A 144,179-nucleotide genomic window follows, 5' to 3' on the forward strand; every position below is an offset into this window, starting at 1 on the left:
ACTGAAAGAGAGGCTCCTTTTGTAGGGCTAGCCCCTCCCCTCAGAACAATTAACCCTAATTAATTAATCAATTAACAATACAAACCTACATTTTCCATGAACTAAACATACTAAAGGATATACATTGCAACACGGTTTTAAACAATATCACAACATAACATTTACAACATTACATCACTACTGACAATATCTTTCAATACGCCCATATGCATTAATGAGCCATTTGGGACAGGCACTATAAAGGCAACCCAATTCCCTTAGCTCGGGTCCTTTTCCAGCATACCCGGAAGCTACAGAGATGGAGAGAGAGGAACAGAACAAACAAACAAACAATGCGCTCATCCACAACATTGATAAGTATAATAATGATTGTAGCTCTCAAATATGAACATTGACAAGTGTGAAATGCATGCACCAAGACAGAAGTTAAGTTGTGTGTCGACCCACATTGTTAACTTATCTTATAATGGCGCAGGGAGGAGTGATGAATATGTGTGTGAGTTAAAGAACCAAATGCTGCCCGCGGCCAGTGATGGACTTCTACGTCACAGTGGTCTTTACAGGTCTTGGTCTTCGCCACACTACACAGAGAGAAAGCACCCTGACTTCATGTCTGTCAGGGTTTTCCTGTGGTGAAGTAGAGGAGTACCAAAACGCAGCGTGGTTATATTGACTCATGTTTAATAAAAAACGGATAAACATGAACACTACAAAACAATAAACGTGGAAAACCAAAAACAGCCCTATCTAGTGCAAAACACAGAGACAGGAACAATCACCCACAAAACCCAACACAAAACAGGCTACCTAAATATGGTTCCCAATCAGAGACAATGACTAACACCTGCCTCTGATTGAGAACCATATCAGGCCAAACATAGAAATAGACAAACCAGACACACAACATAGAATGCCCACCCAGCTCACGTCCTGACCAACACTAAAACAAGGAAAACACATACGAAAGATGGACAGAACGTGACAGAACCCCCCCCCCAAGGTGCGGAATCCGAACGCACAACCTAAACCTATAGGGGAGGGTCTGGGTGGGCATCTCTCCGCGGTGGCGGCTCTGGTGCTGGACGTGGACCCCACTCCATAATTGTCTTAGTCCACCTCCTTAGTGTCCCTTGAGTGGCGACCCTCGCCGCTAACCTTGGCCTAGGAAACCTAACAATGGGCCCCACTGGACCGAGGGGAAGCTCGGGACCGAGGGGAAGCTCGGGACCGAGGGGAAGCTCGGGAGTGAGAGGAAGCTCAGGCAGGTTGATGGATCTACCAGATCCTGGCTGGCTGGTGGTTCCGGCAGATCCTGGCTGACTGGCACTTCTGGCGGATCCTGGTTGACTGGTGGATCCTGGCAGACTGGCGGATCCTGGCTGAATGGCGGATCTAACTGATCCTGGCCGACTGGCGGATCCTGGCCGACTGGCAGTTCTGGCGGATCCTGGCTGACTGGTAGTTCTGGCAGATCCTGGCAGACTGGCGGATCCTGGCAGACTGGCGGATCCTGGCAGACTGGCGGATCCTGGCAGACTGGCGGATCTAACTGATCCTGGTTGACTGGCAGATCCTGGCCGACTGGCAGATCCTTGCCGACTGGCAGATCTGGCGGATCCTGGCAGACTGGCGGATCCTGGCAGACTGGCGGATCCTGGCAGACTGGCACTTCTGGCGGATCCTGACTGAATGGCGGATCTAACTGATCCTGGCTGACTGGCAGATCCTGTCCGACTGGCGGATCCTGGCTGACTAGCAGATCCTGGCTGACTGGCAGTTCTGTCGGATCCTGGCAGACTGGCGGATCCTGGCTGACTGGCAGTTCTGGCGGATCCTGGCAGACTGGCGGATCTAACTGATCCTAGCCGACTGGCGGATCCTGGCTGACTGGCGGATCCTGGCTGACTGGCGGATCCTGGCTGACTGGCAGATCCTGGCCGACTGGCAGATCTGGCGGATCCTGGCTGACTGGCAGATCCTGGCTGACTGGCGGATCCTGGCTGACTGGCGGCACTGGCTGACTGGCGGCACTGGCGGCGCTGGGCAGACTGGTGGCACTGGCGGCGCTGGGCAGACTGGTGGCACTGGCGGTGCTGGGCAGACTGGTAGCTCAGACGGCGCTGGGCAGACTGGCGGCACTGAAGGCGCTGGACAGACTGGTGGCTCAGCCGGCGCAGGGCAGACGGGTAGCTCAGACGGCGCTGGGCAGACGGGTAGCTCAGACGGCGCTGGGCAGACTGGCGGCACTGGCGGCGCTGACAGACTGGTGGCTCAGCCGGCGCAGGGCAGACGGGTAGCTCAGACTGCGCTGGGCAGACTGGCGGCACTGGCGGCGCTGGACTGAGGAGCACTGGTGCCTCTGGAATGAGGGGCTCTGGCGCCTCTGGCATGAGGGGCGGTAGCTCTGACAGCGCCGGACAGGCGAGAGACTCTGGCTGCGCTGGAGAGGAGGAAGGCTCCGGCAGCGCTGGACAGGCAGAACGCACTGTAGGCCTGATGCGTGGTGCTGGCACTGGTATGCCGTGCATACTATGCCAAACCAACAGTTTTCTTTCTACTCTGTCCAATACATCCTCCACACTCTCAGACTCAGCACTCTGCTTCGCCGACAGCTCCAATTCCATCCATGGCTCTGCCCAGGGTCCTTTTCCGTCAAGGATCTCCTCCCAAGTCCATTTATCCAAATAGTACAGCATCTCCCACTGCTGCTGCTGCTGCTCCTGTTGCTGCTGCCTCTGTTCCTTCTCCTGCTGCTGCTTTTGCCGTTGCCCGTTACCACGCCGCTTGGTCCTTGGTTGGTGGGTGATTCTGTCAGGGTTTTCCTGTGGTGAAGTAGAGGATGACCAAAACGCAGCGTGGTTATATTGACTCATGTTTATTAAAAAACGGATAAACATGAACACTACAAAACAATAAACGTGGAAAACCAAAAACAGCCCTATCTAGTGCAAAACACAGAGACAGGAACAATCACCCACAAAACCCAACACAAAACAGGCTACCTAAATATGGTTCCCAATCAGAGACAATGACTAACACCTGCCTCTGATTGAGAACCATATCAGGCCAAACATAGAAATAGACAAACCAGACACACAACATAGAATGCCCACCCAGCTCACGTCCTGACCAACACTAAAACAAGGAAAACACATACGAATGATGGACAGAACGTGACAATGTCTGAGTGGCCACAGAACCTGGGTGTATCTCTGCAGGTCTTTGTGTGTCCTTACATGTCAACGAGCCTCTGCATAAAAGAACAGGAGGGTGGGGTGTCGGGAGTAGTGTGTGAGAGAACATGTGAAGTTAGGGCGGACTGAGACACATGAACACTACATGTAAACTGTTGTAATAGCAACCTACCTACAGTAAACCCCTTATTGCATCAAAATAACTTTGTTTTTCACTGATCCATTCAATACATTCCAAGCCAATTCCAGGCTTGTTAGCTGAAGAAGGGAGAGAAGGATGGGGAATGACTGCCCAGTCCACACCCTGCTATTGGTAGAGTTATCTAAGCGTATCCAGCCGTTCTCTGCTCCTGCCTTGCCTTCACTCAATACCACTGTGTCGCTGCCTGATGGCATGTATGGATTTCTGTCTCTTCATCCATCCACTTTGAATGCTAATGTATTCACAGCTAAGGAATCGCTTGTCTGTAATGCATATTTATCGGCACCCCTGGGTGATGTCTTTATTCTGCAGTGGTAACCCCTTTTCAGCTTTTAGGTACTGTTGTGGTGGACTATGGGAAAAGCCCATATGTCATAGGTCTTGGTAGGAGAGCACAGAGCTTATGCATAATAGATTAAGTTTAGCATTCATAGCATTGTGTAGCAGTGACTACAGATGAGTATAATAGTCTGCTGGTTCCAGCAGTTTAAATCACTGTGATTGGTTGGATGGTTTGATGGGTCCGCTCTGACTCTCTTTGGGTCTGACTCAGTCGTCAGCACAGTTGGTATTCATGCAACCCAGCGGGTTGTGTACTTATTCAGGAAATACATTTGTGTAAATCTCCAATAGATCACATCTCCCTCAAGGTCTTTGGCTGAGACACCGCAGTAATCTCCAGAGCCTTCACTTCCAACAGGGCCAGGAAATGATTTCTCCTCACATTTTGTTGAGAAAATATATAATAAGCTTCTTGAGATGGGAGATCTCACATTCCATAATGAATTCTCTCAAAAAGACAAACATGCATTTCAACTGGTTTTGTTGATTTTTTTAAACTGTCATTGTTGTTCAGTTATATTAGTGGTAAAGATGACTCAAGGTTGAACCTTTTGCCATACAGACAGAGAAGCCTCCGATCTACTCTCCCCTGCTACCTCCCTCTAGCCATTAGCCTTAAACATGATTCAAGGCTGTTTGGTTACAGTGAATCAATAATACAAATAATACTAGTAATAATCCTAAGTAAAATAATCGAATATAAAAAGATCACAAGATGGCATATATACACTGAGTATACAAAACATTAAGAACTTATTGATGTCACTTCAATCAGTGTATGAAGGGGAGGAGACAGGTTAAAGAAGGATTTTTAAGCCTTGAGACAATTGAGACAGAGATTGTGTATGTGTGCCATTCAGAGGGTGCACCGGTTTGTGTCAAGAACAGGAACAGATATAGCCCTTGGTTCTCTCCAGACCTGACTGCCCTTAACCAACACAAAAACATCCTATGGCGTTCTGCATTAGCATCGAACAGCCCCCGTGATATGCAGCTGGTTCAGGGAAGCTAGAAACCATTATACACAGGCAGTTAGAAAAGCCAAGGCTAGCTTTTTCAAGCAGAAATTTGCTTCCTGCAACACTAACTCAAAAAAGTTCTGGGACACTGTAAAGTCCATGGAGAATAAGAACACCTCCTCCCAGCTGCCCACTGCACTGAAGATAGGAAACACTGTCACCACTGATAAATCCACCATAATTGAGAATTTAAATAAGCATTTTTCTACGGCTGGCAATGCTTTCCACCTGGCTACTCCTACCCCGGTCAACAGTACTGCACCCCCAACAGCAACTCGCCCAAGCCTTCCCCATTTCTCCTTCTCCCAAATCCGTTCAGCTGATGTTCTGAAAGAGCTGCAAAATCTGGACCCCTACAAATCAGCCGGGCTAGACAATCTGGACCCTTTCTTTCTAAAATTATCTGCCGAAATTGTTGCCACCCCTATTACTAGCCTGTTCACCCTCTCTTTCGTGTCGTCTGAGATTCCCAAAGATTGGAAAGCAGCTGCGGTCATCCCCCTCTTCAAAGGGGGGGACACTCTTGACCCAAACTGCTACAGACCTATATCTATCCTAGCATGCCTTTCTAAGGTCTTCGAAAGCCAAGTCAACAAACAGATTACCGACCATTTGGAATCTCACCATACCTTCTCTGCTATTCAATCTGGTTTCAGTGCTTCTACACCTGCATTGCTTGCTGTTTGGGGTTTTAGGCTGGGTTTCTGTACAGCACTTTGAGATATCAGTTGATGTACGAAGGGCTATATAAATACATTTGATTTGATTTGGTCATGGGTGCACCTCAGCCAAGCTCAAGGTCCTAAACGATATCTTTAACCGCCATCGATAAGAAACATTACTGTGCAGCCGTATTCATTGATCTGGCCAAGGCTTTCGACTCTGTCAATCACCACATCCTCATCGGCAGACTCGACAGCCTTAGTTTCTCAAATGATTGCCTCGCCTGGTTCACCAACTACTTCTCTGATAGAGTTCAGTGTGTCAAATCGGAGGGTCTGCTGTCCGGACCTCTGGCAGTCTCTATGGGGGTGCCACCGGGTTCAATTCTTCGACCGACTCTCTTCTCTGTATACATCAATGAGGTCGCTCTTGCTGCTGGTGAGTCTCTGATCCACCTCTACGCAGACGACACCATTCTGTATACTTCCGGCCCTTCTTTGGACACTGTGTTAACAACCCTCCAGGCAAGCTTCAATGCCATACAACTCTCCTTCCGTGGCCTCCAATTGCTCTTAAATACAAGTAAAACTAAATGCATGCTCTTCAACCGATCGCTACCTGCACCTACCCGCCTGTCCAACATCACTACTCTGGACGGCTCTGACTTAGAATACGTGGACAACTACAAATACTGAGGTGTCTGGTTAGACTGTAAACTCTCCTTCCAGACCCATATCAAACATCTCCAATCCAAAGTTAAATCTAGAATTGGCTTCCTATTTCGCAACAAAGCATCCTTCACTCATGCTGCCAAACATACCCTTGTAAAACTGACCATCCTACCAATCCTCGACTTTGGCGATGTCATTTACAAAATAGCCTCCAATACCCTACTCAACAAATTGGATGCAGTCTATCACAGTCACCAAAGCCCCATAGTCTATTTTGTCACCAAAGACCCATATACTACCCACCATTGCGACCTGTACGCTCTCGTTGGCTGGCCCTCGCTTCATACTTGTCGCCAAACCCACTGGCTCCATGTCATCTACAAGACCCTGCTAGGTAAAGTCAGCCCAAACAACTACCTCTTTCCCAACTGTATTTGATTTATTTATTTATTTTGCTCCTTTGCACCCCATTATTTTTATTTCTACTTTGCACATTCTTCTATTGCAAAACTACCATTCCAGTGTTTTACTTGCTATATTGTATTTACTTTGCCACCATGGCCTTTTTTGCCTTTACTTCCCTTCTCACCTCATTTGCTCACATTGTATATAGACTTGTTTATACTGTATTATTGACTGTATGTTTGTTTTACTCCATGTGTAACTCTGTGTCGTTGTATCTGTCGAACTGCTTTGCTTTATCTTGGCCAGGTCGCAATTGTAAATGAGAACTTGTTCTCAACTTGCCTACCTGGTTAAATAAAGGTGAAAAAAAGAAGAAAAAAAAGAACTGCAACGCTGCTGGACAGTTTCCCGTGTGAATCAAGAATTGTCCATCACCAAAAACACCCAACTGTGGGAATGCTTTAGATGCCTTCGAGTCCATGCCCTGATGAATTGAGGCTGTTCTGAGGGAAAAGGGGGCGGGGGGGGGTTCAGTATTGGGGCGGCAGTGAAGCCTAGTGGTTAGAGCGTTGGTCTAGTAACCGGAAATTTGCCATTTCAAACCCCCGAGCTGACAAGGTACAAATCTGTCGTTCTGTCCCTGAACAGGCAGTTAACCCACTGTTCCTAGGCAATCATTGAAAATAAGAATTTGTTCTTAACTGACTTGCCTAGTTAAATAAAGGTAAAATAAAATATTTAAAAGATATCCTTAACATTTTGTTTACACATACAGTACCAGTCAAAAGTTTGGACACACCTACTCAGTCAAGGGTTTTTCTTTATTTCTACTATTTTCTACATTGTAGAATAATAGAGAAGGCATCAAAACTATGAAATAACAAACATGGAATCCAATAGTAACCAAAAAAACAAATTATTCAAAGTAGCCACCCTTTGCCAAGGTGACAGCTTTGCACACTCTTGGCATTCTCCCAACCAGCTTCAACTGGAATGCTTTTTCAACATTCTTGAAGGACTTCCCATCTATGTAGAGCACTTGTTGGCTGCTTTTCATTCACTCTGTGGTCCAACTCATCCCAAACCATCTCAATTGGGTTGAGGTTGGGGGATTGTGGAGGCCAGGTCATCTAATGCAGCACTCCATCCCTCTCCTTCTTGGCCAAATGGCCCTTACACAGCCTGGAGGTGTGTTGGGTCATTGTCCTGTTGAAAAACAAATGATAGTCCCACAAAGGGCGAATCAGATGGGATGGTGTATCGCTGCAGAATGCTGTGGTAGCAATGCTGGTTAAGTGTGCCTTGAATTCTTAACAAATCACAAATAGTGTCCCCACCAAAGCACCCCCACACCATCACACCTCCTCCTCCATGCTTCACGGTGGGAACCACACATACAAAGATAATCCGTTCACCTACTCTGCGTCTCACAAAGACACGGTGGTTGGAACCAAAAATCTCAAATTTGGACTCATCAGATAAAAGGACAGATTTCCACCCATCTAATGTCCATTGCTCATGTTTCTTGGCCCAAGCAGCAAGTATCTTATTCTTTTGGTGTCCTTTAGTAGTGGTTTCTTTTCAGCAATTCGATCATAAAGGCCTGATTCACACAGTCTCCTCTGAACAGTTAATGTTGACATCTGTCTGTTACTTGAACTCTGAGGTGCAATCTGAGGTGCAGTTAATTGCCCATTTCTGAGGTTGTTAATTATAATGAATTTATCCTCTGCAGTAAAGGTAACACAGGGTCTTCCTTTCCTGTGGTGATCCTCAGGAGAGCCAGTTCCATCAAATCAAATCAAATCAAATGTTATTTGTCACATACACATGGTTAGCAGATGATAGTGCGAGTGTAGCGAAATGCTTGTGCTTCTAGTTCCGACAATGCAGTAATAACCAACAAGTAATCTAGCTAACAATTCCAAAACTACTACCTTATAGACACAAGTGTAAGGGGATAAAGAATATGTACATAAAGATATATGAATGAGTGATGGTACAGAGCGGCATAGGCAAGATACAGTAGATGGTATTGAGTGCAGTATATATATATGAGATGAGTATGTAAACAAAGTGGCATAGTTAAAGTGGCTAGTGATACATGTATTACATAAGGATGCAGTCGATGATGTAGAGTACAGTATATACGTATACATATGAGATGAATAATGTAGGGTATGTAAACATTATATTAGGTAGCATTGTTTAAAGTGGCTAGTGATATATTTTGACATAATTTCCCATCAATTCCCATTATTAAAGTGGTTGGAGTTGAGTCAGTGTGTTGGCAGCAGCCACTCAATGTTAGTGGTGGCTGTTTAACAGTCTGATGGCCTTGAGATAGAAGCTGTTTTTCAGTCTCTCGGTCCCAGCTTTGATGCACCTGTACTGACCTCGCCTTCTGGATGATAGCGGGGTGAACAGGCAGTGACTCGGGTGGTTGTTGTCCTTGATGATCTTTATGGCCTTCCTGTGATATCGGGTGGTGTAGGTGTCCTGGAGGGCAGGTAGTTTGCCCCCCGGTGATGCGTTGTGCAGACCTCACTACCCTCTGGAGAGCCTTACGGTTGTGGGCGGAGCAGTTGCCGTACCAGGCGGTGATACAGCACGACAGGATGCTCTCGATTGTGCATCTGTAGAAGTTTGTGAGTGCTTTTGGTAACAAGCCAAATTTCTTCAGCCTCCTGAGGTTGAAGAGGCGCTGCTGGACCAATTCAGTTTGTCTGTGATGTGTACGCCGAGGAACTTAAAACTTACTACCCTCGCCACTACTGTTCCATCGATGTGGATAGGGGGGGTGTTCCCTCTGCTGTTTCCTGAAATCCACAATCATCTCCTTAGTTTTGTTGACTTTGAGTGTAAGGTTATTTTCCTGACACCACACTCCGAGGGCCCTCACCTCCTCCCTGTAGGCCGTCTCGTCGTTGTTGGTAATCAAGCCTACCACTGTTGTGTCGTCCGCAAACTTGATGATTGAGTTGGAGGCGTGCGTGGCCACGCAGTCGTGGGTGAACAGGGAGTACAGGAGAGGGCTCAGAATGCACCCTTGTGGGGCCCCAGTGTTGAGGATCAGCGGGGTGGAGATGTTGTTGCCTACCCTCACCACCTGGGGGCGGCCCGTCAGGAAGTCCAGTACCCAGTTGCACAGACCCAGGGTCTCGAGCTTGATGACGAGCTTGGAGGGCACTATGGTGTTAAATGCTGAGCTGTAGTCGATGAACAGCATTCTCACATAGGTATTCCTCTTGTCCAACAATCGTGGCCCTCTTGAAGCATGTGGGAACAACAGACTGGGATAGGGATTGATTGAATATGTCCGTAAACACACCAGCCAGCTGGTCTGCGCATGCTCTGAGGGCGCGGCTGGGATGCCGTCTGGGCCTGCAGCCTTGCGAGGGTTGACACGTTTAAATGTTTTCCTCACGTCGGCTGCAGTGAAGGAGAGTCCGCATGTTTTAGTTGTGGGCAGTGTCAGTGGCACTGTATTGTCCTCAAAGCGGGCAAAAAAGTTATTTAGTCTGCCTGGGAGCAAGACATCCTTGTCCGTGATGGTGCTGGTTTTCTTTTTGTAATCCGTGATTGACTGTAGACCCTGCCACATACCTCTTGTGTCTGAGCCGTTGAATTGAGATTCTACTTTGTCTCTATACTGACGCTTAGCTTGTTTGATTGCCTTGCGGAGGGAATAGTTACACTGTTTGTATTCGGTCATGTTTCCAGTCACCTTGTCCTGATTAAAAGCAGTGGTTCGCGCTTTCAGTTTCACACGAATGCTGCCATCAATCCACGGTTTCTGGTTTGGGAATGTTTTAATCGTTGCTATGGGAACGACATCTTCAACGCACGTTCTAATGAACTCGCACACCGAATCAGCGTATTCGTCAATGTTGTTGTCTGACGCAATACGGAACATATCCCAGTCCACGTGATGGAAGCAGTCTTGGAGTGTGGAATCAGATTGGTCGGACCAGCGTTGAACAGACCTCAGCGCGGGAGCTTCTTGTTTTAGTTTCTGTCTGTAGGCAGGGATCAACAAAATGGAGTCGTGGTCAGCTTTTCCGAAAAGAGGGCAGGGCACGGCCTTATATGCGTCGCGGAAGTTGGAATAGCAATGATCCAAGGTTTTTCCAGCCCTGGTTGCGCAATCGATATGCTGATAAAATTTAGGGAGTCTTGTTTTCAGATTAGCCTTGTTAAAATCCCCAGCTACAATGAATGCAGCCTCCGGATATATGGATTGCAGTTTGCAAAGAGTCAAATAAAGTTAGTTCAGAGCCATCGATGTGTCTGCTTGGTGGGGAATATATACGGCTGTGATTATAATCGAAGAGAATTCCCTTGGTAGATAATGCGGTCTACATTTGATTGTGAGGAATTCTAAATCAGGTGAACAGAAGGACTTGAGTTCCTGTATGTTGTTGTGGCCACACCACGTCACGTTAACCATAAAGCATACGCCCCCGCCCCTCTTCTTACCAGAATTTTTTTTGTTTCTGTCGGCGCGATGCGTGGAGAAACCAGCTGGCTGCACCGGAGCCGGAAGTACAGTATAATTGCTTGATGGTTGTTGCGACTGCACTTGAAGAAACTTTCAAAGTTCTTTGAAGAATCTCAAATATAAATATAATTTGGTTTGTTTAAAACTTCTTTGGTTACTTCATGATTCCATATGTGTTTTTTCTTAGTTTTAATGTCTTCACTATTATTAAACAATGTAGAAAATAGAAAAAATTAAGAAAAACCCTTGAATGAGCAGGTGTTTCCAAACTTTTGACTGGTACATGTACAATTAGTTTTAAATTCTACACTGTTACTGCAGGTAAAAGTGGTGAAGTGTGTAAACAAGTATTCTGGTCCATAGAGTGAGTTAAACGTAAAATGTCCATGGGCGGAGCAGGTAGCTGACTTGTGATGGCTATTCAGCAGCCTGCTGGTCTGGGGATCGAAGCTATTGGGCAGTCTGTCAGTTTTTGCCATGATGCTCCTGTATTGTCCGCATCTGAGTGATAAAAGTAGTTAGTAATGAGAGCGAGTTTTGTTATACCACCACAGCTCTGCTTATCTACCCCCCCCCTCCCCCTCCCCCGACCTCTGACCTGACCTCTCCAGAGGTTGTCAGATCCCCTGTGGAGGATGTGCCTTAAAAGGCTTTCCTCCAAGACACCCATTGATCAGACACCCATTAATCACTGTGTGTGTATGGAGGAACATGCCCCTCTTATGGTTAACCCATCATATGCTTTTTTTATGAGAGGGGGAGGTTGACCCCTAAGCTGAGCGATTTGTTTAAAGAGTTTGACACACCATTTCTGGATACAAGGGGGAACACAATAATGGATCTGCAGATAAAAGGAATGATGATGAGTTAGAGGCAGGGAGTGAATGGAGGTGGTGGTGTGTGTGTGTGTGTGCGCGCATGTGAGAAAGAAATAGAAAGAGGAGACAGAGAAAGAGAAAGAAAGAAATAGCTTGTGTAAAGAAGATGTGCATCTGGTTTGAGAGGGTGGGGGTGGTAGGGCCATAAAACAATATCAGGCCCATTAAAGCTAATTGAGTGTGTTTAAAAGTCTTTGCGAAGCATGGTTCCATGTTAACGCTCTGCTTAGTGATGATGTGGGGACGGTGAGAGGGAGATATCCAGATACACTCCTTCATCTCCGTCAGGGGTTTAATGACCGTGCTGGACCCTCTGCGGTTTAACACCCAACAACCCCCCATTTTACGCAACTTAGCCTCATGAATAACACACATATCCCTCTAAGTACATAAATTCATACAGCACACACCTGGATTTTACTGTAAGTGGCTCAATTTGTATTGAAGCATGCATTTCAAATGTTTTCTTACTTTTCTTTGATTAGCCTATGTAATTTGAAATGGTGTGGTAATGTTGTTGCAACAATATGAAATAGCTCATTTCTGAATGTGTTCTAATTATTTTACTAAGTCATCAGTAGTTTTGTCAGTGGTGTAAATTCTTCAGTAAAATACTTTAAAGTAGTACTAAAGTAATGTTTTGGAGTATCTGTACTTTACTATTTATATTTTTGACAACTTTTACTTTTACTCCACTACATTCCTAAAGAAAATTATGTACTTTTTTACTACTTACATTTTCCCTGACACCCGAAAGTACTCGTTACATTTTGAATGCTTAGCAGGACTGGAAAATTGTCTACTTCACGCACTTAGAGAGAACATCCCTGGTCATCCCTACTACCTCTGATATGGCAGACTCACTGAACACAAATGCTTTGTTTGTAAATCATGTCTGACTGTTGGTGTGCCCCTGGCTATTCGTAAATATAAAGATACAAGAAATTTGTGCCGTCTGGGTTTCTTAATATAAGGAATTTGAAATTATTTATACTTTTACTTTTACTTTGATACTTAAAACCTCTTAAGGATTAGCCCCAACTTAGATTTTGGCCAGTAGATGGTATCAGTGTATGTGCAAAGTTTTAGACTGATCCAATGAACCATTGCATTTCTGTTCAAAATGTTGTATCAAAACTGCTCAAATGTGCCTAATTTGTTTATTAATAACTTCTCATGTTCAAAATTGTGCACTCTCCTCAAACAATAACATGGTATTATTTGACTGTAATAGCTACTCTAAATTGGACAGTGCAGTTAGATGAACAAGAATGTAAGCTTTTTGCCAATATCAGATATGTCTATGTCCTGGGAAATGTTCTTGTTAAGTATATTTTAGCAATTACATTGACTTTTGATACTTATTCAGTATATTTAAGACCAGATACTTATACTTGAATCATTTTCTTTTAAGGTATATTTTTACTCAAGTATGACAATTGGGTACTTTTGTGTAAACTTTATTTAGCTAGGCAAGTCAGTTAAGAACAAATTCATATTTACAACGACGGCCTACGTGGTATCTCAAAAAATAATAATTATATGTCTAGTCCTCATTTCAAATCGAGGCAGTTACACAGAACATCATTGTTTATTTATAATTTACAACATTGCAAATTCTACATTTAATGTTTTGTTTTCTAGCCTAAAACAATGAGATGACGAGGTGGATGTCCTCAGTATTTGCAATGTACTCAAAGTGGTGTCTATCATATAAGGAAGGAGAAAGCAACAGAAAGCATGAAACTTGGAGAAGCCCAAGTAATGGTCCAGAGTCTTGCACCTAGTGTCCATATTTCTGAAACTCCCACTCTCTTTTGTCTAGGGTGCACACCTGCCTGGTCTTCAACCAACGAGAGATACAGTGGAAATGGAATGCATGATTGCAGCCTCCCCAGGCTATGGTGCAATTCTCTGATGTGGCAGAGGCCTGGTTAGCCTGGTGCACCATTACTATACTGCACATGCATATAAGAGGAGAAATGGCATCCTCATTGTTATTGGGGGAATAAGCTTGTTTCTCTGTGATGTCTTAAGATCATAATTTACTGAGAAAATACAGTACACACTCTTAGAATTAGTGGTGCTTTGAGGAACCCTGGAGATCCTCAAGGAACTACAAAACTGTGTTCGTATGTGATGACAATACAACAGAAAAGATCAACAGGAATGCCATTTACTCTAACAGGTGGCCAAAATGCCACACCCCTACTAAGCCATGCCTCCACTCCAGTGTTCCACCAGAAACCAGTTGCTACATTGCACCATTAAAGGTTCCTCCATGGACCCCTCAACTAACCAAAGGTGCAAATAGGAGCCATTGACTAGCAATGGCTTCAATGAGGTTAACAGAGGTGTATGAGTTCCTCAAGACCCTATGCAAATCCCAAAGTTGGAATAGTTACCACTTTATTACTATATGTAATCAGCAATGTTAATATTATTAATATTATATTATAATATGTAATATGCAAAAATATTCAAGGACACTTTTAATTTGTACAAACTTAAAATTATGAACGTGAATTGCAGTTACACTAACGGGTGGCCAAAAATAACTATCTGCCAGCCACGCCTCCAATAAGCCACAACTACAATCGGATTGGCTGCCACCTTTACAATGTTTTATTAGAAAGGTTCAACATTTAACCCCTACCATCACAAAAAGGTTCCAGTTTCAAACTTTAAACATGGGTTCCTCAAAGACCATTTTCAGAGGGGTTCCTCAAGGAACTATAAAGGTTCCGCCTGTGTGGTAACCCAAAAGGTTCTTCCAGTCACCTTTACTTCTAAGAGTGCACTCCATCACAGAAACAGGCAATTATCCTGTCAGACAGCGGTCTTCTCACATGGGCCACTGGTAGTGTATTTCTTACTGTACTGTATTACTGTCTTATTGGTCTAATGCTGCCTGTCCTGGTGGCTCAGTGAGATAACAGGACAGCTGCAGCCAAACAGTAAGTTAGTTGCTTTGACGTACAATATGACACTAGCGGTCTCAGTATTCAGTGCTCCAAAGATCTCCACAGAGCCCATGGCTTCCTCTGGTGCTGTTCCGCACTGTCGTTTCTGGAGATTAGCTCGGCCCCTCTTTCATGTGCCAATGATGGTTTGATCTGGGCCCTTGTCAGCAAACAGCGTCTCTCCTCTGCTCCTTTTGAAGTGGAAATGTGGGGGCCATGCCTGGCTGACGCTTTCACAGAGTAAATTGACTTCCTTCAGCAGAGACACTGACTGATCTCCCCCTCTCTCCCGTGCCTGCGTTCACCACTGATGGATAACAGCCCTTTGTATAAAATATGTAGAGAAATGGCCGATAAGATCAAAAGGCCGTATGGCCAGCGGGTCGCCAAGGAGATTTGCACATATCAAAGGTGACTGCAGTCTCAGAATATTGATTGAGAGAAGCAGGAAGTTCATTTGTCTAAAGAAGAGAGTGTCTTTGTGAGGAAAGAGAAACCAGAAAGGCAAATATCACAATGTCCAACGAAATGTGACATAAATGTGAATGACTGAATACGAAACAGTGTTCAGCCTCCGCTGTTGTTTTTATCCTGTTTGACTTGATGCTTCATCACTGGACTAATTCACAAGGCAGTTCATACCTGTGTCCTCTAACTCAAATGTCAATTACACAGAGTGTCTCTGATATGAGGTTCAATTTAAGAGGTTCAAACTAACGGCCATCTCCGCCTCCCTCTGTCTCTCCTTCTTCACCCCTGCTCTCTCACTTTCATTAGATAGTACCAGGCATAAGTAGGGCTGTCGTGGACACGGAATTTCATCATCCAGTGATTGTCAAGCAAATAACTGTCGGTCTCACAGTAATTGCCCGTTAACTAACAAACACATTTAGCATCTCCTTCCACTACAAGCCATTGATGTTGACCTTTGGAACATCTACATTTTAAAAAGTCTAATAAATCCATGTTATATAGCCTACACCTTCAAAATAAATTCATTATTTATTTCTAGACAGGTCTAAAGAAGCATTATATGAAGATAATTTAGTCTATTTCAGAAGAACAGAATAGCATACTCTGAGTTGTCCTTATTTTAAGGCTTAATGGCTGTGGGCTACATTGGTTCATTTAGCAGAGAAGATTTGCTTCGGATTCCGTGGCATTATTTTATAGTATGAAGAATACAATTGAATAAAGCTGAATGAAATAGAAAGGATATTTTCTCAAAATGATTGTAACGGCATTCAGAGGAAGAAGGTGAGGACCAAGGTGCAGCGTGATACGTGTTCAAATTATTTACTCGAAACTGAACACTAAATAACAAAAGGAATCACCGAAACAGTTCTGACAAGTGCTACAACCACTCAACAGAAAACAACTACCCACAAACACAGGTGGGAACAGGCTACAGGCTAGTACAAAGGTCAACCTATTCTATTCTGTACAATAAATAAATATTCCAAACATAGTCTGGGACAGTTGTGGGATACGATTGATCCCAAATTAAAACAACCACTAACATCAATTTTTTTTTTTTTTACACAATGTACACAGCAGATCAGAACGTTTAGCTTTATATGTTGCTGTACTGTTAGGCTGTTTCTTCACATTATAAGAACAGCAGTGCAGACATGTTAGTAAGCTGTTCCATTACAGGAAAACACCATTATCAGAAGTGACCGCAATCCATGTGATGCTTTTATTATAAAAGTGATTTTTTATGATGAAAATGATCTTCCCCAAACTTGAAACTCATTCACTGCTTATGTCTGCCAGTTAGGCTCTACACCCCTTGTGAAGCGGATTCATGTGCTTCATTTTAAGAAGTTATTTGGCCACTTTAGTTGAGATACAAAACCTATTGAAACATATAGGCCTATGGGCTAGGCTACATGAGGTGTGCAACGATGATTTGAAAAAGTAAAAGAAAAGGCATTGTTTCTGATGCTGGGCATCATTCACAAGTGATAATATATAATTCACAAGTAATTGCTTTGCCACAGTTTTTGCAGTATTTCTTTAGTGCCTTGTTGCAAACAAGGATAATATTGTCACCCATCAGGCTATTCTTAATTTAATCTTGTCTTTACATATACTAAATAATATATGTGTGAAATTGGTTTTAATTTAGAATGGACCATTATCATGCACCTGTATCCAAACAGGGGCAGTGGAGAAAATACATGTCATCTATGCACTTAAATAGCGAATGGAGGACGCTTTTTTCCCCCATGGTTTATTTTCTTGCCAGCCAGGTAGGCTATACTCCTGTTGTACATATAAGCAATATGCTTATCATTAGGAAAGTTGAAAAATAAACATAGTAGGCCTAGCATATAGAATGCTTATCATCTTCTTTTTAGTAGAGGCCATCACTCTGTTTTCTCATGCAATTGTGTAGCCTATTGAAATGTTGCGCAACATGAGCTCATGGGCTCTCATGAAGTGTTTGATTAGATTTTAAAAAAACATTTGCATTGATGTCAGAGTGATTAGAGGGACAATAGAGTGCTGAGTATCAGGCAATTAGCTAGTTTGGTAGGCTACTAATGACCATCAGCAGCATCAGAGCTTAGAGAAGCCTAATTACTATGACTAAACGTCAGGTGGAATTTGACTGCCTTTCATTACTCGTGACCGCAGGTGTGGCGTTAATACAGTCACCGCAACAGCCCTAGGCATAAGAGGGTTTTGAGGATAAAATCACCAATGGTACTTGCTCCAATCAATCTACAGTTTCTGGTGAGAGACTGAAAAGAGGTGTGCAGGCCGATCTCCATGATAACCAATCCAGAGGAAGACATACAGGCCAGAGTGGGGTTCCCTGGGTCTCCCTGGTCAGATTATGACAGTGTCCCCCAGGGAAAACAGCAGATATAATACCACACTGAGGACACAAGACAGGACTGGGGAACATGAGAACACGACAGAGGCCGGACAGGAAACACATTAACTCTCAACTCCTACAAACATATCAGGGGGGTTGGGTGGGATGGGACCACATTACGATTAGCTGCTGCTCTATTAGTGTGAATGAGGGAGTAATTACATTAGGATGTAATTATGCTATTCTGACTTTGTGTTTCCCACACATCCATCCCAATCACCATGTCCTCCATTCCATTATTCTCTCTCTCTCTCTCTCTCTCTCTCTCTCTCTCTCTCTCTCTCTCTCTCTCTCTCTCTCTCTCTCTCTCTCTCTCTCTCTCTCTCTCTCTCTCTCTCTCTCTCTCTCTCTCTCTGGCAGCATCCTGCACCTCTCTGTACAACTGAATGCATACCTAGACAGTATCCCCCTTTACCTTCTCTCTCTCTCATGTCTCTCAGTAGCAGCCCCTCCCCCCAGAAGGGATTATCTCTCCTCTCTCTCAGTTTCTCCGCTCCTCAACAGGCTGTGACCAATGTCTCTACTGCTCCGCAGAAAAACCATGATGCAATATTAATGAGCCTGGAGAGAGAGCGTTTTGTTCCAATCCACTCCTCAGCCTTTAGGATAGACATTAATAAAACTCCTCTCAGCATTAGCATTTTAATAATGATTTGCAGGTTTGATTATTTTCCATTTGTGGCTGTGACAGGTTTATTGAAAAATCTTTGCTGATGTGGCAACCAGGGAATGACATATGAACAGCTTGGTTTTTGTCATGTAACATATTTACTGAATGTAAAGTAGCACCTAGCAATATATATGTACCAAAATATTAGATTACCAAGTCCCCACTGTGTTTGTGTTTAGATTTAGAAATGAGCCAGAGTTTGATTAGTTTAAGGAATAAAATAATCGGAGACTGCCATGGACACCAATGGATGGATAGAGTATGATAATAGAGTTTGTCGCTGTGAATATTAAAAACGGGGAAAATTAATATGGATAATTTTTCAATAACACTATACATACCAATGAGCACATGAATAGTGAATAGTGTCTGAATAGTGAATCCCCTGTATTTTATTCAGAGGGACATATTACCCATGGTATAGAGTACACATAACTTGTGGAATTGAGATGAATCACAGACCAATTAGTTGCACATCGAATAACCAAATAATGTCTAAAGTCACACCTCACTAACATACCAGACACCACAAACACACTTGGGTTGACCGTTAATTTGTATTTTTTCAGTCAAATTAAAAACAGATTTAATTTCAGAGAATGCAGTAATGAATGAGAGGATGAGAGAAGAGTGGAGAAGAACAACATTTTCATTACTTCACCCGTATCGGAATAGATCTTGTCCATAACTCTCTTAAATTACAGAAGCGTACTTTTTCACCTATTTCCCCTGGGGATTGTGGGTATTGGTAAAGAAATCCTGATAAACAGAGCAGAGAAGGAAGAAAATAGTAGAATAAACAGCTATCAGCCTCTGTAGAATTCAACATTTCGCTCACAAATAAAGCAGCGTTTTAGGAACCACAAACCCTCTTTTCACTCACACCTAGGAATGTTAAATATTGTCTTTCAAACTGTTTTTTATGCTGCCTCTCTGCAGTGATTGGCGCCGGCGGGGATGACCTGCATCACTTCTCGGTATGGCAACTGCTGGGCAAAGTGGTATAGAGGGTAATGCATATGGCTCAGTACATCACTGGGGCCAAGCTCCCTGCCATCCAGGACCTCTATACCAGGCGGTGTCAGAGTAAGGCCCTAAAAATTCTCAAAAGACTCCAGCCACCCATGTCACAGTCTGTGCTTTCTGCTACTGCATGGCAAGTGGTACTGGAGCACCAAGTCTGGGACCAAAAGCCTCCTGAACAGCTTCTACCGCAAAGCCATTAGAACAGTAAATTAAATGGCGACCCAGACATTCTGCTTTTCACCCCCTACTTACATACATGTACACAGTAATTTAATCAATCGATCACCTAACCAAACCTACATATAGATATTACCTCAATCAATCACCCCAACTACCTCGTACCCCAGTACCCTGACTTGGTAACGATACTCCTTGTACATAGCCTGTATACAGCTTCTTTATTTTGATTTTATTTTGTTATTTTATTGTGTTACTATTTTCTTTTCATTTATTTGTTAGTTTTCTTACTTTATAACTGCATTGTTTGGAAAAGGTTAGTAAGTAAGCATTTCACGGTGAAGTATTCACTTGTATTCGGCGCATGTGACAAATGAAATTTGATTTGGAATAGTTTCCACAATATGTCAAAACAGTCAAGCACAGACTCTTAACTTTTTTCTGTTTCATCCCACTTTCTTTAAAAAAAGTTGCCAATGTGCATCCACTCATACTCCTGCTAGATTCCAGTAGCTTCTGCTTGTGCACCAGCGGGAGGACAAGTGCAGTGTACGCTCGCATGGGGGCAGAGGAGCAGGGAGGGGAAATTGAAATGTACTAATTTGATGGACAATTACTTACATAACAGGAGAGAAAAGAGACAAAAGCTAAAAAATAAATGTATTAATAAAACAATTAAAAAGGGCACTTGTCTCCTAAAAGGGGAAAGGGCAGGTGTTCAGGGACCCCTAGAGCCTTATCTGTGCAGGAATTATGACATTCCAATATCTCAGAAAGTCATTTGGCCCAGATGACCTCAGAATAAATTTTTCTCGATAGCAGGACTAGAAGAATTTAGCACCTCCCCCACAGTATTAGGAGCTCTTTCTCTGTTGAATTGCCAGCCCATCACAGTCGAGATAGAATGTATTGCAGGTTTGAGAGAGTGGTAAGACGATGGAAGTGTATATTCCCCTGGCCTTTACAGACGGAGAGAATGAACCAGGGAGGTGAAGATTCGCCTCTGTGGATGTGAGCTGAATAGCAATAGAGATAGCAATTTGAACAGGGAATTCTATCTTGTCCAGGAGATTATTGCCATTGTAAAGAGCCAAAGACCATGGACATTTTTAGGTTCAAACTACAGACCTTAATTTTATCACCCTGTTGCAGGTGAACCTACAATGCAGAAAATGTCAAAAAGGCTTCTGAAGTTTGAAATGTTGATTTTCCCTTACAAGAAATGTAATCAAAAATGTGCATTAATTATATTCCACATAGTAATTCACATTTCCTGTTGCTGCAGGATTGTTTTCCTGCTGTAGCAAACTGGCTCAAAAAAACATAGTTGAAACATAGTTGTAAATGATTCAGTGGAGACTTCTGCACTTTCAGTTCCATAGAATGCGCACTACAAAATGGATTAATTAATGTCATTAAAACCTGACATAAAAGCCTACCTGACATCTGTAACCTGATCTATTCTTTTGGTATTCGTACAAATACGCACCTGCTCATAGGGGAGACATACGGTAGATAGACGGTCTATAGAGTTATTGTATTATACCTTCTCTCCTGTTCTCCACTCTTCTGTTTCGGACTTAGCCTGTTCTCTCCCTCTACGTTCCCTCTCTCCTTCAATTGGGGGAAACCTGGAGAAGCACAATACAGTGCAGGCCCCCCTGACCCCTTAGCTTCACACATCTCCTTGGAGAGGCTCATGGGAAGTGAGATGAGCTTTCATCTCAGAGGAGAAAAACTGAAATAGCGATTGAGGAGAACTCTGGGCCCCCAGGATGTGTCCCCCCCCCCCAAGATTCAAACCCAGAATAAGTTTATTGCTTTCCTCTCTGACTTACTGACTGTGTTTGTTTGGTGAACAGACTTTTCTTGGGAATCAAATAGGGCTATCTGTTTCCTAGTAGTATCGATCAGAATGGGAGCAGCAGATGAAGAACCTCGCTGACGGGGAAAGCGTGCACTAGCAGAGAGAGTGAAGTGAGTATGAACACACTGAGCATCATCACTACATGGGCTGTTGTCATAACAGAAAGATAGTCTAGTTTCTGTGTATTTGTGGGTTTGTGTGTGTGTCTATGTTTGTGTATGCGATTCAAGAAAACAAATTATAAACCTTTATATCTCTTACTTATTCCCCTTATTTTCCAATGCACTTCACACACGTAGTGATTACAGTGTTTTACAATCCCTTTGGCACTAATTTCAGAACCTTGTGATAATTTTTCAATACTCTAGACACAAAACTCAAAATGGTCATCACTTGTAACACAGGCTGTTCAATGTTCAAAACATTGCATTGTGCATTCATATCTTTAAAGAAACCTTGCACTTGCAGAATGATTGGTTCAAATAACTAATTTATCATGAAATACCATAGGAACATTCTTTTAGATCACCCACACACAAGATACCAATAGTTCCACTGTGTAGTTGTTCGCTCAATCATTAAGTATTGTAGTACAAAATGTGTGATACATGTTTCATTATGGTACAACACGTAAATATATCACCGTAAAAGGACTAGAAAAGAGAATACTACAGAAACAAAATCAGAAATGTATTGATGAAATACAATAAAATCCCTGACAGGTTTCTTTGAATCAAAGCAAAAAAAAATTGCAACAAAAAAAAGAAAAAAACTAGAGGAAAAAAAATCAACTGCAAAGGGTGGCTTGTTCGTGAGGGCGCCTATCATATACCTTCCACCTCCACGTGTCACTGGAAACTTGGTGCGTGAGGGAAGAATCAGGCGCAGAGAGCATATAGTTCCACAGGAAGACATGCACTTTAATATCGCACTGAGAATAATGCCCAACAACACAAGGTGAGGAAAATGTGACAATACCCCCCCCCCCCCCTGATACGCGGCTCCCGCAGTGCACTGCCACCGGCCTCGAGCACGACCCGGAGGGCGAGGCGCCGGGCGATCCGGGTGGAGGCGGTGGCAGTCTCTCAGGAGGGAAGAATCCAAAATGTCCCCCACCGGTACCCAGCACCTCTCCTCCGACCGTACTCTTCTCAGTCCTCGAGGTACTGTAGGCCCCTCACCTGGTGTCTCGAGTCCAGAATGCCACGTACTGTGTACGCCAGGGACCCCTCGATGTCCAGAGGGGGCGGAAGGGCCTCAGGCACCTCACCTTCCTGAAGGAGACCAGCCACCACCGGCCTGAGGAGAGACACATGAAACGAGGGGTTAATACGATAATACCTAGGAAGTTGTAACCTGTAACACACCTCGTTTATTCTCCTCAGGACTTTAAATGGCCCCACACATTGCGGCCCCAGCTGTCGGCAGGGCAGGCGGATGGGCAGGTTTCGGGTCGAGAGCCAGACCCGGTCCCCCGGTGCGAACACGGGAGCCTCACTGCAGTGCTGGTCAGCTCTCCTCTCCTGCCGTCCCCTCGCCAGTCTTCGCGACTCCTGGATGGCTTTCCAGGTGTCCTTAGAGCGCTGTACCCATTCCTCTACCGCAGGAGCCTCAGTCTGGCTCTGATGCCATGGGGCCAGGACCGGCTGATAACCCAACACACACTGAAACGGGGACATGTTCGTTGAGGAGTAGGAGATCTGAGCGAGCTCAGCCCAAGGAACATACCTCGCCCACTCACCTGGCCAGTCCCGGCAATATGACCGCAGAAACCTGCCCACATCCTGGTTTACGCGCACCACCTGCCCATTACTCTCTGGGTGAAAACCGAGGTCAAGCTGACCGAGACCCCCAGTCTCTCCATAAACGCCCCCATAAATGCCCTCCAAACTCTGGACGTGAATTGGGAGCCCCGATCAGAAACGATGTCCTCAGGCACCTCATAGTGCCAAAAGACATGGGACATGGGCAGTCTGCAGGGCCATAGGGTGACCAGGCAATGGGATGAGACGGCAGGACTTAGAAAACCGATCCACAACGACCAGGATCGTAGTACTTCCCTGGGACGGGGGAAGGTCGGTAAGAAAGTCCACCGTGTGTCCACGGCCGTTGTGGAATGGGGAGGGGCTGTAACTTCCCTCTAGGCAAGTGTCGAGGAGCCTTGCTTTGAGCGCACACCGAGCAGGAGGAGACATAAAATCTCACGTCCTTAGCCAACGTGGGCCACCAGTGTCTCCCCCTAAGACTCTGCACTGTACTCTTGATGCCAGGATGACCCGAGGAGGGTAGAGTATGAACCCAACAGATTAGTTTATCACGGACCCTCTCGGCACGTACTGAGCCCCTGCTGGACACTGAGGGGGGGGCCGGCTCTAACCGTGATGCCCTCTCTATCTCCGCGTCCATCTCCCATACTACCGGTGCCACGAGACATGAAGGTGGAATGATGGGGGTCGGATCAACGGACCGCTCCTCGGTATTATAGAGGCGGGACAGCGCGTCGGCTTTGGTGTTTTGGGAGCATGGCCGGTACGAGATGGTGAAACAAAACCAGGTAAAAAACATGGCCCATCTAGCCTGACGCGGATTTAGTCTCCTCGCTGCCCGGATATACTTGAGATTACGATGGTCAGTCCAGATGAGAAAAGGGTGTTTAGCCCCCTCAAGCCAATGTCTCCACACCTTCAGAGCCTTGACTACAGCTAACATCTCCCGGTCCCCCACGTCATAGTTTCGCTCCTCCGGACCAAGCTTCCTCGAGAAGAAGGCACAAGGGCGGAGCTTTGGTGGCACGCCCGAGCGCTGGGATAGCACGGCCCTGACCCCAGCCTCGGACGCGTCCACCTTCACTATGAACGCTAAAGACGGGCGCATTGGTGAACAGCTCCTTCAGACGACTGAAAGCTCTGCCCGCCTCTGCTGACCAACGCAAGCGCACCGGTCCTCCCTTCAGCAGTGAGGTAATGGGAGCAGCCACCTGACCAAAACCCCGGATAAACCTCCGGTAGTAATTGGCAAACCCTAAAAACCGCTGCACCTCTTTCACCGTGGTTGGAGTCGGCCAATTACGCACGGCTGTAACGCGGTCACACTCCATCACCACCCCAGAGGTGGAAATACGATAACCCAGGAAGGAAACGGCCTGTTTGAAGAACACACATTTCTCGGCCTTGCAATCAAGGTCATGCTCCAGCAGTCGCCCAAGTACCTTACACACTAGAGACACGTGCGCCGCGCGTGTGGCAGAATAAATCAAGATGTCATTGATGTACACTACCACTCCCTGCCAGAGCAGGTCTCGGAGTGGAAGACGGCTGGAGCATTCTTCAACCCATATGGCATGATGCGGATGTATGTAGTACTAAATGCGGTTTTCCACTCATCTCCTCCCCGGATACTCACCAGATTATACGCACTCCTCAGGTCCAGTTTTGTGAAGAAGCGCGCCCCGTGAAATGATTCCACCGCCGTAGCGATGAGAGGTAGTGGGTAACTAAACCCCACTGTGATAAAATTTAGACCTCGATAATCAATGCACAGACGCAGACCTCCCTCCTTTTTCTTCACAAAAAGAAGCTTGAGGAGACGGGTGATGCGGAGGGCCGAATGTACCCCCGTCCCAGCATATCAGCAACATATGTCTCCATAGCTACTGTCTCCTCCTGGGACAATGGGTACATGTGACTCCTAGGAAGTGCAGCGTTCTCCAGGAGGTCTATCGCGCAGTCCCCTCGACGATGGGGTGGTAATTGGGTTGCCTTCTTTTTACTGAAGAGGAGGTGCGTCGAGCACCGCCCGAACAGGCAGGGGAGCCAACTTCGGCGGAAGTCATGACACCATGTGGAGAAAAATGTCTTAATCGGGTTTTAGGAAAGGAGAGTATGGGGGAAAGTACAGGGTGGTAAATTGTGGATGGGCCTGAGCATGGTGGAACCTGACATTATCCCACACAATGACATAGGTCCTGCCATCAGCTCTCCAGACCTGATTTAGGCCATCAAGGAAGGTTACATTCGAACAGCGAATCTTGTGGCTGCCTGCAACCCAATATAGAGTATATAGAGTAGAGGACTTTAGTTGTTGTTCGACCTAACATTAGAACAGGCAAGATGCATAATCTAAGCAACTTTGACCTTGGTATGATTGTTGATGCCACACGTGGTGTTTCCAGTATCTCAGAAACAGGTGCCTTCCTGGGATTTTTACGCACTACAGTCTCTAGAGTTTACAGAGAATGGTGAGGTAAACAAAACACATTCAGTGAGCGGCAGTTCTGTGGGTAAAAACACCTTGTTAATGAGAGAGGTCAGAGGAGAATGTCCAGACTAATTCAAGCTAACAGAAACGCTCAAATAACAGCTGTTTAAAACAGTGGTGTGCAGAAGGGCATCTCTTAATGTACAACATCGTAAATAATTCAGGCTGTTGTGGAGGCAAAAGGGGGTCCTACCCAGTACTAGATAGATATGCAACTGTTCAGGGAAGTCAGGAACCAATACACACAGTCAGTCAGGAAAACTAAGGCCAGATTCTTCAGGCAGAAGTTTGCATCCTGTAGCTCCAACTCCAAAAAGTTCTGGGACACTGTGAAGTCCATGGAGAACAAGAGCACCTCCTCCCAGCTGCCCACTGCACTGAGGCTAGGAAACACGGTCTCCACCGATAAATCCATGATTATCGAAAACTTCAATAAGCACTTCTCAACGGCTGGCCATGCCTTCCGCCTGGCTACTCCAACCTCGGCCAACAGCTCCGCCCCCCCGTAGCTCCTCACCCAAGCCTCTCCAGGTTCTCCTTTACCCAAATCCAGATAGCAGATGTTCTGAAAGAGCTGCAAAACCTGGACCCGTACAGATCAGCTGGGCTTGACAATCTGGACCCGCTATTTCTGAAACTATCTGCCGCCATTGTCGCAACCCCTATTACCAGCCTGTTCAACCTCTCTTTCATATATCGTCTGAGATCCCCAAGGATTGGAAAGCTGCCGCAGTCATCCCCCTCTTCAAAGGGGGAGACACCCTGGACCCAAACTGTTACAGACCTATATCCATCCTGCCCTGCCTATCTAAGGTCTTCGAAAGCCAAGTCAACAAACAGGTCACTGACCATCTCGAATCCCACCGTACCTTCTCTGCTGTGCAATCTGGTTTCCGAGCCGGTCACGGGTGCACCTCAGCCACACTCAAGGTACTAAACAATATCATAACCGCCATCGATAAAAGACAGTACTGTGCAGCCGTCTTCATCGACCTCGCCAAGGCTTTCGACTCTGTCAATCACCATATTCTTATCGGCAGACTCAACAGCCTCGGTTTTTCGGATGACTGCCTTGCCTGGTTCACCAATTACTTTGCAGACAGAGTTCAGTGTGTCAAATCGGAGGGCATGCTGTCCGGTCCTCTGGCAGTCTCTATGGGGGTGCCACAGGGTTCAATTCTCGGGCCGACTCTTTTCTCTGTATATATCAATGATGTTGCTCTTGCTGCGGGCGATTCCCTGATCCACCTCTACGCAGACGACACCATTCTATATCCTTTCGGCCCGTCATTGGACACTGTGCTATCTAACCTCCAAACGAGCTTCAATGCCATACAGCACTCCTTCCGTGGCCTCCAACTGCTCTTAAACGCGAGTAAAACCAAATGCATGCTTTTCAACCGATCGCTGCCTGCACCCGCATGCCCGACTAGCATCACCACCCTGGATGGTTCCGACCTTGAATATGTGGACATCTATAAGTACCTAGGTGTCTGGCTAGACTGCAAACTCTCCTTCCAGACTCACATCAAACATCTCCAATCGAAAATCAAATCAAGAGTCGGCTTTCTATTCCGCAACAAAGCCTCCTTCACTCACGCTGCCAAGCTTACCCTAGTAAAACTGACTATCCTACCGATCCTCGACTTCGGCGATGTCATCTACAAAATGGCTTCCAACACTCTACTCAGCAAACTGGATGCAGTCTATCACAGTGCCATCCGTTTTGTCACTAAAGCACCTTATACCACCCACCACTGCGACTTGTATGCTCTAGTCGGCTGGCCCTCACTACATATTAGTCGCCAGACCCACTGGCTCCAGGTCATCTACAAGTCCATGCTAGGTAAAGCTCCGCCTTATCTCAGTTCACTGGTCACGATGGCAACACCCATCCGTAGCACGCGCTCCAGCAGGTGTATCTCACTGATCATCCCTAAAGCCAACACCTCATTTGGCCGCCTTTCGTTCCAGTACTCTGCTGCCTGTGACTGGAACGAATTGCAAAAATCGCTGAAGTTGGAGACTTTTATCTCCCTCACCAACTTCAAACATCAGCTATCCGAGCAGCTAACCGATCGCTGCAGCTGTACATAGTCTATAGGAAAATAGCCCACCCATTTTCACCTACCTCATTTCCATACTGTTTTTATAGTTTTTATTTATTTACTTTTCTGCTCTTTTGCACACCAATATCTCTACCTGTACATGACCATCTGATCATTTATCACTCCAGTGTTAATCTGCAAAATTGTATTATTCGCCTACCTCTTGCCTTTTGCACACATTGTATATAGACTACCCATTTTTTCTACTGTGTTATCGACTTGTTAATTTTTTATTCCATGTGTAACTCTGTGTTGTCTGTTCACACTGCTATGCTTTATCTTGGCCAGGTCGCAGTTGCAAATGAGAAAATTGTTCTCAACTAGCCTACCTGGTTAAATAAAGGTGAAATAAAAATAATTTAAAAAAGTGTACAGTAATGTCAAATCTGAAAACATGGTCTGGAAAAGTGGTACATGAGACCGTAGAAACAGAATGATGAATGAAATATTACAGCCATAGATCCTAACCCACTGTTCCTAGACCGTCATTGAAAATAATAATTTGTTCTTAACTGACTTGCCTGGTTAAATAAAGGTAAAATAAAAAAAATAAAAAAAATGTAGTCCAATTGGTTCATGTTCCACGGTAATTAGTGTCAATGGATCTCGTTATCCTGAAACTTTCATGATCTAAACATGGAATATTGTTCATCCGTTTCTATAAAAATATGCATTAAGAGTAATGCAACAGTTACTTATCATGTTGAGCAGTTGTATCAATTGATAGTTAGATCACTGTAATGAAATGAATAGACAGTCATCTCAGATGTACTGTGTGAATTGCATTTTGAAATGGTAATAATTTGATGTTAAGTTGTGTCATTTTGAAAAGGTGATTTTAGTTGAATTAATAAATGATCTTAGCTTTATGTGTATTGTATCCAAGCAATTGGAAAAAGTGTTAGAGTTTTGAAAAATTTGCATCAAGGTTCCGAAATTAGTGCCAAAGTGATTGTAAAAAACGGTAATGTAAGAAGCAGCAACATGAGTGGGCTATACAATCACTACAGTATTGAACTGTCCCTGCCTGTCTCCCCTCTGTTTGTCTGACTCCTCTCCCAGGAGAGGCTGAATGGGGAAGAGGTGTATTGATGTGAAGGGGAGAGGGTGAGGCCTGTCTGTGTGCAGATACATTTGAGGTGACTATCGATGTCCTTTCCGAGGCAGCCATTGTAAATTGTCATCAATTACCTAACCATAAAGCTGCAGGCCATTCTCACATTATGGAATGTGCTCTACTAGTCTAACTCTACAGGGTGACTCTCTGTGTGTCTCTCTACCGGGTTGTCTGTTATTCTGGATGTTTGTTGTTCGGTCCGCCTAATAACCTGTTGAGTTCTATGTGAAAGTCAGAAGGACAGACAGACAGACACTGCTTCTCTGTGATGAAGGGGTAAGTACTACAGCTGCTCTGGGTCAAGAGCAGACCCAAACCCCAGACAGGCCTATTGTCGCACATCTATTGTCACAGACAGACTGCCACTGAAAAACACTCCCAAACAGCACACCTGTCTGTCATTACTGTCAAGTGCAACACCACTGAATGGTTGGGTAGGATAGAACTTAAATCTACCTCACCACACACTACACAGCCATTAAACCATTCAGACCCATTATACTAACACTAGAGCGCTATGAAAGCTAATTCTAGGATTACAGCACTAGGACATTAGTAGGGACCCACACAGATTTGGGAGGACTGTGACGAGGTTAGAATAACACATGTGTTAGGAGAGTATGACCTGAATGATCAAATGTGCACATCCAGGTACAGAAACCTTACCAAATGTTGTAATTAACATTGTAAAAGACATTGTTATAAATATTAAACATATTGTACGATACAGTATTACTGTATACAGTAACAGAAAACACAAACACATTTTGTGGAAATTCAATGTAGAAAACCAGTGAAATGGATATCAATAGATCTACCCAGAACTTTGTGGTTATAGGAAGAGGTGGGAGTCAGATCCATTAGATACTAAAGGCTGGAATAACCTGCAGCACTGATTATGGGAGTGAGGGGAAAATGCTGTTGCACTGCGGATACATTATCTCTGGGTTCTGGGTTTTATTCCATCTTTCTCTGTAGAAGATAATTGTACTCTTGTACTCTACATGTGTTTATCTACTCAGCGTGTGTGTGTATGTGTGTGCGTGTGTGCGTGCATGCGTGCGTGTGTGTGTGCGTGTGTGTGTGCGTGCGTGCGTGTGTGTGTGCATATTGAATGCACATACTCCCTGTGCAGCAACAGTGACTGTGCCTGTAGATGGGAGAAGGGTGCTTATCATTTCGATTGCTTCAGAAGAGTCCCATCCTACGTTTCTCTTGCAGAGGGTGGTACTCCTCTGCATCAACTGGCCTGCCCTGTGTCTCACACAGTCTCCTGACACCTCAACAGGGCAGGGCTGGAGCACACAATAAGCATCACGGCGCTGCGGCTGAGTAGGGAAAGTTGAGGCAGGAAGACAACAATAGGGCGAAAGGGAGTCCATGTTCTCTCTTTACTCCAATCCAGTTGATGTAAGATAGAAGACTGGAAAAAGGCTGTGGAGTGGTTGAAGGATAGGGATACTGTGAGGATATGGGAGGATGAAAGAGGAGGATGGGAAGGAGAGAACGGCGGTGTGGCATAGATCGTGAAATTAGAGGTGAGATTTGATTCGGTAAAGCTAGAGAATGATAAGAAAGAAAAAAAGAGGGGTAGAGAAGAGATGGCGATTGTGGTGTGATTCCATATGCTGGGGGTTCACTGTTAAATAAGAGGTGAGATGTGATTTGGTGAGATCAGAAAGAGATATAGAAATGGAGGATGAATGGAAGGAATAAAATATGACATTTGGAGAGTTGAACTCCTGTCCCACTGCTCTCCTACACACTACAGCACACTGGCTCATGCATTCATTCTCATCCTACTGCTCACACACTGACCCAGTGCATTACAAGGGCATTCTGCCTGGCACAGGTACCTACTGTATAGCATATAAGAGCAAATCAAATTCATTTGTCACATGTGCCGAATACAACAGGTGTATTACCGTGAAATGCTTACTTACAAGACCTTAACCAATGTAAATAGTTTGGGTGGCCATTTGATTCATTATTCAGCAGTCTTATGGCTTCGGGATAGAAGCTGTTAAGGAGCCTTTTGGTCCTAGACTTGGCGCTCCAGGTACTGCTTGCCATGTGGTAGCAGAGGGAACAGTCTATGACTTGGGTGACTGGAGTCTGACAAAAAAAATTGGGCCTCCCTGTGACACCACCTAATATATAGGTCCTAAATGTCAGGAAGCTTGGCCTCAGTGATGTACTGGGCCGTACGTACTACCCTCTGTGCCGGGCAGTTGCCATACTAGGCGGTGATGCAACCGTTCAGCATGCTCATGATGGTGCAGCTCAAATCAAATCAAATCAAATCAATTTTATTTGTCACATACACATGGTTAGCAGATGTTAATGCGAGTGTAGCGAAATGCTTGTGCTTCTAGTTCCGACAATGCAGTAATAACCAACAAGTAATCTAACTAACAATTCCAAAACTACTGTCTTATACACACAAGTGTAAGGGGATAAAGAATATGTACATAAGGATATATGAATGAGTGATGGTACAGAGCAGCATAGGCAAGATACAGTAGATAGTATCGAGTACAGTATATACATATGAGATGAGTATGTAAACAAAGTGGCATAGTTAAAGTGGCTAGTGATACATGTATTACATAAGGATGCAGTCGATGATATACAGTATATACTGTATAGGACCGTGCCCCAGGACTACCTGACATGATGGCTCCTTGCTGTCCCCAGTCCACCTGACTGTGCTGCTGCTCCAGTTTCAACTGTTCTGCCTTATTATTATTCGACCATGCTGGTCATTTATGAACATCTTGGTCATGTTCTGTTATAATCTCTACCCGGCACAGCCAGAAGAGGACTGGCCACCCCACATAGCCCGGTTTCTCTCTAGGTTTCTTCCTAGGTTTTGGCCTTTCTAGGGAGTTTTTCCTAGCCACCGTGCTTTTACACCTGCATTGTTTGCTGTTTGGGGTTTTAGGCTGGGTTTCTGTACAGCACTTTGAGATATCAGCTGATGTACGAAGGGCTATATAAATAAATTTGATTTGATTTGATATACGTATGCATATGAGATGAATAATGTAGGGTAAGTAACATTATATAAGGTAGCATTGTTTAAAGTGGCTAGTGATATATTTACATAATTTCCCATCAATTCCCATTATTAAAGTGGCTGGAGTTGAGTCAGTGTCAGTGTCAGTGTGTTGGCAGCAGCCACTCAATGTTAGTGGTGGCTGTTTAACAGTCTGATGGCCTTGAGACAGAAGCTGTTTTTCAGTCTCTCGGTCCCAGCTTTGATGCACCTGTACTGACCTCGCCTTCTGGATGATAGCGGGGTGAACAGGCAGTGGCTCGGGTGGTTGATGTCCTTGATGATCTTTATGGCCTTCCTGTAACATCGGGTGGTGTAGGTGTCCTGGAGGGCAGGTAGTTTGCCCCCGGTGATGCGTTGTGCAGACCTCACTACCCTCTGGAGAGCCTTACGGTTGTGGGCGGAGCAGTTGCCGTACCAGGCGGTGATACAGCCCGCCAGGATGCTCTCGATTGTGCATCTGTAGAAGTTTGTGAGTGCGTTTGGTGACAAGCCGAATTTCTTCAGCCTCCTGAGGTTGAAGAGGCGCTGTTGCACCTTCTTCACGATGCTGTCTGTGTGAGTGGACCAATTCAGTTTGTCTGTGATGTGTATGCCGAGGAACTTAAAACTTGCTACCTTCTCCACTACTATTCCATCGATGTGGATAGGGGGGTGTTCCCTCTGCTGTTTCCTGAAGTCCACAATCATCTCCTTCATTTTGTTGACGTTGAGTGTAAGGTTATTTTCCTGACACCACACTCCGAGGGCCCTCGCCTCCTCCCTGTAGGCCGTCTCGTCATTGTTGGTAATCAAGCCTACCACTGTTGTGTCGTCCGTAAACTTGATGATTGAGTTGGAGGCGTGCGTGGCTACGCAGTCGTGGGTGAACAGGGAGTACAGGAGAGGGCTCAGAACGCACCCTTGTGGGGCCCCAGTGTTGAGGATCAGAGGGTGGAGATGTTGTTGCCTACCCTCACCACCTGGGGGCGGTCCGTCAGGAAGTCCAGTACCCAGTTGCACAGGGTGGGGTCGAGACCCAGGGTCTCGAGCTTGATGACGAGCTTGGAGGGTACTATGGTGTTGAATGCCGAGCTGTAGTCGATGAACAGCATTCTCACATAGGTATTCCTCTTGTCCGGATGGGTTAGGGCAGTGTGCAGTGTGGTTGAGATTGCATCGTCTGTGGACGTATTTGGGCGGTAAGCAAATTGGAGTGGGTCTAGGGTGTCAGGTAGGGTGGAGGTGATATGGTCCTTGACTAGTCTCTCAAAGCACTTCATGATGACGGAAGTGAGTGCTACGGGGCGGTAGTCGTTTAGCTCAGTTACCTTAGCTTTCTTGGGAACAGGAACAATGGAGGCCCTCTTGAAGCATGTGGGAACAGCAGACTGGTATAGGGATTGATTGAATATGTCCGTAAACACACCGGCCAGCTGGTCTGCGCATGCTCTGAGGGCGCGGCTTGGGATGCCGTCTGGGCCTGCAGCCTTGGGAGGGTTAACACGTTTAAATGTCTTACTCACCTCGGCTGCAGTGAAGGAGAGTCTGCATGTTTTCGTTGCAGGCCGTGTCAGTGGCACTGTATTGTCCTCAAAGCGGGCAAAAAAGTTATTTAGTCTGCCTGGGAGCAAGACATCCTGGTCCGTGACTGGGCTGGATTTCTTCTTGTAGTCCGTGATTGACTGTAGACCCTGCCACATGCCTCTTGTGTCTGAGCCGTTGAATTGAGATTCTACTTTGTCTCTGTACTGACGCTTAGCTTGTTTGATAGCCTTGCGGAGGGAATAGCTGCACTGTTTGTATTCGGTCATGTTACCAGTCACCTTGCCCTGATTAAAAGCAGTGGTTCGCGCTTTCAGTTTCACGCGAATGCTGCCATCAATCCACGGTTTCTGGTTAGGGAATGTTTTAATCGTTGCTATGGGAATGACATCTTCAACGCACGTTCTAATGAACTCGCACACCGAATCAGCGTATTCGTCAATATTGTTATCTGACGCAATACGAAACATATCCCAGTCCACGTGATGGAAGCAGTCTTGGAGTGTGGAGTCAGCTTGGTCGGACCAGCGTTGGACAGACCTCAGCGTGGGAGCTTCTTGTTTTAGTTTCTGTCTGTAGGCAGGGATCAACAAAATGGAGTCGTGGTCAGCTTTTCCGAAAGGAGGGCGGGGCAGGGCCTTATATGCGTCGCGGAAGTTAGAGTAACAATGATCCAAGGTTTTTCCACCCCTGGTTGCGCAATCAATATGCTGATAAAATTTAGGGAGTCTTGTTTTCATATTAGCCTTGTTAAAATCCCCAGCTGATGTCCCTCTGGAATGCTACCCTTGCTCGGATTTCATCAACCTTGTTGTCAAGAGACTGGACATTGGCGAGAAGAATGCTAGGGAGTGGTGCACGATGTGCCCGTCTCCGGAGTCTGACCAGAAGACCGCCTCATTTCCCTCTTTTTTGGAGTCGTTTTTTTGGGTCGCTGCATGGGATCCATTCCGTTGTCCTGTTTGAAAGGCAGAACACAGGATCCGCGTCGCGAAAAACATATTCTTGGTCGTACTGATGGTGAGTTGACGCTGATCTTATATTCAGTAGTTCTTCTCGACTGTATGTAATGAAACCTTAGATGACCTGGGGTACTAATGTAAGAAATAACACGTAAAAAAAAACAAAAAACTGCATAGTTTCCTAGGAACGTGAAGCGAGGCGGCCATCTCTGTCGGCACCGGAAGTAAAATTGTAGAACTTTTTGAGGATCTGGGGACACATGGAAAATCTTTTCAGTCTCCTGAGGGGGAAAAGGTGTCGACGTGCTCTTTTCACAACTGTCTTGGTGTGTTTGCACCATGATAGTTTGTTGGTGATGTGGACACCAAGGAACTTGAAACTCTCGACCCGCTACTCTTTAGTCCAGTCAAGGTAAATTGGGGCCTGTTCGGCCCTCATTTTCCTATAGTCAGCTCCTTTGTCTTGCTCACATTGAGAGAGAGGTTATTGTCTTGGCACCACACTGCCAGGTCTCTGACCTTCTCCCTATAGGTTGTCTCATCGTTGCCAGTGATCAGGCCTACCACTGTAGTGTCGTCAGCAAACGTAATGATGGTGTTGGAATTGTGCTTGGCCACACAGTCGTGGGTGAACAGGGAGTACAGGAGGGGAGTAACCACACACCCATGAGGGGCCCCAGTATTGAGAATCAGTGTGGCAGATGTGTTGTTGCCTACCCTTACCACCTGGTGGTGGCCCGTCAGGAAGTTCAGGATCCAGTTGCAGAGGGAGAGGTTTAGTCCCAGGGTCCTTAGTGATGAGCTTTGTGGACACTATGGCTTTGAACGCTGAGCTGTAGTCAATTAACAGAATTCTCACATAGGTGTTCCTTTTGTCCAGGTGGGAAAGGGCAGTGTGGAATGCGATTGAGATGTCATCTGTGGATCTGTTGGAGAGTAAATGTGAATTTGAGTGGGTCTAGGGTTTCTGGCATAATGGTGTTGACGTGAGCCATGACCAGCCTTTCAAAGCACTTCATGGCTACCGACGTGACTGCTACGGGGCGGTAATCATTTAGGCAGGTTACCTTCGCTTTCTTGGGCACAGGGACTATGGTAATCTGTTTGAAACATGTGGGTATTATAGGGAGAGGTTGAAAATGTCAGTGAAGATACTTGCCAGTTGGCCCGTGCATGCCTTGAGTACACGTCCTGGTAATCCGTCTGGCCAGCCGGCTTTGTGAATGTGGACCTGTTTAAAGACCTCGTCACATCGGCTACGGAGAGCGTGACCACACAGTCACATAGTGTGTGTGTTTGTATTTTTACACCTGCATGCATTTGTGTGCACTCAAACACGCTTGAGTGTGTGCTTGCAGGCTCACATGTTCTTTTACTCCTGGTGTATTCATTTGAGAAGTGATTGTTCTTACTATATTGAAATAATGAAGCTGACCTGCTCCCGAATGCAATTCACAGAAGGCTGTAGGCCATTTGTAAGCTTTTGGTTTGCTTTGTGAGGAGCTCTACAGGGAAACGATCAATGTTTGTGACGCTGACTGATAAAGAAAATCTCCCCTCCAGGTGAAATACATATCACATGAGCAAGTAGACACAGATTCAATCTCCAGCCCAAGGGATCAGTGTGGGAATGGGAATAGAAGAGTAGAATTCCAGTACGTGCAGACAGATTCCATGGAATACATGAGCAGAATGTATGTTCCATTCAGGGTGTACAAGGCAGTGATGTGCTGTGGGATCTCCCATCTCACTCCTGGCTGAGAGGGAGAGGAGGCTTAAAGGGATAAGCCAGGAGAACACTGAGGGATACATGGTGTATTTCACATAAGCAGAAGGGAGATGGGGATTGGCCTGGGGGTAGGGCTATGGTGGAGAGACAAATGGTGTATTATTCAACCTCATGCCTTATGTTCTCTATCTCTTCCTCTCCCTCTCTATCATTTCTCTCTTTCTTTCTTTTTCTTTCTTTCTTTCTTTCTTTCTTTCTTTCTTTCTTTCTCTCCCTCGTCCCTTCTTTCTCTCCCTACTCAAGCCTCTGACCGTGGCCCTGGATAAGCCTTGTCTCAGAATCCTCCCTCTCCCCTTTTTACTGATACCATCACTCTCCTTACTCACTCTCCACTTCCCAGTTATTTCATACTCCCATCCCCTATCTTCAACTATACATTTGACCCTATCTTTCACAGTTTCTTTCAGAATTGACTTCCCTCACTACTAGCCTAATTACCTCCCTCAGTGGTTGTTTTCATGGTAATTATTTCCCCAAGTTGAGGTTACCTGTGGCCCCATCAGTACCATAGCAGGAATACTATAGCTTTCTTTCTTTCTTTTCTTTCTTTCTTTCATTTTTTCTTTCTTTCTTTCAGGTGTTTACATCAGCTATTAGTTTTCTCTTATGATAGATTCTCACGCAGAAGAGAGGCATGCCCACACATTTGAGTGTCTCAGTTAAAAAGTGATTTCCATGTAAATGGTTTTGAAGTATGAGCGGCTCTTGCTTTGAGGCGAGAGGAAATTACTTCCTGGAGACAGGGGAGAACAGAAAGAGAGGCTGAGATTACGAGGAGCGCTGACGTAGATAGGGTTGGATTGCGTTCTAACAGATAACCCCACGCAGCTCCTGTATAATGGTCAATCCATAGCCTTATCTGGATCCCCTGTATAGATGCTAGAGTGTTAGTCTACCTGGGCAGAGCACGGAAGCTGAATGTGAGAGTGAGGAGAGGGGTCGCCAGGCATTACCATATAAATGACCATATCTGATACAAGCAAATGTATGTTTGTTTGTGTGTTTTTGTCCATGTACAGTGGGGCAAAAAACGTATTTCGTCAGCCACCAATTGTGCAAGTTCTCCCACTTAAAAATATGAGAGAGGCCTGTAATTTTCATCATAGGTACACTTCAACTATGACAGACAAAATGAGAAAAAAATCCAGAAAATCACATTGTAGGATTTTTAATGAATTTATTTGCAAATTATGGTGGAAATAAGTATTTGGTCAATAACAAAAGTTTATCTGAATACTTTGTTATATACCCTTTGTTTGCAATGACAGAGGTCAAACGTTTTCTGTAAGTCTTCACAAGGTTTTCACACACTGTTGCTGGTATTTTGGCCCATTCCTCCATGCAGATCTCCTCTAGAGCAGTGATGTTTTGGGGCTGTTGCTGGGCAACATGGACTTTCAATTCCCTCCAAAGATTTTCTATGGGGTTGAGATCTGGAGACTGGCTAGGCCACTCCAGGACCTTGAAATGCTTCTTACGAAGCAACTCATTCGTTGCCCGGGCGGTGTGTTTGGGATCATTGTCATGCTGAAAGACCCAGCCACGTTTCATCTTCAATGCCCTTGCTGATGGAAGGAGGTTTTCAGTCAAAATCTCACGATACATGGCCCCATTCATTCTTTCCTTTACACAGATCAGTCGTCCTAGTCCCTTTGCAGAAAAACAGCCCCAAAGCATGATGTTTCCACCCCCATGCTTCACAGTAGGTATGGTGTCCTTTGGATGCAACTCAGCATTCTTTGTCCTCCACACAAGACGAGTTGAGTTTTTACCAAAAAGTTATATTTTGGTTTCATCTGACCATATGACATTCTCACATTGTTCTTCTGGATCATCCAAATGCTCTCTAGCAAACTTCAGACGGGCCTGGACATGTACTGGCTTAAGCAGGGGGACACGTCTGGCACTGCAGGATTTGAGTCCCTGGCGGCGTAGTGTGTTACTGATGGTAGGCTTTGTTACTTTGGTCCCAGCTCTCTGCACGTCATTCACTAGGTCCCCCCGTGTGGTTCTGGGATTTTTGCTCACCGTTCCTGTGATCATTTTGACCCCACGGGGTGAGATCTTGCGTGGAGCACCAGATCGAGGGAGATTATCAGTGGTCTTGTATGTCTTCCATTTCCTAATAATTGCTCCCACAGTTGATTTCTTCAAACCAAGCTGCTTAACTATTGCAGATTCACTCTTCCCAGCCTGGTGCAGGTCTACAATTTTGTTTCTGGTGTCCTTTGAGAGCTCTTTGGTCTTGGCCATAGTGGAGTTTGGAGTGTGACTGTTTGAGGTTGTGTACAGGTGTCTTTTATACTGATAACAAGTTCAAAAGTTCAAACAGGTGCCATTAATACAGGTAACGAGTGAAAGACAGAGGAGCCTCTTAAAGAAGAAGTTACAGGTCTGTGAGAGCCAGAAATCTTGCTTGTTTTTAGGTGACCAGATACTTATTTTCCACCATAATTAGCAAATAAATTCATTAAAAATCCTACAATGTGATTTTCTGGATTTTTTTTCTCATTTTGTCTGTCATATTTGAAGTGTACCTATGATGAAAATTACAGGCCTCTCTCATCTTTTTAAGTGGGAGAACTTGCACAATTGGTGGCTGACTGAATACTTTTTTTGCCCCACTGTATGTGTGTGTGTACGTGAGAGAAGAGGTTTTTGCATCTTTATGTATTAATCATGATAGAAATAATTATGGTGTAGAAATATTGGGAGCAGAAAAACAGCATTTGTTAGCCATCTGTCTGTTAGATGAGATGAGAAAAGATACATTTTATAGTGGGAAACACCAACCAAGCTGCCTTGTAACCAGAGACAGGATTGGGAGACGAAATACACCCATACTGTTCCATACTCTGGAAGGCTGCTTCAGACAGATGTTTCTATGGCACTTAATTAACTCACCAGCATTAGCCAAAGTATTTGTTTCTTCATCCAGATATTAGTCTATTGATTAATTGGTGAAGGGATGGATCGTAGACGCTAAATAAATCCAACTTGGTCCTAGTTTGGGCTCAGGGCTGGCCATTAGTCTGCCTGACAGTTCCACTATGGAGCACAGGGAAGAGAGATGGGGATAAAAATAGAGGGAGTGGAGGAATGGAGGTGAGTAAGGAGAGGGCAGTATTAGGGGTTAACAGAAGTCACAGACCCCAAACCCCAAGCTCCTTTCTTCAGCTATCTTATAGATAGAGCTCAGAAAAAAATCCTCTTTGCTTCCATCTCCAGTCAGGTCTCTATGAAAGCATTATCACAACAGTGGCTTCCATTACAGATGAAGAGCTGCTCATTAAAATGATTTGTGATGAATGATTGATGGATGTTGCTTGATTCTGTGTGAATCTCTGTCTACCCTGTGAGTCCACTCAGTGACATGTAGAATTGTGAGTAAGATATAAAACAGGGGTGTATTCCAACATCCATTAGAATACAGGGGGCAGTCCTGGCAGTAAGCCTGCTGAGTGTGCTTCACGTGACTGCTAACCAAGCCTAGCTCCAGGGACTTTTTATCAGTGGACAACCACACTCTGTCAAAAATAAATCAAAGTGCATGGATGAGTCGTGTGGCCTCTTGATTGTAGAGAGAGTATTTTTCTTAATGTCAAAGTGTCTTGTTTCATCTATTGGTGTGAGTCTGTGTGGTCTCAGACTCCATACCACAGTATCACATTATGTCCTTCTGTTCCCTGCTAATGAATGACTCCTCCATTTTATGGCTGTCAAATAAAGCACCAATAATGGATTTACATCTTTGTAAGCAGGAAAACACACAGCCGCTCTGCCTTCAATTGGTTATGCCTCTCACTAAAACTCCAATTAGTCCTGACAGGCCTTTTCTGTGGAGCGGAAAGTTTTCACTGTGCTATTTCTCCCGGTAATGAGATTGATTTGAGAACGCTCGCCTACGTCCAGGGCGACGTTGGGACATGGAGCAGAAAGTCATCAGGGAGTTTCTCTCTGAGAGGAGAGTTGAGCTGCTGCTGGTTATTCAACAGTTTGTTCGGTTCTCTTTAACAATGAGGAGGAACACAACAGAGATGGTCGACAGCTACTGTAGCACACAAACAATGAGACGAGCTGGACATCCTGCTTATCCAAATTAGGGCATTGTTGAATTGACCTTGTTGTTTCTCTCAAGTATCAGTAAAAGAGAACATACCTATGACTTAGCCTTTGGGCTATACAAAATTGTTGTCACAGATGTAAACTGTAGAGGTAAATACAAGTTATTTTCTGTGAATATCATGCAGTCATTGAATTGTTCCACTTGGGAGGCGGTACAGGTTACAGTCAACTCCTTTGTGTTTTGATGCATGTTATTAAATACCAGGCCAGGTCGTAATTAGATTGTGTCAGGCTCATACATCATTTTAATTGATACCCACATTGTGCCACATGTCCCTGCTGTTTGTGCAATCAGCAATTACTAAATAGGTTCACTCTTGCCTGAATTTGTTGACTAACTACACTATTATGTTGGGTCTATTGCCATATAGTCATTATAATACATTTGGGGGTCCATAATTCTAAAATGAGAAATATTACTAAATCTATAGTAAATCCCAACCATGCTATTTACGCTATATGTTTTGGAATAAAGGCAAACTATGAGTTGTAAATATGGGATCAATATCATGCCAAATGTATTCCCAAATATAAATCACCAATCCACAAAGTAAATCATTTTCCACAAATGTAAATGGCTATCCACAAATGCAATTCACTATCCACAAGCAAACACCTTCTATTTGTAAATTGATATATTGCATTGGATTTTTTTTTATAACTGCAGATATGCAGGTTATTTCCAAGGGCCTTAAGTAAAATGACTACCATAAAGACAAAAAGTTCTCACACATAGAAAGCGATTTGTAGTCGTAGAAAAAAAGTTGAGCCAATAAAAGTTGATCCCATTGATGCTGTTGACCCGGATCACTGGATGCTGCAGAAAAGGAGGCGGTGTGAAATGGCTAGCTAGTTAGCAGTGCACTCTAACAGCATTTAAATCGGTGATGACACCGACTTTGAGACCATAAAGTAGTTGTTTCCCTTGCTCTGCAAGGGCCGCAGCTTTTGTGGAGGGATTGGTAACAATGCCTTGAGGGTGACTGTTGTGAGCAGACTGTTGTGAGCAAAATGTGAAATGCTGTTTTTTTTTACATTGGATAAAAGTAGAGGCTCAGAGCTAAAAGTACACTTCAGCTTTACATTTGTGGATTGGTAATTTTCATTTCAAATCAAATCAAATGTATTTGTCACATACACATGGTTAGCAGATGTTAATGCGAGTGTAGCGAAATGCTTGTGCTTCTAGTTCCGACAATGCAGTAATAACCAACAAGTAATCTAACTAACAATTCCTAAACTACTGTCTTATACACAGTGTAAGGGGATAAAGAATATGAACATAAGGATATATGAATGAGTGATGGTACAGAGCAGCATAGGCAAGATACAGTAGATGGTATCGAGTACAGTATATACATATAAGATGAGTATGTAAACAAAGTGGCATAGTGGCTAGTGATACATGTATTACATAAGGATGCAGTCGATGATATAGAGTACAGTATATACGTGTGCATATGAGATTAATAATGTAGGGTAAGTAACATTATATAAGGTAGCATTGTTTAAAGTGGCTAGTGATATATTTACATCATTCCCATCAATTCCCATTATTAAAGTGGCTGGAGTTGAGTCAGTGTCAGTGTGTTGGCAGCGGCCACTCAATGTTAGTGGTGGCTGTTTAACAGTCTGATGGCCTTGAGATAGAAGCTGTTTTTAAGTCTCTCGGTCCCAGCTTTGATGCACCTGTACTGACCTCGCCAGGGTCTCGAGCTTGATGACGAGCTTGGAGGGTACTATGGTGTTGAATGCCGAGCTGTATTCGATGAACAGCATTCTCACATAGGTATTCCTCTTGTCCAGATGGGTTAGGGCAGTGTGCAGTGTGGTTGAGATTACATCGTCTGTGGACCTATTTGGGCGGTAAGCAAATTGGAGTGGGTCTAGGGTGTCAGGTAGGGTGGAGGTGATATGGTCCTTGACTAGTCTCTCAAAGCACTTCATGATGACGGAAGTGAGTGCTACGGGGCGGTAGCCGTTTAGCTCAGTACCTTAGCTTTCTTGGGAACAGGAACAATGGTGGCCCTCTTGAAGCATGTGGGAACAGCAGACTCGTATAGGGATTGATTGAATATGTCCGTAAACACACCGGCCAGCTGGTCTGCGCATGCTCTGAGGGCGCAGCTGGGGATGCCGTCTGGGCCTGCAGCCTTGCGAGGGTTAACACGTTTAAATGTCTTACTCACCTCGGCTGCAGTGAAGGAGAGACCGCATGTTTTCGTTGCAGGCCATGTCAGTGGCACTGTATTGTCCTCAAAGCGGGCAAAAAAGTTATTTAGTCTGCCTGGGAGCAAGACATCCTGGTCCGTGACTGGGCTGGATTTCTTCCTGTAGTCCGTGATTGACTGTAGACCCTGCCACATGCCTCTTGTGTCTGAGCCGTTGAATTGAGATTCTACTTTGTCTCTGTACTGACGCTTAGCTTGTTTGATAGCCTTGCGGAGGGAATAGCTGCACTGTTTGTATTCGGTCATGTTACCAGACACCTTGCCCTGATTAAAAGCAGTGGTTTGCGCTTTCAGTTTCACGCGAATGCTGCCATCAATCCACGGTTTCTGGTTAGGGAATGTTTTAATCGTTGCTATGGGAACGACATCTTCAACGCACGTTCTAATGAACTCGCACACCGAATCAGCGTATTCGTCAATGTTGTTATCTGACGCAATACGAAACATATCCCAGTCCACGTGATGGAAGCAGTCTTGGAGTGTGGAGTCAGCTTGGTCGGACCAGCGTTGGACAGACCTCAGCGTGGGAGCCTCTAGTTTTAGTTTCTGTCTGTAGGCAGTGATCAGCAAAATGGAGTCGTGGTCAGCTTTTCCGAAAGGGGGGCAGGGCAGGGCCTTATATGCGTCGCGGAAGTTAGAGTAACAATGATCCAAGATTTTTCCACCCCTGGTTGCGCAATCGATATGCTGATAAAATTTAGGGAGTCTTGTTTTCAGATTAGCCTTGTTAAAATCCCCAGCTACAATGAATGCAGCCTCCGGATAAATGGTTTCCAGTTTGCAAAGAGTTAAATAAAGTTCGTTCATAGCCATCGATGTGTCTGCTTGGGGGGGATTTGGCATGGTATTGATCCCATACATACAATTAATCTCATTGGAAGCTAATCAAATAGAGGTAGCTTTAGTTTTATAAACAACCTCCATTTTCAAGACAGATTCTTTGGGAAATGCAGGAGTTTTAGGCTTACCAGCTGGCAGAGTGGATTAGGTTGCCAATTACAGTGAGAAAGTCACATTTCTCCAGTCTTATTTAAACGAGAGATGGTGCAGAGTATAATGGGGGGGTTAGAGAATGGGAGAACAAGAAGGATGTGGAGAGACGTGACAGAATGGAAAGAGAACAGAGAAAAAGAGGAGGGATTGTAACGTTCGTTATTGGAAGAATGGTCGGACCAAGATGCAGCAGGTTAATAATTTTTATATATGATAACTGGCACAAAACAAGAAAGAGTAACAAACGAATCATCCAGCTTTGTAGGGCAACAATACAAAATCAAGATCCCACAAACAACAGGTGGAAAAAGGCTGCCTAAATATCCCCAATCAGAGAAAATGATAGACAGCTGCCTCTATCTGGGAACCATACCAGGCCAAAAGAAAAGAACAAACTAGACTACCCACCCTAGTCACACCCTGACCTAACCGAAATAGAGAAATAAAAAGTTCTCTAAGGTCAGGGCGTGACAGGGATAAACCTAAACAGAGAGAGAGAGAGCAAAGGTCTTAAAGTTGTTGTAATGTGCGTTCCTTTTAGTATTTTAAAGTTTGCCGCTAAATTGGCTCATTAGTCTGTTTAACCTCTCTGGGATCTGTGGGACGGTAGCGTCCCACCTGGCCAAAAGCCTATGAAAATCTATAAAAATCTAACTTTCATGAAATCACACATGCAAGATAGCAAATTAAAGCTACACTTATTGTGAATCCAGCCAACATGTCAATTTCAAAAAGGCTTTTCAGCAAAAGCAAACGATGCTATTATCTGAGGATAGTACCATAGTAAACAAAGAGAGAGAAGCATATTTCAACCCTGCAGACGCGACACAAAACGCAGAACTAAAAATATAATTAATACGTTACCTTTGATGAGCTTCTTTTGTTGGCACTCCAATATGTCCCATAAACATCACAAATGGTCCTTTTGTTCGATTAATTCCGTCGATATATATCCAAAATGTCCATTGATTTGGCAAGTTTGATCGAGAAAAACATTGGTTCCAACTTGAGCAATGTGACTACAAAATATCTCAAAAGTTACCAGTAAATTCTGCCAAAACATTTCAAACTACTTTTGTAATGCAACTTTAGGTATTTTTTAACGTAAATAATCGATAAAATTGAAGATAGGATGATCTGTGTGCAATACAGGAGTAAAACAAACTGTAGCTAGCTTTCTGGTCACGCGCCTCTATCTAACAGTACACTTCAAGTGACCCTCATTCAAGATGGCCGTACTTCTTCATTACACAAATGAAAAACCTCAACCAATTTCTAAAGACTGTTGACATCCAGTGGAAGCGATAGGATCTGCAAGAAGGTCCCTTAGAAATCTGGAAACAAAAATCTGAATGGTTTGTACTCTGGGTTTCACCTGCTAAATGAGCTCACAGACATGATTCAAACAGTTTTAGAAACTTCAGTGTTTTCTATCCAAATCTACTAATAATATGCATCTTATCTTCTGGCGATGAGTAGCAGGCAGTTGAATTTGGGGATGCATTTCACCCGGACGTGAAAATACTGCCCCCTGTCACCAAGAAGTTAAATGTTTGAACATCTAGGAAGAGGAAATGAAAATGGGAGAGAGACTACTTTTATTCTGCAGAGGAGAGGCAAGGCAAACTCTTACATGGTGCCTTGGTTCATTAGCCCTTATTTGCTTAACGAGCAGCTCTGCTTCCTTTGCTGTAATTAGACAGCTTCCCCTGACCTGGCAGAGCCCCCTCCTTACCTCTGTGAGCATGGCTCCTCTTGATATGCAGGAGGGGGCTCCCAACACTGTCTCTCACTGGCTGCTGCCAAAGCTATGGGGCTGACCAACCTCCAGGCTGCCCAGCTTATACTCACCTTGTGTTCTTTACCCTTTCATTTAGGATAGGTGGTTTCTATAGCTCGAGGCATGTCAACAACCCTCTTTGAAATATGCATTAAGGTTTGGACACACCTACTCATTCATGGGTTTTCCTTTATTTTTTACTATTTTCTACATTGTAGAACAATAGTGAATACATAAAAACTATGAAATAACACATGGAATCATATAGTAACCAAAAGTGTTAAACAAATCAAAATATATTTTAGATTTGAGATTCTTTGAAGTACTCTTGGCATTCTCTCAAATAATTTAATGAGGAAAGTTTTTCCAACAGTGTTGGAGGAGTTCCCACATATGCTGAGCACTTGCTGCTTTTCCTTCACTCAGGAGTCCAATTCTTCCCCAAGAAATCTCAATTGGGGTGAGATCGGGTGATTGTGGAGGCCAGGTCATCTGATGCAGAACTCCATCACTCTCTTTGATCAAATAGCCCTTACACAGCCTGGAGGTGTGTTTTGAGTAATTGTCCTGTTGAAAAACAAAGGACAATCCCACTAAGTGCAAACCAGATGGGATGGCGTATGGCTGCAGAATGCTGTGGTAGCCATGCTGCTTAAGTGTACCTTGAATTCTAAATAAATCACAGACAGTGTTACCAGCAAAGCACCCCCACACAGTCATGCTTCACAGTGGGAACCACACATGCAGAGATAATCCGTTCACCTACTCTGTGTCTCACAAAGAACCAAAAATCTCAAATTTGGACTCATCAGATCAAAGGACAGATTTCCACCGGTCTAATGTCCATTGCTCGTGTTTCTTGGCCCAAGCAAGTCTCTTCTTATTATTGGTGTCCTTTAGTAGTGGTTTCTTTGCAGCAATTCGACCATGAAGGTCTGATTCACTCAGTCTCCTCTGAACAGTTGATGTTGAGATGTGCCTGTTACTCTGTGAAGCATTTATTTGGGCTGCAATGTCTGAGGTGCAGTTAACTCTAATGAACTTATACTCTGTAGCAGAGGTGACTCTGGGTCTTCCTTTCCTGTGGAAGTCCTCATGAGAGCCAGTTTCATCAGAGCGCTTGATGGTTTTTGCAACTGCACTTACTGAAATGTTCCGTATTAACAGACCTTAATGTCTTAAAGAAATGAGGGACTATCATTTCTCTTTGCATATTTAAGCTGTTCTTGACATAATATGAACTTTGTCTTTGACCAAATAGAGCTATATTCTGTTTACCACCCCTACCTTGTCACGACACAACTGATTGTCTCAAATGCATTTAGAAGGAAAGAAATTCCACAAATGAACTTTTAAGAAGGAACACCTGTTATTAATTTAAATGCATTCCAGGTGACTACCTCATGAAACTGCTGGAAAGAAAGCCAAGAGTGTGCGAAGCTGACATCAAGGCAAAGGGTGGCTACTTTGAAGAATCTACAATATAAAATATATTTAGATTTGTATTTTTTAACACTTTTTTTCTTACTACTTGATTCCATGTGTGTTTTTTCATAGTTGTGATGTCTTCACTATTATTCTACAGTGTAGAAAATAGGATAAATAAATGAAAACTCTTGAATGAGTTGGTGTGTCCAAACTTTTGACTGATACTGTATATTTTTCAACTTACATCACACATTTTTCTCTGGTTTTCTAATCATGAGACATAATGAGACGTTATTTAATTCCCTGCTTCTGGCTACCTCTTATTCTATATTGACCTTAACAGCAATGCATTCACTATTCCCTTTGACTATATGCTGCTAGGCTGGCATACATCACAGGCGTAAGAGAGATTAACATACTCCGCACTTTGCTGACTGTTCTTTGCGTGACTCTGCGGTTTTCCAGTGTCTGAGTGACTTAGGGAATGTGGTAAGTAGAGTGAGACCCTCACCAGACTGATCTCACACCCAGCCCTCACCATGTGAGGTTGAGGATGTATCTCCATCCAACCCAGAACTATATCTGTGGCCCATAGCAACATGGCAGCATGGCTGCAATACTGTGTGTTCCTGGGTAATTCATCCGTCTCCCACAGACAGACTCCTTGGAGAGGAAAGGGCTCCCATGGTGTTCTGGCTAATTGAGTATCAGTGTTGCCCTTTCCTGCAGTCAATGACCAAAAGCGCCCTCTTTGGCTTGCTTCATAGGTGGAAGGTTATTCATATTTTTCATCATTTCGTACGGAAATCCGGTGTTTCCATGTCAAACAGTCTTCTGTGAAGTATATCAAGTATAATATTGGAATTCAAACTTAAATTGGAATAAACATCTACTCTATATCTGACATGGTACAGGTGTCTTCTTTTAAGCCCATAACGATGCGTGTGAAGAGTATACTTTTGTTTCAAAGTAGATTTGTTTAAGACTGTCAAGAATCACTCTGTGTGACCCTGATTTAGCTCCCTGCAGTAAAAGGTTAACACTAACTGGCTCCATTCTCTGAAGGACCAATGGCTACGTATACCTCTGGGACCAGGCTTGAACTAGCAACCTCAGGGTGCTCTCTCCCTCTATCTAGCTCTTTGCTCTCTCATCCTCTCTCTTAGTTTTCTCTCTCCCTCACCTTCTTCCCCCCTCTGTCTTCATCTGAGACTTTCTCTCCTCGTGTGTACAGACTACAGAGGCAGAGGTCTATGTCCTTGAAACACCACCTACTTCCCAGTTCCCACGTTGCATCATTATGAAGCTCCTACCTCTCCTTGACCTGATTTCTCTATGAGAACATTGAGAAACTGTGAAATGAGGAGTATGTGAGAGAAAGTGCCTTTCATTTATATAATTTCAAGAACAACCATTTTATGAAATTTACATTAGCCATCTCACTCAGAAAGTAACCAATTAACCTTTTATACTCTGGCTTGACTCCATTACATTATCTCTAAATGTATATTTGGAGTAGAGCCGTACTTGTTCCAGTACTTGTTTGTAATACCTCTCAGTATGTCTGAGGCTCAGGCATCTACAGTGAGGGTTGATTTTAATATGTCAGGACATGGCTTGGTTCTGCTGCAGAATGAACCTGCGGTAACAGAAGCTATTAAGAGGGGAGACAGGGATCGTTGTGTTTTTCACGCTTGGTCTGATGCCAGTAATGAACCCACAGCTCTGTCTGCTGACTGACCAATCTGACCAACTAAACACATACCAATACTGAGACCACTGCAGAATGCTGGTGGTCTGGCCTCTTCTGCTGTGACAAGAATAATGGGTTAATACCACTGTGTCCATTATGTGGTGGATGAAATGCACTTTCTTCTGTTATTTTAGATAGAAGAGATTACATTGGCTGATAAAATGCATTGGCTACTGTTACTGTGAACAAATCTATGAGGATATCTTCAATCAACTACCATTACCAGTTTGTGTTTGAGCTTGGGTTTTAGATAGCTACAGGTAGCTAATCAAGATAATTTTCAACCATTAAATGACCGAATGGAATACTTTCCAATCGGTTAAATGTGGTAGAACATCAGGGGATTGAATGTCACAATGTGGCAGTTGCTGGATATTTAGCCTTCTCCATATTGTCAAACAATCATCGTCCAATATGTATCTACAGGTGGCCATGTGTTCAGCAGGGCTGTCACAAATAGTGATCTAATTATAAGTCTCTGTGTTGGCAAAGCCGGGAGGGGGGTTGATGACTGGAGCTAGTGGGGCGGAGAGAACTTTGCTGATGCTGACTGCGATGGAAATTGACAAGACAAGCGCCCCTCTTTTCAACCCCGCCATGTTACACTAGGCTGATTTCACTGTTTGACTGCAGGTATGTATTGTGCTGTGCTGTGCTGTGGGTTGTAGGAGGCTCGCAGGGTGAGCTGTTGGCCCAGCGGAGTGTAAATGGAGCCTTAGGGGTGGTATCCCATGGTGGAACAACACTCTACACGATTCTCTCCCTGGGCCCAGTGTGGATGATGTTTGCTCCCTCCACTGGGACTCATTGGTTGTGTGACTGATGCAGAGCTAGATGCCCGAATCTCCCCAGGCTTCAGTGATTACAGATTGAATTGTCTCCTCTGTCAGGCAAGATGTCTGTGGTCTGTTCACTAGGTGGTGGCAGCAAACAGGGACTTGGATGGGGTTGTTGTGTAAGTATAGGGCCTGGATCTTCAGAATAATGGCTGTATTTGCAGCAGTATATATTGCCCACGCTGTGATTAGCATGTGGTGATCATGCTGAATCACCACAGGTGAGAAAAAGAAAGTTAGCTACTTAGAATTCTGTCATATTCTTCAACTTCAGAAGAAGTCCACTTTATCCTCCATGTCTCTCTCCAGTCTTTCCCTCCCACTGAGAGAATGAAATGAGTTTGAAATGAACCAGTGTAGATAAAATGAATTTGATGGATCGAGAATGAGGGAGGACTCAATGTCCCTCTTACCTTTTAAAAGTCTCTCTCTCATTCTTTCTCTTCCTCAATTTTTTCTCTCTGTCTATCTCTCTCAACTCTCTCTCTTTCTCTCCTTTCTACATATTTGGATTTGATGTTAATTCTGCATTTCCACTTTGAGGAGGGAAACAAGTGATGATAAACTATTTTGCATTTTTACTGTTCAGGACTAAACTGAAAAGAAAACGGTTTACCACTATAACCACTATTTCCTGTTGCTGTTATCTAATGTTAATGCATCAATTGTTTTTACTCCCCCCAACACATTCAGCACTTTATACTTCATTGTCTACCTTAGTACTATCAAATTTACCCTTCTAATAATCCTAATAGTCATCATAATAATAATCATTAGCCTACAATAATAATAATAATATATGAAATTAATTTGGTGTGGTTATGATTTAATGTGATAAGTTACATCACATCATATTCAATATTGACAGGCATAAATCATCTTATGATTACGCGTAATCTAGAAATAAATTATGGCATTCCTGTATACACCCACATCAGATAAAAAAACTCAACCTTCAAAGATACTAGTTTATACAGGAATGCCCAGGTTGACATGGAAATATATTTTAAGAAACAATTACTGGACCTTGTAAGAGAAAAATATTACAATTTTGCAAATAGGTGAGTAAGCATATTGTCCCAAATGGAGCAGGGAGTCAGGTATTAATATCAATGAACAATCTGACCCATGAAATCATAACTCTTGATTGAAAAGGAGGATAGATAATTATTAATATGATATATATATAGCAGGAGGATAGATAATTATTAATATGATATATATATAGCAGAAATATGCCCAGCCATGCAGTGTAATAATAAGTCATTCAATATTCGCAGTATATTATAGCTGTGTGTCAATCAAGTAAGAATGTGAAAGCAAATTGCCTTACCGTAGCCTTAGGACCCTGAGGAAATCGGCAGGTCGCTGCAGGAAAGGTGCGCGCAGTGATTTGTATGCGCTGCCTCTCATAGCACGCGTATAGTCCATTTGATAGCGGCTCTGTATTCACAGGTAGAGCGGGATTAGGCATTTACTCCAGGGGACCCTCTCGGGTTTGGTCGCATTCTCGTTGATTTATCTCACATCTGAACGCGATTTCTCTTCCTTTCACCATTGCCTCTCGTTTCGGTGCCAACGCAAGGGCATTTAACCGGTAAAGGGGACATTTGCAAACGTTTTACAAAAAGTATGGACCAGTTGTAGATCAAACAAACAGTGAACAACTAAACAGCCGAAGAACGACCGAAAAGAAGGTGAGTTATTGAGTTATTCAACCACTTGCACAAGCAGCAGAGGTTAATTGTGACAACGTGATATGGCGCGGTCTGAAAAGTTCAAATCTCCTTGGTCTAATGGTGTAGTAGTGAAGACACATTTATAAGCCTATGAATTGTGAAAGAAAATGACTCAACCTGTTGATGAACTAATCTGAGTAGAGAGAGAGAGTGTGTATGTGTGTGTGTGTGTGTGTGTGTGAGAGAGAGAGAGAGAGAGAGAGAGTGTTAAAGAGAGAGAGAGAGAGTGTGTTAAAGGGGGGTAACGGTAGCCTAATAGTGTGAATCTAGGCTACATTAGTCGTCTCGATTTAAATATATTGATGACACATTCATTTTGTGCCTATAGGTTACACTTCCAGTTCGTCTAATGAAGCAAGATGCTTGAAGAAAGCCGATCATATTTTCGTTGTCTATTTTTACTCGTTTAGGTTACATAAACATTTTTTATGGGAGTTTATTAATTAGTAATTTACGTGGCATGGATGTGTAATCTATACCCTGCATTTGTTAGGTAATTCTCACGGGAGGACAGTGTTGATAGACCTCTGGAGAACAGTCATTATCATTTAATTTTAATTTTAAGATATGCTATTAAACACTAATTATCCCAGTTCCCACCCATAGTTTCTCACCTATGATCATTGGTAAATGAAGCCACCTTAGGGCCTGTACCAATTTTGCAATATAGTAGAATTGGAACTATGCCAGTCTGTAGTTTCTCTTGTGCTCTATATTGCACAATGGAGGACTGCATACGTTAGCGATAGAAAGTTGTTCCGCAGATGCAAGCACATTACGACAAGAGCTGTCCATTCATTGTGGTGCTGAAAGTTAGAATGGCCATTTTTAGACTGGGTGGTGGTGGCATCACGGGTGATGCAGAGAATACATGTAATAGTAGTTAAAATTGTATTCTAAGGATTGTCATAATATCTTTGTCTTTTATTCCGGTGGGTCCATATATTGTCACGCTTTGCACATAATAGCATGGAAACTATTGCTACAATATCAGTGAAGAGTAGCCTACATGTGTCACACCAGTGGTGCTTGATAGAGGGATTAAAATGAAACCTAATGTCTCTTGAACTTCTCCTCCTCCTTCATTGACATTGCATGCTTGTCACTTTATCTTGGGGAGTTTAATTATATGTGATTACAGAGTTTCTTGTATTATCCGTTTGAGGGCCTGCCCTTACCCCTCACATGGAACACACACACACACACACACACACACACACACACACACACACACACACACACACACACACACACACACACACACACACACACACACACACACACACACACACACACACACACACACACACACACACACACACACACACACACACACACACACACACACAAATTGGTATTTGTCTGGTTATTCACTCTGTCAGTTTTATTCAATAAGAATGAAGCAAATGGAATTAACTTACTCAAAACATATCACCTCTTGGTTCTTCCTTTGGGTATATTTATTTGATTTCCTCTACCAATAAAGCATAGTATGCCCACTTCCTATTACACATTCCCCACTATGATACCAGCTTTCAGCCATTAATAAAGTCAGTCACACAGTTTATACTTTAATTTTCTATTTCTTTGAGAGACTATAGACTTTTCATTATTAAATGTGATGTATCATGGGAAACTACAGGGGAGGAAGAGGGAAGTACTTGTGTTGACTGTTACCCTTCTACCTCCTCCTGTTGCCTGTCATGACCGACATCACTCATCCAAATCACAGACTGACACAGGGCATGTGCAGTCATGTGAATGTGGAACTGCATTGAATTTCAATAAAATATCCTTATGCATTATTGATGGAGACATAACACAATGTGTTTATAGCTGTGTAATGATTACAGAAAGGGAGTTGACTAGGGCAGGGACTGGTCATTTCATTCCACTATCAACTGACTGACATGTCTGGGAGGGGTTTTCCCCTCATGCTCATTTCACTGCAACGGATAAATGTTGGTTGTTCCTGTCTGTCTCAGAGATGGACAGCCACTGGCCTATCAGTTGGACTGATGTGCAAAAGCCCAAAATCAGGAAAAGGAATGTTGAGAAATGACAGACAGACGGTCTGACGATTGACAGACTGACAGACAGAGAACCTAAAAAGGGTAAAACTATGAAAGAAAAAGTAATACTGAGAGTAATGTGCACTTATTTTCCAGATTCATATTTTTACACTATTTTGTGTTGGTGTAATGTCTTTGTAATTCGAGACTGGGAAAGGCAAAGTGTGTATATTTCAGAGTTTGTGTGTTTCTCTCCTGATCCCTACAGCGTATTCCAAGCAGAGCGTCTATATTTCCCTGGAGAGATGTGTCTTCTCTGTGTCTCCCATCTCTTTCTCTCTAAGGGACTGTTGCTATGCCACGTCACTCCACCATTATTGAATTTCTCACTTTTCAGAAGCAAAATGTCTTTCACATTATAAAGGTGTGGAGAGGTGGAGAGGCTGCTTGCTTATTCAGTCTGGTAATGCAGTATCTCAGCCTTGGAAAAGACGAGATAGATTAATATTCATGAGTAGTTATTTTGGAAGGCATTTTTATGCTTCACTGTGGGGGCAAAATGAGTTTGCCTTGGAAAACAAGCCTTTGTGAGGCTGAGAGCTCGTCAGACGTCAATATTCAGTATCAAGACAAATGTGGGCAAATGGTTCTCGGTGGGGGACTGTCTGCTGTAATTAAAGAAGAGCTGACAGACTCAGACTCAGACTGTTTCTATGATTGTCTCTCTGTATGTGCTGATGATTGTCTGCATTACTTTGTTTAAAGGGAAGAAGACAAAGAAGAGGAAAGAAAGGAAGTAAAATAGAGTGAGACAAAGATAAAGAAAATAGCTGAGAGAAAGAAAAAAGGAAAGATGTTTGAAGTAGGGCCAACAATAAGACAGGCACACAGGGTGAAAGAAAGAATGAAGGATGATGGACACAGAGAGAGAAATAACGCAAAGATAGTAAAGAAGAGACAAAAAGAGAGAAAGGGAATGAACGATGGTTTGTGACAATTGTCTGGCCGTTCAATCAAAATGCTCTATTTACTGGGTGCTCTTCTGTGCTTCTCACCACTCAGTTGGTACACATGTTCTAGGAGATGGATGTTTTGGGTAATGACCCATATCCAATGTATGGACTTTGTCCTCCTCAATTGCCATAAGAAGTGAGTTATAATTCATGGCTTCTGCTCCCGGGTCGCCCAGGGGGAATCGATATCAGCGCACCTCCATTGCCAAGATGCCACCTTATCATTGTCCAGGCCATTGTTGTAATGTGGGGCTACTTGGCAAGTGGTTCTCCCCTTAATGTGGAATAACGACAGCTGCACATTTTATTTTTCCGTTTGTTGATTGAGTGCCTTTTTATTGAATTTCCATTTAAGCGGTTGTTTCTCCAAACCTTCCCCTCCTTTCATTTCACAGCAGAGAGACACTCTTCACCCCTGGCATTGGCTGCGCTGACAAATAGAAAACAGAATCTCAGGCAATGTGTCCAATTATTATTATATTTAAAAAAAAATGTTTACATATAGTTTAAGTTGTAAGTTTACATTCACCTTAGCCAAATACATTTTTCACAATTCCTCACATTTAATTCTAGTAAATATTCCCTGTCTTAGGTCAGTTAGGATCACCACTTTATTTTAAGAATGTGAAATGTCAGAATAATAGTAGAGAGAATGATTTATTTAAGCTTTTATTTATTTCATCACGTTCCCAGTGGGTCAGAAGTTTACATACACTCAATTATTATTTGGTAGCATTGCCTTTAAATTGTTTAACTTGGGTCAAACGTTTCGGGTAGTCTTCCACAAGCTTCCCACAATACATTTGGTGAATTTTGGCCCATTCCTCCTGACAGAGCTGGTGTAACTGGGTCAGGTTTGTAGGCCTCCTTGCTCGCACACGCTTTTTCAGTTCTGCCCACACATTTTCTATAGGATTGAGGTAAGGGCTTTGTGATGGCCACTCCAATACATTGACTTTGTTGTCCTTATGCCATTTTGCCACAACTTTGGAAGTATGCTTGGGGTCATTGTCCATTTGGAAGACCCATTTGCAACGAATCTTTAACTTCTTGACTGATGTCTTGAGATGTTGCTTAAAAATATCTACATGATTGTCCTCCCTCATGATGCCATCTATATTAGTCTATATCTATATGCCATCTATATTAGTCACTCCTGCAGCAAAGCACCCCCACAACATGATGCTGCCACCCCCGTGCTTCACGGTTGGGATGGTGTTCTTCGGTTTGCAAGCCTCCCCCTTTTTCCTCCAAACATAACGATGGTCATTATGGTCAAACAGTTCTATTTTTGTTTCATCACACCAGAGGACATTTCTCCAAAAAGTACAATCTTTGTCCACATGTGCAGTTGCAAACCGTAGTCCTACTTTTTTAATGTTGGTTTTGGAGCAGTGGCCTCTTCCTTGCTGAGCGGCCTTTCAGGTTATGCCAATATAGGACTTGTTTAACTGTGAATATAGATACTTTTGTACCTGTTTCCTCCAGCATCTTCACAAGGTCCTTTGCTGTTGTTCTGGGATTGATTTGCACTTTTCGCACCAAAGTACATTCATCTCTAGGAGACAGAACTCCTCCATCCTGAGTGGTATGACGGCTGTGTCGTCCCATGGTGTTTATACTTGCGTACTATTATTTGTACAATGAACGTGGTACCTTCAGGCATTTGGAAATTGCTCCCAAGGATGAACCATACTTGTGGAGATCTATCATTTTTTTCTGAGGTCTTGGCTGATTTCTTTTGTTTTTCCCATGATGTCAAGCAAAGAGGCACTGAGTTTGAAGGTAGGCCTTGAAATACATCCACAGGTACACCTCCAATTGACTCAAATGATGTCAATTAGCCTATAAGAAGCTTCTAAAGCCATGACATCATTTTCTGGAATTTTACAAGCTGTTTAAAGGCACAGTCAACTGAGTGTATGTAAACTTCTGACCCACTGGAATTGTGAGACAGTGAATTAATCTGTAAACAATTGTTGGAAAACTTACTTGTGTCATGCACAAAGTAGATGTCCTAACCTACTTGCCAAAACTGTTAACCTCTCTGGGATATGTGGAACGCTAGCGTTCCACCTGGCCAAAAGCCAGGGAAAATGCAGAGCGCCAAATTCAAATAAATTACTTACCTTTGACAAGCTTCTTTTGTTGGCACACCTATATGTCCCATAAACATAACAAATGGTCCTTTTGTTCGATTAATTCCATCGATATATATCCAAAATGTCCATTTATTTGGCACGTTTGATCCAGAAAACACTGGTTCCAACTTGAGCAACGTGACTACAAAATATCTCAAAAGTTACCTGTAAACTTTGCCAAAACATTTCAAACTACTTTTATAATACAACTTTAGGTATTTTGTCTGTGTTCAATACAGGAGGAAAACAAACTGTAGCTAGCTTTCTGGTCACGCACCTCTATCTAACAGTACACTACAAGTGACCCTCATTCTGAACAGGGCTACTTCTTCATTACACAAAGGAAAAACCACAACCAATTTCCAAAGACTTGTGACATCCAGTGGAAGCGGTAGGAACTGCAAGCAAGTGCCTTAGAAATCTGGATTCCCAATGAAAAACCAGTGAAAAGAGTGACCTCAAAAAAACAAAAATCTGAATGGTTTGTCCCCGGGGTTTCGCCTGCTAAATAAGTTCTGTTATACGCACAGACATGATCCAAACAGTTGTAGAAACTTCAGAATGTTTTCTATCTAAATCTACTAATAATATGCATATCTTATCTTCTGGGGATGAGTTGCAGGCAGTTGAATTTGGACATGCATTTAATCTGGACTTGAAAATACTGCCCTCTGTCACCAATAAGTTTTGAATAAGACATTTGTGGAGTGGTTGAAAAACTAGTTTTAATGACTCCAACATAAGTGTATGTAAACTTCCGACTTCAACTGTACATATGTCTTTAGTCATACCAGGAATCATTAATAGATGGTTATTCATTAATTTTTGGTCAATTGAGATGGAGATGTGTATGGCTGATAAGTGAGAACTGTGTTAAAACCTGTGTGTGTTGTGTGTTACTAACATGCTGTGTTGGTGTGTTGATGTGTTATGTTGTGTTCCAGCATCTATCCACAGACATAACAGAATCAGCTAAGAGGTCATCAGCCTGCAGTCCAGTCAGACAGATCATCATCTGTAACCCCTGGCGACAGACCTTCTCACTAAGCCTACCCTACTCAGCCTTATGACTGTCTATCATTCTCGCTGACAGGCCCCCAGTATCACTCTACCTCTCTGATAGTTTTAATACTTCCTGTCTCGCTCTATTAGCCCCTGTAATGCAGTGTCATAAGAATGGCTGACTGGCTGTAGAGCGCGACTGCATCCATCTCCTGTCTGTCTCCCCACAGACAGGCCCATTCCTCTCTGACAATGGCCTTTTCTCCATTGGATTTGCTCAACTCCTGTGTCCTCTCTTTTTCTTCCTCTCTCGCCTCCTTTTGAAAAAGGTCAAAGGTGATCGATGAGAGGGAACGTGGACGAAAATGCACTTGCATGAAATTAGACTCTCCTTCTCCACTCGCCCATCATAAAGCAAATTACGTTTACAGTGGTGAATCCCAAAATAAATGTTTAGACTGGTAAAAACAAATTAAGTTAGTTGTGCAAGACATTTAATAGATACAACTTTAAGTAGCATATTGTTTTTAAATGTGTGCATGCTTTTCTCCTCCGACCATACAAAAGCTGTTTTCAAAAGGGTTGTGGCAGATTTTATAACTCTTCCAAAAAAGACTCAGGTAGGATATACATTACTTTCCTTGACGAAAGGTGGCTATCGAAGAGGGGTGAACACTGTTCCGTTCACCTAACGAATTGACATCTCCTCGACCACTCGACCACTTATCGGTTTCCAGGTCATGGAGGACAGAGGAGAAAGGGTGGAGGACAAACTTTTGTCCAAATGAGAAAAGGCCACAGTCTGCGATTAGGTCTTCTACAGTTTGGATATTCAGTGTGTCACAGGTATATCTAAAGTCTACTCTGCCGCAGGTAGAGATCGATTCATCCCACTTTGAGTTTCCAGGTTCAGCCAAATGTCCTAAGCTTCATCTATCTTTCCCTTAAGGACGGCAAAGTGCCACACAAGTTCTAGGGAGGTTTCACACTAGCTTTACACAGGCAGATTAGTGATAGAGGCCAAGCTCCTTACGTCCCATGTCAACTGTGTGACCTCCTGTGAAGGATATCCTCCCTCGGGGACCTTTCAGTGGAAAGTTAAAGAACAGACACGCACACATCACACCAGGCCAGGCCACTATCATTACATCTGGGTGGGTAGTTATTCATGGGAAGATTTTATTTGATGTCTGTTCTTGCTGTGTGTGCATTTTCCCTCACTACTACCGTGTGTGTGTGTTTTTGGTATTGCTCTCCTTGTGTGGGCCAGATGCCCTCACAAGGACAGTAAAACAAGGAAAATTCTGGGACATCTCGCCGGTCCCCACAAGGACATTTTTTACTTTAGGGTTAGGGTTAGGGTTACAATTAGGGCTAGGGTTAGTGGTTTGGGGTTAAGGTTATGGTTGGTTATGGAAAATAGGATTTTGAATGTGAATCAATTGTTTAGTCTCCACAAGGATAGTAAAACAAATATGTGTGTGTGTGTCCTCCTTCTCTGCTCTGAGGGTGGGATTCAATAGTACTGTTCAGTGTCCCAGGAGACTTCCTGCTGGGCCCACTGATTTGGTCTCCAAATCTTCAGGAGGAAATAGCCGGTGGCAGACATTTCCTGTACTTACACTCTCCTTCAGCTCCCTGGCACCTGCTGATCAGTCATCACACACCAAGGTATGTCTCTGAGATGCGTGAGGCGCATGTGGAGGAAATGTCATTGTCCTGAGGAAGTACAGTTCCCGCTCAGCTCAGTCAAAACTGTTCGCTGCTCTGGCTCCCCAATGGTGGAACAAACTCCCTCACGACGCCAGGACAGCGGAGTCAATCACCACCTTCCGGAGACACCTGAAACCCCACCTCTTTAAGGAATACCTAGGATAGGATAAAGTAATCCTTCTCACCCCCCTTAAAATATTTAGATGCACTATTGTAAAGTGGTTGTTCCACTGGATGTCATAAGGTGAATGCACCAATTTGTAAGTCGCTCTGGATAAGAGCGTCTGCTAAATGACTTAAATGTAAATGTAAATGTCCTAGCTGACCTGGTTGAGGAACAGAGTTACAGTGCCATCTTTAGTCAATGATAGTGTTGGTCAATTGCTTCAACAGTTGATCAGGTCTATATAATTATCAAACGTATATATTGGTAGTAGAAAGGAAACACAGACTTTGTTTAAGTATTAAAAAATGATCCTTTAGTAATACAATTGTAGGCAGAGGTTGGCACAGAGTACAGTATATGATAGTTCTCCCCAGGTTCTGCAAGGGGTCTAAGACATCCTGCAACTTATATAGCTCAAAAGCATGTTCGACCGAAACCCGACACTTCACCACAGATACAGGGTGACATTTCACAGCAGGCGAGTCTTTAAGCATCTTCTGACAGTTGTGAATTCCACCAGGCCTGCAGTGGCTTTGTATTCTCAGAAAACCAGTCGTCTTCTCAGAACCTCAGCCAGCCACGGTGGGACCCAGACTGGAAAAGTGTGAACTTAGGCGGTTCCCCCCTTCTAAAGGCATCTGCAGAGCACAACACTTAAAACAGGTTTAACACACAAGTCTCATAAGTCTCACAAGTCTCACAAGGCCTCAAAATGTGACCTTAAACTATGCGATTATAAGAAAGATTCGTCATCAAATGGTGCATTCGGCTGCAAACAATCCTCAAAAGATTGAGGATAGTAATATGGGTCTGGGTGTGCACCCTTATCTGTTATGATGGTTGGGACGTCTTCTGGCAGTGTGATAGGTGGTGACACCCATGGCGCTCCTGGACCTTCACTGCTCTGGGTGTTGCTGCGATGACCTGGTGTGGGCCCATCCATCTGGGGTGGTTTCATTTTCTCTTGTGGACCTTCAGCCTGATCCATTCTCCAACGTCAAAAAGGTAGGCTATCTGGGTTGTCCTGCTCTGGAACTTCCTGGGCTTTCCTGTACTGGGAATACAAAGACCTAACAGCATGGTCTTTGTATAGTTCCTTCATGTATTTACTCAAATCATCATCCAGTGCATTCAGGTCAGTCAGTTTTGGAGTCATTGGTCTGTGTAAAGGAACATTCATTGGAAAATGAAAATTCCAAATAGTATCCGTAAAGTTCGTCGAAACATGTCAAATGATGTTTATATTCAATCCTCCGGTTGTTTTTTAGCCTAAATGATCTATAATATTTCAACCAGACAATAACGTTGTCAATATAAAAGGTAAACAAGAAATGCACATGCTGGTCTTACTCCCTCATTTATAAGAATACAAGCCTGAAACGATTTTTAAAGACTGTTGACATCTAGTGGAAGGCATAGGAACTGCAAATTGAGTCCTAAGTCAATGGATACTGTAATGTCATTCAATAGAAAACTACAAAACCCCCAAAAACTACTTCCTGAATGGATTTATCTCAGGTTTTCGCCTGATAAATCAGTTCTGTTATACTCACAGACACTATTTTAACAGTTTTGGAAACTTGTGTTTTCTATCCAAATCTACCAGTTATATGCATATCATATCTTCTGTTCCCGAGTAGCAGGCCGTTTAATTTGGGCATGCTTTTCATCCAAAATTCAGAATGCTGCCCCCTACCCTAGAGAGGTTAAGAGCTCATGTGGGCTAAGCCCTGTTCCGCGGTTCATACTATTGCACATTTTCATCAAGACTAAGGGGAGAGACACTACCCATGACTTCCCTGTGGAGTGGCATGCTTTGGCAAGCCCCCCTTTTATGGTTTGGCTAGCCCTCTCAGTTAACCCATTACTTTGTGGGTGGTTGATACAAACAAACATCTGATCTATCCCCATTTGGGCAGCCACCTGTACAACCACATGTCCTGTGAAATGGGTGTCATTTTCTGCGAAAAGAACTTCCAGAATACCAAATCTAGGGATTATATTCCTTACCAGAAGTTTCGCTACTGTTTTGGCATCACAGTGCACGGTTGGAAATGCTTCAGCCCACCTGGTAAATCCGTCAATTATTACCAGGTAGTATCTCTTTCTTTCCTTTCTTCAGCCATGTCTATGAAATCCATAGCTAAATGTGTGAACAGGTCGGCCAATGCTGTAAATTTCCCTGGTTTCAAGGGGGTACCCTTACCAATGTTGTATTGAATGCATGTGGTACATTTATACACGTTTGTTTAGCAAATTTCAATCAGATTTGGACAAAACCAGGTGTCAGATATTAGTCTTACTTTTTCCAACGTTTAGCACGAGACCCATCCAGTGAGACTATACCAAACCCTGCATGTTTCCTACCTGTCTCCCTATCAATAAAGGCAGAGCCATCGACAAAGAGAGTAACATGAGGGAGCTCAAGAGGTTCATCATAAAGGTCAGGTCGTCCATTTGAATCACATTGGAATTGATCAGGAAAATGTCTCTACCCAGTAGGCTAACAGGAGTGGCCGGAGAGTTAAAAAAGGGAGCCTTAATAGTATTACCTTCCACCAGGTCAATTGTCGTATCTTCAGACCAGCTTGTTATTTATTTTTTATTTTATTTTTATTTCACCTTTATTTAACCAGGTAGGCTAGTTGAGAAGAAGTTCTCATTTACAACTGCGACCTGGCCAATATGAAGCAAAGCAGTTCGACGCATACAACAACACAGAGTTACACATGGAATAAACAAACATAGAATCAATAATACAGTAGAAAAATATATAAACAGCATGTGCAAATGAGGTAGGATAAGAGAGGTAAGGCAGACTGTGGTGGCGAAGTAATTACAATATAGCAATTGAATACTGGATTGGTGGGGTGTGCAGAAGATGAATGTGCAAGTAGAGATACTGGGGTGCAAAGTAGCAAAATAAATAAATACAGTATGGGGATGAGGTAGATTGGATGGGCGATTTACATATGAGATATGTACAGGTGCAGTGATCTGTGAGCTGCTTTGACAGCTGGTGCTTAAAGCTAGTGAGGGAGATAAGAGTCTCCAGCTTCAGATATTTTTGCAGTTCGTTTCAGTCATTGGCAACAGAGAACTGGAAGGAGAGGCAGCCAAAGGAAGAATTGGCTTTGGGGGTGACCAGTGAGATATACCTGCTGGAGCGCATGCTACGGGTGGGTGCTGCTATGGTGACCAGTGAGCTGAGATAAGGCGGGGCTTTACCTAGCAGAGATATCTCAGCGACTGCGATCGACTGCAGTGACTTAGATGTGAGTCCCAGGCCGAGGTGTTGGCCTGTAGATCCAATACAGGAGGTGTGTGCTTCAGTGTCTATTACAAATGGTACCTCTTGATCGTTGACTTTCAGAGTAATGATTGTTTTTTTGGTAACATCCGGAAATATGTACTGGTGACACTGGAGAAGGGGTTCAAGGCATCCCTATTGTTGATTATTCTGAGGTGGGAACCACACCTGATTTGTCGCAGGAGGCTGTTGGGGCCATCCATATTTTCAACCATTCATTGGTTGAGACTGGGAAAAAACAGGTTGAGGGTGTCCAGTGTAGGCTGGTCTTCCACCTCTACAAACTTGGAAGTTCCCTCTGCTAGCATTCCTTCTCAATTGACCTCTTCCCCTCTGCTACCAAGGTTGCTGCTGTGGTTGTTGTGGGCACATGTTTCTCATATGACCTGTCATTCCGCAATTCCAGCACACCAGTGGTTGTCTCTGTGTGGGTAGGTATGGTTGTGGGTTCCCATATGGTTGAGGAGAGAACTGAGTGCTTGGGTAAACTGTGAAGCAGGTGCTGGAGGAGGCTGCTGCTGCAGGGCAGCTGGGGTTACAGCCAACATTAGATTGTTGTTTTTTCTTTTGTCCAGTTGGGCTAGTTGGGCTTTCTTGAGTTGTGTGTCAAGGCCAGTCTTCCTTGCTTTTTCTTCAGTCTTCATCTTTTTCCAGTCTCTGCAGTGATGTGGGGCAATTGTTTCGCTGCTGTGTCTAAGTCCCCAAAACTCCATGGTTTGTAATCATAATACGGTTGTCCTGTACCAGACGTTTTGATCACCAAAGGGTCATTTCCTACAGCACGGTCATATTCACCTGGCTGTGTCTTCATCCATTCAGTCCTTTTCATCGACAGTCTCTGAGATGTCCGGGGCTGTATGTTTTTAACTTCTTACGGCTGAGATCCCGTTAACAGGATCGATATGACAACAGCCAGTGAAAGTGCAGGGTGCCAAATTCAAACAACAGAAATCTCATAATTAAAATTCCTCAAACAGACAAGTATTTTACACCATTTTAAAGATAAACTTGTTGTTAACCTGTCTAGGACTGTCCGCTAGCGGAACCCCTCCGCAACAGCCAGTGAAAGTGCAGGGCGCCAAATTCAAAAAAACAAAAATCTCATAATTAAAAGTATTTTACACCATTTTAAAGATATAATTCCCGTTAATCCAGCAACATTGCATGATTTCAAAAATAATTTACAGCGAAAGCACCACAAACGATTATGTTAAGTCACCACCAAGCCACAGAAAAACACAGCCATTTTTCCAGCCAAAGAGAGGAGTCACAAAAAGCAGAAATAGAGATAAAATGAATCACTAACCTTTGATGATCTTCATCAGATGACACTCATAGAACTTCATGTTACACAATACATGTATGTTTTGTTTGACAAAGTTCATATTTATATAAAAAAATATGAGTTTACATTGGCGCGTTACGTTCAGTAGTTCTAAAACATGCGGTGATTGTGCAGAGAGCCACATCAAATAACAGAAATACTCATAATAAACATTGATAAAGATACAACTATTATACTTGGAACTTTAGATAAACCTCTTTTTAATGCAATCGCTGTGTCAGATTTTTTGTTTTACTTTACGGAGAAAGCAAACTATGCAATAATCTGAGTACAGCCTTTAGACAACAAAGCAGCCATATTGGGTAGTCAACATTACTCAGAAATAGCATTTTAAATATTCACTTACCTTTGAGGATCTTCATCAGAATGCACTCCCAGGAATCCCAGTTCCACCATGAATGTTTGATTTGTTCCATAATGTCCATCAGTTATGTCCAAATATCTTCTTTTGTTAGGGCGTTTGGTAAACAAATCCAAAAGCGTGTTCATGTCGCGCCGAATGTCGGATGAAAAGTTCAAAAAGTTTCGTTACAGCCCGTAGAAACATGCCAGACCGAGGCTGTGGCACTCTGCCAGACCACTCACTCAAAGAGCTCTTATGAGCCCCTCCTTTAGAGTAGAATCCTCAAAACAGTTTGTAAATACTGTTGACATCTAGTGGAAGCCTTGGGAAGTGAAACATAACTAATATCCCACTGTATCTTCAATGGGGGCTGAGTTGAAAAACTACAAACCTCAGATTTCCCACTTCCGGGTTGGATTTTTTCTCAGGTTTTTGCCTGCCATATGAGTTCTGTTATACTCACAGACACCATTCAAACAGTTGAAGAAACCTCAGAGTGTTTTCTATACAAATCTACTAATACGTTGCATATCTTAGCTTCTGGGCCTGAGTAGCAGGCAGTTTACTCTGGGCACCTTATTCATCAAAGCTACTCAATACTGCCCCCCCAGCCATAATAAGTTAAATTCATCCTGTAATATTGCTACCTCACTTTGCACCATGTTTGATAAGTGCCTTAGTGTTGCCCTCGAGCGATCTAGCTGCTGTTGCATACTCCATGAACCAGCAGCACGTGCATGAGAGTCCTTCAGACTATCGGGAAACTCACATTCTTCTTCAATTTCAGCTCCACTTTCATGTTCTTTCAATTGTTCACGTTCTCTCTCCTCTCTCTTCTTTTCTTCCCACTGTCTTATCTATTGTTCACTTCTTGCTCTTTCTTCACTTTCCGCTCTCTCTAGTCTTATCTCCACTTCTCTTCCTTTGTTAAATTGCTACCACTTATCCTTTTATCTGTCTTCATCATCGCAATGTCGTGTAATTTTGTCAACAGCTTTATCCATTTCTCTCGGCACCTTCTTTTCTTGAGCTGCCATGGGGTCCTTTGCCATGGTAACTCTAGGATAGAGAGGTTTTCGATTATGTCTTGGCATCATTCCATATTTCTCCAAGTTCTTGATACATTCTACCCGGTGGTGGAGAAGAATTATCGCCTGGAGCTACTAGTTTGTTTGGGAGTAGTGGATAAATTCCTTTAAACCTATCTCTACAGTAGGGAGGGTGTGGTGGAGCATATGGTGGCGTATAGCATTCTAGAGGAAACTTCTCTGTCTTGACAGAGGCAGACTCTTTGATCTTTGTTAACTGTTTCTTTTAGCAGCTAGCCTTCTGTTGAGTCCAGAATAGGTTACCTTCAGTTTTAAATATACAAAATACATAGAAAAATTACAGAATACCTTATCAAACCCTTAACTTTATCACAACAATCGGCGTTTATACTTGGAATTTTGCCCTAAACCTATCACCAAGTCCCACAATAATCATAACAATCGGCGTTTAAACTTGGAATTTCACCCCCTCAACCTATCACCAAGTCTTACAATAATCATAACAATCGGTGTTTATACTTGGAATTTCGCCTTAAACCTATCACCACAACAGGCGAGTCTTTAAGCATCTTCTGACAGGTGTTAATTCCATCAGGCCTGCGGTGGCTTTGTATTCTCAGAAAACCAGTCGTCTTCTCAGAACCTCAGCCAGCCACGGTGGGACCCAAACATGAAGAGCGTGAACTTAGGCGGTTCTGCCCTTCTAAAGGCATCAAAACAGGTTTTAACACACACACACACACACACACACACACACACACACACACACACACACACACACACACACACACACACACACACACACACACACACACACACACACACACACACACACACACACACACACACACACACACACACACACACACACACACACACACACACAAGTCTCATAAGGAGACTTCACAGTTTGTTAATAAGTTATTAACCCATTAAAAGGTATGGGGTCTACATCCAACCCTTCAATAGCCTTCATGCAATAGCTATTCATGATATACAGCACACCTCCGTGTGTCACTACTTCCGCTGAAGTTGGTCCCTCTCCTTGTTCGGGCGGTGTTCGGCGGTCAACGTCACCGACCTTCTAGCCATCACTGATCCATTTTTCATTTTCCATTGGTTTTGTCTTCCTTCACACCTGGTTCTAATCCCATCAATTACATGTTGTGTATTTAACCCTTTGTTTCCCATCATGTCCTTGTCGAATAATTTTTGATTGTATGTTTGTGTATTATGTATTGGTGCGCGACGGGTTTTGTACACACTTTTTATTATTTTGTCATTTTGGTTTTGGAGTTTTGTGAAGCACTGATTAAACAACTCCGTTTATACCATGTTAGATTCTCCTGCCCCTAACGTCCCTGCCACCAACATGCACCCATTACAGAATCTCCGACCCCCTATGGAGTCAGCAGGAGAAGGTACCTCGGCCATTATTGAGTTGGAGGAGCGCTTCCAGGAGCATGCGGTTATGCTTCACCATCTATGTGCCGCCATGGGATCGCGTTGTCCAGACAATGGAACGCTGGGAGAGACAGGGAGTTCTTCCAGTGCCTCCACCAGCATAACCAGGGTCTTTCCTGAGCGCCCCTTTCCCGCCTGAGCCCAGTGGGATCCGTCTCTCCTTGCCACAGGAGTACGACGGGAGTGCTGCCAACTGCCAGGGGTTCCTCCTTCAACTAAACCTCTTTCTGGCCACGGTCCACCCAGCTCCATCGGACCATGAGAGTATGTCCGCCCTCATCTCGTGCCTCACCGGGAAAGCCCTTGAGTGGGCCAACGTCGTGTGGAGAGAGGAAGATGTGGCGTTGGACCATTTTGAGGAGTTCACCCTCCGTATCCAGGCAGACTTCAACCACCCGCCCGAGGGCAGAGCGGCTGGTGAGCGCCTCTACCATCTGAGGCAGGAGATGAGGAGCGCCCTGGTGTTTTCCATGGAGTTTAGAACCCTGGCTGCCGGCGCGGGATGGAACAACGGGGCCCTGATCGACCACTACCGCTGCAGTTTGTGCGAGGACGTCCGTCTGGAACTAGCCTGCAGAGACACCACCCTCACTTTCGACCAGCTGGTGGACCTGTCCATGCGGCTGGGCAACCTGCTGGCTACTCGCGGACGTCTAGATCGGGGTCTGGTGATTCCATCCTCCCGCAACCCCTCTCCGATACCCATGGAACTGGGAGGGGCTGTGCACAGGGAGACCGGAGGGGGTTTCCGCTCGTGCACCATCTGTGGCCGCAGAGGTCACACTGCTGGTCGGTGCCGGGTTGGTTCCTCTGGGAATAGAGGCAGCAGGCAGGGCGCTCTGGCATCAACCCAGGTGAGCTGGCACCATTCTCACCCATAGTCCTCTGTTGCACATATGTTTGTGTCTGGAACTTTTTCTGAGTTTTCCCCGCCTTTCCAGCGTAAGGCCCTCGTAGATTCAGGCTCGGCTGGGAATTTCATTGATAGAGCGTTAGCTCATAGTTTAGGGATCCCCATTGTTCCCGTGGATGTGCCCTTCCCCGTTCACGCCTTAGATAGTCGATCATTAGGGTCAGTGTTAATTAGGGAGGTCACCGCTCCTTTGGGCATTTCCTCCTCAGGGGTGGAGATGGAGAGTAACCGCATTGCAGCCGTGCGTAATTGGCCGACTCCCACCACGGTAGCAATTCTTAGGGTTTGCCAACAACTACCGGATGTTAATCCGGGGTTTTGGTAAGGTAGCGGCTCCCATTTCTTCACTGCTGAAGGGGGGCCCGTTGCGCTTGCAGTAGACGGAGGCGGACAGGGCTTTCAGTCACATGAGGGCTTTGTTGACCTCGGCTCCCATGCTGGCCCTTCCGGATCATTCTTTGGTGTTCATAGTGGAGTTGGACGCTTCCGAGGCTGGGATAGGAGCTGTGCTCTCTCAGCGCTCGGTTACGCCACCGAAGCTCCACCCTAGTGCCTTCTTCTCGAAGAAGCTCAGCCCGGCGGTGCGAAACTATGACGTGGGGGACCGGGAGTTGTTGGCTGTCATCAAGGACCTGAAGGCGTGGAGACATTGGCTTGAGGGGGCTAGACACCCTTTTCTCATCTGGACTGACCACTGCAATCTGGAGTACACCCGGGTGGCGAGGAGACTGAATCCTCGCCAGGCAAGGTAGGCCATGTTTTTCACCCGTTTTGTGTTTACCCATTCTAACAGACCAGGCTCCCAGAATATTAAGGCAGATGCATTGTCCTGGCTGTATGACACGGAGGACTGGCCCATGGATCCCACTCCCATACTCCCCTTGTTTGGTGGCGCCGGTAGTGTGGGAGCTGGACGCGGACATTGAGGGGGAGTCACGTGCAGAGCCTGCTCCCCCTCAGTGTCCAGCTGGGCGTCTGTGCGTTCCGTCTGCTGTCTGCGACCGGCTGATCTATTGGGCCCACACGTCACCCTCCTCTGGTCATCCTGGGATCGGTTGGACGGTGCGCTTTCTTAGTGGGAAGTACTGGTGGCCCACTTTAGCTAAGGACGTGAGGGTTTATGTTTCCTCCTGCTCGGTGTGTGGCCAGTGCAAGGCTCCTAGACACCTGCCCAGAGGTAAGTTACAACCCTTACCCGTTCCACAACGGCCGTGGTCGCACCTGTCGGTGGATTTCCTAACTGATCTTCCACCTTCACATGGTACCTGTCGGTGGATTTCCTAACCGATCTTCCATCTTCACATTGTAACACCACGATCCTGGTCGTTGTGGATAATTTTTCTAAGTTCTGTCATCTCCCTTTTCCCGGTCTCCCTATGGCCCTACAAACTGCGGAGGCCCTGTTTACACACGTCTTCCGGCACTACGGGGTTCCTGAGGATATAGTGTCTGATCGGGGTCCCCAGTTCACGTCAAGGTTCTGGAAGGCATTCATGAAATGTCTGGGGTTCTCGGTCAGCCTTACCTCAGGTTTTCACCCTGAGAGTAACGGGCAGGTGGAGAAAGTTAACCAGGATGTGGGGAGTTTCTGAGGTCTTATTGCCAGGACCGGCCGGGGGAGTGGGCGACATTCATGCCCTGGGCAGAGATGGCCCAGATCTCGCTCCGTCACTCCTGCACTAACCTTGCAGACCGACACCGCAGTGAGGCCCCGGTGTTCGCACCAGGGGACAGGTTATGTTACAGGTTACAGCTTCCCCCCGATTACCACATTAACCCCTCGTTCCATGTGTCTCTCCTCAGGCCTGTGCTGGCCCACTCCAGGAGTCTGAGGTGCGGGAGGTTCCTCCACCCCCTCTGGACATCGAGGGGCCCCCGGCTTACTCCATTCATTCCATACTGGATTCAAAATGTCGGGCGAGGGGCCTTCAGTACCTCGTGGACTGGAAGGGGCATGTTCCGGAGGAGAGATGCTGGGTTCCAGTGGAGGACGTGTTGGATTGTATTGATGCATTGCCTATCTGTTGGGTGAGGGTATGCACGGACGTTGCCTGTAATCCATGGCTTCTGGTTGGTATAAGTACGTTCGGTCACAGTGGGGATGACGTCGTCGATCCACTTATTGATGAAGCTGGTAACTGCGTTGGTATACTCTTCAATGTCATTGGATGAATCCAGGAACATTTTCCAGTCTGTGCAAGGAAAACAGTCCTGTAGTGTAGTGTTAGAAGTTCACCTAGGGGTCATGATTCGGGCTGTACCAAATGATTATTAGAATAATTGATTATGCCTATGGTGTATTAATAGTAGGGGAGGGGTTATAAGACCCATTTATAGGGTCCTAGACTACAGATTAACAAATACATTATGAGGTTTTAATATTGTTCCACAGTTGTTTTCTAGTTCTCTCTCTCTCTTATAATCAGACCCCTCTGAGAAATGTGTGACTGAGACAGAACTCTGCAGGGGAGTGTAGGAGATAAGACTACTCAGACATTCCACTATAAATCAACTTGGACATTTACTGCTAAGCTTTTAGATAACACACTAAAAGCCTTGTTTATATAGCTTTGTAGTTATGGTTTTGGTCTCATGAGTAAAAGATGATGACGTAGGTAGTGACATCACGAGGGCTGGATTTCGGGTTTGATAAAATAACATGGGACCCTTTCTTTGATGCAAAACTTACTCGGAAACAAGCTTGCTATGTTCCTGATTGTCAACTTCTGTCTGCAATTGCATTAATAAATGTTTTTGAATTATTTAATTAAAGATATTGTCATAATGCTAATTTCACCAATGAGCCAATGATTTACAAGGACCAAAGAACAAACCCTAACTGTAGCATCCACGTCATCTGACCACCTCCATATTGAATGAGTCATGGGTACTTCCTGCTTTCATTTTTGCTTGTAAGCAGGAACCAGAAGGAACCAGAAGGATAGAATTATGGTCAGATTTTCAAAATGGAGGGCGAGGGAGAGCTTTGTACGCATCTCTGTGTGTGGAGTAAAGTGACATGCTGCTAGAAATGAGGTAGAGCAGATTTAAGATTTCCTGCATTAAAGTCTTGTTTGCATATGGCATATGGCCTTATACAGCTCATTGAGTGCGGTCTTTAGTGCCAGTGTCAAACTATAGATGAAAACTCTCTTGGTAGATAGTGTGGTCTACAGGTTATCATGAGGTACTCTACCTCAGGCGAGCAGTACGCTGAGACTACCTTAATATTAGACATTGCGCACCAGCTGTTATTGAAAAATAGACACACCCCCATCCCTCATCTTAACAGACGTAGCTGTCCTTTTCCGCCGATACACAGAAAAACCCAGCCAACTATATATGCAGGTAGCCTAGTGGTTAGGGCATTGGGCCAGTAACCGAAAGGTTGCTGGATTGAATCCCTGAACTGACAAGGTAAAAATCTGTCATTCTGCCCCTGAAGACTGTTCCCCGGGTGCCGAAGACGTACATGTCAATTATGGTAGCCACCCGCACCTCTTTGATTCAGAGGAATTGGGTTAAATGCAGAAGACACATTTCAGTTGAATGCATTCAGTTGTACAACTGACTAAGTATCCCCTTCCCCTATTATCCGTGTCATCGTTCAGCCATTACTTGGTTAAAAATAAGATATTACAGTTTTTAATGTCCCATTGTTAGGGTAGTATCAAACGGACCTCAACCAGTTTATTCTCCAGTGATTGCACGTTGGCGAATAGAACGGATGGTAGAGGCGTGTTACCCACTTGCCGACTAATTCTCACAAGGCACCCTGATCTCAGCCCCCTGTATTTCCTTATTTTCTTCATGCTAATGAGAAGGATTTGGGCTTGTCTGAGAGCAACGTTATATCCTTCGCGTCCGACTCATTAAAAAATCTTCATCCAGTTCAAGGTGAGTATTCGCTGTTCTGATATCCAGAAGTTCTTTTCGGTCATAAGAGACGGTAGCATCAACATTATGTACAAAACAAGTTACAAACAATGCGAAAAAAACAGCACAATTGGTTCGGAGCCCGTAAAACTTCAGCCATCCTCTCCGGCGTCATTCTGTTCAATATCTGCTGATATAGGTGTTTTAATGTTCTGATATGTTTTCTGCTGGGTGTCACATCTATGTATCTCCTAAAGTTCATATGCTTTTATTGAAACTAAATCCTTGATATGTCCTGGCCCCTGACCTTATGATTGCTGATCATTCTACCATATTAAAGGGCTGGGATGTATCGGTCTCTGCTGTGGTTTAGGATCAAGCCAGGGTGAGAGAAGGGGAACAGTGAGGGCACTGGAGTGAAAAAGCTGATTCTCCTCCATGCTTCACGCCCCAGTGCCTACATGTGATCTGCCTGCTGTGGTGTAGTGAGGATTCCTGCTCTCTGATATTGGCAATCTGTTAGGGAGTAAGAGGGGATGCTTCCCCCTGTCACATAATCCACATCCCTGTTTTACTCAATCTGCAACTGGATGTAGAACACCTAAACCAGGATTGATGCAAGAGTATACAGTACATTAATAAAAGAGCAAGAAATCCCATTATATACAGTATTTGAAACCTGATGTGGGATTCTGCATGTTAACCTTGTGAGATATTGTGAGACATGTACATGTTAGATAGATATCAGCATGGACAAGGCCTTGCTGTGTGCAGACATCTGTTTTGTGTGTCTGTATGTGTGTAGGCATTTGCCTATGTGGTGTGCATGTGTAACAGTATAGCTTCCGTCCCTCTCCTCGCCTCTACCTGGGCTCGAACCAGGGACCCTCTGCACGCATCGACAACAGCCACCCTCGAAGCATCGTTACCCATCACTCCAAAAAAGCTGCGGCCCTGGGGAACAACTACTTCAAGGTCTCAGAGCGAGTGACGTCACCGATTAAAACGCTATTAGCGCGGACCCCGCTAACTAGCTAGCCATTGCACAACAGTTACACATGCTTGTCGTGTGTGTTTGTGTAGTGGAGTAACAGTGCTTGCATGATTCAGGCTCTCTGGTGGTAGTGGTGGCAGGTAAACTCATTATGGTAATGAGATGCTGGGGAAATGTGGAACCACTTAATCCTTACCTGTCTCCTAATAATAATAATACATTTTGTTGTAAGGGCTTTTCACAACACCCAAAGTAAATTTACATAAACTAAAATTAGGCAAACTATTAGAATTTTAAGAAATGGAGGAGTAATTTCTGCATATTGCACCTTTAAATAAGTAAGTAACTAAAAGTACACTAAATATATGGACAGACTAGCCATGGAGAACACTAAACACGATGACAGTGAACTAGACAGATGATAAAAGTTAAGACAACAGAGAATCTGGGTAAGCCTGTGTGAAGAGTCTTTAGTGTGCAATATGTGTATTTTTTAAATTTTATTTCACCTTATTTAACCAGGTAGGCCAGTTGAGAACAAGTTCTCATTTACAACTGCGACCTGGTATGGATTGTGATCAGTGCAGATTTTGCCATGTAAATCTTGGTGGGGCAAAAAAAAAAGTGGGTTGCATGCCAGCAAAGTCACCAAAACAACAACACTAAACAATACATTAATTGCACTAGAACGCTGACAAATGATGCCCACAAACTGTTAGGGCCTTCATAAAACTGTCCCAACAGCAGAGTTCCAACAGCAGTCCCAACACCCGCTACACTATCAGTGGAGTCTTGTCTGGCAGCGAAACATTTCATTCAGCCTCATATGTTATTAGCTTTTTCCCTGCCTGTACTGTTACCTGTGTATGACCTTCTGTCTGCCCCTGGACCCAGCTACCTGCCTCCTCCTGTGGTCCTTTACTAATAAACACCTGTTGCACCCTGCGCTTGAAACCAGCACTCATTGTATTCATTACAATTACATTTCTCTAAATCAGGTTTTATAGACTACGTGCACCACCAAGTCAGAACAGTATGCAAAATTAACAGGTGAAAAAAGACCAAATTATTAGTGTGAGGCACATTAACAGCTTACTACACACACAACATGCGCTTACTATTACTATCTTAGCTACAGTATATATAGCTCCCTGGCAAATGAAATAATTTATGCAGCAACATAAATGATGTCATTGAAGAAAGAGAAAGAGGCATGATTTACAAATCCAAGTTAGATGACCGTTTAAAAGGTACTTCCCAGTCTGAGCTCGTTTATTCCCGACTTCCCAGTTGCAATACTTGCAGTTAGCCACTGTCACCGATTCCTTCCAAATCTATAATTTATCTTCATTATTTCTCTTCATTTACATTTACATTACATTTAAGTCATTTAGCAGACGCTCTTATCCAGAGCGACTTACAAATTGGTGCATTCACCTTATGACATCCAGTGGGACAGTCACTTAACAATAGTGCATCTAAAACTTAGGGGGGGTGGGGTGAGAGGGATTACTTAACCTATCCTAGGTATTCCTTAAAGAGGTGGGGTTTCAGGTGTCTCCGGAAGGTGGTGATTGACTCCGCTGTCCTGGCGTCGTGAGGGAGTTTGTTCCACCATTGGGGGGCCAGGGCAGCGAACAGTTTTGACTGGGCTGAGCGGGAGCTGTACTTCCTCAGTGGTAGGGAGGCGAGCATTTGACAAGGATTAAACATATTTGCCAGTAGATTGTTGAATTGATGCAAGATGATGACTGCTAGCTAAGATTTTGAAAGTAAGATGTTGACATGATCAGTCCAATCATAGCTACTGTACATATAATGTGATTTGACGTCATTTCATCTGTGGCCAATGACCTTGAGCCTTCTTGGAAGGGCACTGCTAATGTAATTCTATGGCAGGAGCCAAAGGGCTTGAATTTTCGATGTCTACCCTTACTACTGGGCCGTGAAGTAGTGTCTCCCTGAGTGACAGAACACTGAGCCAATCCCGGCGCAATGCTCCTATTTTCTGTTGGCTTGCTCCACCACCACAGAAAGCACTGAGCTAGGCTGAAACACCTGCATTTTGGAGCTTCCTTTCTCAAAAGAAATGCGGCTTCATTAACTCAGTGATATATATTTTTTTTACATTGTTTGCAAACTGATATGTGAGTCGTATTAATGCCAAAATAACATGCAAAACAGGCAGGCTAAACATGTGTCTCAAAACAGGCAAGGTGGGGCTAAAAATGTGTGTCTCAAAACAGGCAATGTGGGGCTAAAAAATGTGTGTCTCAAAACAGGCAGGGTGGGGCTAAAAATGTGTGTCTCAAAACAGGCAAAGTGGGGCAAAAAATGTGTGTCTCAAAACAGGCAAGGTGGGGCTAAAAATGTGGGTCTCAAAACAGGCAAGGTAGGGCTAAAAATGTGTCTCAAAACAGGCAAGGTGGGGCTAAAAATGTGTGTCTCAAAACAGGCAATGTGGGGCTAAAAATGTGTGTCTCAAAACAGGCAAGGTAGGGCTAAAAATGTGTCTCAAAACAGGCAAGGTGGGGCTAAAAATGTGTGTCTCAAAACAGGCAATATGGGGCTAAAAATGTGTGTCTCAAAACAGGCAAGGTGGGGCTAAAAATGTGTGTCTCAAAACAGGCAAAGTGGGGCAGTGATGGTGTGTGGGTGATTTTCAGGTTACACTGTCAATGATGTATTTAGAATTCAAGGCACAATTAATCAGTATGGCTACAACAGCATTCTGCAGCGTTATGCCATCCCAACTGGTTTGTGCTTAGTGGGACTTTCATTTGCTTTTCAACAGGACAATGACCCAACACACCTCCAGGCTGTGTAAGGGCCATTTCACCAAGAAGGAGAGTGACAGAGTGCTGCATCAGATGACCTGGCCTCCACAATCATCCGACCTCAACCCAATTGAGATGGTTTGGGATGAGTTGGACCGCAGAGTGATGAAAAAGCAGCATATGTGGGAACTCCTTCAAAACTGTTGGAAAAGCGTTCCTCATGAAGCTGGTTTTGAGAATGAGTGTGTGAGTGTGTGAAGAGTGTGTGAAGCTGTCTCAAGGCCAAGGGTGGCTACTTTGAAGAATCTCAACTATAAAATATGATTTGTTTAACACTTTTTTGGCTACTAATGTGTTATTTCTCAGTTTTGATGTCTTCACTAATATTCTAAATAGTTAAAATAACAAAAAAAACTTGAATGAGTAGATGTGTCTAAACTTTTGACTGGTACTGTACATATATATATTTACAGAATTATTTATTGAACTATGTCAATATTTGTTGTCAATGTTTTGGTGTCAAACTGGTGGCAGTTGTGAAAAAAGTCAATTGTTGGAAGAGTTGCGGAGTTATTGTCATGGTTGGTTAGATGATTTTTTTCATTAATAAGGGTATTTTCTATTTTCCTATGGTCTACTGCAAGAAATGCATGGACAATATGGACACCACATGAGGTTGGTGGCACCTTAATTGTGGAGGACAGGCTTGTGGAAATTGTTGAAGCGGAATTAGTGGAATGGTATCAAATACTTTAAACACATGGTTTCCATGTGTTTGATGCCATTCCATTTGCTCCATTTCAGCCATTATTATGAGTCGTCCTCCCCTCAGCAGCCTCCACTGATGGACACAGATATAATACATTAAAATCTAATATGAATCTATTTATTTTAAGTTATTCAAGTATAAATCACCAATGTTACGATAGATTCCCATAGATTTTCAGTGTAGGGGTGTAGGTGGAGTGTAGGAGTGCATGAGGTCAGTAAGAAGGTATATGGGTGCCAGTCCATTGAGTGCTTTGAAGGTGAGCATGATAAATTTGAAGAGGATCCTATATTGAACTGGGAGCCAGTGGAGTTTGATGAGGGTCCCAAGGTCTGGTGTGTGTGAGGACTCGTGCAGCTGCATTTTGAATATGTTGAAGTCTGTCCAGTGTTTTGGCGGGGATGGTGTTGCAGTAGCTAAATTAGGGTTTCAGCAGTGCGGTCAGTGAGAGAAGGTTCGAGATGTTTTTGAGGTGAAGAAGTCTGAATTGGTGATATTTTGGATGTGGGGTTCAAATGGCAAAGTGGGGTCAAATATAACACCAAGATTCCTGACTGTGGAGTTGGGGTGGATGGTGCAGCCATCGATTGTCACATTCAGTTGACCCAGTTTCTTAATGAGGGAGTCCAGGGCCCATGAGCATGATCTCTGTTTTGTCGTTGTTTCATTTACAAAGTTATTGCTCATCCAAGTTTTCACAGAGACAGTCAACAACAGAGGGGGGTGGCAGAATGGAGTTGGGTTTTGTGTGGTTGTAAATTTGTGTGTCATCTGCATAATAGTGCCATCCAGTGAGTCCAAATTGACGGAGGATCTGACCAAGGGATAGCATGTAAAAATTAAACAGTAAAGGACCTAACACTGAGCTTTGTGGGACACCTTGTGATACAGGGGCTGGGGCAGACCTGCAGTTGCCAAGGGAGATAAACTGTTCTCTATAAGATAGATAGGAGTGACACTCACTGATAGATAGGAGTGACACTTCATTGGACTACTATATAACCACACACCTTCATGTCTCACTGTGCCATCTCACACAGCACTTCTCTAAATTGCCCCATCATGTCATCACACATATCACTGGGCTCTCTCCCAACACAAACCACAGTCCGCATAACCATACTGTACACACTCCACTATCTCAGCACCATGTCACCACATGCACTGTTATGTCACACCTTGCTATCACTCCTCACATTCCTCCCTCTTCAAGCATATCTATTGACAGTGTAACACCTGCTCTTTTGCCTGACTATGTGGAATTGTTCATGGTTTTTCTGTATTACAGAACTACAGCATCTCCATCCCAGGCTGTAGGCCTGCTGTCTGTCTGGAGCATCCAGGTGCTCCAGTATACAGCTCTAATTACTGCAGTTTACTGATGACCCAGAGTGCTGACTACAGACTACTGCACTCAGAAAACTTTTGTCTGATCATCTCCTCTCTCTACCTGTCTCTGTATCTCTTAATTTCTCTAGCTGTCTTTCTACTTCACTTTTCCCATTTAAAGTGCATACATATTGTAGAGGCACATTAATTAATCACATTCTCTTGTCTGCTTCGCTATGTTTGTCTCCCACTAGTATTGTTTCCAAATTACATATTTTAATTTTCTGTACAGTGTCTCTCTTCTGTCACTGTTGGTGTGACCGTTATAATCATTGAGAAACTGCAAGTTGTCTTTCAATCATCTCTCTACTGTCTTGAGCTCACACTCTTGCTAACGAACTTGAAACATTGTATAAAGGTCTGGCCTGCACTCTTGCTAGCATACTTGCAACATTGTATCAACTACTATAGTTTCCCTAGCTAGCGTAAAAATGCTAAAAACAGTACAAACCAAGTTAGATAGCTGACTAGCTACTCAACAGAGCAAAGGAGGCACAAGCAAGCAGAAAAATGAGGTGAGTAGGTACAGAAATGTAAGGTGTTGGGTGATCATGTGAGTCAGATAGAAATCAACTTTTCTCATCCCTTTTCTTTGAGTCTTCACTCAGAAACACTTGAAAAGTTTTGGTAAGTTGTTGGTGTTGGCAACGATTACTGTGTTAAGTGAGTAGAGGCGAACAGATTGATTGTGGTGCCGAGAATCTGCCAATGGGTGCCAAGGCATTCCAGGAATCTGGCCTTCCATGAGAGAATGTGAACCAGGAGAGAGCAGTTTTTTCCACAGATGGCTGATCAGTAAAACCAACTGGCTGCTCCTCTTCTACAGCCTGGCCATGTCACTGTGGCTCACGCTACCCAAGAAAAAGGTAGGAGGAGGGGCAAAGGGGAAAGGGGATGTTTGGCAGGAAAGTGACCATGCGTGATTTCCTACAAATCAGCCTGAGAAATTGATTTATCAAACAGGAGATTCTGTCATGGCAGCAGGAGGGTGCCAGAAAGAAAGGTGACATGCAGTGGGGTGTGTTTCTGAAAATGCATGCAAAATGACAAAAGTAAGCTGCTAGGTGACACACAAATACATTGAGGCACTCAAGCATGTTCACACTCAGACTTGGGTGCACGCACACATGTGTGCATACACTCAAACACGTATCAGCTGTAGCATTGCAAAGGGAGGGTATATTATTGGAAACTTTCTAAGTTTACCAGTAAACTACCAGAATTTTTATATTTTTTAAAGATTTTATGTAATCTATATTAAGACATCGAGTAGCCCTTTTGGGTACTTCAGATTTTCACAGGTGACTCTAATAATCTCTGGCACTCTGTGTGGCCTTATCACATGTAAAATCTATTAAACTATTTAATTACGATTTTTGCTATTAAAAATTATAACAAAACTGTGAAAAATTGTCCTAAATATAAACCATCAACTTTACTATTAGTGTTTAATATGAGGGTTTCAGCATGACATATCCTTTGTATAAACAACATGACCAAAAGTTTGTGGGCACCTGCTCGTCGAACATCTCATTCCAAAATCATGGGCATTAATAAGCATTAATATGGAGTTGGTCCACCCTTTGCCGCTATAAAAGCCTCCACTCTTCTGGGAAGGCTTTCCACTAGATGTTGGAGGGGACTTGCTTCCATTCAGCCACAAGAGCATTAGTGAGGTCAGGCACTGAAGTTTGGCGATTAGGCCTGGCTCGCAGTCGGCGTTCCAGTTCATCCCAAAGGTGCTTCATGGACTTGAGGTCAGGACTCTGTGCAGGCCAGTCAATTTCTTCCACACTGATCTTGACACACCCTTTCGGTATAGACCTCTACTTTGACAGAGGGGCATTGTCATTCTGAAACAGGAAAGGGCCGAAACTGTTGCCAAAAAATTGGAAGCACATAATCGTCTAGAATGTCATTATGCTGTAGGGTTAAGATTTCCCTTCAGTGGAACTAAGGAGCCTAGCCCGAACCATGAAAAACAGTCCCAGACCATTATTAATCCTCCACCAAACTTTACACTTGTCACTATGCATTGGGGCAGGTAGGGTTATACTGGCATCCGCCTAACCCAGATTCATCTGTCGGACAGCCAGATAGTGAAGCGTGATTCATTACCCCAGAGAACGCGTTTCCACTGCTCCAGAGTCCAATGGCGGCGAACTTTACACCACTCCAGCCGAGGCTTGGCATTGCACATGGTGATCTGATGCTTATGTGCGGCTGCTCAACCTAGGAGACCCATTCCATGAAGCTCCCGACGAACAGTTATTGTGCTGATGTTGCTACCAGAGGCAGTTTGGAATGCGGTAGCTTGTTGCAACCGAGGGCAGACAATTTTTACGCGCTTCAGCACTAGGTCGTCCCGTTCTGTGAGCTTGTGTGGCCTACCAGTTCACGGCTGACAAGTTACTGCTCCTAGACATTTACACTTCACAATAAAAGCACTTACAATTGACCGGGTACCTCTAGCAGGTCAGAAAGTTGACGAACTGACTTGTTGGACGATACCACGTTGAAATTCACTGAGCTCTTCAGTAAGGCCATTCTACTGCCAATGTGTGTCTATTGAGATTGCATGCATGTGTGCTCGGGTTTTATACACCTGCCATCAACTGGTGTGGCGGAAATAACCAAATCCTCTAATTTGAAGTGGTGTCCCCATACTTTTGCATATATAGTGTATATATATTATTTTATGTCAATATGTAAATGTTGTCAATGTTTTGGTGTCAAACTGGTGGCATTGTGAAATAAGTCAATAGTTGAACGAGTTGCAGAGTTATTTAAAATAATGCCATTATTGATTAGATGCTTTTTTCATAATCCACAGGGCTAGACCCTCTCTTTCTAAAACTTTCAGCCAAAATTGTTCCCCAAAGATTGGAAAGCTGCCGCGGTCATACCTCTCTTCAAAGGACGAAACACTCTAGACCCAAACTGCTACAGACCTATATCTATCCTACCCTGCCTTTCTAAAGTCTTCGAAAGCCAAGATAACAAGCAGATCACTGACCATTTCGAATCCCACCGTACCTTCTCCGCTATGCAATCTGGTTTCTGAGAGGGTCATTGGTGCACCTCAGCCCCGCTCAAAGTCCTAAACGATATCATAACCGCCGACAATAAAAGACAATACTGTGCAGCTGTATTAATCGACCTGGCCAAATCTTTTGACTCTGTCAATCACCACATTCTTATCGGCAGACTCAAGAGCCTTGGTTTCTCAAATGACTGCCTCGGCTGGTTCACCAACTACTTCTCAGACAGATGTCAGTGTGTCAAATCGGAGGGCCTGTTGTCCAGACATGTGGCCGTATCTATGGGGGTGCCAAAGGTTAAATTCTCAAGCCGACTCTTTTCTCTGTATACATCAATGATGTCGCTCTTGCTGCTGGTGATTCTCTGATCCACCTCTATGCAGGCAACACCATTCTGTATACCTCTGGCCCTTCTTTGGACACTCTGTTAACTAACCTCCAGACGAGCTTCAATGCCATACAACTCTCCTTCCGTGGCCTCCAACTCCTCTTAAATTCAAGTAAAACGAAATGCCTGGTCTTCAACCGATTGCTGCCTGCACCTGCCCACCCGCCCATCCAGCATCACTACTCTGGACGGTTCTGACTTAGAATATGTGGACAACTACAAATACCTAGGTGTCTGGTTGGACTGTAAACTCTCCTTCCAGACTCACATTAAGCATCTCCAATCCAAAATTAAATCTAGAATCGGCTTCCTATTTCACAACAAAGCATCCTTCACTATGCCAAACATACCCTTGTAAAACTGACTATCCTGCCGATCCTTGACTTCAGGGTTGTCATTTACAAAATAGCTTCCAACACTATACTCAGCAAATTGAATGCAGTCTATCACAGTGCCATCCGTTTTGTCACCAAAGCCCCATTTACTACTGTTGAATTTATTATAATCATAAAATAGATTAAGGGCTTTCAATTGATGAAATCACATTGTCATAATTAAATTATACTAACAACTACCCACCACAGCGACCTGTATGCTCTCGTTGGCTGGCCCTCGCTTCATATTCATCGCCAAACCCACTGGCTCCAGGTCATCTACAAGTCTTTGCTAGGCATAGTCCTGCCTTATCTCAGCTCACTGGTCACCATAGCAGCACCCACCCATACCACATGCTCCAGCAGGTATATTTCACTGGTCACCCCCAAATCCAATTCCCACTTTGGCCGCCTTTCCTTCCAGCTCTCTGCCGCGAATGACTGGAATGAATTGCGAAAATCTCTGAAGCTGGAGACTCATCTCCCTCACTAACTTTAAGCACCAGCTGTCAGAGTAGCTTACAGATCATTGCACCTGTACATAGCCCATCTGTGAACAGCCCATCCAACTATCTCATCCCCATACTGTTCTTTTTTTTGTGCCCAGTATCTCTACTTGCACATTCATCTTCTGCACATCTATCACTCCAGTGTTTAAATTGCTAAATTGTCATTATTTCGCCACTATTGGCCTATTTATTGCGTTACCTCCCTTATCTTACCTCATTTGCACACACTGTACATAGACTTTTTTTTCTATTGTGTTATTGACTGTGTGCTTGTTTAATCCATGTGTAACTCTGTGTCGTTGTCTGTGTCACACTGCTTTGCTTTATCTTGGCCAGGTCATAGTTGTAAACTAGCCTACCTGGTTAAATAAAGGTGAAATATATATATATTTTTTTAACATTAATTAGACTGTGTGGTTCAAGAGGAAATAGCCTATATACTAGAAACTCATGGACAATAAACAAATGCACTGGCTTATCAGTGTGTGGGGATACGGTAGAAGCTATGTTGAGCCCATATTAATCTGGTCTTCTGTCAGAGTGTGTGTAGTTTGGATCAAAGAGCAGTGCAGACCTAGTCAGAATGCAACTGTAGCGTTTATTGGTTAGGCTTCAGAGCAAAGCCCATCTGTCTGCCTTTCCCATCCTCTGTAGTGGCTCTTCGCTTGTTCTTTCCATGTGGTGGGGCCTTAGGAAAATGAAGTCATAGAAAACACACTCATATCAGCAGGTTTTCACCAGTGATGTGTTTTATCATTTTCAAAGTAGCTTCAAAGGCTCTAGAAAGTGAAAATGTCATTCAGTTCAACACTTTCCTTTTTAAAGACTTGATTGGGTGATATCTGATGAAAGAATACCCTTTTATCTGTTCTCCGATATCATCAAAGCAGATTATACTGTGTAGCTTACTCATTGTCTTTCCATAGTAACAGTTATTTTATTCAGTGGATGATTGTATTCCTGGCAATTACTGATTTGACTTTTGCTTAGAGTGATGGTCGATACCTGTGTCTCTCTCACACTCACTCTTTCTTTGTTTCTTTCTTTCATTCTCTCTTCTCTCTCTCGCTCACCTGTATCTATCTACAGTATATCAGTATTTGCTGTTTGATCCCTGCCTCTGTGTCTCGTGTAGGATCACGAAAGGGGATGCTGGACCAATGAGAACCATGTGCATCATGTGGTCAGTTGTCACGGCTCTCCTTGTCGCCATGCTCTTCGGTATCATCCAATCAGAACTGCAGGAAGGAGCCCTCATTCCAGGTAAGATTCCACAACACAACACTCCTCATCGATCTACTGTTTGCCATTGGTAATATAATTTACCTTACCTTGTGCAGATAGAGAATAGCACCTGTTTTTGTACAAGTGCTTGTGTATGATTGCTTATCTTGGCAGTCTTGTTATCAGTCAAGGGTCTTTCATAGCTGTAATCCCAGAGTACTGAGTCTATCTACTTGGTATTGGGTTGATGGTATTGGGTTGAGAGTGTGAGATCTCCTTGGTCATTGTTTGACCAATGAGATGCTTCATCACTGTAGGTTTCATCTGTCTCAGTGTGGTAGAGGAGTGGAGATGATCATCACTGATAGGGCTGTAATTACATATACTGTTAGGCCTCAGGTAATTACTCTATCCATCAGAGAACCAGGGAGAAGAGGTAGAAATGTTTTATCTGGTCCGCATGTGGTCCAGTGGTTTGGAATAAAGAGTAAGTATATATATATATAAGTATATATATATATATTCTATGTATTTTCCACTGTGATGTGTTTAATTAGCTCTTCCTCTGCCAGGGGATCAATCCATGCTGCTTGCTGGTAGATGGGCTAACAACAGGGATCTATGACTCAAATCTTGCAGGGGTGTGTGTGTGTGTGTGTGTGTGTGTGTGTGTGTGTGTGTGTGTGTGTGTGTGTGTGTGTGTGTGTGTGTGTGTGTGTGTGTGTGTGTGTGTGTGTGTGTGTGTGTGTGTGTGTGTGTGTGTGTGTGTGTGTGTGTGTGTGTTTGCCTCTACTTTGCACCCTTAATTAGTTAGCAAGCTCTGTCAATGACAATTAAATACTATGGTTAACAATCTTAGACAATGTTGAAGTGACTATATGCATCACTTCAACTACACTACCGTTCAAAAGTTTGGGGTCACTTAGAAATGTCTTGTTTTTGAAAGAAAAGCACATTTTCTGTCCATTATAATAACATCAAATTGATCAGAAATACAGTGTAGACATTGTTAATGTTGTAAATGACTACTGTAGCTGGAAACGGCAAATTTATTTAATGGAATATCTACATAGGAGTACAGAGGCCCATTATTAGCAACCGTCACTTCTGTGTTCCAATGGCACGTTGCGTTAGCTAATCCAAGTTTATAATTTTAAAAGGTTAGTTGATCATTAGAAAACCCTTTTGCAATTATGTTAGCACAGCTGAAAACTGTTGTGCTTATTAAACAAGCAATACAACTGGCCTTCTTTAGACCAGTTGAGTATTTGGAGCATCAGCATTTGTGGGTTCGATTACAGGCTCAAAATGGCCAGAAACGAAGACTTTCTTCTGAAACTCGTCAGTCTATTCTTGTTCTGAGAAATGAAGGCTATTCCATGCAAGAAATTGCCAAGAAACTGAAGATCTGGTACAACGCTGCGTACTACTTCCTTCACAGAACAGAGAAAACTGGCTCTTAGCAGAATAGAATGAGGAGTGGGAGGCCCCGGTGAATAACTGAGCAAAAGGACAAGTACATTTGAGTGTCTAGTTTGAGAAACAGGCGCCTCACAAGTCCTCAACTGGCAGCTTCATTAAATAGTACCCACAAAACACCCGTCTCAACTTCAACAGTGAAGAGGCGACTCCGGGATGCTGTTCTTCTAGGTGGACGGAAAATGGGCAGAAAATGTGCTTTTCATTCAAAAACAAGGACATTTCTAAGTGACCCCAAACTTTTGAACGGTAGTGTATATATATTGTTTGGATATCAAAGCAATTGAAGGGTCCACCAGGGAGTGTCTAAGAGCCTAGCAGGCTGTCTTGAAGATGTTTGAAAGTTGAGAGGCTAATGCAGAAGACAGTGTTCATTAATGATGGAGAGCTATTCAGCCTCTCTATGATGAGCTGAGCCTGTTGAGCTGGGGGAAAGGGAAAGGAAAGTGGATGTGGTTCCCCAGAGCAGGGATCAGAGGTCAGAGCAGAGAGACCACAGTTCACCCATAGTGGCCATGACAGTCTGCCTGTCACTGATGGAGAGAAACATCACTCAGCATCCACAGTGACCACTGACCATTGATATTGGGTGTGTTCACAATCAACCACCCTGGGGAATAGAGGGGTAAGTCACCTGACTGGCATTTTGGTAAGTTGTCCTGGATACACACAAATAAACACATGCACACTCTTTACATAAGGGGCCAAAAGATTGGATCCACATTTGCCATACGAGGCCAAGTACATTTTATATGAGCTGACCCTCTGCTGAATGATCCCCATGCTAGAGCATTATAAGCGAAAATGTCAAAAGCACTAATTGGTCTCTCAGGGACAGAAGAATGTTCCTTATTGCCATTGGCACTGGGTCATTGTCCATGCCGTTCTACCACTGGAAACGGCTAATGTCCACTGCATCGTGGGTATCCAGGAAAAATCAATTGAAAATCAAAAGGGGTTTGACATTTATATAAAGCATCTGCTTGTAGACTGTATTTTTCCTGCTTTCCAGAGGAGTCTGTGCTGATTTATATGTGCATCTCTTGGCTGGTGTCCTGGTAATTGTGTGGATGGAATATTTCCTTGTGTTCTCCTTCACAGAGACAGCAGTGTGAGGGGAGGGCTGGAGTTACAGGGGTGGCCTGCCATCCTAATGGAAATTGTAGAAAATAAAGGCTCCTAAGGTAGTCTCTAGATGCAGATGTCGAGGGTATTTAAATTGTTCTGGCCTACGTTTTAGAAAATAGTACAGTAGTTATTGAGTCTTGGTGTAGCCTACCTGAATACTAATTGACTGCACTGTTTGGTAAGAGAAACCTCCTAGGTTCGTTCTGATTATGTGAAGTTGGAACAGTGGGTATTTTTCCTGACTAATACATGGTGGGTAGTCTGACTTTCCTGACTGTGTGTTGTAATGATGTTACACCGCTGGGGGGATAGTAGCGAGAAGTCCAATTAGGAAGTGTAATCAAAGTCCAGCTTGTAAGCGTTGACATGTTAAATTAGTTGTGCCAGCAGCCTGCTGTTGATGGAAGTTTGTAACCAAGGGGTCACCCGTGGTCCTCTCAAACAATAGGGCTGCAGGATGGTAAGAGAATCTATAAGTCATAACCTGGGGGGGGGGGGTTGAGATTGATAATGGAGCAGACGATGAATTTCTGTTGTTCCCTATAGGGTCGTTCCATGTAATTTCAGCAAGCCATGACACCCACGATCTGAAATTGTTTCTGTAGTTAGAAACAGATAAGATTAGCATTCCTGTAACATTCTTTTGTTGAAGTACAATTTGATCTCTGAGAAATGGAGCTAATTAACCTCTTGCTCCTACCTGACATGCAGGCGTCCCATCTAGACATCTGGAAATGCAAATGCGCTATGCTAAATGCTAATAGTACTAGTTAAAACTCAAACGTTCATTAAAATACACATGCAGGGTATTGAATTAAAGCTACACTCGTTGTGAATCCAGGCATCAAGTCAGATTTTTAAAATGCTTTTCGGCGAAAGCATGAGAAGCTATTATCTGATAGCATGTAACACCCCAAAAGACCCGCAGGGGACGTAAAAAAAATAGCATAGTCGTCGCTACACAAACCGCACAATAAAATATAAAACATTCATTACCTTTGACCATCTTCTTTCTTGGCACTCCTAGATGTCCCATAATCACTATTGGTTCTTTTTTCGATTAAATCGGTCCATATATAGCCTAGATATCGATCTATGAAGACTGTGTGATAAACGGAAAAAAATAGCGTTTTATAACGTAACGTCATTTATTAAAATTAAAAAAGTCGACGATAAACTTTCACAAAACACTTCGAAATACTTTTGTAATGCAACTTTAGGTATTAGTACACGTTAATGGTGCCAGAGGAGATGGCTGCCGTTTTACGGGCTCCTAAACAATTGTGTTATTTTGTATGTTTCTTCACGTTATTTTTAACTTCTTTGTACATAATGTTTCTGCCACTGTATCTTATGACCAAAAATAACAGCGATTATTCACCTCGAACTGGACAATGATTTTTTATTTTAACGAGACGGACCGTAAGGATTTACTCCAGATACCCAAAAGGCCCAAATCCCTGTCATTCGTGTGAAGAGAAGACGCAGATACAGGAGACGCAGGTCCGGGTGCCTTGTGAGAATTTGTCGGCGAGTGGGTAATCTGCCTCTACCATCCGTCCTATTGGCCAATGTGCATTCATTGGCGAATGAACTGGATGAGCTCCGTTCAAGACTATCCTACCAACGGGACATTAACCTCTTGCGACAACCAATCCCGGATCCGGGAGCGTAATCATAGCCTCAAACAAATTAGCATAACGCGGCGGACATAAATACCCCTAGTAACTGTTCCTATTCATGAAAATCGCAAATGAAATTAAATAAATATATTCAAACACAAGCTTAGCCTTTTGTTAAAACAGTAGAGTCGTGGTTGAATGACGACATGGAAACTATACAGTGGCTGCTTTTTTCAAATCCCGCTATGCCCTCCAACAAACCATCAACCATCAATACAGGACTAAGATCAAATCGTACTACACAGGCTTCGACACTCGTCGGATGTGGCAGGGCTTGCAAACTATTACAGTCTACAAAGGGAAGCACAGCCGAGAGCTACCCAGTGACACGAGGTTATCAGACGAGCTAAATAACTTCTATGCCTCCATTTGAGGCAGGTAACACTGAAGCATGCATGAGAGCATCAGCTGTTCCGGACAACGGTGTGATGACCCTCTCTTCAGCCGATGTAAGTAAGGCCTTTAAACAGGTCAACATTCACTAGGCCGCGGGGCCAGACGGAATACCAGGACTTGAACAGTCATGGCCAAAAGTTTTGAGAATGACACAAATATTAATTTTCACAAAGTCTGCTGCCTCAGTTTGTATGATGGCAATTTGCATATACTCCAGAATGTTATGAAGAGTGATCAGATGAATTGCAACTAATTGCAAAGTCCCTCTTTTCCATGCAAATGAACTGAATCCCCCAAAAACTTTTCCACTGCATTTCAGCCCTGCCACAAAAGGACATCATGTCAGTGATTCTCACAGGTGTGAGTGTTTACGAGGACAAGGCTGGAGATCACTCTGTCATGCTGAGGAGGGTGGTGCTTGGAATCATTGTTCTTCCTCTGTCAAGCATGGTTACCTGCAAGGAAACATGTGCCATCATCATTGCTTTGCACAAAAAGGGCTTCACAGGCAAGGATATTGCTGCCAGTAAGATTGCACCTAAATCAACCATTTATCGGATCATCAAGAATTTCAAGGAGAGCGGTTTAATTGTTGTGAGAAGGCTTCAGGGAGCCCAAGAAAGTCCAGCAAGCGCCAGGACCATCTCCTAAAGTTGATTCAGCTGCGGGATTGGGGCACCACCAGTACAGAGCTTGCTCAGGAATGGCAGCAGGCAGGTGTGAGTGCATCTGCACGCACAGTGAGGCGAAGACTTTTGGAGGATGGCCTGGTGTCAAGAAGGGCAGCAAAGAAATCAAATCAAATCAAATCAAATTTATTTATATAGCCCTTCGTACATCAGCTGATATCTCAAAGTGCTGTACAGAAACCCAGCCTAAAACCCCAAACAGCAAACAATGCAGGTGTAAAAGCACGGTGGCTAGGAAAAACTCCCTAGAAAGGCCAAAACCTAGGAAGAAACCTAGAGAGGAACCGGGCTATGTGGGGTGGCCAGTCCTCTTCTGGCTGTGCCGGGTAGAGATTATAACAGAACATGACCAAGATGTTCAAATGTTCATAAATGACCAGCATGGTCAAATAATAATAAGGCAGAACAGTTGAAACTGGAGCAGCAGCACAGTCAGGTGGACTGGGGACAGCAAGGAGCCATCATGTCAGGTAGTCCTGGGGCACGGTCCTAGGGCTCAGGTCCTCCGAGAGAGAGAAAGAAAGAGAGAATTAGAGAGAGCATATGTGGGGTGGCCAGTCCTCTTCTGGCTGTGCCGGGTGGAGATTATAACAGAACGTGGCCAAGATGTTCAAATGTTCATAAATGACCAGCATGGTTGAATAATAGTAAGGCAGAACAGTTGAAACTGGAGCAGAAGCCACTTCTCTCCAGGAAAAACATCAAAGAGACTGATATTCTGAAAAGGGTACAGTGATTGGACTGCTGAGGACTGGGGTAAAGTGATTTTCTCTGATGAATCCCCTTTCTGATTGTTTGGGACGTTTGGAAAAAGCTTGTCCGGAGAAGACAAGGTGAGCGCTATCATCAGTCCTGTGTTATGCCAACAGTAAAGCATCATGAGACCATTCATGTCTCAGGATGTCTCCTAAGAACACAGCCATGAATAAAGAATGGTACCAACACATCCTGGAACATTCTTTGGTGACAAAGAATTCCTTTTCCAGCATGATGGAGGACCTTACCATTACCATAAGGCAGAAGTGATAACTAAGTGGCTCGGGGGACAACACATCGATATTTTGGGTCCATGGCCAGGAAACTCCCCAGACCGTAATCCCATTGAGGACTTGTGGTCAATCCTCAAGAGGCGCGTGGACTAACAAAAATCTACAAATTCTGGAAAACCCCAAGCATTGATTATGCAAGAATGGGCTGCTATCAGTCAGGATGTGGCCCAGAAGTTAATTGACAGCATGCCAGGGCGGATTGCAGAGGTCTTGAAAAAGAACGGTCAACACTGCAAATATTGACTTTTTGCATCAACTTCATGTATATGTCAATAAAAGCCTTTGACACTTATGAAATTCTTGTAATTATACTTCAGCATTCCATAGCAACATCTGACAAAAATATCTAAAGACACTGAAGCAGCAAACTTTGAGGAATTTAATATTTGTGTCATTCTCCAAACTTTTGGCCACGACTGTACACTGAGAATGCCAGCAACTGATAAGTGTCTTAACTGACATTTTCAACCTCTCCCTGTCTGAGTCTGTAATAACTGCATGTTTCAAGCAGACCATTGTCCCTGTGCCCAAGAACACTAAGGTGACCTGCCTAAATGACTACCGACCCGTAGCACTCGCGTCTGTAGCCATGAAATGGTTTGAAAGGCTAGTCAAGGATCACCTACAGTATGTGAGAATGCTGTTCACTGACTACAGCTCAGCGTTCAACACCATAGTGATCTCAAAGCTCATCACTAAGCTAAGGACCCTGGGACTACACACCTCCCTCTACTACTGGATCCTGGACATTCTGACGGTCCACCCCCAGGTGGCAAGGGTAGGTAACATAACATCAGCCCCACTGATCCTCAACATGGGGGTCCCTCAGGGGTGCGTACGTATTCGCCTCGTGTGCTCCAACACCATCATTAACTTTGCGGACAACACACTATGGTGGGCCTGATCACCGACAACGATGAGACAGCCTATAGGGAGGAGGTCAGAGACCCGGAAGTGTGGTGCCAGGGCAACAACCTCTCATTCAATGTGATCAAGACAAAGGAGATGATTATAGACTACAGGAAAAGGAGGGCCAAGCATGCCCCCATTTTCAACGACGGGGCTGTAGTGGAGCAGGTTGAGAGCTTCAAGTTCCTTGGTGTCCACATCAACAACAAAATATGATGGTCCAAACACACCAACACAGCCGTGAAGAGTGCACAACAATGCCTATTCCCCCTCAGGAGACTGAAAGGATTTGGCATGGGTCCTCAGATCCTCAAAAAGTTCTACACCACTGCACCACTGAGAGCATCCCGACTGGTTGCATCACCGGCTGGTATGGCAGCTGCTCGACCTCCGACTGCACGGCGCTACAGAGGGTAGTGCATACAGTCCAGTACATCACTGTTGCCAAGCTTCCTGCGATCTAGGATCTCTATACCAGGTTATGTCAGAGGAAGGCCCAAAAAATTGCCAAGGACTCCAGCCACCCTAGTTATAGACTGTTCTCTCTGCTACCCCACGGCAAGTGGTACTCGCGTGCCAAGTCTAGGTCCAAAAGTCTTCTGAACAGCTTCTACCCCCAAGCCATAAGACTGCTGAAAAGCTGATCAAATGGCTACCCAGACTATTTTCATTGACCCCCACCGTAACACTGATACTTGCTGTTTATTATCTATGCATTGTCAATTTACCCCTACCTCCATGTACTAATTACCTCAATTACCTTGACTAACCTGTGCCCCCGCACATTGACTTTTAAATTCTAAGAATCATATACTATTCAGTAAATGTAGTATCTAACATCTGATTTGGTCCCAATTTTTTTAAAACATTAAGTAAGACATGAGGATTCCAAAGAATTGGTCAAAAGCCACCCACAGACCCCCCCACGCCAATCCCAACAGAACATTGAGTATGCAATATCAGTTCTCTATGCAAATCCAGATTCAACATCGAGAATACAATATAATACAAGTATACCGCTGTTTCAAATGCTAACGTTTCGGCATTTATTGCACAAGTCCTATGCACATCAGTGGTACCTATATCAGCATTTTAGATTTGTGCCACAAATGCACAAAGAAAGGTGAACAAAACCGAAGTATGGGTTGCTATCATACTTTGGCCATAGACTGCTTACAGGGTAAGAAAAGCAATATGTAATTTGGGTGAACGGTCCCTTTAATTTTGAGGGGGAGGGAGTCTTAAATAAATCACCTAATAGCAGGTACAGCACCATCTAGTGGTCAGAACCTGGTAATGTCTGGTAATGTCAGGATGTAGGATGGGACATAAACCTAACATAAACCTAACAACTACAATTACTAATTTCTCTGAACAGGGTGGAAAAAAACATCACCAAAATTACTGAGAATGCACTACATAGGAAAGAAACCTGTACTCCAAACCACAGCTCCCTACTACTTGTCAAACATGGAGAACTGATACTGTATACTCGTTGTTCTGTTGGGATTGGCTTGGGGTGTGGGAGGTCCGTGGGTGGCATTTACCATTTCTTTGGAATCCTCATGTTTTACTCACTGTTAGAATTCTTTGGGGTCCAAATTGGATGTTATGTACTATATTTATTGCATATTATATGAAATGTATCATTTTAAATGGCCAATTTGGGTGTAATCAATTAAGAGATCAAATTATATTTCAACAAAATAATGTTGCAGGAATGCTAATCTTAGTTTTTTAAACTGCAGAAAACGATTTCATAACAATCTTCCATGGTGGGTCTCAAAATCCTATTTTTTTGTGCTTTTTTTTAACCTTTTATTTAACTCGGCGAGTTAGTTAAGAACAAATTCTTATTTACAACGACTGCCTATCCCCGCCAAACCTGTACCAAATGTGTGCCACCCTATGGCACTACCAATCACGGCCGGATGTGATACAGCCTGGATTTGATCCAGGGACTGCACTGAAATGCAGTGCCTTAGACCGCTGCGCCACTCGGGAGGGAGCCCAATATGGAATGACCCTGTAATTAATGGATAATGAAGTAGTAATTATATGCACAGATGGTGACGTCACTCGCTGAGACCTAGAAGTAGTTGTTCCCCTTGCTCAGGGAACTGTGGTTGATGTGTGCAGAGGGTCCTTGGTTTGAGCCCAGGTTGGGGTGAGGGAGTTTGGGCCCAGGTTGGGGTACTGTTACACACACACACACACACACACACACACACACACACACACACACACACACACACACACACACACACACACACACACACACACACACACACACACACACACACACACACACACACACACACACACACACACTGTTTCTGTCTCTCTTTTCTTTCTCAGTCTTTGATAAGCACATACATCACATTCCTTTAAAAGTTTATTGAATATACAGTAGAAAAAATCGGGATTGTTATTTTACAGGAGATGCATGAGTTTCTTCATCTCTTGTTAGTAATAAGTAATTGACTTGCTCCTTGCATGTCTCAATCTATTCCATATAGCTACATATTAATTATATTAGTGGTAATCCTTTGTTTGTTAATCAGATGGATTAAACAGTGATTATTTTCCATTGTGAGCCTTTTCCCCTCTCACATTATCAGTTATCACTGGCACTTGGTAATCTAGACACCATTTTTGTTTCTGCCTCAAGGTGAGATTGTTTCTAGATAACCTTGTTTACCATGGACATGTAGTTGTATGTAGCACTGACGGATCGCAGGATGAGATTCCAAGTATCAGCTCTCACAAGAAGAATAGAAACTAGAATTAATCAACCTGTAATATACAATAGGTTCCTTCCTAGCTGCAATCCTTAGGAAGTCACTTGGCTTTGACGTGATTTGGGTGCTGGATGCAGCCTTCCAATAGAATGTGACAGTAAAAGATAAGGAGCTGCTAACCGTTAGGCTACCTGCTGCCAGCTGCTCTTACCTGACAGAACTGACTCTGAACAGAAGAGCATAGCTGCATTGATCACACGCTGGTCACACTCTGATTTTATATGTTACCTTTAATACTTATTAAAGAAGACACTCGGTCCTTTGCAGATGGAGGAATATTTCCCTCTGCCGAGCGTGGGAGAGGACGAGAAGAACTGGTGACAATGTGTGTGGTTAGCTAATTAGCAACGCTCGTTAGTCTATTTAGAGAGCCATGACGAGAGGAAGACAGCACTAACCTCAGAGGAGAACAACCTTCACCACAACACCTACTGTTACTGGACCAGCTGAGATGCACCACAACACTGCACTGACAGCAATACACAATGAGAGAGAGAGAGAGAGAGAGAGAGAGAGAGAGAGAGAGAGAGAGAGAGAGAGAGAGAGAGAGAGAGAGAGAGAGAGAGAGAGGAGGGCCATCATTAACTTTTTCACTGCTAATATGGTTTAGCTACAGTACTGTGCTGCTATTATATCATACAGATGTAGGATATTTATTTGAGCCAGTTTTCTTCAGCAGGAAAACAATCCTGCAGCAACAGGAAATGTGAATTATTATTTGAATTATAATTAATAGCCATTTTTTGTACTGTACAGTACAGTACTGCAGCTAAACCAACAAGTCTGACATTTTAATGTGGAAATTACACATTTAGAAGCCTTTTAAACCTTGAAAACACTAAAGTTTGCATTTCCTACTGTGCAGCAAAATACTCAACAACAAAAGAGTGATCAAATTAAAGCATGAATCTCACTGCTGATAGACTGCTGATAGGTATTTATCAGAGTGGGAGGCTGTTCCTTCTCTTGCTAGAACAAAACCGATATATTCTGCGCGCCGACCCAGTAGCGACGAACCTACTGATTCCACTTGTACTTGCTCGTCAGTGACCAACAATTTGACTTTGAGCCAATCAGAGAGCACGATCCCCCACGTGGGGAGCCAACAAAGGAAGAGGAAAAAATGGTTAATTTACTCCGTACATTGACGGATGAGCCAGTCACACTTCATATGCAATGTAGGCTATGGGATGGTGGCTAGCTAAGTGCACAGAAGCAATGCACACAACACTAAATACTTCCTCTAAACTAGCTAACCACTGTATGGACAATGGAATAGTTTGTTTCCATGAAACAGCTGCCTGTGTTAGCTGTCGAGTTAGTGCAGTGTCCTTAGCTAGCTAGCGAGCTAAGTTTAGCATATTCTCTGGTTAGCACAACATAGCCAGCTAGTTAGCTAAGGACACTGCACTATGTTGTGCTAACCAGCAAATATGCTAAACTTAGCTAGCTAAACATTTCAGTATGGGCTGGCACAGGCAGAATGGAATTATTGCCTGGTAGTTATCTAGCTGTGGCCATCTGGCTAGTATCAACAAGGGCTTTCTATAAAATAGCAACATTAGCGCAGATAGCTTGGAATCTAGACCGTAAGCAATATGCATGGATATGCATTGCCAAACAGTGCTACTGCCACCTTCTGATTTGGAGTATTTTAACAAGGCTGAGTGGCTGACGACTTCCAAGTTCTTTGCTGAGTGAACACAAATGAGATTGACTGCCAACACTCTCTTCAGAGGTGCTAAGCACTGTTGATAGGCAAACATTTGACAATCCTATCGACGTGTCTGAGCTTTTAGATCCTACATCTGTAGAAGAAGGGTCGTTGAGATAAAATCCCAGCTGTTCTCTATTCTCTCTCTATTGTTGTGGAGAGGCTTTTCAGCCACGAGTAGAGCTGTCTGTCTGACTTTACTACGTGAGTTAAAGTAAGCGTACTCAGTAGTCACCTGTTTTTTGGAGAGGGGGATCCAATGTACTCTATCATATTATTCAATTAAATTTCACCCATGAGGCCCAACTTCACTTCCACAACGACAGTTCAGGGGAGTTCAGTTAGAAAAATGTAGCTTGTCCATAGTCAGAAAAGAATAGCTAAGTTATGCTTGGATTCTGCCAAATTTGGCCTGAGCTGAACGGTTGACTTCCTGCTTTCCTATACCCCATACTGTGTTCCTCTCCTTCCCATGCCCTCTCCCACCCTTTTCTGCTCTGTTGCCATGGCAATCTGTCCAAACCAAACCTACAGAGGTGGTGCCCCCCTCCTGGCTGGCTGATTGATTGATGGTATTGGAATTGATTGGGTTTGGAGTGGTGGGAAAGGCTAACTGTGTGTGTGTGTGTGTGTGTGTGTGTGTGTGTGTGTGTGTGTGTGTGTGTGTGTGTGTGTGTGTGTGTGTGTGTGTGTGTGTGTGTGTGTGTGTGTGTGTGTGTGTGTGTGTGTGTGTGTGTGTGTGTGTGTGTGTGTGTGTGTGTGTGTGTGTGTGTGTGTGTGTGTGTGTGTGTGTGTGTGTGTGTGTGTGCGCATGTACTTGTGTATGTGCTTGTGTATGAAAGATGCTTGAGAAGCTTCCTCAATCTTTATCATTATCACAGCACAGTCTCCATTTTGATTAAGTGTGGGCATATTTGTGTTACTGGAAAAGGACTCTGTGATGCATTAAATTAAGTTTTGACACCTGCAGACTCGGAGTCATGAGTCATTCACAGATATCTGCTCATGTGGCATCTGAGCTGATGCATTATATCAATGAATATACAGTATATCATTCTCTTTAGTTGCAGATGACGCCCAGACAGAATTGAAGATAATCATCAGAGCTATCATCCAGTATTAGGTGTGTATGATCTGTAAGTGTCTTGCGGGTGGTCTCCTGTGCAGCTGTCTGTTATTGGAGTTGCTGTGACAGACAGGGCAGCACACAGGTTAAAAGTACACAGAGAGGGATCAGTCTGACAGTGAGACAGGGGTGTTTGTGTCTGTGTACCAAAGTCTCAAGGATACTGAAAGGTCCTTATCTCAATGATCTCTCTCTCTCTCTCTCTCTCTCTCTCTACCTCTCACTACCTCTCTTTCTCTACCTCTCTCACTTTATCTAAATCTCTCTTTCTATCCTCCAATCAGTTTTAGCTGGGTTTTAGCTGTTGTGTCTGTCCCAGTCACAACCTAATTGTCCTGCACATTCTATTCCAACCATTTTCACAGTTCCAGTCTGGGCACCAGTTACCTCCCTACACAGCCTGTCCATCTTGGGCTCTGTGTGTTTGGGGTTGTTAAATGTTTTCTGACTGTTTTAACCTCTGACAGGTCCACTATGTGAAGTTGTCTGAGCTGTTTGTGGCTGAGGGGAGACGGTGCACATTGATGGGCCACACGACTCGCTTTTTCAATCTCTATGGATTTGTGGGTGTGTGACAGAGGAACTTTGTGCCTTTTCAAAGGCACTGATTTAACCAGCATAGCGTGTCAGGCCATTCATCTTTCTGTAAGTGACATGTCATTCCCCAAAACCAGCAGCCCCTGCCCTCAAACACACATCCACACATTCACACGGACAATCACACACCCACTACCACGGGCAAATGCATGTACAGTGCCTTGCGAAAGTATTCGGCCCCCTTGAACTTTGCAAACTTTTGCCACATTTCAGGCTTCAAACATAAAGATATAAAACTGTATTTTTTTGTGAAGAATCAACAACAAGTGGGACACAATCATGAAGTGGAACGACATTACGTATCAGCAACGCTCCTCCCTCCACTTGTTGGAGGGCTGTTTTGATAGTCTCCAGGCTCTGTCTGTCCATTGGTTTAATCCAGCCTGTCAATACAGACAGACAACACAATCAAATGTGTTTAGAGAGTTGAACACTAGTACAATAACGAAAATGATTCAGAGCTGTGATGTGTATGGATATTTACAGTGTATTCCGAAAGGATTCTGACCCCTTGACTTTTTCCACATTTTGTTACATTACAGTCGTATTCTAAAATAGTTTAAAAAAATCCTCATCAATCTACACACAAAACCCCATAATAACAAGGTTTTGAGAATTATTTTGAAATGTACACTACCGTTGAAAAGTTTGGGGCCATTTAGAAATGTCCTTGTTTGTGGACAACAAAAGAATAGCTTTTCTTTCAAAACAAGAAGATTTCTAAGTGAACGGTAGTGTATATATATTGGTTGGATAACAAAGCAATTAAAAGGTCCTCCGGGGAGTGTCTTAGAGCCTAGCAGGCTGTCTTGAAGATGTTTTAAAAAAAAGAAACGTCCCTTTTCAGGACCCTGTCTTTCAATGATAATTCGTAAAAATCCAAATAACTTCACAGATCTTCATTGTAAAGAGTTTGACACTGTTTCCCATGCTTGTTCAATGAACAATAAACAATTAATGAACATGCACCTGTGGAACGGTCATTAAGACACTAACAGCTTACAGACGGTAGGCAGTTAAGGTCATAGTTATGAAAACTTAGGAGACCTTTCTAGTGACTCTGAAAAACACCAAAATAAAAATGCCCTGGGTCCCTTCTCATCTGCGTGAATGTGCCTTAGGCATGCTGCAAGGAGGCATGAGGACTGCAGATGTGGCCAGGGCAATAAATTGCAATGTCCGTACTGTGAGACGCCTAAGACAGCACTACAGGGAGCGTTGTACCAGATCTTCAGTCTCTTGCCAATTTCTCACATGGAATAGCCTTCATTTCTCAGAACAAGAATAGACTGATGAGTTTCAGTTTTTTGTTTCTGGCCATTTTGAGCCTGTAATCGAACCCACAAATGCTGATGATCCAGATACTCAACTAGTCTAAAGAAGGCCAGTTTTATTGTTTGTTTAATCAGAACAACAGTTTTCAGCTGTGCCAACATAATTGCACAAGGGTTTTCTAATGATCAATTAGCCATTTAAAATTATAAACTTGAATTAGCTAACACTACGTGCAATTTGAACACAGGAGTGATGGTTGCTGATAATGGGCCTCTGTACACCTATGTAGATATTGCATTAAAAATCTGTTGTTTCCAGCTACAATAGTCATGTACAACATGAACAATGTCTACAATGTGTTTCTGATCAATTTGATGTTATTTTAATTGTCACGCCCTGGTCATTGTATTTTGTGTTTTTGTTATATGTTTGGGTAGGCCAGGGTGTGACATGGGTTTATATGTTGTGTTTCGTATTGGGGTTTGTAATATTTGGGATCGCGGCTGATTAGGGGTGTTGTTAGGCTTGGCTGCCTGAGGCGATTCTCAATTGGAGTCAGGTGCTTATCGTTGTCTCTGATTGGGAACCATATTTAGGTAGCCTGAGTTCGCTTTGCATTTTGTGGGTGTTTGTTCCTATCTCTGTGTTGTAGTCACCAGATAGGCTGTAATTAGTTTCACGTTCCGTTCTGTTGTTTTTGTATTTAGTTCAGTTATTTCATGTACCGCGATACTTTCATTAAAGTCATGAGTAACCTACACGCTGCATTTCGGTCTGACTCTCTTCATTCAACAGATGAACTGTTACAGAAACACCCACCACCACTCACAGACCGAGCAGTGTGTAAACTGGCAGGAGCTAAAGGAGGACGTTATGGACAGCAGAAGCATGGAGTATACGACGTGGGAGGAAATCGACAGGTGGGCGGCCGACCCAGAGCGAGTGCAGGAGCCCGCCTGGGATTCCCTGCAGCAATGTGAAGAGGGCTATAGACGAATGGAGTCTAAAAGGAAAACACGGCGACGCAGAGCGCAAAACGAAAGTAACCCCCAAATATTTATTGGGGGAAAGCGCAGAGAGAGAGTGGCTGAGTCAGGAGTCAGACCTGAGCCTACTCTCCCTGTAAATTGTGAGGAGCAGCAATATAAGGACTTCTGGTCTTGGGAGATGATATAAGACGGAAAAGGACCCTGGGCGCAGCCAGGAGAATATCTCCGTCCCAAGGAGGAAATAGATGCAGCTGAAGCCGAGAGGCACTGGTATGAGGAGGCAGCACGGCAACGCGGTTGGAAGCCGGAAAAACAGCCCAAAAAAAATAAATTATTGGGGGAGCTAGAAGGGAGAATAGTTATGCCAGGTAGGAGACCTGCGCAAACTCCCTGCGCCTGCACGGTCCGGTCTATCCAGAGCCACCTCTACACACCAGTCCTCCGGTAGCAGCTCCCCGCACCAGGCTTCCTGTGCATGTCCTCAAGCCAGTACCACCAGTTCCAGCACCACGCACCAGGCCTCCAGTGCGCCTCGCCTGTTCAGCGCAGCCAGCGCTTGTCTCCTCTCCTGTGCTGTTGGAGTCTCCCGCCTGTTTAGCACAGCCAGAGCCTTTCTCCTCTCCTGCGCTGCTGGAGTCTCCAGTCTGCCCAGCGCCGCCAGTGCTCCCAGTCGGCCCAGCGCGGCCAGTGCTCCCAGTCGGCCAAGAGCGGCCAGTGCTCCCAGTCGGCCCAGCGCAGCCAGTGCTCCCAGTAGGCCCAGCGCGGCCAGTGCTCCCAGTCTGCCCAGCGCGGCCAGTGCTCCCAGTCTGCCCAGCGCGGCCAGTGCTCCCAGTCTGCCCAGCGCGGCCAGTGCTCCCAGTCTGCCCAGCGCGGCCAGTGCTCCCAGTCTGCCCAGCGCGGCCAGTGCTTCCAGTCTGCCCAGTGCGGCCAGTGCTCCCAGTCTGCCCAGCGCCGCCAGTGCTCCCAGTCTGCCCAGCTCCGCCAGTGCTCCCAGTCTGCCCAGCGCCGACAGTGCTCCCAGTCTGCCCAGTGCTCCCAGTCTGCCCAGCACCGCCAGTGCTCCCAGTCTGCCCAGTGCTCCCAGTCTGCCCTACGCCGCCAGTCTGCCCAGCGCCGCCAGCGCCGCCAGTCTGCCAGCGCCGCCAGTCTGCCCAGCGCCGCCAGTCTGCCCAGTGCCGCCAGTCTGCCCAGCGCCGCCAGTCGGCCCAGCATCGCCAGTCTGCCAGGATCCGCCAGAAGTGCCAGTCTGCCAAGATCCGCCAGAAGTGCCAGTCTGCCAAGATCTTCTAGATCGGCCAGACAACCTGAATCATCCAGTTCCACCAGCCAGCCAGGATTTACCGGAGCCTACTACCTGCCTGAGCTTCCTCTCAGTACTGAGCTTCCTCTCAGTACTGTGCTTCCTCTCAGTGCTGGGCTTCCTCTCAGTACTGGGCTTCCTCTCAGTACCGGGCTTCCTCTCAGTACCGGGCTTCCCCTCAGTACCGGGCTTCCCCTCAGTACCGGGCTTCCCCTCAGTCCCGGGCTTCCCCTCAGTACCGGGCTTCCCCTCAGTACCAGGCTGCTTCTGTCCCGAGCTGCCCCTCAGTCCCGGGCTGCCCCTCTGTCCCGGGCTGCCCCTCTGTCCCGAGATGCCCCTCTGTCCTGAGATGCCCCTCTGTCCTGAGATGCCCCTCTGTCCTGAGATGCCCCTCTGTCATGAGCTGCCCCTCGCGTCCCGAGCTGCCCCTGTCCCGAGATGCCCCTCTGTCCTGAGATGCCCCTCTGTCCTGAGATGCCCCTCTGTCCTGAGATGCCCCTCTGTCCTGAGATGCCCCTCTGTCCCGAGCTGCCCCTCTGTCACGAGCTGCTCCTCAGTTATGTGGGGATCAGGGTGAGGACTATTAGGCCATGGTCGGCGGAGAAGGTGGATTATCCCAGGACGCGAAGGGGAGGAAATAGGACATTTATGGAGTGGGGTCCACGTCCCGAGCCAGAACCGCCACCATGGACAGACGCCCACCCTCCCTATGTTCTTGAGGTTTGTCCGGGAGTCCGCACCTTAGGGGGGGTTCTGTCACGCCCTGGTCATTGTATTTTGTGTTTTTGTTATATGTTTGGGTAGGCCAGGGTGTGACATGGGTTTATATGTTGTGTTTCGTATTGGGGTTTGTAATATTTGGGATCGTGGCTGATTAGGGGTGTTGTTAGGCATGGCTGCCTGAGGCGATTCTCAATTGGAGTCAGGTGCTTATTGTTGTCTCTGATTGGGAACCGTATTTAGGTAGCCTGAGTTCGCTTTGTATTTTGTGGGTGTTTGTTCCTGCCTCTGTGTTGTAGTCACCAGATAGGCTGTAATTAGTTTCACGTTCCGTTCTGTTGTTTTTGTATTTAGTTCAGTTATTTCATGTACCGCGATACTTTCATTAAAGTCATGAGTAACCTACACGCTGCATTTCGGTCTGACTCTCTTCATTCAACAGACGAACGCCGTTACATTAATGGACAAAACATTTGCAAAAACAAGGACATTTCTAATTGAAACCAAACTTTTGAGTGTATATAAAAGCAAAAGAACAAACAACTTATTGTTTAAATATTTTTTTTTACCCAATTTCATGTTAGTAGTTACTATCTTGTCTCATCGCTACAACTCCCGTACGGGCTCAGGAGAGGCGAAGGTCGAAAGCCATGAGTCCTCCGAAACACAACCCAACCAAGCCGCACTGCTTCTTAACATAGCGTGCATTCCCACCCAGAAGCCAGCCGCACCAATGTGTCAGAGGAAACACCGTGCACCTGGCGACCTGGTTAGCGTGCACTGCGCCCGGGCCGCCACAGGAGTCGCTAGTGCACGATGAGACAAGGATATCCCTACCGGCCAAACCCTCCCTAACCTGGACGCTAGACCAATTGTGCATCGCCCCATGGACCTCCAGGTTGCGGCAGAGCCTGGGCTCGAACCCAGAGTCTCTAGTGACACAGCTAGCACTCCGGGAGGCACTAGAACAAACTTATTTGCCAAAGTATTCAGATCCTTTGCTGTGACACTCGAAATTGAGGTCAGGTACATCATGTGTCCTTTGATCATACTTGAGATGTTTCTACAACTTGATTGGAGTCCACCTGTGGACCAATCAATAGTGCATGTGTCAGAGGAATGTCAGAGGAATGTTGATAGTGCATGTCAGAGCAAAAACCAAGCTATGGGGTCAAAGGAATTGCCCGCAGAGCTGTGAGTCAGGATTGTGTCAATGCACAGATCTGGGGAAGGGTACCAAAAAAATGTCTGCATCATTGATGGTCACCCAGAACACAGTGGCCACCATCATTATTTTATGGAAGAAGTTTGAAACCACCAAGACTTCCTAGAGCTGGCAGCCTGGCCAAATTGAGCAATTGGGGAGATGGTCCTTGGTCAGGGAGGTGATCAAGAACCCGATGATCACTCTGACAGAGCTCCAGAGTTCCTCTGTGGAGATGGGAGAACATTCCAGAAGGACATTACTCTCTGCACCACTCCACCAATCAGGCCTTTATGGTAGAGTGGCCAGACGAAAGCCACTCTTCAGTAAAAGGCACATGGCAGCCCACTTGGAGTTTGCCAAAAGGCACCTAAAGGGCTCTCAGACAATGAGAAACAAGATTCTCTGGTCTGATGAAACTAAGATTGAACTCATTGGCATGAATGCCGAGCGTCACGTCTCGAGGGAGCCTGGCACCGTCCATATGGTGAAGCATGGTAGCATCATGCTGTGGGGATGTTTTCAGCAGCAGGGACTGTGAGACTAGTCAGGATCGAGGGAAAGATGAACGGAGCGAAGTACAGAGAGATCCTTGATGAAAACCTGCTCCAGAGCGCTCAGGACCTCGGACTGGGGCAAAGGTTCACCTTCCAACAGGCCAACGACCCTAAGCACACAGCCAAGACACATCCCACCTGACAGAGCTTAAGAGGATATGTAGAGAAGAATGGGAGAAACTCCCCAAATACAGGTGTGCCTAGCTTGTAGCGTTATACTCAAGGCTATAATCACTGCTGAAAGTGCTTCAACAAAGTACTGAGTAAAGGGTCTGAATACTTATGTAAATGTGATATTTCAGTTTTGTATTATAAATACATTTGCAAAAACTTCTAAAAAGCAGTTTTTGCTTTGTTATTATGGGGTATTGTGTGTCATTTGATGAGGGGCAAAAACAATTTAATCCGATGATACCCCCGGACAGGGCCAAACAGGCAGGATATAACCCCACACACTTTGCCAAAGCACATTCCCCACACCACTAGAGAGATATCTTCAACCACCAACTTACCATCCTGAGACAAGGCCGAGTATAACCCACAAAGATCTCTGCCATGGCACAATCCAAGAGGGGGCGCCAACCCAGACAGGAAGACCACGTCAGTGACTCAACCCACTCAAGTGACGCACCCCTCCTAGGGACGGCATGGAAGAGCACCAGTAAGCCAGTGACTCAGGCCCTGAAATAGGGTTAGAGGCAGAGAATCCCAGTGGAGAGAGGGGAACCGGCCAGGCAGAGACAGCAAGGGCGGTTCGTTGCTCCAGTGCCTTTCAATTCACCTTCACACGCTTGGGCCAGACTACACTCAATCATAGGACCAACTGAAGACATAAGTCTTCAATAAAGACAAAGGTTGAGACCGAGTCTGCATCTCTCACATGGGTAGGCAGACCATTCCATAAACATGGAGCTCTATTGGGTAAAGCCCTGCCTCCAGCTGTTTGCTTAGAAATTCTAGGGACAATTAGGAGGCCTGCGTCTTGTGACCTTAGCGTACGTGTAGGTATGTACGGCAGGACCAAATCGGAAAGATAGGTAGAAGCAAGCCACATAATGCTTTGTAGGTTAGCAGTATAAAACATTGAAATCAGCCCTTGCCTTAATAGGAAGCCAGTGCAGGGAGGCTAGCACTGGAGTAATATGATACAATTTTTGGTTCTAGTCAGGATTCTAGCAGCCGTATATAGCACTAACTGAAGTTTATTTAGTAGCCGGAAATTAGAGCATTGCAGTGGTCTAACCTAGAAGTAACAAAAGCATGGATTAATTTTGAATACAAAGCGTTAAGTTTGGTGCAAATCCAAATCATTACTGAGTACCACTCTCCATATTTTCAAGGATGTGGTGGCTGTATCATGTTATTTATTTTACCTTTATTTAACTAGGCAAGTCAGTTAAGAACAATTTCTTATTTTCAATGATGTCCTAGGAACAGTGGGTTAACTGCCTGTTCAAGGTCAGAACAACAGATTTGTTCCTTGTCAGCTTGGGGATTTGAACTTGCAACCTTCCAGTTACTAGTCCAACACTAACCACAAGGCTACCCTGCCGCCCCATGTGTGTGCTTGTAATTGTTAAGAACGGGTGAGTTTTCAGGATAAAAGAAACAGAATGGAGCTAAGAACAGGCAAAAACCTAAAGGAAAAGCTGGTTCAGTTTGCTTTCCAACAGACACTGGAAGATGAATTCACCTTTCAGCAGGACAATAACCTAAAGCACCAAGAAGGATCCTGAGTGGCCAAGTTACAGTTTTGACTTAAATCTGTTTGAAAATCTATGGCAAGACCTGAAAATGCTTGTCTAGCAATTATCAACAATGAATTTGACAGAGCTTGAATATATTATTTAGGAACAATGGGTAAATATTTCACAATCCAGGTGTGGAAAGCTCTTATAGGCTTACCCAGAGACACTCACACCTATCACTGCCAAATATATATTATTGTTTTATTTTTCTTATTTGTTTGTGCACATGTTTTTATTTATCTTCCACTTTGACATTACACAGTATTTTTTGTAGATTGTTGACCAAAAAAGACAATTACATTTTATTCCCACTGTATCACTCACTAGCTTTAAGCACCAACTGTCAGAGCATCTTACAGATTTCTGTACAGCACTTTGAGATATCAGCTGATTTGAATTTGATTTGATTACTGCACCTGTACATAGCCCACCTATAATTTAGCCCAAACAACTACCTCTTTCCCAACTGCATTTAATTTATTTATTTATTTTGCTCCTTTGCACCCCATTATTTTTATTTCTACTTTGCACATTCTTCCATTGCAAAACTACCATTCCAGTGTTTTACTTGCTATATTGTATTTACTTTGCCACCATGGCCTTTTTTGCCTTTACCTCCCTTCTCACCTAATTTGCTCACATTGTATATAGACTTGTTTATACTGTATTATTGACTGTATGTTTGTTTTACTCCATGTGTAACTCTGTGTCGTTGTATCTGTCGAACTGCTTTGCTTTATCTTGGCCAGGTCGCAATTGTAAATGAGAACTTGTTCTCAACTTGCCTACCTGGTTAAATAAAGGTGAAAAAAAAATCAACACACAAAAGTCAAGGGGAATGAGTACTTTCTGACGGAACAGTATGTAGTTGAGGATAAATGTATCTGCCTTCTGTAAGTGTGAGAAACATTGTCTTGATCCTTGAGGTGGCAGGGTAGCGGTTAGTGGTTAGAGCGGTGGACTTGTAACTGGAAGGTTGCAAGTTCAATTCCTGAGCTGACAAGGTACAAATCTGTCATTCTGCCCCTGTTTTTAACTGACTTGCCTAGTTAAATAAAGGTAAAATAAATAAATAATTCCGTTACCAAACACCCCCAAATCTTTAAGATATTTTCTAATTTCTTTCCATCATGAGTAGGGAGGATAATGAATGTTAGAGGAAGTTACAATTCTTGAAATTCTATTACCAAATCATTTACAGAATTTGACTAATTGGGTTTGCACCTGCACAGTTCTTCCAGAAAATGTTATTTTAATTAGTCATGTTAATGCTATTAAAATTAGTCATTGCTTAGAGTTGTATGGTTTGTTAAAATTTGAAATCAATGTTTGGCATACATTTTAGGTAAACAAATCTTAGTCTAAGTACAATTCCGTTACCATGGAATTGCCCAAATATCCCTTGCTAGGGCAATCTGAGATCTGCCTTGTGCTATAACTGTAGTACATTTGAATGATGGTGGCTTGGTGTGATGAATGCTGTGTTTGTCTGTGAGGACGTCATTGTGTCTCTACATTTACACCACAGGCTCAGGTATCTTCTATTCTATATTATATTACCATCCTAAGTGCCACCTGATGCCTTCCCCATTAAAACAAAAGGAAGAGGAAGGTGGCCATTTTGAGAGCAAACACATGCTTGTCTGTACAGAGCTAAGAGGGGAAAACGACCTGTCTCCCATTGCACGTCTACCAATCCCAGTCGGGCTCAAGGCCATCTCTCCCATCTCTCTGAGACGATCGATTCCCTGCCTTATCACTATGTATATGAGATTGCAGTTCCAAATTGATTCTAATCCCCTTGGATTAACACAAAATCAATATGCATTCCGGCATCAAATGAACTGCAGGTGTCTGTGCTTGCAGGCTGAGGTGATTTCTAAGTTAGCAACAGCATGGTTGTGTAAAAACTGAAACAGTTTCCCTGGGCTTCTCTAATTGGACAGAGGGACGTCAGGCTGAAGTGGCAGGGATGCAGGAGAGGTTGACAGAGACATTGCATTGCAGCCTAATGTTTGTTGGCTGCAGTACTCTACTGAAGAGGTAGTCCATTGATTTGACACACTCTCCAACTGTCAGTGCGACTCTCTTTGCTGCAGACAATACTTTTCATATCAGAGGAGAAAATTACAAAACAAACACACAGATATACTAAAAAATACATTTCAGAAAGTAATTTTGCATTACTGAGAAAAGTGCTTTTCAAAGTTAGTATATTTTCCTGGCATGTGGTGTTGAAAGATGACGACTGCCTTGCGGTGCTGTGCTGTTGTGTTGTTCGGTGTTTACCGGCGTAGTGGGATTCAGGGGGACTGTGTTGTGCAGTGTGCAGCAGGCCTGCGGGTGGATGGCGTCATGTTTAAGTGTGATTGATGCCCTCGTCTGCTCCCTGAGAGTTATAACTGTTAGTGCTGTTAATGAGGTGGTCCTTCCGTAGCTCAGTTGGTAGAGCATGGCGCTTGTAACGCCAGGGTAGTGGGTTTGATCCCCGGGACCACCCATACGTAGAATGTATGCACACATGACTGTAAGTCGCTTTGGATAAAAGCGTCTGCTAAATGGCATATATTATTATATTAATGAGCACACATCGTCTCAAAGCACTGAGACATTTATGTGGAGAGAAGCGGAGAGACGTGTGTGTGTGTGTGTGTGTGTGTGTGTGTGTGTGTGTGTGTGTGTGTGTGTGTGTGTGTGTGTGTGTGTGTGTGTGTGTGTGTGTGTGTGTGTGTGTGTGTGTGTGTGTGTGTGTGTGTGTGTGTGTGTGTGTGTGGTTTTTATGTATGGACAAGGCTTGCTGTGATGCTTGTCAGAACCAACTTCTGGGAAGTCATTTAGATGTGCATATCCAGAAATAGATATCCACCTGCTTGTCATTTCAGCTCTCAGTTAGAAAATGATTAGAAACAAATGTCAAATCAAATCAAAGTTTATTTGTCATGTACACAGTTTAGCAGATGCTATAGCAGTTGCAGCTAAATGTTTGTCCAGATGTTCACAAACACTTACAGTAAGACGTTCCTGGTAATATCATGCTGTTTCCATTCCACTGTCTCCATGTAGGCTGTATAACTGTAAATTGTAATCACACAGGATTTATCCTCTCCGAGGTTCTGAAACACAGTGACAGGCCCTTTGATGACTGCACACACACATCTGTACACAACATTACAACACACTATTACAGACTAACCATTCTGCCTTGAACCTACCTATTATCTGGTAGTGGCATAGTCACCTGTATCCATGGCTAGAAATCCCCATTATTTGATTTTGCCCTCATAAGCACAAAAAAAGATGCCATGCTATTGGGTACTCACAGACATACTGTATATACCAGAATAATGCATCCTTGTAGACTCACACATGTCATAACATTGCACTCTCATGCAGGGATCTAGACAATAATACACTAGTCTTATATTCTCATGAATCACATTGTCCTCCTATACGGAGATGGACCCTAAGCTAAAATCACACAGACAGACAGACAGACAGACAGACAGACAGACAGACAGACAGACAGACAGACAGACAGACAGACAGACAGACAGACAGACAGACAGACAGACAGACAGACAGACAGACAGACAGACAGACAGACAGACAGACAGACAGACAGACAGACAGACAGACAGACAGACAGACAGACAGACAGACAGACAGACAGACAGACAGACAGACAGACAGACAGACAGACAGAGATGCTCACCTTGTTGCTTAGACATGGGGGTTGTGGAATGAGGTTTAGGGAGAGGGGGATGAAGAGGAAGGAGGAGGGGCGGGGAATAAGGGAGAGCAGGTTCTGCTCTACAAATCTACAGAACAGGCAGGCTCTAGACTATGATTGACACACTAAGTGTGTTCGATTGCCAGTCGGCTGTTTGCTCGCATGCACTGGGAGCCATGTGAGCGGCCAGCCATCTGTGCAACTTGCCATTCTCTGTCGTCGCCTGTCTTCATGGCAATGGGCACCCCCTCTCATTCTAATGAAACCCATCAGTTTGCTGTACATATAGAACCCCCCCATAGGCCAACTCCTCCTCACCCCCTCTTCTCCTCTGTTCTATCTGTGTGTGTACCCCTCCAGCGATCCCTCTCTAAGGGCTAAGCTGAAATGAGATGCTTCATTTACATGGGTCCCCACCAGCTGGCTTCACTCCCCTGGTCTTGATTAAAGTTTTTTTTATGTGTAATTCTACTGTTGATTTACACCCACGTTTACAAAGTCTCCTGGTAGTCAGTTAGTCAGTCAGTCAGTCTGTCTGTTTACCTGGCAAGCCAAGGTATCCAACAGTGAAAGCCAGGGCTGGAGTTTCTTTGTTGCAGGTGGTGTTCTGTTCTGTGTTGTAAATGGATCATCTGTATTGATTGCATACACTATTTCACGTTTGGACAGATATCTATGCTTGTGGTGCATTAGTATTACATTCTTCTTCTTCCAGCACTCAAAACCTCTGACAACACTTTACAGTTTCTCAGTCGCTTGGTGCATTTTTCACAACATCATCCCTAACATGTGCAAAATAACAAGTGCATTTCTCAGAACAATTTGTACAAACTGCAATATACAATAGATATGTTTCTAAAGCTAGTCAGTCACTAAAATCCTTAGTACATCTCTCAAAAGTAAATATTCATGCCAATGATCATGTCAGTGTCATCAGAATGAGAAGTCATTGAGTCATTGTTCATGAACAAGGTCCTCAAAATGTTTAGGCATGTTGTCAATGTAACTGTGTACTTTGACAGTATTACCTGATGTAAAGTTAGGCTACAGTTTGAATGACAGTTACTGTATTGAAAATGCACAAGGCTGCACTTCTAGGGCATATATCAATTTCAACAGTACTATTTACATATTACTGTATGTGGGTTATTGATTGAAAGAGACTGGACAACCCAAGGGGCACCAAGGTAAAACAACTAAATTAGAAAGAAACACAGGAAACCACAGCACTGTTGTGCTGTCTCTACACATCCAGACGTTCCTGTCTGTCGGCCCACATATTCTCATCATCACACTGGATATTTTCCCTTCCAATGCAACGTGGAAAGAATCTTTTGGAATGCCTTATCCATCCTCTGCAGGCGTCTACTGTGATGTCCTCACATGCTGCATCCATTGCAGCCAGCAGGGTCATCTGTGTGTGGCTGATGATCGTACACCTTCCACCTCCATGCTGAAAATAACTACTCAATTGGGTTAAGGAATGGTGAATAAGGTGGGAGGAATTCTATCAGCATCCTCAGGTGGGTCACAAACCATTGCCTTATGATGTTTGATCGATGGAAACTCACATTATCACAAATGACCAAATGCAAACCTAAACAGACCCCTCTCATCATTTTTTGTATTTTACCTTTATTTTGTTAAGCATATGGGAACAGTGGGTTAACTGCCTGTTCTAAACAGACCCCTCTCATCATCAGGGATGAGAGCCCTCTAGAGAGTCTCTAAAAAGTTGAGTTGATGCTGGGTGTTGTATGGCCCGATAAGGGGGATATGGGTTAGGACACCATGCTCCAAAATAGCAGCACACATGGTGATATTTCCTCCCTGTTGGCCTGGCAAATCCACAGTAGCTCTGTGACCGATGATATTCCGACCCCGCCTTCTGCATTTGGTCAGGATGAAGCCAGCCTCATCCATGTATACAAAGTTGTGAGAGGGTTCACTTGATTCCAACTCCATTATACGCTATATCCCAGAACAGACAGTTTAATTTGTTTTGGTAAGGAAGAGTGACATAAAATATTGCATGTTCCTTCCACAGCAATGGAAATGTGTGCAGTTTATGCTTACTGTACTATGTATCACTATAAAATGTTGCTGTAAAGTAGTTAATGGTACCGTAGCTCCTAAACTCTGTCCTCATTCCTTTGGAATGGTACACGGTACAGCTGTTTCAGACTCATCTGGTTTCTATGCAGCACCCTGTCGATGGTTGAGATGCTAACCGTATGGATGTTTTCAAAGACATTGTTGTCTTCTATAATGGTCCTTTGTATTTCCCTGAGTCTCATGGCATTGTTTGCTCGGACCATGGTGCAAATAGCCTTCTACTGCTGAGGTGTGAAAAGGCGTCCTCTGCCACTGGTTTGAGGTAATCTTGCAGTCCTATGTGGGGAAAAATGCAGTGATGCATCGCACACTTTCACATAGACAAAAACTATGCGAACACACATTTTACTGTAAAACATACAGGTGGGTGCATGTAAGGTGCAGTATGTATCTGTATAGAGTATATTTCTGTATGCTGTGAAATACAAGTGGACTACTGTAATATGAAGCATTGTAGGAAGTATACAGTATACTGCTTATATACAGTAACAGTGCACTGTACATTGGTGGACATACCTGTTCTCTTTCGAAACGTTTGAACTATTGAGGACACAGTTGATCTCCCAATATTCAGCTGCACCCTTCGACCAGCCTCAGCCATTGTAAGGCCATGATTGACAACATGGTCTTCAATAGTGGCCCTTATGTCATCAGATATGCATGCGCCTATGTCCTCTTCTGCCTCTTCCTCTGTTTTGCCTTCCACCACACATCCTTGCTCCTCTTCTTCCTCCTCTTGACGGTTGACCCTGTTAGTTTCCTGGTCCACCCATTATTGGAAAATTGCAACTCTGGGTTGTGGTCTGTCTATATATGCTTGCCAATTGATTCTTCATGAGATGCACTTTTGAGCAATTTAGACAACTGGTTGATTGTTGGTTGAACTAACACTTTACATTCCTTCATGAGTGAGGGTCAATTTCACCTGCACAATTCATCAATTCACATTTTTGTACAAAAGGTCTAATAGAAATGTGTAAAACTATGCTTTACAGTTTATGACAAATAGTTCAACAATTTTGCATGTAAAGGCTTATGCAGGAAACATCAAGGAATGTGTGGATAATGTGGAAAAAAGCTGACACTTGTACATTATCAATTGCAATTTGTTCAAAGGAATAAGAAATTGCTTTAATGATGTGCAGAAGTGACTAGATGATAGTATCAAGAATTGCACTTTTGAAATAAGAAATGCACCAAAGCTACTGAGAAAAACTGTAATTTGACATATAATGTATTTAGTCAAACAAAACTAGATGGTCAAAACATAACAGTACTAAAATGGACATTAAATACACTGGTTCTCACACGGCCCTCAATAGAATGGAGTGGCAGCACCCTCTTGTGGCTCACTTTTGAACATTACTATGCTTCAGGAAATCCTCCCTCTTCTATGAATTTATGCTATCAACTGAATGTATCATTGAGAGTATTGTCACACATTAGAGTATAATACATTGAAGGTAGGTGACCTGTGACAGGTAAAATCAGTAAAGTGTTTTTACAAATGTAAATAGGACTTAGTGTCTTTCCAGTAAGTTATTCTTTCCAGTAAGTTATTCTTTCCAGTAAGTTATTCTCGTACAGGTAACTGCCAAAATAAAGGAAACACTTGAGCAAATGAGGGATACAAGGTATATTGAAAGCAGGTGCTTCCACACAGTTGCCGATTATTTTGGCTACCATGCCTTAAAGATGAGATCTCAGTGACTTTAAAAGAAGGGTCTCAAAGCAACATAGGGGGTTTAATGTGTGTGTGTGTGTGTGTGTCTCAGTCACCAGATCTCAACACAATTGAACACTTATGGGAGATTCTGTAATGGCGCCTGAGACAGCATTTTCCACCACCATCAACAGAACACCAAATTGTGGAATTGCTCATCGTCGAAAGGTGTTTCATCCCTCCAATAGAGTTTCAGACACTTGTAGAATCTATGCCAAGCCCCATTGATACTGTTCTGGATGCTAGTGGTGGCCTAACGCTCTATGTTGGTGTTTCCATTATTACCTGTCGTTCTTGATGTTAGACTGGATTTATTCATATATTTTTTCCAATTTAACTTTCATTTAAATAGGCAAGTCAGTTAAGAACAAATTCATATTTACAATGACAGCCTACACCGGCCAAACCCAGACGACACTGGACTAGTTGTGCGCCGCTGTATGGGACTCCTAATCACAGCCAATTGTATTAGCCTGAATTTGACCCAGGAAGTCTGTAGTGACACCTTGAGCACTGAGAGGCAGTGCTTTAGACCTCTGGGCCACTCGAGGGGGCCAACTCGGGACTGTAGGGGCAGCAGTGGTTTCATTTTTTGTTATACAGAATAAGTTAGTATGGTTTTGGTCTGTGAGTGAGCAGGCTACAGCTACAGTTTGTATATATGCACTGTGCAATACATTTACATTACATTTATATTTTAGTAGCAGACGCTCTTATCCAGTTAGTGCCTTCAGCATGCAGCTAGGTGAGACAAACACATCATAGTCATAGTAAGGCTTTTTTTTCTCAAAATTATCATTATCAGCCAAGTCAGTGCTTGTAGGAAAAGACAATGGCAAGCTTTTTCTATACTTTTTCAGGCCTATGTGAAGAGGCCTATGTGTGTGTATGCAAGTTCATGTTTGCCTATGTAAGCATTTCTGTCATTTTAATATGTGTTTGTATGGGTGTGCACATGCGTTAGCGTGCATGTGTGTGTGTGTGTGTGTGTGTGTGTGTGTGTGTGTGTGTGTGTGTGTGTGTGTGTGTGTGTGTGTGTGTGTGTGTGTGTGTGTGTGTGTGTGTGTGTGTGTGTGTGTGTGTGTGTGTGTGTGTGTGTGTGTGTGTGTGTGTGTGTGTGTGCGTGCGTGCGTGCGTGTGCGTAATGTTGCAGGTGAACCAGCATTTTCCTGAGAATCGTGCTGAGCTACTGTGGGCTAATAAAGTCTTTGCTGTAACATTTTCAGAAGAAGCAATGTGCCGAAGGAGAGCAGAGAAAGAAAGAAAAATCTGGACGAGTGTGTGTGTTGTTTTGTTTGTTTGTGTGTGTGTGGTTTCCCATCAAAACTGTATGGTCGATGGTCAACATCCTCAATCAAATGAACATCAGAGCCCTTTTGCATGCAGCATCACACAGCTATAACACAACCTCTAAAGCAAACTGAAAACACAGTCGTCCCGAGATTCACAGATAGTCTGTCTCTTACAGTAGCTACAGTAGTTTTCAATCAGCAGTGTCCCTGTGCTCTGAAGCATTCCCAGCCCATTTGGACTAGTTTTCTCAGCTGTTGGTTGCCATGGGAGACATGGTTCTCTGTGTAATGTTGAGGAGAATCCACCACCTAACACACTGTATATCTCTAGCTTCAGCTTAGTCATACTACCCACTGGTACCCTCTGTCTCATAGAGCAGTATACTAGGAGCATTGTCTCTCTGTTGCATAGATAGAGTATCTCCTTGTGAATGCATTTCCAGTTCTATAGTGCTTCTCATAGACCAAAAATGCTTGGTTTTGCAAATAGAGATACAATGATGAAAGCACATTCCTGTGATGACTTCCACATGAACATTGAGACACTGAGACAGATCACACTGATCCTTTTTCAAGATTTATTGCATTTCACAGTTATGACTTTCCTCCTGGAAGCTGTGTCCTATCCAGTGAACATTTATCAAATGACAGGGGATTTAAGGTAAATTATATGGTGCAACTAAAATGCATGCATCATTGTCATGCACCTTATAATTATAATTGTCTTAATGTGGAGTTAAGTCATGTTTGGCTCTCGTGGAGAGAGGAGAGGAGAGAGAGTTTGCACAACAGAGGGTTATGAGGTGAAGTGGACCAATCGATAGCATGGCTTAGGTTGAGGATCAGAGGTTAGACAGGGATGCAGTTCTAACCTCAAACTCTATAGAGTTTTTTAATGTAAATATGTCTATGTGTTTTAAGATGATCTATCTCTAACAGAAGGGTGGAAGAATGAAGAAACTGTGTTCAAAATGATCACCTACAGTACCAGTCAAAAGTTTGGACACACCTACTCATTCAAGGGTTTTTCTTGATTTGTACAATTTTCTACATTATAGAATAATTGTGAAGACATGACAACTATGAAATAACACACATGGAATCATGAAGTAACTAAAAAAGTGTTAAACAAATATGTTTTATATTTTAGGATCTTCAATGTAGCCACCCTTTGCCTTGATGATAGCTTTGCACACTCTCAGCATTCTCTCAACCACCTTCACCTGGAATGCTTTTTCAGCAGTCTTGAAGGAGTTCCCACATATGCTGAGCACTTGTTGGCTCCTTTGGGCTAGCTTCCACAGATTGATAGAAAAGACAGTTGCCTGTAATCATTTAGATCCTAGTTACACAGGAGTGTGGTTTGTGCTGACCCTTGACAACTTTGAACATTTGGGTCATAAACTAACATTTTTAACAAGCTCCATTGTGATTTAGGTAACGATTTCCCATACAGTTTTATGACAATAATGGTGTCTGTAGCAGTGGGTAGTATGCCACCTCCTGTTTATTATACTAAACTTTAAACTATACTTATACATACTAATTTGCTTCCTGGATTATAAATATTGAGCTCATCATGCAGTATATCCAATGTCGATTTATCCAGACTAGAGTTTTTAAAAATCATATACTGACTCTGTTGGTCTTCAGTACATTTCTGACCTGAATGTAAAGAATGTACTTTTTAATATTACTAACAGAAGATACACTATATAGAGAGTACCAGTCAAAAGTTTGGACACACCTACTCATTCAAGTGTTTTTCTTGATTTTTACTATTTTCTACATTGTAGAATAATAGTGAAGACGTCAAAACTATGAAATAACACACATGGGATTATGTAGTAACCAAAAAAGTGTTAAACAAATATATTTAATATTTTAGGTTCTTCAAAGTAGCCACCCTTTGCCTAGATGACAGCTTTGCACACTCTCAGCATTCTCTCAACCAGCTTCAACTGGAATGCTTTTCCAACAGTCTTGACGGAGTTCCCACATATGCTGAGCACTTGTTGGCTGCTTTTCCTTCACTCTGCAGTCCAACTCATCCCAAACCATCTCAATTGGGTTGAGGTCGAGTGATTGTGGAGGCCAAGTCATCTGATGCAGCACTCCATCACTCTCCTTCTTGTTTAAATAGCCCTTACACAGCCTGGAGGTGTATTGGTTCATTGTCCTGATAAAAAATTTTTATAGTCACACTAAATGCAAACCAGATGGGATGGCGTATCGCTGCAGAATGATGTGATATCCACTCTGGTTAAGTATGCCTAGAATTCTAAATAAATCACTGACAGTGTCACCAGCAAAGCACCCCCACACCATCACACCTCCTCCTCCATGCTTCATGGTGGCAACCACACATGCGGAGATCATCCGTTCACCACTCTGCATCTCACAAAGACAAGTGGTTGGAACCAAAAATATCATTGCTTGTGTTTCTTGGCCCAAGCAAGTCTCTTCATCTTATTGGTGTCCTTTAGAAGTGGTGTCTCTTCAGCAATTTGATCATGAAGGCCTGATCCATGCAGTCTCCTCTGAAAAGTTGATGTTGAGATGTTCTTTTTACTTTAACTCTGTGAAGCATTTATTTGGGCTGCAATTTCTGAGGCTGGTAACTCTAATGAACTTATCATCTGCAGCAGAGGTAACTCTGGGTTTTTCTTTCCTGTGGAGGTCCTCATGAGAGCCAGTTTCATCAAAGCGCTTGATGGTCTTTGCGACTGCACTTGAAGAAACTTTCAAAGTTGCGTATTGACTGACCTTCATGTCTTAAAGTAATGATGGACTGTCATTTCTCTTTGCTTATTTGAGCTGTTCTTGCCTTAATATGGACTTGGTCTTTCACCAAATAGGGTTCTTCTTTATACCACCCCTACCTTATTACAACACAGGCTCAAACACATTAGGATGTGCGTGTATGCAAGTTCATGTTTGCCTATGTAAGCATTTCTGTCATTTTAATGTGTGTTTGTGTGTGTTTGTGTGCATGTGTGTGTGTGTATTTGTGGTGAACCAGCATTTTCCTGAGAATCGTGCTGAGCTACTGTGGGCTAATAAAGTACTTGCCGTAACATTTTCAGAAGCAATGTGTGTGTGTGTGTGTGTGTGTGTGTGTGTGTGTGTGTGTGTGTGTGTGTGTGTGTGTGTGTGTGTGTGTGTGTGTGTGTGTGCGTGTGCGTGTGCGTGTGCGTGTGCGTGTGCGTGTGCGTGTGCGTGTGTGTGTGTGTGTGTGGTTTCCCACCAAAACTGTATGGTCGATGGTCAACATCCTCAATCAAATGAACATCAGAGCCCTTTTGCATGCAGCATCACACAGCTATAACACAACCTCTAAAGCAAACTGAAAACACAGTCGTCTCGAGATTCACTGATAGTCTGTCTCTTACAGTAGCTACAGTAGTTTTACCAAATAGGGCTATCTTCTGTATACCACCACTAACTTGTTACAACACAGTGGATTGGCTCAAACACATTAGGATGGAAATAAATTCCACAAATGTACTTTTATCAAGGCAGACCTGTTAATTGAAATGCATTCCAGGTGACTACTGTTCCTCATGAAGCTGCTTGAAAGAATGCCAAGAGTGTGCAAAGCTGTCATCAAGGCAAAGGGTGGCTTCTTTGAAGAATCTCAGATATATTTTGATTTGTTTAACACTTTTTTGGTTACTACATGATTCATAGTTTTGATGTCTTCACTATTAGTAAAAATAAAGAAAACCCCTTGAATGAATAGGTGTGTGCAAACTTTTGACTGATCCTGTTTAGTAAAACACCATTGTCTTGCAAATTCCTTATTCGTGATCTAATTGATATTAGCAATTTCCTTTCCCCACCTTCCTCTCTGTTTTATCTGCATTGCTTTTGTTTCAGCTTGTCTGGTGTTTTGCTGATTGGGAGGTCAATATGACAAACTGGACCTCACAGAGAACCTACATGGCAGGGACTGCGTGAACAGAGAACGGCTATCAATCACACCTCGGTTAACGGGGCTGATAGAGATAATAATGACTTAAATCACTCAGTTATAGTACATTTGCAAAGCTACACACACACTTCTGTTGGAAAAAACGTCAGCCCGTGTAATCACTTTAAGTATTAAGCTTGAGATCTGGGCAGACCCCTCCGCTAACGAGTCAAGGATAACACTACTGTAACACTACTGTAAGAAATAGATGTGTATGAGAGTGAACTCTCAGCAGCGAGGTCCTGAGTCCTGTTTTTTCTAATATTACAATAAGTGATAGCAGTTGACTGATACCACTCTAGCAGGTCCGTGCTGACATTGTGACGTGATTCAGGTGTGAGTCAGAGTTGAACTCCGGATCAGGAACCAGGTGAGAGGGATTAGTGTCAGCTCAATCTTCACCGTATAATTGCCTGAGCATATTAACAGAAATCCCCTCTATTGTCTTCTTAGTTGAGTAATGCTTGGAGCTGATTACTGTCTTGGTGGTGGTCTGGGAGCTGTGATGAGATGGTAAGGTGCCACCTACATTCTCATCCAGAACTGATTAGTCATTGTTTGAAAGGGACAACCTTTTTGATTGAATGAGAAGGTGTCCTCAATATACTTATCTGGTCAAATAATGGTCAAATAAAAGTGATGCGGTATTGAAGGGTAACTTACTGTATGTCCTCTCTTGACCATATTTTGGATTTACTTTCAACATTTTCCTACTGGCACACAGTAACAGCCAGAAGGAGATAAACACTAATGGTACGGTGCAGAAGACTGACTCTAGGCTGGATTTCATTGAGGTCTATATCCTGGTCAGCTATTGGAGCTCTCGGCCATTTCTAAGTCATGGATTTTCTGCAAGCTTTCAGTGGATATTGCCCAAGAACAACAGCTCATGAAAAAAATGTATAATTGAATGTTGAGGGGGAAATTGCCCACATAATAAGATATTGTGTTGTGCTAGCCATTTGGCATGCACTCAATCTTCACCATTCTGCTCAGTTTGGTCAGGTCATTTCCATGCTACTCGCTGGATGCATTCCTGAAAAATGTGTCAATTCTTCCTTTGTCTTTGTGACAGTATGCATCTAATGACCCAATATAAACATTAAGGGAAATATAGGAACTTGGCTCCTATTTTTGGATCAACATACTCCTTCAGTACACTTTAGTTTATCCACTGAGTCAGCGCAGTATTTCCTGGAAATACAGACCACCTGTCAGAAGTACTGTCAGAAGACAAAACGTAAAGGAATGCAAGAATAGCACATTACAATACTATAGCATTATAACCATTACAATTAGAACTGCCACAACTATTACGAAATAATGCTGTAAAAATAATCACAGTTTATTAACTGGATATGACTATTTTTTTTTACTTGGAATGTCAGTGCTCATTTGGGGTACCAGTACTGCTTATATTTAGGTGCAGGAGCGCCACAATACTTGTAAGCTAATATTCTATATGAGAAACAGGCGCTCAAGCAATAGAACATTTGAGGTGCTGGTACTCAGCTCCGATGAGCTTTTGCCCAAGTCAAGCACTGTATTTTAGAATGAACGAATCCTCTGGCTACTCTCAAATAAAATATCATTCAATACTATACACTGAGGATTGAATTGTACAAATGAGATTGCTGTCAGGCATCCCTTGTTCTGTTGAAACCTCAGCAGGATGACTTTAATGCTGTGTATTTTAGGGGAGACAGGATATCAAGTCCTCCAACATTGTGTGTGCCCAGTGATGTGAGATTGCACTGAGATGTCTGATATGAAAGCTTATGTTTTATATTTCACTTTCCCTCTTTCTATCGCGTTTTTCTATGGACTTCAGGCTCAGTTACTGTATGCCTGTAACTCTTTTGCAGGTTCATTTTCTACCTCAGTTTTAAGCTAATGTTGGAGTGAAGCAGGATCGATTCTGGGGAATGATCTCTGCTATGCCAATAACGTGTTAGACTGTGAGAGAGTGAGGGGGTTTCTTATAGTTTAATCTACTATTTGTGTTTTTGTATGCAGATACAGACACCCAGGATAAGGCCAGTGAAAAGGCTGCCCCCACCCCCTCGTCTGAACATGAGGATGACAACTCTCTGGGCTACACAGGTACTGCAAGGATATATGTGTCTCTGTCTCTGTATCTGTATTTCTGTCTCTAATATGGTCATACATTTGTCAGGAGGTGAAGAAGTGCAGCTAATTTTCCACCTCATTTTGTGGGCAGAATGCACATAGCCTGACTTCTCTTGAGAGCCAGGTTTGCCTTCGGCAGAGTTTCTCAATAGCAAGGCTATGTTCACTGAGTCTGTACATAGTCAAAGATTTCCATAATTTTGGGTCAGTCACAGTAGTCAAGTATTCTGCCACTGTGTACTTTCTGTTCAGTGCCAAATAGCATTCTAGTTTGCTCTGTTTTCTTGTAAATTATTTCCAATGTATCAAGTAATTCTATTTAAATATTTTCATTACATTTTTGGGTCTAATTGTGTTGCTGTCCTGGGGCTCTATGGGGTCTGCTTGTGTTTTTGAACAGAGCCCCAGGACCAGCTTGCTTAGGGGGCTCTTCTCCAGGTAAATGTCTCTGTAGGTGATGGTTTTGTTATGGAAGGTTTGCGAATCGCTTTATTTTAGGTGGTTGTAGAATTTAATGTCTCTTTTCTGGATTTGGATTATTAGCGGGTATTGACCCAATTCTGCTCTGCATGCATTATTTTGTGTTTTACATTGTACATAGAGTATATTTTAGCAGAATTCTGCCTGCAGAGTTTCAATTTGGTGTTTGTTCCATTCAGTGAATTCTTGGTTGGTGAGCGGACCCCAAACCTCACAACCTTAAAGAGCAATATAACTGATTCAAATATGTTTAGACAAATCCTTTTTGTGTGCTCTAGGGAAATGGTGTCTGGAATGTGTATTTGTGGTCCTGGCAAATTGACTTTTTTTGGAACACGATTATTTTTGTCTTACTGAGATCTACTGGTTCTCTCTCTCTCACTCACCTTTTTTATTGTGTTTTTTATTTATTTCACCTTTATTTAACCAGGCAGGCCAGTTGAGAACAAGTTCTCATTTACAACTGCGACCTGGCCAAGATAGAGCAAAGCAGTGCGACACAAACAACAACACAGAGTTACACATGGGACAAACAAACGTACAGTCAATAACAAATATAAAAAGCTATATACAGTGTGTGCAAATGTAGTAAGCTTAGGGAGGTAAGGCAATAAATAGGCCATAGTAGCGAAATAATTACAATTTAGCAATTAAACACTGTTGTGATAGATGTGCAGAAGATGAATGTGCAAGTAGAGATACTGGGATGGAAAGGAGCAAAAAAGAATAACATGGGGATGAGGTAGTTGGGTGGGCTATTTACAGATGGGCTATGTACAGGTACAATGATCGGTAAGCTGCTCAGATAGCTGATGCTTAAAGTTAGTGAGGGAGATATAAGTCTCCAGCTTCAGTGATTTTTACAATTCGTTCCAGTCATTGGCAGCAGAGAACTGGAAGGAAAGGTGGACAAAGGAGAGGTTGGCTTTGGGGGTGACAAGTGAAATATACCTCTGCTGGAGCACGTGCTATGGGTGGGTGTTGCTATGGTGACCAGCGAGTTGAGATAAGGCAGGGCTTTACCTAGCAAAGACTTATAGATGACCTGGAGCCAGTGGGTTTGGCGACAAATATGAAGCAAGGGCCATCCAACGAGAACATACAGGTCGCAGTGATGGGTAGTATATGGGGCTTTGGTGACAAAACAGAGGTGGATCAGAGGTGGATCAGAGAATCACCAGCAGCAAGAGCGACATCAGTGATATATACAGAGAAAAGAGTCGGCCTGAGAATTGAACTATGTGGCACCCCATTGAGACTGCCAGAGGTCCGGATAACAGACCCTCCGATTTAACACACTGAACTCTATCTGAGAAGTAGTTGGTGAACCAGGCGAGGCAGTCATTTGAGAAGCCAAGGCTATTGAGTCTGCCGATAAGAATACGGTGATTGACAGAGTCGAAAGCATTGACAAGGTCGATGAAGACGGCTGCACAATACTGTCTTTGACTTTAGAAAGACAGGGTAGGACAGATATAGGTCTGTAACAGTTTGGGTCTAGAGTGTCACCCCCTTTGAAGAGGGGGATGACCGCGGCAGCTTCCCAATCTTTAGGGATCTCAGACTATACGAAAGAGATGTTGAACAGGCTAGTAATAGGGGTTGCAACAATTGCGGCGGATAATTTTAGGAAGAGAGGGTCCAGATTGTCTAGTCCAGCTGATTTGTAGGGATACAGATTTTGCAGCTCTTTCAGAACATCAGCTGTCTGGATTTGGGTGAAGGAGAAATGAAGGAGGCTTGGGCAAGTTGCTGTGGGGGGTGCAGAGCTGTTGACCTTGGGTAGGGGAGGCCAGGTGGAAAGCACATTTGAACATTTGAACATTTGAACATCTTGGCCACGTTCTGTTATAATCTCCACCCGGCACAGCCAGAAGAGGACTGGCCACCCCACATATGCTCTCTCTAATTCTCTCTTTCTTTCTCTCTCTCGGAGGACCTGAGCCCTAGGACCGTGCCCCAGGACTACCTGACATGATGGCTCCTTGCTGTCCCCAGTCCACCTGACTGTGCTGCTGCTCCAGTTTCAACTGTTCTGCCTTATTATTATTTGACCATGCTGGTCATTTATGAACATTTGAACATCTTGGTCATGTTCTGTTATAATCTCTACCCGGCACAGCCAGAAGAGGACTGGCCACCCCACATAGCCCGGTTCCTCTCTAGGTTTCTTCCTAGGTTTTGGCCTTTCTAGGGAGTTTTTCCTAGCCACCGTGCTTTTACACCTGCATTGTTTGCTGTTTGGGGTTTTAGGCTGGGTTTCTGTACAGCACTTTGAGATATCAGCTGATGTACGAAGGGCTATATAAATAAATTTGATTTGATTTGATTTGAAAGCATGACCAGCCGTGGAAAAATGCTTGTTGATTTCTCAATTATCGTTGATTTATCGGTGATGACCGTGTTTCCTAGCCTCAGTGACCGAGGTTCTTAATCTCAATGGACTTTACAGTGTCCCAGCACTTTTTGGAGTTTGTGCTACAGGATGCAAATTTCTGTTTGAAAAAACTAGCCTTAGCTTTCTTAACAGGTGTGCCTTCCTGAAAGTTAATTTGTGGAATTTCTTTCCTTCTTAATGCATTTGAACCAATCAGTTGTGTTGTAACAAGGTAGTGGTGGTATACAGAAGATAGCCCTATTTGGTAAAAGACCAAGTCCATATTATGGCTCAAATAAGCAAAGAGAAACAACAGTCCAGCATTACTTTAAAACTTCTTACGGATAGGCGGGACAGTTGCTTCCCAAAAAACAGGGAAAATGCAGCACGGCAAATTTTAAAAAATGATATAAAATCAAACTTTCATTAAATCACACATGTAAGATACTCAATTAAAGCTACACTCATTGTGAATCCAGCCAACATGTCAGATTTTTAAAATGCTTTTCGGCGAAGGCATAAGAAGCTGTTATCTGATGATAGCACCAGCAGTAAACATAGGGGGTAGCATATTTCAACCCTGCAGGCGCTACACAAAACGCAGAAATAAAGTATAAAACATGCATTACCTTTGATGAGCTTCTTTTGTTGGCACTCCAATATGTCCCATAAACATCACAATTGGTCCTTTTGTTCAATTAATTCCGTCCATATATATCCAAAATGTTGCGCGTTTGATCCAGACAAAACAGCTTCCAAAAAACGCAACGTCACTACAAAATATTTCAAAAGTTGCCTATAAACTTTGCCAAAATATTTCCAACTACTTTTGTAATAAAACTTTAGGTATTTTTAAACGTTAATAATCGATCAAATTGTAGACGGGTCTATCTGTGTTCAATACAGGAATGAAAACAAACCAGTGCTACTTTTCATGTCTTGCGCAACTCTCAACAGTGTTACCCAGTTCCTAGTTGGCCTACTTCTTCATTGCACAAGGAATAACCTCAACCAAATTCCAAAGACTGGTGACATCCAGTGGAAGCGGTAGGAACTGAAAACCAAACCTCGGGGTTTTGCCTGCTACATAAGTTCTGTTATACTCACACACATGATTCAAACAGTTTTAGAAACTTCAGAGTGTTTTCTATCCAAATCTATGATTAATATGCACATCTTATATTCTTGGCACGAGTAGCAGGAAGTTGAAATTGGGCACGCTATTTATCCAAAAGTGAAAATTCTGCACCCTAGCCCCAAGAGGTTTAAGACATGAAGGGCAGTCAATACGGAACATTTGAAAGTTTCTTCAAGTGCAATTGCAAAAACCATCAAGCTCTATGGTGGTGGAAAGCAAACGCATACGGAGACCATACGTCCATCTACTCTGCGTCTCACAAAGACCCAGAGTTACCTCTGCCGCAGAGAACCGCCGTGTCTTTGTGAGACGCAGAGTAGGTGAGCGGATGATCTCCGTATGTGTGGTTTCCACCATGAAGTATGGAGGAAGAGGTGTGATGGTGTTGGGGTGGTTTGCTGGTCACATTTATTTAGAATTCAAGGCACACTTAACCATAATCACTAACACAGCAATACGCCATCCCATTTAACATTTACATTTAAGTCATTTAGCAGACGCTCTTATCCAGAGCGACTTACAAATTGGTGCATTCACCTTATGACATCCAGTAGAACAGTCACTTTACAATAGTGCATCTAAATCTTAAAGGGGGGGTGAGAAGGATTACTTATCCTATCCTAGGTATTCCTTAAAGAGGTGGGGTTTCAGGTGTCTCCGGAAGGTGGTGATTGACTCCGCTGTCCTGGCGTCGTGAGGGAGTTTGTTGGGCCAGCGCAGCGAACAGTTTCGACTGGGCTGAGCGGGAACTGTACTTCCTCAGTGGTAGGGAGGCGAGCAGGCCAGAGGTGGATGAACGCAGTGCCCTTGTTTGGGTGTAGGGCCTGATCAGAGCCTGGAGGTACTGAGATGCCGTTCCCCTCACAGCTCCGTAGGCAAGCACCATGGTCTTGTAGCGGATGCGAGCTTCAACTGGAAGCCAGTGGATAGAGCGGAGGAGCGGGGTGACGTGAGAGAACTTGGGAAGGTTGAACACCAGACGGGCTGCGGCGTTCTGGATGAGTTGTAGGGGTTTAATGGCACAGGCAGGGAGCCCAGCCAACAGCGAGTTGCAGTAATCCAGACGGGAGATGACAAGTGCCTGGATTAGGACCTGCGCCGCTTCCTGTGTGAGGCAGGGTCGTACTCTGCGGATGTTGTAGAGCATGAACCTACAGGAACGGGCCACTGCCTTGATGTTAGTTGAGAACGACAGGGTGTTGTCCAGGATCACGCCAAGGTTCTTAGCGCTCTGGGAGGAGGACACAATGGAGTTGTCAACCGTGATGGCGAGATCATGGAACGGGCAGTCCTTCCCCGGGAGGAAGAGCAGCTCCGTCTTGCCGAGGTTCAGCTTGAGGTGGTGATCCGTCATCCACACTGATATGTCTGCCAGACATGCAGAGATGCGATTCGCCACCTGGTCATCAGAAGGGGGAAAGGAGAACACTGAACACTGAACACAAACATCTGGTTTGTGTTCAGTCAAATCAAATCAAATTTGTCACGAAAGCGCCGAATACAACAAGTGTAGACTTTACTGTGAAATGCTTACTTACAAGCCCTTAACAACAAAGACGAGGCTATATACAGAGGGCACCGATCAGAGTGCGAGGCTACAGGTTGGTAGGGGTTAAGTGACTATGCATAGACAGCAAGTAGAAGAAGTGTACAAAACGGAAGCGCGCGGGGGGGGGTCAATGTAAATTGTCCGTTCGTGATTTTATTAATTGTTCAGCAGTCTTATGGCTTGGGGCTAAAAGCTGTTGAGGAGCCTTTTGGTCCTAGACCAAAAGGTTCTGTTCCGGTACCGCTTGCCATGCGGTAGCAGAGAAAACAGTCCATAACTTGGGTGACTGGAGTTTGACAATTTTATGAGCTTTCCTCTGACACCGCCTATTGTATATGTCCTGGTTGGCAGGGAGCTTGGTCCCAGTGATGTACTGGGCCATTCGCACTACCCTCTGTAGCGCCTGACGGTCAGATGCCGAGCAGTTGCCATACCAGGTGGTGTTGCAACCGGTCAGGATGCTCTCGATGGTGCAGCTCTGGAACCTTTTGAGAATCTGGGGAACCATGCCAAATCTTTTCAGTCTCCTGAGTGGGGAAAGGTTTTGCTGTGCCCTCTTCACGACTGTCTTGGTATGTTTGGACCATGATAGTTCGTTGGTGATGTGGACACCAAGGAACTTGAAACTCTTTACCTGCTCCACTACAGCCCCTTCGGTGTTAATGGGGGCCTGTTCGGCCCACCTTTTCCTGTAGTCCACGATCAGCTCCTTTGTCTTGCTCACAATGAAAGAGAGGTTGTTGTCCTGGCACCACACTGACAGTTCTCCGACCTCCTCCCTATAGGCCGTCTCATGGTTGTCTGTGATCAGGCCTATCACGTATGTGTCGTCAGCAAACTTAATGATGGTGTTGGAGTCGTGTTTGGCCACGCAGTCATTTGTGTACAGGGAGTACAGGAGGGGACTAAGCACAAACCTCTTAGAGGCCAAATTTTTAAGGATCAGCGTGGCAGATGTGTTGTGGCCTACTCTTACCACCTGGGGGCGACCCGTCACGAAGTCCAGGATCTAGTTGCAGAGGGAGGTGTTAAGTCCCAGAGTCCTTAGCTTAGTGATGAGCTTCGTGGGCAATATGATGTTGAACGCTGAGCTGTAGTCAATGAACAGCATTCTCACATAGGTGTTCCTTTTGTCCAGGTGAGAAAGGGCAGTGTGGAGTGCGAGTGCGATTGCGATTGCTTCATATGTGGATCTATTGGGGCGATATGTGAATTGGAGTGGGTCTAGGGTGTCTGGGAAGATGTTGTTGATGTGAGCCATGACCAGCCTTTCAAAGCATTTCATGGCTACCGACATGAGTGCTACAGGGCGGTAATCATTTAGGCAGGTTACCTTCACTTCCTTGGGCACAGGGCCTATGGTGGTCTGATTGAAACATGTAGGTATTACAGACTCAGCCAGGGAGAGGTTGAAAATGTCAGTTTAGACACTTGCCAGTTGGTTCGCGCATGCTTTGAGTAAATGTCCCGGTAATCCGTCTGGCCCAGCGACTTTGTGAATGTTGACCTGTTTAAAGGTTGTGTTCATATCGGCTACGGAGAGCGTTATCACACAGTCATCCAGAACAGCTGATGCACTCATGCATGCTTCAGTGAAGCATGCCTCGAAGCGAGCATAAAAGATATTTAGCTCGTTTTGTAGGCTCACGTCACTGGGAAGCTAGCATATGGATTTCCCTTTGTAGTCTGTAATAGTTTTCAAGCCCTGCCACATCCGACGAGCGCCAGAGCCGGTGTAGTAGGATTCAATCTTAATCCTGTATTGACACTTTGCTTATTTGATGGTTCGTCTGAGGGCATAGCGGGATTTCTTATTAGCATCCGGATTAGTCTCCCGCTCCTTGAAAGCGGCAGCTCTAGCCTTTAGCTCAATGCGGATGTTGCCTGTAATCCATGGCTTCTGGTTGGGATATGTATGTACAGTCACTGTGGGGACGATGTTGTTGATGCACTTATTGATGACGCCGATGACTGAGGTGGTGTACTCCTCATTGCCATTGGATGAATCCCAGAACATATTCCAGTCTATGCTAGCAAAACAGTCCTGTAGTGTAGCAGCCACATCATCTGACCACTTCTGTATTGAGCGAGTCACTGGTACTTCCTGCTTCAGTTTTTGCTTGTAAGCAGAAGTCAGGAGGATAGAATTATGATCAACTTTGCCAAATGGAGGGCGGGGGAGAGCTTTGTATGCATCTCTGTGTGTGGAGTAAAGGTGGTCTATGTTTTTTGCTCTCTGGTTGCACATGTGACATGCTGGTAAAAATTTGATAAAACTGATTTAAGTTGGCCTGCATTAAAGTCCTCGGCCACTAGGAGTGCCGCTTCTGGGTGAGCATTTTCTTCTTTGCTTATGGCCTTATAGAGTTCGTTGAGAGCGGTCTTAGTGCCAAACTTCATTCTGTGGTGGTAAATAGACTGCTATGAATAATATAGATGAGCACTCTCTTGGTAGATAGTCTGGTATACGTCTTATCATAAGGTACTCTACCTCAGGCGAGCAATACCTCGAGACTTATTTAATATTAGACATCACGCACCAGCTGTTATTGAAAAATAGACACACACCCCCACCCCTCATCTTACCAGAGGTAGCTTCTCTGTTCTGCCGGTGCATGCAAAATCCCGCTAGCTCTATATTGTCCGTATTGTCGTTCAGCCACATCTCAGTGAAACATAAGATGTGACAGGTTTTGATGTCCCCTTGGTAGGATAATCTTAATCGTAGGTCAAAGAGATTGATGGAGTGCTGCATCAGACTTGAACTCAATTGAGATGGTTTGGGATTAGTTGGACCGCAGAGTGAACAAGTGCTCAGCATGTGGGAACTCCTTCAAGACTGTTGGAAAAGCATTCCTCATGAAGCTGGTTGAGAGAATGCCAAGAGTGTGCAAAGCTGCCATCAAGGCAAAGGGTGGCTACTTTGAAGAATCTAAAATATAAAATAGATTTAGATTTGTTTAACACTTTTTTGGTTACTACATTATTCCATGTGTGCTATTTCATAGTTTTGATGTCTTCACTATTATTCTATAATGTAGAAAATAGTAAAAATCAAGAAAAACCCTTGAATGAGTAGGTATGTCCAAACATTTGACTGGTACTCTCTATATAGTGTATCTTCCGTTAGCAATATTAAAAAGTACTTTCTTTACATTCAGGTCAGAAATGTACTGAAGACCAACAGAGTCAGTATATGATTTTAGAAACTCTAGTCTGGATAAATCGACATTGGATATACTGTATGATGAGCTCAATGTTTACAATCCAGAAAGCAAATTAGTATGTATAAGTATAGTTTAAAGTTTAGTATAATAAACAGGGGGTGGCATATCACCCAATGCTACAGACACCATTATTGTCATAAAACTGCATGGGAAGTCATTACCCAAATCACAATGGAGCTTGTTAAAAATGTTAGTTTATGACCCAAACTTTCAAAGTTATCAAGGGTCAGCACAAAGCACACTCCTGTGTAACTAGGATCTAAATGATTACAGGCAACTGTCTTTTCTATCAATCTGTGGAAACTAGCCCAAAGGAGCCACTGGCCAATAGGAAATTAAACTAATATGCTTTAATATCTCCAAGAATTATGGAAATTCAAAGCCATGACTGGGACCCAAACAGTCCCAGGTAGCAGATTGTGTTCCAGCAGGCAGGGACTATAATATCACTGGATGCCAGTTCATCAGTAGCCACAGACTTTGAGTGCTCCTTCCAAAGGCAACATAATTCAATATTCTCTCCCTTTCCTTTAATATATTATTGTAAAGGTTCACTGTCATGGGAGGTACCGTCATAGAGCAAATAAGCAAATTGATTAAGAGTTTCTCTCCATTCCCCAAGCCTCTCCTGTGGCCTTGGACAGTTACAAACTGCACTTTCAGGCTGTACAGAAGAGATTGGAATTTGATAAAGATCATAGCTTGAATACGGGTCATGACCATATTTCACAGCCTTGTTCATGATTCCAACACTACTATCGGGACACTACAGCCTTTTATGTTCATAGATAATTTATTTCCTCCTTATTTTGCCAGGTAAGTTCACTGAGAAATCATTCTCATTTAAAGCAACGATGTGGAGAAAGTTACAAAACATAGTAAAAATACATAGTTAACCTAGAAAATATACAGTATAAGCAAGCAAAAAATACAAAAACTATAAATATAAAATAAAACGATCAAGCATTGAATCATAAGAAACAAACACATTTTTCCTTAAAAAGGTCCTCACACAGCCATCTGAACTGCTTCAGAGGCACCAAGTCTTCCAATTTCAGCGAACTCTGTCGACCATTCCATAAGCACGGTGCAAAGTAGTTAAAGGCAGATGTACCTAACTGTCGAGGGGATCTCCAGAGTTAGCCATCCCTGAGACCATGTCTGATAGCTTGAATTTCTGTAGTTTAACAAAGAAGTGAGGTACGGTGGAAATATATGCAAGAGGGCTTTATTAACAGAAAGTGTGCAGTGCATTGATCTACGAAACTTCAAAGGGGGAAGTGATATGTGCTGAAACTATCACCTGTAATAAATAATATAGATAGTATGCCTTCAGGTAACTGCCAATGGAAACACTTGAGTAAATGGGGACAAAAACTACAGTTGAAGTCAGAAGTTTACAGAGACTTAGGTTTGGGTCATTAAAACTTGTTTTTAAACCACTCCACAATTTCTTGTTAACAAACTATAGTTTTGGCAAGTCAGTTAGGACATCTACTTTGTGCATGACACAATGATTTTTACTAACAATTGTTTACAGACAGATCATTTCACTTATAATTTACTGTATCACAATTCCAGTGGGTCAGAAGTTTGCATACACTAAGTTGACTGTGCCTTTAAACAGCTTGGAAAATTCAGCTTCTGATAGGCTAATTGACATTATTTGAGTCAATTGGATGGGTATCTGTGGATGTATTTCAAGGCCTACCTTCAAACTCAATGCCTCTTTGCTTGGCATCATGGGAAAATCAAAAATCAGCCAAGACCTGCACATGGGGACAAAGATCGTACTTTTTGGAGAAATGTCCTCTGGTCTGATGAAACAAAAATAGAACTGTTTGGCATAATGACCATTTTTATGTTTGGAGGAAAAAGGGGGAAGCTTGCAAGCCGAAAGAACACCATCCCAACCGTGAAGCACGGGGGTGGCATCATCATGTTGTGGCGGTGCTTCACAAAATTGATGGCATCATGAGGAAATTAAATTATGTGAATATATTGAAGCAACATCTCTAGGCATCAGTCAGGAAGTTAAAGCTTGGTCACAAATGGGTCTTCCAAATGGACAATGACCCCAAGCATACTTCCAACGATGTGGCAAAATTGCTTAAGGACAACAAAGTCAAGGTATTGGAGTGGCCATCACAAAGCCCTGACCTCAACCCTATAGAACATTTGTGAGCAGAACTGAAAAAGCATGTGCGAGCAAGGAGGCCTACAAACCTGACTCAGTTACACCAGCTCTGTCAGGAGGAATGGGCCGAAATTCACCCAACTTATTGTGGGAAGCTTGTGGAAGGCTACCTGAAACGTTTGACCCAAGTTAAACAATTTAAAGGCAATGCTACCAAATACTAATTGAGTGTATGTAAACTTCTGACCCACTGGGAATGTGATGAAAGAAATATTGGCTGAAATAAATCATTCTCTCTACTATTATTCTGAAATTTCACACTTTTTAAATATTGGTGATCCTAACTGACCTAAGATAGGGAATTGTTATTAGGATTAAATGTCAGGAATTGTGAAAAACTGAGTGTAATTGTATTTGGCTAAGGTGTATGTAAACATCCAACTTCAACTGTGTATTGAAAGCAGGTGCTTCCACACAGGTGTGGTTCCTGAGAAAATGAAGCAATTAGTGTCATGTATAAAATTCTAGGCAGGTCATTCTTTTTGGCTGCTATGGCTATGCCCCCATAGGATGACAATGTCCCCATCCACTAGGCACGAGTGGTCACTGAACGGTTTGATGATTACGAAAACAATGTAAGTCATATGCCATGGCCGTCTCGGTCACCAGATCTAAACCCAATTGAATAATTATGGGACATTCTGGAGTGGTATCCGACAAAACACAAAATTATGGAATTTCTTATGGTAGAATGGTGTCCCATCCCTCGAATAGAGTTTCCAGACACTTGTAGAATCTATGCCAAGCTGCATTGAAGCTGTTCTGGCGGCTTGTAGTGATCCAACGCCCTATTAAGAAACTGTATGTTGGTGTTTCCTTAATTTTGACAGTTACATGTATATATAGTATACCTATATTTTAATATTTGATTTGCTTAATTGAAAAAACTGAATTGCATCATATGGCACCCCTCTCAAGAAGGGCTGAATGCTCTAGTCGTCCTTGTACCTACCTAGTCAACAGCACAAGAGAGAGAGAGAGAGAGAGAGAGAGTAGAGAGAGAGAGAGAGAGAGAGAGAGAGAGAGAGAGAGAGAGAGAGAGAGAGAGAGAGAGAGAGAGAGAGAGAGAGAGAGAGAGAGAGAGAGAGAGAGAGAGAGAGAGAGAGAGAGAGAGAGAGAGAGAGAGAGAGAGAGAGAGAGAGTGAGTGAATTATGGTTGTACCTGTCTGGCCAGCACGCATCACAATTGATAGGAACATCACAGCGGCACTCAGTTTGTCAATTTTCAGAGAAGAGAAATGTAGAGAGAGGGAAAGGATGAAAAAAGCAGCATGGTTTGTGCATCAGCAGTCCCAGATGTGCTGTTGGATAGAGAATATGAAGGCTCTTTGTTATATTTCACATTCTCATTGCGTGTATGACCCTGAGCGTTCTGCGCTCATCGTTGAGTGGGGCTGACGAATGGGAGAGAGAGGGAGAGAAAAATGGGAGAGTTGGTGGATGGGAAAAAGGGAAGACAGAGAAATCTAAAGGGGGGGGGGTGATAAAGAAATTATTTGAATATGAGAAATATGAGAGGGAAAAAGAAGATGCTGATAGTGTTATTGACAGACAACCAGTAATGGAGTTTAAACTAACTGGAATGTAATTTGACTAGTTAACACCACCAACACCAACAAACACCACCCTTTACAGCTATCAGTGATTATGCCCCCTGTGTACATGAGCGTTACCAATGTAATATTGTACGGTTTAATGTCATAATGTACAATACAGTCAACCCCAGTGAAACCCACATAACTACATTAGCTTCATTGACTTCATTGTCTGACTCCTAATGCCCTTCATTTCTTTTGTGATTGAGAAGCTTGTTTCCATGGTGTCCTTGCGATTATGATAAGTATAGGAAAAGGAATTGGCTGTGATTTTAGAGGAGCAATGCAAACCTCTGGGCTTCTTATTTACAGAACGCTGACAGCAACCATGTGTATGTGACAAATACATTTGATTTGATTTGAATACATGGGTGATATAGGGGGGATTCCAGATGTTCTTGTCAGAAACACATAGCTAGCAGCACCTGCAGTTGGTTCTGTATGTCTAAAGGCACAAGGTGAGACCCAAATGCAGATACAATAGGCAGATGATTAGAGTCTTACACTGTTTATTAATCCAAATGGTCATGGACAGGCAAAAAGGTAAAAACCAGATCAGAGTCCATGAGGTACAGAGTGGCAGACAGGCTCGTGGCCAAGGCAGGCAGAATGGTCATGCAGGCGGGTACAAAGTCCAGAAACAGGCAAGGCTAAAAACCGGGAGGACTAGAAAAAGGAGACTGCATACAGCAGGAGAACGGGAAAACCGCTGGTTGACTTGGAAACTTACAATATGAACTGGCGCCGAGAGACAGGAAACACAGGGTTAAATACACTGGGGAAGATAAGCGAAACCTGAAGGGGGTGGAGACCATCACAAGGACAGGTGAATCAGATCAGGGCATGACAGTATGTTAGTGGTAGCTGCACAAAGAAAAAGCTGTCGAAAGGAGGGAGTGGTATGTGGGAATTTCCATGGCAAAAGAATTACGCTGTGACTCTGACTTTAAAAGGTTTACCAAAAACCATTGATTTCAAAGGTTAACAAACCATAGAACTCTATTGCCTTATGACTCATCCTGAATTTAATCAAGTTTCTCTATCGATCGCCATAAACATTGTGTGATTCTGCCACCCTAGTGTAGCGGCGTTCTTCGTTTGTAGAAAGAGAGTCGGACCGAAATGCAGCGTGGTGGTTACTCATGTCTTTAATGAAACAATCGCGATACATGAAATAACTTCTACAAATGCAAAACAACAAACAGAACGTGAAAACTAATTACAGCCTATCTGGTGAACACTACACAGAGACAGGAACAATCACCCACGAAATACACAGTGAACCCCGGCTACCTAAATACGGTTCCCAATCAGAGACAACGAGAATCACCTGACTCTGATTGAGAACCGCCTCAGGCAGCCAGCCTATGCAACACCCCTACTCAGCCGCAATCCCAATAACTACAAAACCCCAATACAAAATACCACAAAATAAACCCATGTCACACCCTGGCCTGACCAAATATATAACGAAACACAAAACACTATGACCAAGGCGTGACAGAACCCACCCTCCCTAAGGTGCAGACTCCCGGACGCACCTCAAAACCATAGGGAGGGTCCGGGTGGGCGTCTGTCCATGGTGGCGGTTCCGGCTCGGGACGTGGACCCCACTCCATAAAAGGCATAGTTCCTCCCATTCGCGTCCTGGGATAATCCACCCTCGCCGCCGACCATGGCCTAATAGTCCTCACCCAGAACCCCACTGAACTGAGGAGCAGCTCGTGACTGAGGGGCAGCTCGGGACTGAGAGACAGCTCGGGACTGAGGGGCAGCTCGGGACTGAGGGGCAGCTCGGGACTGAGGGGCTCGGGACTGAGGGGAAGCTCGGGACTGAGGGGCAGCTCGGGACTGAGGGGCAGGGGACTGAGGGGCAGCTCGGGACTGAGGGGAAGCTCAGGACTGAGGGAAAGCCCAGTACTGAGAGGAAGCCCAGTACTGAGATGAAGCTCAGGCAGGTAGTAGGCTCCGGTAGATCCTATCTGGCTGGCGGATCTACTCCAGATATAACAAACTGACCCTAGCCCCCCGACACATAAACTACTGCAGCATAAATACTGGAGGCTGAGACAGGAGGGGTCAGGAGACCCTGTAGCCCCATCCGATGATACCCCCGGACAGGGCCAAACAGGAAGGATATAACCCCACCCACTTTGCCAAAGCACAGCCCCACACCACTAGAGGGATATCTTCAACCACCATCTTACCATCCTGGGACAAGGCCGAGTATAGCCTACAAAGATCTCCGCAACGGCACAACCCAAGGGGAGGCCCCAACCCAGACAGGAAGATCACATCAGTGACTCAACCCACTCAAGTGACGCACCTCTCCTAGGGACGGCATGAAAGAGCACCAGTAAGCCAGTGGCTCAGCCCCTGTAATTGGGTTAGAGGCAAAGAATCACAGAGGAAAGAGGGGAATCGGCCAGGCAGAAACAGCAAGGGCGGTTCGTTGCTCCAGAGCGTTTCCGTTCACCTTCACACTCCTGGGCCAGACTACACTCAATCATATGACCCACTAAAGAGATTAGTATTCAGTAAAGACTTAAAGGTCGAGACCAAGTTTGCGTCTCTCACATGGGTAGGCAGACCATTCCATAAAAATAGAGCTCTATAGGAGAAAAACTTCCTCCAGCTGTTTGCTTAGAAATTCTAGGGACAATTAGGAGGCCTGCGTCTTGTGAACGTAGTGTATGTGTAGGTATGTACGGCAGGACCAAATCAGAGAGATAGGTAGGAGGAAGCCCATGTAATGCTTTGTAGGTTAGCAGTAAAACCTTGAAATCAGCCCTTGCCTTGACAGGGAGCCAGTGTAGAGAGGCTAGCACTGGAGTAGTATGATCAGATTTTTTGGTTCAAGTCAGGATTCTAGCAGCCGTATTTAGCACTAACTGAAGTTTATTTAGTGCTTTATCCGTGTAGCAGGAAAGTAGAGCATTGCAGTAGTCTAACCTAGAAGTAACAAAAGCATGGATCAATTTTTCTGCATAATTTTTGGACAGAATGTTTCTGATTTTTGCAATGTTACGTAGATGGAAAAAGCTGTCCTTGAAACAGTCTTGATATGTTCGTCAAAAGAGAGATCAGGGTACAGAGTAACGCCGAGGTCCTTCACAGTTTTATTTGAGACGACTGTAAAACCATTAAGTTTAATTGTCAGATCCAACAGAAGATCTCTTTGTTTCTTGGGACCTATAACAAGCATATCTGTTATGTAAAAAGTTTGCAGCCATCCACTTCCTTATGTCTGAAACACAGGCTTCTAGCGAGGGCAATTTTGGGGCTTCACCATGTTTCATTGAAAGGTACAGCTGTGTGTCATCCGCATAGCAGTGAATGGTAACAATTATGTTTTCGAATGACATCCCCAAGAGGTAAAATATATGGTGAAAACAATAGTGGTCCTAAAATGGAACCTTGAGGAACACCGAAATTTACAGTTGATTTGTCAGAGAACAAGCCATTCACAGAGACATACTGATATCTTTCCTACAGATAAGATGTATGTCATTATCACACACTATTTAGTTCAGTTCTTTGTATCCCGTCACTGTGAGGTATTGTTTGTTTTGTGACATGTCTTTCTGAGCTCTGTTTCTTTTTAAATGATTTTCTTCTTCCTTCTTCTCTTCCCCCCTTTTGCAATTTTTCTCCTCCAGTGTATGATAGTTTTTGCCTGCCTTGCTAACGATTCCTTTTGCCTATTCCTTCCCTGTACTTCAGCCTATCGGATTTTCTGTTATCTACCTATTGCCTGATCTCCCGGACTACGTTACTATCCTTTTCCCTGCCTGTACTGTTGCCCTTTACAATAAACACATGCTGCACCCTGCTCTTGAATCCAGCTCTTTGTCTCCCATCGTGTTCATTACACACAGATAAATCTGTTCTGTCTGAGAATACTTGTCACGGCAAAGGTGACCCCATAGACATGTTTATGTGAAAGAGAAACAAAACATCAATCACTTATAATTCATTAATTATACAGAATTAACTCGGCAATTATGCAATTGTTCACTAATTATCAAACACTAACTATGCCGTGTTTGTTGCTGTTTGTATCTATGGAGATAGCACGTAATGTTATTTGTTCCTTCATTAATATCAGTGACAGTTTTAGTTCATGTTTGATTTCAGTCTTGTTTGGTCTGGCTCTGAACCAATTTAAAGCTGGAGCTTCGAGTAGCAAAACAATCATTTTCAATATTTGGCATTGTCTGATGCCTCTGGCTGATGTCTCCTTTGTTTATGACTGTCGAACCAATATAATATTTGAGTTTCTCTATGTGTCCCCTTGTACCATCTGTTGCTGTGCTTACATTAGTCTTGGAGATGCATTGGATGGCCAGGCGGACCTGTGAAATGTATGGTAGAAATCATAAACTCTGCACTCTGAAATGTGTGTAGCACCTGCTGTTATGTTGGAGGCCACACGTATGTGCGGTCAGCTCTCCTAGTGGACCTCTACATCGTATTAATCACATTAGCCATGCTGTGCAGTGTTTGTTTAGGCAGCTGGACTGGCGCTACAGTCCCAGTGCTCCCTGGGAGAGTCTGGGTGTTTGTGTAGGCGACCTGTTGACTCTTCTGCACTGTGATGTGTTTGGAGGGAGGCGTCCTCTCCTCCACACCACATCCTCTGTGGACAGTAAGCACACTTTATCCTCTGTTCATAAAGGGGATTTGATGACCAACTCACAGAATGTAATTTCATTTATTGACACTGATCCTATTGTGTTTTGAGAGGAGAAAGTTGACCCAGAAATCCTCTGAGGGTAACAAGGTGGAAGGGTATCCAGAGTGATAGGCATTCATCTTCTACTGGACCAAGCAGTTGTCACTGAGGTTATTCGAGAGGGAGAGAGTAATGCGTGTGAAAGAGAGAAGGGGTGGAAACTCAATGTTTTGTAAAGGAATGCACTGATGGTTAGCCTGTGAGTGCCCATATTTTACTGCTGGTCTGTGTTGTTCTGGTTCCAGAACTGGGCAGCTCGTGCAAGCATTCGACTGGGCCGCCAGTGACACACTCAGGGCAATTAGGGGTTGAAGGCAGAACAGAATCTGGGGGCAGGGAACGAAGGCTTTCTCCCACTGCACGAGAAATGCTGAGGTTTCTCTATATGGACACATAGGCAGAGAGAGAGATTTCTCTATATAGTGTTCCTCTCTCTCTGCCTATGTGTCTGAGGGAGGGGGAGGGAGAGGGAGAGGAGAGAGAGAGAGAGAGAGAGAGAGAGAGAGAGAGAGAGAGAGAGAGAGAGAGAGAGAGAGAGAGAGAGAGAGAGAGAGAGAGAGAGAGAGAGAGAGAGAGAGAGAATTAGCGCTTGGACCTTGCAGGACATGCCAGCAGTCGGTCATAAACATTATACGTGTCTCCTTAGTCAAGTACTTTTGCAGGACAAAAGCTTTTATACATCTGAGGGATTGTAGGCTAGAAATGAAGATTGTATGGCACCTCCCTCAGCCACGAAAACATGTCATATGAGTTACCATGTAGGGAGGCAGGACTTCAGCTTTGCATTTGATGCATTAGCTAACCATTGATTGTGAGGTTGTTTCTAGAAAGGGCATGAAAGTGAATGTCCTCTTGTGCTGAATTTCTTGCATCCTGCAAGTCAGCCAGCAGAGGGGGGGCTTGCGCTGGTCATGTAGCAAACCAGAAAGAACGGTTGGGCTTGAACTTCTTCGGTTCTTTCAATGAACCCATGAAGTCCTCAGGAAAGATATGTATCTTTATTGACACTTATCAATAGTAAGAAAATACATCTTATTTAGTTTTATTTATTAGATATTTTCTCAGCATGGCACATTTTTATCACATGAAAGCCTGAAGCTTGTATTCATATAAAATGAGCTTTTAGTGTATCTATTCCTAGACCCCAAAAAACTCCAATGTGTTTGAAGTAGCCTACATTCAAATTCATGCAATGGAAAATTAAATGGTCATTCTGTCTGATGTGCCATTCGCATAGTGAGACAAAGAGGTCCCTGGGTCGATTTGCAAATCTCCTTATAGATTTAATTAATGATTTAGAGAAGTGCAACACTGCTCCTGGCTAATCTCTTCAGAAGTGAATTTTAATTGGCTTATTAAGATACTATTTTGTGCCCAAGCGAGGATTTAAAGGGCACATAAATGCAGGCACCTATGGCGTGTGTGAGACCTTGGTTCACACGGTGGTTTTGAATACATCTGTCTCCCAGTGGGGTAAACGATGTCGTGCAGCCCCTTTGACTTTACATTGAATAGAAGGATGTAAGGAAACAGCAACCTGTCTTTCAAACAATCCCTTTCACGTTGTTAAACCCACACAGGGGACATCATTGGCTGTTGTTTCACTTTTCTTCTGCTGTTGTTTGGGTAGAGAACAAATGTGGAATACTGTTTTTTCATCACTTTTTGTTCAGCAAGTAGACGAATGAGATTTTTTAAAATCAATTTGGTTAGACACATTTAGCTTAGTTAGATAATCATTCAAAATATACCTAATTGAAATTAAATTAATCAACGTAGCCTAAATAAGCAGGATGCGAGTAGCTTTGGCTGACGACAATCATAATTGAGTAAAATATCATTCGTGTTAGATATAGATTAACTTTTGGAGTAAACTAACATAGGCCTAACATATCTGGTAGCCTAATAAATTCAATGTAGGTTTCCCGTGTTAAAATATCCTATATGGAAAACCCCGTCGTGGAGTGGGAAGAGTGGTGCACACAGTACCAACATACAACCCTCACTGAGCGCACGAAGTCGGGTGAGCCCTGGCAGTTTAGAGAAACAACCTCAAACAGGCTACCGAGATCAGAAAAGTTACTAAACTGAAGTTGAACATTTGGATTTCGGACTCTGCCATATCACACATACGAAAGAAAACTATGCCAAAGTGGAAATAATATTTGATCACAGATGAATTCTGCTAAAACTTCAGCGTTTAGTCTTGGATTTACGAAGCTCACTCGAATCCAATAAGTTATGTGAACGATCTCGTAGGCAACCAGCATAATGTGACCGGGAGGTTTGATATGAGCTATCAATAAATTATCGTATTTGTGTAGAGAAATAGCAATCGTCCCGCACGGAGTTATTCGGTGACTGGCTCTCACCAAAGACTACCCCAGCGCAGCGGACAGGCACAGAGAAGAGAGAGCGAGACGGCGTGGTAGGCTATTTCAACAGAAGAAGGAAACAGAACATCTATGAAAACAGAACAGAACATCTATGAAAATACTCATTATTTAGATTGAATACTATTCGTTTCCGTCCTCTGCTGCTTTGGAATGATGCCTGCGCATTCTGTGGGTATTTACTTTCTACTCGGATTTATTCACATTTGTTCAGGTAAAGACAACACTATTTCACCTTAGTTGACTTGGGTTTTGACTTTATATTTGAATAGTGATGTTCCTGTAATATAATAGCGTATTTTTATGTACGCTTGCGTTCATGAGTGTGTGCTTGTGTGTGGGAGTGAGAGAAGACATGGGTGGGGTAAGTTGATGAGTATAGACTGACTTGGCTATACACTTTAATATCATGCTTTGGTATATGTTTCATCCTTTGACATTGTGTGCAAGCATGGCCATGTGGCATAAACTGGTCCTTGACCCAGGCAGCCTGTCTGATTTATTGCCTGACTGCTGACAGGAAGTGCCCTTATTGCCCTAGCTCTTTAAAAAGGTGTACTTATGAATCACTGCCATTCACATCAGCAGAGATCTAGATATGAAGAATGAGACCATGTCCTCATTATATTGTTTTAGTGCCCTGACTCTGTGCTTTCTGCTGGGTAATCACCTGTCAGGGTGCCAGTTTTGCCACTATCTGTGTTATCCTTAGAGTCAATGTGATAAAGATTGTGTGTGTGTGTGTGTGTGTGTGTGTGTGTGTGTGTGTGTGTGTGTGTGTGTGTGTGTGTGTGTGTGTGTGTGTGTGTGTGTGTGTGTGTGTGTGTGTGTGTGTGTGTGTGTGTGTGTGTGTGTGTGTGTGTGTGTGTGTGTGTGTGTGTGTGTCCATCTTCTGAAAGCACCTGAAACCCTACCTTTTCAAAGAGTATCTTAAATAATCCTTCACCTCGACTCCAGCCCCCAAAAAGACTAGCAACTTTACTGAACCAACACTTGCACTTGAACCCCTGCCCCCAACACGCACACCCTCCTAGCTCTGACTTTGCCGATAACTACTTTATTGAGGAACAGTGTACTTACTATGCCTGTGATATGTGGTTGTCCCACCTAGCTATCTTAAGATGAATGCACTAACTGGATGTGGCTCTGCATAAGAACGTCTGCTAAATTACTAAAATGTAAAGTGTGACAGAAAATAGTTGTCATAAGACTATGATCATAATCTTCAGGAGTAAATCTTGAGGGGAATGTGAAAAAAGGGCTGACCAACCATTCAAAAGGGCTGACCAACCGGTCAAAGGGGCTGACCAACTGGTCAAAGGGGCTGACCAACCGGTCAAAGGGGCTGACCAACCGTTCAAAAGGGCTGACCAACCGGTCAAAGGGGCTGACCAACTGGTCAAAGGGGCTGACCAACCGTTCAAAAGGGTTGACCAACCGGTCAAAGGGGCTGACCAACCGGTCAAAGGGGCTGACCAACCGGTCAAAAGGGCTGACCAACCGGTCAAAAGGGCTGACCAACCGGGAGGGGCTGACCAACCGGTCAAAAGGGCTGACCAACCGTTCAAAAGGAGCTGACCAATGGTCAAAGGGGCTGACCAACCAGTTCAAAAGGGCTGACCAACCATTAAAAGGGCTGACCAAGTGCCGGTCAAAAGGGCTGACCAACCGTTCAAAAGGGCTGACCAACCGGTCAAAGGGGCTGACCAACCGGTCAAAAGGGCTGACCAACCGGTCAAAAGACCTGGCCAACCGGTCAAAGGGGCTGACCAACCGGTCAAAAGACCTGACCAACCGGTCAAAGGGGCTGACCAAACGGTCAAAAGGGCTGACCAACCGGTCAAAAAACCTGACCAACCGGTCAAAGGGGCTGACCAACCGGTCAAAAGGGCTGACCAACCTGTCAAAGGGGCTGACCAACCGGTCAAAAGACCTGACCAACCGGTCAAAGGGGCTGACCAACCGGTCAAAAGACCTGACCAACCGGTCAAAGGGGCTGACCAACTGGTCAAAAGACCTGACCAGCTGGTCAAAGGGGCTGACCAACCGGTCAAAAGATCTGACCAACTGGTCAAGGGAGCTGACCATCCGGTCAAAGGGGCTGACCAATTGGTCCAAAGCTTTGACCAACCAGTCAAAGGAGCTGACCTCCTGGGCAACACACACACTCTGGTCACAGAGATCAGTAGCGGAGCTGGTTAATGACTAACAGTAGAAAAAAGCCCAGGTCAGTGGAGAGATGCCTAATGATGTCCCATTAACAGCACAGCTAGTTTGAACAGGTGAGGCTTTTGTACAGACTGATTTGCCCACGTTGATATGATTTATCATCTGCTAACACTGTTAGGGATTTCTGACATATATACACACTCTCAATACACAAACCCCTTGCCTCTTCTGTTTGTTCGTGAATGAAAAAACTGTACTTAGCTATATGAGCAAGGAAACAAACTTATAATGGAGTTATGAAGACAAATGGTGTTTGAGAAACACTGATATGAGTGTGTTAGATAGCAGCCCATTATTGGCTATATGTGTCATAGCAGAATTGTGTTGAGGAAGTGCTATTGACAGAGGGAAATCCACTAATCAATGCCCCTTTTCAAGCCGGGCTGGTGTGATTGTAAGTGTGAGTGTGTGTATTTGTGTGTGTGTGTGTGTGTGTGCGCATGGCCTCCTTAGCATCCCAGATTACAGGGACGCTGGAGGTAATAGGCCCATGATAGCCCAGAGGCCTGCTGTGCTGCATACCATCCCTTCAAAGTGGTCCCTGTTTACCAAACAGATTGTACTCAGGTGTTTCACTCCATAGCTCTGCCCATCCTACTTGGACAGGTATTTGAAGAATGCTACCTTGTCTTGTCTCTCCCACTCCACAGCACATCAACAGACAAGAGAACCGACGACCATTAAGTACAACACAATAGACTCGTGCAGGTGTTGTGCCCAGAGGGCTTCTCAGACACCATACAGGAGCTTTGTGTAGCTGCCTTGCCTATAGGACAACACTGCTATCACACTCCCATTCTTCTTCTCAATGCTACATCTGGTACTGTAATTAAGTAATCCATAATACTGTAAATGATGCCCATTAAAAGCAGGTTCCTGCAGGAAAGGATTTGTTCCCCAATAAATCCTGATTATGCATCCCTGGAGTGACAACATGATGCTAAGCTGCCTTACCCCCAGTCCCACTCCTCCCTTCTCCTCCCTCCTCCTTCCTCCCTCCCATGTTTTTAGCAGCCAACATTCTCCTTAATGAATGCTCTGTAAACACTCAGCCTTAAAATAGGAATCTTTCCCAAGAGAAACACATACAGTACCAGTCAAAAGTTTGGACACACCTACTCATTCAAGGGTTTTTCTTTATTTTTACTATTTTGTAATTTGTAGAATAATAGTGAAGACATCAAAACTATGAAATAAAACATTTGGAATCATGTAGTAACCAAAAAAGTGTTAAACAAATAAAAAGTTATTTTAGATTTTAGGTTAATCAAAGTAGCCACCCTTTGCCTTGAGGACAGCTTTGCACACTCTTGACATTCTGTCAATCAGCTTCACCTGGAATGCTTTTCCCACAGTCTTGAAGGAGTTCCCACATATGCTGAGCACTTATTGGCTGCTTTTCCTTCACTCTGCGGTCCAACTCATCCCTAACCATCTCAATTGGGTTGATGCCAGGTGATTGTGGAGGCCAGGTCATTTGATGCAGCACTCCATCACTCTCCTTCTTGATCAAGTAGCACTTGAAAAACAAATTATAGTCCCACTAAGCACAAACCAGATGGGATGGCGTATTGCTGCAGAATGCTGTGGTAGCCATGCTGGTTAAGTGTGCCTCAAATTCTAAATAAAACAACTACAGCGTCACCAGCAAAGCACCCCCACACCATCACACCTCCTCCTTTGAGCTTCACAGTGGGAACCACACATGCAGAGATCATCTGTTCGCCTGCTCTGCGTCTCACAAAGACACGGCGGTTGGAACCAAAATCTCATTTGGACTCATCAGACTAAAGAACAGATTTCCACCAGTCTGATGTCCATTGCTTGTGTTTCTTGGCTCAAGCAAGTCTCTTCTTCTTATTGGTGTCCTTTAGTAGTGGTTTCTTTACAGCAATTCGACCATGAAGGCCTGATTCACACAGTCTCCTCTGAACAGTTGATGTTGAGATGTGTCTGTTATGTGAACTTGTCACAACACAACAGATTGGCTCAAACGCATTAAGAAGGAAATAAATTCCACAAATTAACTTTTAATGTCATGTTTGTCATTTATTATCATGTCTTGTCCCTGTGCTCCCCATTCTATTCGTTTCCCTCTGCTGGTCTTATTAGGTTCTTTCCCTCTTTCTATTCTCTCCCCCTACCCTACTGCTCACTCTCTAGCTGGCAGTCTCTTCTCTCTATCGTTCCGTTCCTGCTCCCAGCTGTTCCTATTCCCCTAATCATCATTAAGTCTTGACAGTGTTCCGATCCTTTCCCCTGATTGGAGTCCCTATTTATTCCTTTGTGTTCCGTTCCTGTCCTGTCGGTTCCTTGTTTAGAATTCACCGTGCTGTGATTGTGTATCGCCCTGTCCTGTCGTGTTTTTGCCTTCATCAGATGCTGCGTGTGAGCAGGTGTCTCTGTCAGCTACGGCCTGCGCCTACCCGAAGCGACCTGCAGTCTGTGGCCGCTTCTCCTGTTATTCCCCTCTACAGACTAGAGGATTTCTGTTATTCCCTGTTTGGACATTTCCTGTTAAGGATTCAGGATTTGTCGTTTTCTGTTTGGACTTGAATAAACTCTGTTTCTTAAGTCGCTTTTGGGTCCTCTATCACCTGCATGACAGAAGGAACCGACCAAGGAATGGACCCAGCGTTGTTGAGTGCGCTCGTTCATTAAGTAGACAGGAGCCACTCGGCAGACACGAGCAGGAATTGTCTCTGCTCGCCATGCCGTGGAGAACCTGGCCGCTCAGGTTTCCGACCTCTCTGGACAGTTCCAGAGTCACGTCTAAGTGCCACCTGTTACTTCCTGGCCTGGAGCCTCCAGAACCTAGGGTTAATAGACCCACCTTGCTAGCTCCGGGCAGCCCACTGAGTGCCGCTCCTTTCTCACGCAGTGTGAGTTGTGTTTCTCCAACCCAACACATACTCTAGAGAGAGAGCTCGGGTTGCTTACGTCATTTCACTCCTTA

General features: G+C 43.9%; 1 protein-coding gene and 1 long non-coding RNA gene across 2 annotated transcripts in view; both read left to right on the forward strand.

Annotated features, from left to right (window-relative positions):
• The first annotated feature begins 50,886 nt into the window (after window positions 1-50,886).
• LOC123998994 lies at window positions 50,887-119,255 on the forward strand. The gene is made up of 3 exons (XR_006832380.1): window positions 50,887-51,123; window positions 82,889-83,016; window positions 119,190-119,255. It is a non-coding gene; the product is annotated as an uncharacterized LOC123998994 (long non-coding RNA).
• Window positions 119,256-138,234: 18,979 nt separating this feature from the next.
• Window positions 138,235-144,179, forward strand: part of LOC123998993 (roundabout homolog 1-like) — a 172,793-nt gene continuing 166,848 nt past the window's right edge. The window contains 1 exon segment of the mRNA XM_046304297.1: window positions 138,235-139,208. Within this exon segment, the coding sequence (XP_046160253.1) occupies window positions 139,148-139,208 (61 nt within the window). The 5' untranslated portion in view covers window positions 138,235-139,147.

Source organism: Oncorhynchus gorbuscha, linkage group LG16 (assembly GCF_021184085.1).
Source record: "Oncorhynchus gorbuscha isolate QuinsamMale2020 ecotype Even-year linkage group LG16, OgorEven_v1.0, whole genome shotgun sequence".
In the NCBI taxonomy this organism is placed as follows: Eukaryota; Metazoa; Chordata; class Actinopteri; order Salmoniformes; family Salmonidae; genus Oncorhynchus; species Oncorhynchus gorbuscha.